The 139,209-nt window shown below is 39.7% G+C and overlaps 2 protein-coding genes across 3 annotated transcripts; both read left to right on the forward strand.

The window, feature by feature from the left end:
- Window positions 1-774: 774 nt before the first annotated feature.
- Window positions 775-26,465, forward strand: YAF2 (YY1 associated factor 2). Its single transcript, XM_034062840.1, has 4 exons — window positions 775-958; window positions 1,123-1,248; window positions 21,309-21,461; window positions 24,036-26,465. Exons 1-4 carry the CDS (start codon window positions 933-935, stop codon window positions 24,271-24,273), a joined length of 543 nt encoding a protein of 180 aa, XP_033918731.1. The 5' UTR covers window positions 775-932; the 3' UTR covers window positions 24,274-26,465.
- A 14,009-nt stretch (window positions 26,466-40,474) lies between these two features.
- GXYLT1 (glucoside xylosyltransferase 1) lies at window positions 40,475-73,839 on the forward strand. Of its 2 annotated transcripts, XM_031048056.2 has the most exons (8): window positions 40,475-40,757; window positions 50,885-50,977; window positions 61,023-61,197; window positions 62,182-62,307; window positions 63,108-63,359; window positions 70,940-71,063; window positions 71,364-71,536; window positions 73,072-73,839. In XM_031048056.2, exons 1-8 carry the CDS (start codon window positions 40,564-40,566, stop codon window positions 73,231-73,233), a joined length of 1,299 nt encoding a protein of 432 aa, XP_030903916.2. In that variant the 5' UTR covers window positions 40,475-40,563; the 3' UTR covers window positions 73,234-73,839. The 2 variants fall into 2 exon arrangements, with proteins under 2 accessions (XP_030903916.2, XP_030903917.2); XM_031048057.2 differs by lacking the exon at window positions 50,885-50,977.
- Window positions 73,840-139,209: the final 65,370 nt, after the last annotated feature.

The raw sequence follows: 139,209 nt of genomic DNA on the forward strand, positions 1-139,209 counted from the left end.
CACGCTGCACAGAGGCACTGGGTAACACCACTCTCTCCAGTTTTGTATGGGTACCCATCACGTTCTCCACTCGCCTCAGGCAAACGGGCTGGTTTATCCCAAGGTTCCTAAGCAGAAACTCCTGGTTAGCTCCCCCCCATCCCCGCCAGATTCTTTCTTACTGCAAAGCACGGCCTGAGGCAGTTTCTTTGGGAAGGAGACCAAGGCAATGCAGAGGCTACTGCAAGCAATACCGGCTGCTAAAAGAAAAGCAACTCTCCGGAGAGCCCTGCAGGCCAGTTTAAATGCCTCGTACTCGCGGCCAGCTCGTTTTGTCCAGCACTCCCTCACTCCCACCCGCCCGGGACAGCCCTTCCGCCGGTTCCCCAGCTCTGCCCTGGCCACCCGGCACGTCCCTCGGCCCGCTCCGCCCAGGCCGAGCAGCAGAGCCGCCGGCTCCCCTCAGCCTTCCCTCCCCGCCAGGCTCCGCGCACCCTGCCCGGCCTACCCCGGCGCGGCCTGGCCGCACTCCCCGGCGGGACAATGGCCACGGGCCGCCCTCACGCCAACCGCCGCTGAGGCCGCCCCTCGGGCCCGCCGCGGCTCCCCCTGCCCCGCCCCGTCCCGCTCCACCACGCCCCCAGCAGCCCCCGCGGCGCCCCGGCTCCGCCGCCGCCCGGTTCGCAGTGCCCCAGCCGCCGGTGGTTGCGAACCTGCCGCCGTGCGCGGCCCGCCGGGCGCCGCGGCCTGCGGGCGGGCGCTGGTTGGCGGCGGGGGGACACGTGAGGGGGGAGGGGGCAGCAGCGGCGGCGGCAGGAGTTTCCCCGACAGCTGGAGGTTGCGGCGGCGGCTCCTCCTCCCCGGGTCCCCGTTAGAGCCGAGAGACCCCCCGCGCTCCTCCTTATTGACAAACACACAAAGGGCCGCGCCGGGGCCGGGCGTCTGGAGCCGGCATGGGAGACAAGAAGAGTCCGACCAGGTAGGGGCAGCGGTGCCGCGTCCTCTTCTCCCCGGGCCCTCTCCGCGGCGGCCGGGGGCGCGGAGCCGGCTGCGATGGCGCCCGGCGGGGCGCCCCCGGGGGGTAGACGGCGGCGTGAGGGCGTCGTGCCCGGTGTTGCCCCTGGCGCGCGTGTGTCTCCGCAGGCCGAAGCGGCAGCCGAAACCCTCCTCGGACGAGGGCTACTGGGACTGCAGCGTCTGCACCTTCCGCAACAGTGCCGAGGCCTTCAAGTGCATGATGTGCGACGTGAGGAAGGGCACCTCCACACGGTGGGTCGCCGGCGGAGGGGGAGCGGGGGGAGCCGTGGGCAGCCTCCCGCCGCCCCGGGCTGGGAGGGAGGGAGGGCGGCGGTGGAAGAAATCGGGTTACGTTTACCGGAGAGTCCCGGCTCAGGCTGGGGGGTGACCTGGTAAACGTGACCCAAGTCGGGGAGCGGCGCCCCGTCGTGTGTGGAAACGGGGATAATAAGCGCCCGGAAGGGAAGGATCGCCTGCGCGGCCTGACCCCGCAGGGGCCGTGCCCCTCACACCTCAAAGAGCCATCCCTTGTGGCGTGCACTGAGACACTAACCCTCCCGTGCTTGGGTTTTTTTCCCTTTTTAAACTATTTTTTTTCTGTGAGTTTGTCTTATAAATACCTCCCTTTTAAAAATTATTATTAATATTATTTTAATTAGGTTTTAATCACAGCACATCACTGTGCCAGTTTCTGGGGGCCGCAGGGGTGGATAAGACCCTTCGACTGTTTAGGGAGGGATCGTTGATTGTGCCATGCTGAAGTGCCGCCCTGCGTATCCCTGACTTCCCAGGAGGACCTGTTCCCTGTGCGCTCATCGGAAAGCTTGCGATGGATTACCTGATCCCTGTGTCTGGTGGTGTCTGTCACTATTGTGGCATAAGCGTGTGTGCCTGGGGAAGGGAGGGTGTTTAAAATACCAACAGGAGTGCACTTGTAGCCCTTGCATTCTCACTAAGGAAAATATTGCTGCAGGACCCTTTGTTACAGTTATCATACCTATGGGTTTATCCTGTCAGCAAGAGAAGTTTAAGTGGCAATAAAAGTTGCAATCTGATCAAAATCAGCAATTACATTCCAGATACGGGTCAAAGCAGTGCTGAATATGACTTGCAACAAATGCTGTATGTTTGAAATGGTAAGGGCAGGGTTGGGTTCAATTACTTGACAAGAATGATTCATCTTTATTTCTAGACTTGATTTCCTAGACTTCTGAAGAGCAGAATGAATGTTGAAAGGACTTGTCATAACTTCAGGTTTTGAATGCTAGTTGATTTTTTTTATCTTGTTACTTATTTTTTAAACTAAGGAACTTGGTGAGATAAATGTGCTGAGAGGAGTTGCATCTGTCATGTATAGCGTGGTTTCCAGTTATAACAATGGCACTGTGTTCATATCACAGATAGATGTCTGCAGATTGGTAATGCTCAGCAAAATAATGCTGCTGAAGTAAAGAATTTAAAATCTTTTAAAACAGCACAAATAAAGCCTCTGTAACCTCCAGCCAGTTCGATAGGTGAAGTCAGTTGAAAATTACGTGTTGCTGCATTGGGAACTCAGTTGGATAAAAGCAGTGAAACTTAAAAAGACCCAACAAACAAACAAAAAAGAAAAACCAAACAAGCTGGCAAGGAAGTGTGGAAAAAATAAAACAGTCTTGAAAAAGCAATGTTATCATTGCCTTCTCTTTTCCCCTCTTGAGTATAAAATAAAATAATTTTTTAATACTTTAGCAACAAAATGTCTTTTTGTTTGGTTTTGCTTGTTTTGTTTCCACTTTGTCCCCCAGAGTGGTGTGGTAGGCAGACCTTTATCTGATACAATTGATTTTTGTTCTCTACCTGAATTCTGAAACAGTGTGTAACTGAGGAGGTTTATGGGTTTCTTTTTTCCCTTAGGTTTAAATGGGTTGCATTTTCAGATGTTTGTAGAGCCCAGGATGTACACACGGCATGAGATAACTGCAGGTTGAGGTTTTAGGCCCCAGTTCAGAAATCAGACTTGAGCTAGTAAGCAGACCTTTGTGTCTGTGGAGGGAGTCATCAGGGTGCCAGAGAGACACAAAAGGCCATTTGGGTGGATTGTTTTTTTTTTCCTCTAAGGAGCTGGAGTCCCAGACACCAGACTGGGGCCTTGTTAAAACATTTGCTGGTACTGCCTGTGCAACAACGTGTTTTCTATCAGTGTTGGTCAGAATAACAATGCTAGGGTGTTTTGATGACACAGTGAATTTGTTTGTTTTAAGTCTTCCATTTTAAAGCTTAATGTTAGATTAAGTTGATGCTTCAGCACAGTTCTTAGTGTGCAGTGGTTCTTCAAAATTTCTGTGATTCTTTTTGTTGAGAGCTTTATCTATAAGACACTGTAAAGTACTGGATTTCTTTTTTAGTTCAGAGAGGTCTTTGTGGTGGATGGTTTGTCTGCTTCTGGATGTTAAAATTCACTGAATGCGACAGGATTTGCAGATGGAAAAACAGGAGATCATAGTGTAGTGGTTTTGAAGGCCCCTGGAAATTAAGGGCAAAGTTGATTAAAGCAGTTATCTTTTATATATATATATACAAATCATCTCAATTAACAACAGAAATATTGTCAGGTGTGGGTAGGGTTTGTGGGTGTTTTCATTGTTGAATAATTCCTTCTCTATGAAAGAATTATCTTTTATGCCAGAAGCTAAGACATGGATTATGATCTTTAACAACCAGTGGAATTGTTAAGATTAGTGGAAATAATTCTTATGATTTCCTGATTGTATTTTAATATGCTTCTAGACAACTGAATTTTCAAAGCAGATAGGGTCATGGTGCTAATTAATTTTGTCCATGGCAGTATCGCCTTGAATGGTTAAACCAGGCTGTTCTTGGATGGGAGATGTCCAGGAGAAATCCTGGATGCCGCAAGAAGCAGTGTAAGTGATCCCCAAGGTGGCAGGCACTCTTTTCTGTGTGTTAGTGCTAAAGGAGTGCCCCAGCATGGTGCCAGTTGGATGTGCCATGAGTCAGATATAACACGAAGATTCTATCTGCCAGCTGGAAATCCCTGGACCTTTTGCTGTAGAACCCTTGCCAGACTTTAATTTGGTAACGTTACTGAGGATCTAAATTCTCCCTGTAGACATGGCTTTCTTATTTACTTTCTACCCTAAACTGTTCTGTATTGTTGCTTGGGTACTGAGAAATTACTGTGTTCTTCTTGATAGGAGACTGTACTGAATATAGTAATTTTCTACATGTGACCTTTAAAACATTGTCAAATTCTTCTAGATGAAAGATGTTGTATAAATGTAAGGAACCTAGGGTTGTAATAATCATTCCTTACTTGGACAAATCTCCTGCTGAAGTTCATTAGAAGCATGATTAAAGAATGTTGAATAGAGCCCTAACATACTGCGTTATAGAGGGAACTGGTAATGAACTCTATATTTAGGTTGTCTAATAGTTTCCATTATAAAAAAAAATTGTATGATCTCTTTGAGAAGCTCTATTGTTTGCGAAAGCCATTGAAGGTTGGCAAGAGGAAGAGTCCTTAGGCTAAATAAGTGGTTTGATTTCCTTGCCCCATGAAATTGTTTAAGTTTTGCTGAGACATAAGCACTTGAAAATTGTGGTTCCTCCTCTGTCTCTCATGTTGTACACAGAAGTAAAGTGGTTGCTTGAAAAAGCCCATACCAGTGTCACTGTAAAAGCAGTCATGGAAATTATATTATGCTGAAAATCAGGAAGAGAATTGTTTGGCTGCTGGGAAGGTTATAGTGGGGTTGCTGAATTTGGTCTGATTCTCACAATACTGCTTTGCCAAAAGAAAGTTGTCTCCATGGGCAAGCTACCATTTTCACTCTTCCCTTCTGCTCTTCATGCTTTTACCTGAACCAGGAGAATACCAGTACTAGCTGATCTTCAAGAGCTGGGCTGGATCCCTGGACAGACCTTATTGCAGCATTTACTCCCAGCTTGTCTGTCCTTCAACAGGTGGTTGGGGTTTGGCTTGTTTTGTTTTCTTGCCAGCTAATGGGTTAGTCATTGTAATTTAGATGTGTTGTTAAAGATTAGGAGTTCCGGTGCTGCTGGGAAGAACTAGCAAAAGGACTAGCATTCTTTCTAAAGGGATGTTTGTTGTTCTCTCCTGTCTTTTAGGAACCTGTGTTAGTGCTCCATCCCCTCTTTGCTTCATCTTCCCCAGATCATATTAATGCTGTTGTTACTCAGTTAGTGACAGCATCCAGATTTAAAATTACTTGTTGCTTTGCTTTTCTTGGTGTGTTTTTGGTGCATGCGTATTTTGGTCTGGTCTCTAGTTGTAGGATGCTATTCTTTTTTCCATGCTATGCTTTTCCATCGTTCCAGTGTGAAGGAGGAACGTTTAGGGCAGTGTAGTAAGGACCTACAGGAGACGCTGCAAATCATCTTCCTGAACTTCTAAATGCTTGGCACGATACTCTGATGTGTAAATAAAGGAAAAAAGGGGAACAGGAGTATGTGATCAGTTTCCCCTTTTCAGAGTCAGTAGCATTCTGTGACTTTCAAATTAGGAAAAAGGGCAGAATTCCAAATGATATTTTCACTAATAGGACTCTCTTAGCTAATAACAGGAGAAGGTTTGTTGTACAATGTTGTAACTATTTTATCCTTGTTGTGGTTTTACTTAATTTTTAGGACTACTTCTATTGCTTGCTTTGAGTTCAGTAAGAACTTTATCTTAGCTGTAGATCTGTCAGACTCAGTGCACACTATTGAAGTCCGAAGTATTTTCCTTTTAGCAGGGGCGGGGGAAGGAGACTAAGAAGATAAACCAGCTAAAAGTGGTTTCTGTGACGCTTTTTTTTGGGATTAGGGTTTTTTTGTTTGTTTTAGGCATTCCTTTCTGATATATGTTGGGTGAGCTTCTATCTGTAATATTATTTACATAAAATAGCTCCTGAAATTTGTAGCCAGAATAAGAAAACCATCTCAAGTCGGCATGAATTTCTGTGGATTTGGGATCTATACCTTTTAACATCCTGTAGTGCTGAAGTAGACACATAACCAGCTGAATGGGGCATGGCTTCCGTGTCCTGTGCTCTATTGATTTCCATTACTGAATAATTGTTTTTCTCCCAGCCTAAGGTATGAAAAACCAAGTTTAAATCATACCAGACATGAGAGTCTGGGGTATAAGGAACTGGGATGCCATCTCTGTACATTTGCTTGATATTTGGTCTGTGGTCCTTCATTGTGCTTGGGAGTGTGGCTATTCAATATGCGCATGTATTTTATAAGCATGTCTGACAGTCTTCTAATATATGAGATACAGGTCTCTACTTGAAACTGTCATGAGTTTGTTTTATGTTTTGAGAAGCATAAATAAAATGTTTAATTTTTTAACTTGGATATCAAGGTCATTTTTCTTCAGAAAACATGTGCAATTTGTTTAGTCATGTACCATCTGGATGTTTATAAGCACAAATCAGTTACATTTAACCAACTGTGGTTATTTGTATTTCTGTTGAAATGCAGTGCTGCTCGGGACAGGGAGTTGGTGCTTATCTTGTATATCTGGTTTAACATGTCTGTTTTACAACAGCTTGTTAAGGACTCTCTCTTCTGCCTTCCAGTATGCAGCCTGCGTGCACACATGCGCGCTTATGTGTCAGGGGGAAGGTTGTGAAGGAGAGAAAGAACCGCCCGTCATGCTGATTTTACAGATACATGACTGAATCAAGCTTAACAGACTGAGGAGCTGTTCCTTACTTGTGGTAGTTTGGAGAAGGAAATGTTTACAGGAATGAAGTGAGTGGAAAAGTCGTGTAATATAATCCATATTTTACCAAGCTCTGTATTGCAAGTTTCATGTTTTAGCTTAAATATTAAATTATGAAGACAGTAATGAATAAATAATTCTCTTTTGCTCTGCAGATAACGGTCAGGAAATCTAGTCATTCTGGACCTCCAGTCTTTTTAAAAGGAGTTTTTAAAAATATCCATTGGAATTATTTAGAAATTTATTTAGGAATTATTTTCCCTGAAAAATATAGTGAAACTTAGGAAGTTTGCATACATCAAGTTGAATGATGTTTTTTTCTATCTAAAACAACAAAGCGATTTTTATTGACTGGGGTGGCTCTCTGATGCTATTGATAGGTGTGGCTTGTATGTGCAATAGAGAATGCAATGAGCAGCCAATCAAAGGAAAATGAAGCTTATATTTTAGAAGCTGGTTTTGGTTTGGTTTGTGGTGGTTTGTTTGTAAGTTTAAATTTTTGTTAAATCTGTGTAGTTTTGAACCTGACAGATACTTTAATCCATTTTTCTAAGCAGCTCATGAAAAAGTGTGCTTTTTCTCTTTTTAAGCATGAGCTCGGTATTTTTGGTTTGAGGTTTGTTTGGGTTTTTTCTGTAACTCCCAAATGAACAGTATTTATTTGATACTGATCTAAGATCCGTCAGGGTCTGTCTGATCCAACTCTGATGGCTGATTTAAACCTGATTTAGTTGTTTCTTTTTGCATCATATTGAAAATAGTACTTGTATCAGCAGGCATCTTTGGCTGGAAATTTTGGTAACTGTCATTGTTCTATTGGTATATACCTTATATAATTAAAAAAACCCAGAAACCTATTGCTTTCTGTAAACTTTTTCTGTTCCCTTACTATGATAACTAATGATATCAAAGCTGCTGAACAGGAGGAAAAACTTCTCAGCACTCTGTTTCCAAGATCTTGAATGTGATCACGGGCTTAAAAGATACACTCTCTGGAAGGCCAACTTTGTTAACAGGCACTGCAGGGTCAGAGGTAGGTTCTGCAAGTTAAGAATGGTTTGTTCAACTGAATTGTACCAAAGCCAAGCAAAATAGGTGAGCATTTGTTTTCCATGGTTACTAAAATAGTAACAGCTCTGAATACATCTGAGTTCTTTATAGGGATGGTTTTAAGAAAGCTAATATGTCTTCCTTGGCTTATCCATGTTGCCCTAGGAACTCACGATGAAAAAGGTCTTCTGATGAGCTAGATTCCAATACTGAAAGAGAATCAGTAAACCTGGGCAACTTTGCAACATAGTTTTTGTTCTAAGAAGTCTCCAGTGAAGGAGACTGTAATCTCTTTATACAGCTTATTTATGGTGCTCTTTTTGCATTTGATGTTTTTCCAGATATCTAACCTTTGTGTTCAGTAAGATGATTTATATTCTCCCTATCCCAGTGAGCTACCCACTATATTTGTAGCTCTTTTGTTGCTGGGTTATGGTTTCCATGTTCACCCATTTTTTCCAAGTCTTTCTTAAGGAAGCAAAATTTCAGCAGCCCTTTCTTATAGGTGTCATTTTTCTTCAGTTTATATCCCAGTTCTTTATTCTTGACCCTTCAGTTGGCATGTGTTTCTTACAGTAGTGGCCTAGAATGAGGACATACCTACAGCTGAATCATTGCCAGTGTAAGGTGAAGTGAGACTGCCTTTCCAGGATTCTGCTAAATAATGATGTCTGATGTTGGTGCTTCCCTGAATGAGCTTTTTCTTCTTGTGCAGTAGCATCACGATGTTGGTTTCTTCATGCCTTGTGATCTGCTCAATTCAGCACAGTCTGGGGTCATTTTATGTTCCACTATTACTTAAGTAGGGCTTTTTTGTATGCAGTTGTGGGGCCTGTGGTGCTTTATGCTGTCTTCCTTGGATTTCATTGTTTTAATTTTTGAGTCTTGTTAACTCAGGATGATTTTGGCAGGTAGTTCTCACCACTCTTCAGCTTGGTGCTGCTTGTTTATTCTATTCCTTATTCTTTTGTCCACAACATGATTAAAAATATTGAATAGTATACCTGTAGAACCTCACTATAAATGCTGTCCTACCTCTACAGCTGACAGTGGAGAACTATTAAAAGTGAGCAAGCAAAATCTAATTTTGAACTTCATTCTGCACAACTTTGCCCCTGTCGAAGTCTAGCTTCAGTGGGGGAATGTATTTTTGATTTCATTGCAGTCAAGACTTGGGTTGTGTATTGCTTTTCTCCTAGTTGCTAGGACAATTGGTCCATTCAAGAGAGAAACTAGACTGTCAAGTCAATTGTCTTTATTCTTTGATGCTCCCAATTGTTAAATAATGTTATTCTAGTATCTTTCTGAAATCTGAGTTAGGTTGTGACTCATCTACTACTTCCTGAAATTTTATATACCATTTTCGGTTTGCTTTTTTACTTTTTCTTTTTTTCCCTCTCTGCAGTACTTGATGACATCTCTCTTCTTCCTGCAGTTCTCAAAACAATTTGTTTCTCCTGGTGAATTTCTTTAAATGCTGTTGACTGTCAAATATATAACATTCTGTAGCCTGGTCTGTTTCTTATTCTAATTTGCACTTGCATACCTTTGTTTAATTTGGTTACACGGTATTAAACTTCTGTGTGAAGACTGAAGCAAAGAAGCCTTTATGCCATCTGGTATTTGCTTTCTTTCCATGTTTGATAGTGGGCATACTTCTTTCTATTTCCATGTTCAAGTACTTTCCTTTGGGCCATAAGTAATGCATGTTTCAATGTGTTTAGCTTTTTTATTTTCTTCCTTTAGTGGAAATGTCATCTTTGTTTTTAGTGCCACCAGTGGTATTCTTCCTCATTGTGTCTTTTCTAGGGAAAATGATTAGCTGTCCTAGCCTAAAAGCTACTGAGATTTGAATAAACACAATTAGATTAAGTATGTTAAAAGAGAAGTCTAGCTGATAAGGAAGCTCTTTTATCGCCTTCAGAGTGATGAGAAGTTGCATTTTCTGTCATATAACTTTTTGTAACAGTTTTTCCTTTACTGTTGTGACAGCCCACTGTGCCTGTTCCTGTGATAAGGTGTCTGTACGTTTCATCTTGAAAGTCAGGTTAGGATAGTCTGCTTTGCAGAAAAATTTCTCAGCGTATCAATGATGTCTAGTTAGCTGATTCAGCCAGCTACAAAATATTTTCAAAGTAGGCTAGTGGAACAAAACATTAAGTGATCATTTTTAATGCTTTCATGCAATAGCTTATCCTAGTTTAAGTAGGACAGAGAGATCCTGAGGATTGTCTGTGATGTGCATTCCACTGGTATGTGGTACGTTGATGTAGAGCAGGCTTGAACTTGGAGAGTTCAGCTGCAGAATGTTACTGGTAGGCTTTCAGCTGGCAAACTTTCCATCAGAAGTCAGATTGAAGACTACAAGATACAACGTTGACGTCCGCTACAAGTTTTTTCTTGTTTTCTAAAGAGTTGCGGGGTGGAGAGGAAATGAACAATAGAAAATTTACTTGTTCTAATATACTAGAACTTTGGGACTTCAAACTTTTCCATAATCCTTGAATATACTTTATCTGAACTGCACAAGTCAAATGACAGGGCTTGGTATAAAAAAAATATGCAAATGAGTGGGGGGTTTAAAATTTACTTTAAAAGTAGAGTTCCTAGCTCTAAAAGCTGGAAAAAAAGTTGCTTTGACACATTCAGCAAAAGGAAGGTTGTTTCTTACAAACATTGAATTCTGTGATGAGGGTTGTAAGCTTGAATTCTGTAGCTGAATAAGGGAAAAAGAAGCAGTCAGGGCTCAAAATTGTGGCATCTTCTTCTAATATACATCTTTTCTGGATAGCTTACGGAGACTTAACTTGTTAAGCAAAGTGTGTAGTGTTTTCCCCTACTTCTGGAGGACATGTTCATGGGCTGACTCTGAATGGAAGGAAGTTCTAGAATGTCGTAACCTTCTGGAAATATCACACATAAGTGCAGAATGAATAAGATGGGTCAGAAGCAAGCTCTTTCCTACTTGGTCCCAAAACTAGCAGTGCTGAGCATTCACCCCGTTTTGTGCAACGGTAACTGTGCTGCTGCCTCAGTATGAACCTCATGTTTTACGTGTGTGTTTTTGCATCGTGCAAGAAGCACCACAGTTTCTACAGGAAGAGGACAGAGGAGCAGCCTGGAGGATCCAATGAATCCTTTGTGGGACTGGAAGTTGGGAGAGGTCACTTCCCCATGAATCCCAAGGATCTAGGGGTCAAAACCACTGTAACCACTGTCTTTTCTGCAGACTTCCAAATGCTGCCTCCTCAGAGGATGATGTTAAGGAAATTGAGCTTCCTGACCCCTGCTTATACATTGCACGTTGTTATCTAGGGAATATAAATTGCTTGAAACCCATATGTTTCTCAAGCAGGATATTTTTAATATAGCTGTGATGCTGAGCATCAGTGAACCAGAAGGATTTCTAACAACAGTGTGCAAGAGGTTAAAGCCTTAAGAGTGGTTGCTGGAAATAAAACGTTTGATGGCTGCTTTAAAAACTATCTGTGAAGATGAATTTGGGCTTTATAAAGGTTCTGATATGGATATTTCTTCTAAAGGCAGGCTGTTGTGCAGTGTACCAGTTGTCTTCAGGAGACTTGATGCTGGCCTCATCTGTTAAATGTCATCTGGAAAATAGGGCATTCCCTTTAAGGGAATGATTAAATAGGGACACTGCCTCAAGGGGTAGTTTTCTGCACATTTATACAGTGACTGATAAAACCATATGGGTTTTGTAAGTCTGTTCTAATTGAATCAGCTTTTATTGAAAGACAGAATTGCTAGAAATGCACTGAATGGATGAATTCCAAGTAAGTGATTCACGCTGTAAACCAGCTAGGAATATGAAACACACTGGCTGAAAGTGAGAATACAGATATACATAGAAGGTGTAGAAGTTACATTGTTACTCTGCAATACGCATATGGATCTATATTATGTTTCCCCATACAGATCACTAGCTCCACTGTTTGTGCTGTCATAATTATTCAGTTGTATTATTTGTGGAGGCAGTGTAATGTACTGTTAACATTCTAAGATATGACAGAAGGGATGGTAATGAGGAAAAATAAATTTGGATAAGAACGTAAATTATCAGTGTTGAAGATGCATTTAATCATGAACTGCTACAATGCAGAAATAAAGAGTAGTTTCTCACAAGATGGCTTTGTGTGGTGATTAGTGTGAGCATATTCATGTGACACGGCAAGCTAAACATAGTTTAATCTGATAGTTTTTATTCTATGAATAGCTTAATGGAGTACTGATGACTGAGGGGAGGGTGAGCTGATCTGTGTCAGAATCCTAAGGCTGCTGCTTCTGCTAGTGATTTAATTTAATTGCTAGCAATCACTGTACTTGCATTACAAGAATGGTAATAGAAAATATTCTTTGCTTTTCATGATGTGACTTCAACTGCTGAAAATCAGGGGTGGCATCATTACATGACCTGTTAACTTCTGCGTAGACCACAGTTTGCAAGGTCTAATTGGGCACAGTGTTTGCAGTACTGCTTAATATACTAAGTATACTTAGTATACTGACAATTTCCCATTTGCTTAAAATAATATTATTGATGTGCTTATGTAGAAATTAACATCTTCCCCTTCCCCCTTTTCTGTCTTCTTTCTTTGGGGTTTGGAGGTTGTGGTCTGGTTGTGCTTGTTCATAAAAATCAGCAATGGGAACGGAACAAATGTTTGTGCTGGGTTTTTAGTGAAGTTGAAAAAGCAGTTTCCTTTTTTCTGGAATACTGTTTCCTCAGCACTTTGGCATCACCTAGAAGCTCTTGTTGCACAAGGTGCCATGCAAAGAGCTTGTGGAATAGGTGTGATAATCCATTAAAAGATAATGTGATTAAAACAGTAAATTTTTCTTATGTATTGTAACTATGGGGAAAAAAAAAAGGTTGTTAGTTGAAAAATTGCCTGATGGAAGAAAATGAAGTCTCCAAAGCAGTGTAGCTACTAATCTGCAAATATGTGGAGGGGTATGTGTGTTTTGTGACACTTCTCTCTAATTATTTGGGAATGAGTGTGTCGCATTTCACAAAAATAGTCCTCCACTATTGAAGTCTGAAAAATATTTCACACTTTAAGTGTTTATGGTCAAACTACCATATGCAAATATCATTGGCTTCTTGAGATGTGAAGAGAGATCAGTAAAAAAGATACAGAAATAGAGAGGGAACAAATAGGTTTCTGTCTTGGTTTCTGTATGGCCAGATTGCATGTATTTACACCTTAACAATACAGATTTGTGCATAAATTGAAATGAATGGCCTGAAATGAACAGCCTAAAATGTAAGACTTAAACTTCAAGGAAGAAGGCAAAACTGTATTAAGTTTCTGCCATTCACTGTGTGCCAAATTGACTGTTGGCTGTCTGCATCATTATGGACAGTGCATGTGTATCTGTGCTATTGATTTCTTTCTATCTTGGAAAGAAATTAAGTAACAATTTCTTGACTCTGCGGAAATGCTTAACCTGTGCATTTGTAAGCCATGATAATGAGAGGACCATGCTAAACTAAATTTAGTTCCATTTATTTTATTTAAAGCTGTCAACACCATTTCAGTTCCATATAAATACAGGCCTTGGCCTTTCAACATTTTTAATGGATTCCTAGTATTTAAAAACACCCAACCAGCCAATCTCTTTGAAGTCAAGTCCTCTGCAGGCAGAGGGCGGCTCAAAACAAGGAAGATTTGGGTAGCCCTGTGTGTTTAATTTTTCTGTCTGTCTGGGTGACGTTGCTTACATTTGCTATTATTAAAGCCAGCTACAGTGGGAGGGGAAAAAGGGGTTTAGATGCAAAAATCATTAGCGTCATTGTAACCTGAGTTGCAAAAAGACTTCTGAAAAAGAAAACATGCCTGAGGAAGAGGGAATGTTAATTACTTGATATTTAAGTAACTTGTTATCAGTATATAAAGGTGGGGGGAGGGATATAGCTATTAAAAAGAAGAGACTAGTGGATGGGAGGAAGGTTCATTTACTTCTTAGTAACTTCTACTTCAAGGTATTGTGTTCCTAGAGAAGCTGAATTTTAAATATATATGTGTATGTGTGTGTGTATACATACATATATATTCTGGAGCCATTTAGACCTTCTCGCATCTAAATCTGTATCATCAGTCCATCATGGAAAAGTCACATTCCAAAGCTGCTGGTTGTAACCTGTCCTGTGATCTTCAGAGTAAAAAGCTGTCTAAGCTGTGTAACAGTTAATGGTTAGAACTTTGCATAGTTAGTATCTTTTTGAAAACATGTAGGAAACATGTCACCCTAAAATGTTGCTGTAGTATTTAGCTATAGCTGTACCCTGTAAAAGTTACTGACATAAATGTTGTAAGAATGGCTCAGAACACTCATACCCAAGTGAAGATATTCTAATAGCGTGTTACAAGAGTAGTCTTTCATGTAGGAAATCTCCTACTTAAAACAACTTTTTCATATTCTTCTTTTTGTCTGTTTGTTTAAAAAGCTGTTTATTGTAAGATCATGCATCTTTCCAGCTGACTCCCTGTATACATCTGCTTGCTTTGGACAATAGGAACAACTTTTTGTTTTTAAGCTAATAGCTCTAGTTACTGTGTTATATTTGAGAATGTGGACCTTTTCAGTTGGAGAAAGGAAGACGTGAAGAAGGAGATGTGAGCAGGGACTAGCAAGAATATGACAATGAAGTAGAAAGTACGCAAAGATAAGTTTTTCTTGAGATTTCAGTAATGACTGTGAGCTAGAAAAATTGAGATTAGAGTATTACTGTGGATATCAGATTTCTATTAGCTTCTTGAGACATTAATACTTAGGATATATGTGAGTGGAAAATGATCTTCAAATAAATTGTAAGATATTTAAAGCCTGTACATTTGTACTGGGAAATGATCCAGTCTAATAATGAAAGAACAGAGTAGGATTTGAATGAATCAACTTTGTTCTTGACAAGATTTTAATGTGCTTAACTATTCTGTTTAGAGTTTTAAAAGACATGTACGTTACAAACATAAGCAAAACAAGATTTTTGTTAGGGCTTTGTTAAGCCTAACATTACTTCTTCTAAGATAGAAGGAAAAATGAAAGGGGTATTAATAGACAGACAGTGGATATTGGTAACTCTTGAAACACCCTGGAGAGTGAAACGCAGGGCACTGGTTGACTAGATTACTGGCAGAGTGAGTTCTGTCATGCCATGTTGGTGGAACAGAAGAGATTGTAAAAGTATGAATCAAGCTGATGTTCAAAAGCATGCTGGACTTACTACTTGAGTCTTGTGCAGTGAGGGCCTTAAAGCAACAGGAAACAAAGTAGAAGATTGGGGAACTTCCGTTAACTTAGACGCATTTATTCTGTCCTCTGAATCAACTGAAAGGGAAGAATACTTTGTATTTGAAGAACTATGTGGATTTTCATTATTGAGGAAAGGATTCTGTGACCAAGGGCAAGACAACATCAGCAAGGCTTCTGTTCCAGCTATTTCTAACCTCTCTTTTTTGGGGGATAAATCTGCTGTCTTGAACAAAAGGTCACTATCTCCCTGCAGGGAAGAGAAGTTTAGATAAATGTTACTCCTAATGGGTTAGGGCTGCCTTTGAATAAAACCTCTTAAGTTTCTGAAACCTGTTTAGATTTGTTTGGGTTTTCCAGTCTTTTACAATCTTTTTACAATCTGTTGTAATGGAAGAAAGGACAATTTGTGTGCAACTTTGAAATTACAGAATGTATGGGATACTGTGTAAAGATTCTACATAAAAGCAAGTGAAGAATTTTGAAGAAATACCACAGACTTTGTTTTGCTCAGGAGCTGAGAATGAAAATATGATGGGAGATATTTCTGATCAGCCTGAAAGCTCAAACTGTTCTGATGGATAAATGAGTACGTAATAGTTACCTGTTCTGTTTAATAGTATGAACATCTTATCTGTTTCGTTGAATCCTTCTGTCACTCAACAGGTAGCTTCTTAGTATCTGGAAGAGAAACACAAAACAGATCAATACCCTCTTGGGCAGCTACAACATTACATCTTTCTGTAGGAGTACTGTTTCATGGGCAATTTCTTCCTGATTTCTAGGATGGGGCAAGATGTGTATAATTTCACAAGTAACCAGGGAGTGAGAGGAATTTGAAAACAGAAATTTATCAACTAAGTTAGGTAAGTAAAACTGGACTAGAGTATTGCTCTAGTCATTGGAGGGAGTGTGGCTAGTAAAGTGATCAGAGCTCAACAGCAGGCTTAAATATCTGACTTATGGTGGTATTGTAACAATTTTACATATGTTGCAGGTGACACTTTATGAAACAGATGATTTGTACTGCAGACAGGATAAGCCTTCAGCAAGTGCTTTTTGTCTGAATTGGAATCAGGAGGTGAATGCACCTGAGAAGAAGGAAAGGAAGGATTGCATTAGAATGGCAGCTCTACTTGACAGATGCTATTCTGGATCCAGGTTATCTGTTGAATATTTTTCAGCTTGATTGAAAGCTGAGGTGACAGCACTTCCTTAATTTAGACATGTGCTGTTAAGATTGAGAAACCGTAATTTTAATACTTCTACAGTAATAAATGTGCAAAGCAGAGGAGATGTAGCTTCAATAGTGTGCCTTTGAGTATGTCTTGGTGTCTTTAGAATATCTGGACTCTGCAAATCATACATTATAGATGACAGTACATTTTTCCCACAACAGGTTGAAAAGGTGTTATGTATTCAGCACTTGGATTTAATTATAGCATGTCTTTCCATGCAGGAAAGCATAGGTTATATCCTGAGGTATGTGGCTGCAGAGAGGATATGGGTACTGGTTCTGCGTGGACCAGTCCAAGTCCAGCATGCCTCACATCAAATCAAAGCTCAGCTGTTGGCTGTGCTGTTGGACTGTTGGTGTCTCTGTGCTGTGCTTCTCATCAGTCTTACTAGCTTGGCTGCACTGTGTGCTGCTTGGCAGTCTTACTTGGTTGGCTCTGTGTTTTCAGGATACGCAGCACCAAACAGATGAATCCTCTCCTGACCTTCCACACAGGGGTGCATTGTGCTGACGCAGGACTTGCTTGAGATGTAGGTAGATTTGGGCTTGGTTCATGGAAAAATAACAATTGTCCACATCATGCTCTTAGTTTCCAGACTGTAGCAGATGGACCCTAGAGCTGGTTTGACAGATAAGTAGCTGAGGTCTGTCAGAATTTGAGCTTATACTCTGAGCAGTGCAGGAGACATGAGACTGCTTCCTGGACTCGTGACGGCTGTAGAAGCAGCACTGTGCAAATGTAGTTGTGCTCTGAATAAATTAAATAAACTCAGACAGACCCCAAGATGCGCCGGCATTAAGCCAGTTCGGTTGTCTGCACGTTTGATGCGCAACTTGGGCAACTGAGAGCTTGCTGTGCTTCTGCTGCATATGTTGATTATTAGTATGGTACATGGATTTTTCTTTTTTCTGCTTTGTGTAATGAGACCAAGTTATTTCATCATATCAAATTGTTCAGGATTCTTTTTACACAGGCTATTGGGGAATGCTAGGTGAGGGAAATTAAGGAATCATGTACTGCTGTGAGATGTCCAAAATGACTTACGAGCAGGAAGGTGCTGTGTTGAGCTCTGGGAGAGGGAAATGACTTGGGGCAAAAGTTCCAGATATCATTTGGTGTAGTGCACTGCATGTAGTCTTGATTGAGTATTGTTCATCTCTAAGCATGTAAATTGCTATTTTTTTTGTTAAATAATGCCAACAGTGAAAACTAGTCCACCCTTCTCAGTATTAAATATTTATTTGCTCCCTTTGAGAGCATCAGTGTTGAATGAGTTTCTTCACACAAAATCTAAACAGACAAGTCTCTGCAGCTTCTGTAAATATACTCTGTAAAGCAGATCAAATCCTGTAAAATAAAGCGTGGTCACATCCAGCAACAAAGAACAGTTAAAATTATTACATCCTTGTCATTTAGCATTAATGGAAATTGCAGAGAAGACAAAAACGGTATCCGTGAGTGTTTGTATTACTGTCTGTTGGCTTTTTAAGAAAAAGCAAAAGATGTAAGTTTTCCTTATTTTTCAAAGGAGATTATGGAGTATTTTCAAGACCTTGAAAGCAGCATTGGAATTAAATAATTGATAAAACATAGTGGATGAGTTTGGAATAGAAATGTAGGTAGAAGTATGGCTGATGTTGACATAGAAGAAAAGTAACACTGGTTGTAAAGGAAAACCAAGTGATAGAGAAAGAGGCATAATTTTTGGAGTTGTGATGTTTAGTGATCTCTTGGAAGCTTGGGAAATTAGTTTGCTAGTACAGCTGCAGTGCATAGGGACTAAACCATAAAGCTCACCTCTGTTGGAAAGAGTTGATAGCTCTTATCTTTTGTAACAGTGTATAATCTCTTGATGAGTGTTCCACTTAAAATGATTGAAGTGAAATTAATAGATAAAAATGCAAAGTTTTGAGGGGCTAAGCAGTATGTATTGTATTTATGAACATTTCTTCCTCTAGTTCTAGCTTCTTCAGTCATAAAGTCACTCCCGGTGACAAATGCAAAAATTCTTGTAATCATAATGCAGAAGTTTGTAGAGCTTCTTTCTAAAGAAAGAAGTGCTCTTGAGTATGCTCAAAAAGCAGATTACTGTAAACATATTGATAAAGTAAAAGGCAGTGTAAACACTGTCTTTATCTACTTAGACTCCTTGTAATAGGCTGCTACAGATTAACTTGGTTTGAAAACCAGTAATTTAAAAAGTTGCATGTTGGCAAATCATCAAAATCAATTTCCAGTTACAGGAATAGTTTTTCTTACATTTATCTTGTCTGAGGGAAAGCTTTCTCTCCATGAATTCTTTCATGCTTGAATGGCATGATTCAGCTCCTGCTAAATCATGAACAATTCTATCAGGTTAAAGCTTCACGAGTGGTAAAGTTATCTCCTGAAGCCTGCATGGATTGCAAAACCATAGGTTTCAGTTCAGTAGCCCCTCTTGAGTACCTGCAGCAGGGGACATAAGGAATACTTGAAAGACACTATCAGTGTTCAGAGATGTGAAATTTTTTTTTCTCTCAAATTTTAAAGATAAAACCATTGAGTGCCTCATTTAAGCAATCTGGAAGTGGCAAAGCAGGTAAGAGATTGTAGGACATAGATATAACTGATAGACAACTGTAGAAATAATTGACAACAAAGATTGTTTAAGTGCAAGGAATACAATATTTGAGTGGAATTCTTTGTCACAGCAAAACCACATAGCACCTCCATACTAATTTTTAGTGCATCCTCCCAAATGTGATTTCTTTATGGGTTTTCTTTGTCGTAACTGACTTCTGTGTCTTACGGTAAGTATCTTTTTTGTCAGTCTCATTTGGTTAATGGCACCAGAAAAAACTGTTCTAAACCTAGAACTTGGTTCTAAGCTTAACTTCCTAGCTGGACTCTTAATAGAAATAATCTATTTTGCCCTCAAGAATTGAAACTGTTGTAAATTGAGAACTCCTAAAATAGTTGGCTAAGAATTTATTTTTCCTCTCTCTAGAGCTTTGTAGCAAGTGTCCATGATCATGGTGTAGTCCATAGTCCTGAGCAATAGTTAAGTCTATGTTGAGAAACTCACTGCTATCTTTACAAGTAACATGTCAGATCATTCTCTCAGAACACTTCGTAGTAATGTCACTTGACCATCGCTAGAAATATTAATTCCCTGTCTCCTGGACCAGTCTTCAAGACAGATTATCAGTTCTGTTCATATACCACAAGTGTTTTCCACCTGAAATTATGATCTTGTACAGCCATTACACCTTGGTGGTTCTTGCTTTGTTATGATAAAAGATCAAAACAGTTCAGAGACAAGTTTTCGTATCAATGTCCTATGTACTGTGTTAATGTAAATAACTGCAGTCCATTGAGACATTGCAGTGATTCTGGACTCTATACTGTGTGTTTTCCAAGGTCCTGGTTTCAGTGGTCCCATGAAAAGCATGTAGTCATATATTTGCCAGTTGGTATAAACTGGGTAGTTTTCAGTAAGTAACCTGTTGCTAATCTTCGTCTCTCCATGAGTTAGCATGGGCTTAGTTCATGCTAAGTATGAAGTGATTGAATTGTATATGGTAGTCTAGGTTTTAACCTAAAGTTCCAATGTGTTGACAGTTTCAATAGTCTTTATTTTTACTTTAATTCATGAAGAACTTGCTATGAAGACTCATGTAATTTCAGCTGATTTCTATTAACGACCTTTCCCACACTTCATGGATTCTTGTAACATGGCTTTCACTGTGTAACATGAACTATTGCAGTCATGGCTGAAAATAGAACTTGCTGTTGGGACTTGCCTTGATTTTTCTGCTTTTTTATTTTACTCTTCACTTCACCTGAGCAAGAAGTGCTGGTAGCATGATCCTGTGGGTTGGGATAAATGAATATATGTAAGACCTCATAGCTTCTGTTGCTCTAGTAACTGGGTGGTATTTTCAGACTACCACAGTGCATATAATTTGTGCCTTTTCTATTTAAACAACCCAACAACACAACCCAGCTAACAAAACCCAAGAACCTGGCAGAGTAAGCGCTCTTTTGGAGGAGAAATTTGCATCTTCGAAGTCTCAGTAGAACCACAGAATCTTCCTTTGTATATGTCATGACTTGAAATTTCCTAATTCCAAGATCTGAAAATAAATGAATGCATTTGCATTGGAAAGAGTAAAATGTTTCATTTCAAATTAGAATCCATGTATTCCAATGCAAAATTAAGCCATCTCAAAATATTTCAGGAAATGTAAAAAGAATAAACTGTTGAAATTCTTTTCATGAAATGTAAAAAGAATAAACTGTTGAAATTCTTTTGCCTGCTGCTCCTCTTCCCCACCCTGCTTTTTAGTTTGGATCAAAACTTGGAAATGAAACCTCCATTATGTACAGTGGCGTAATGTGGCTGGAAGTTTCTGTTGCCAACTTTTAAAGTATGTGTGCTCTGATAGCTGCATCCCACTAATATTAGTGCAGTGCATTTTTTACCAGTGAACAGCTTGTTAAACGTGATATACAGTAGGATTTGCTATTGCTTTCAATGAATTTGTTTGAGCAGAAAACACTGAAGTTTTACTCTATAAGGCCAGCAAGGGCTTTAGTTCTGATACCTGAAAACTCACCTTTTTCATTTTTGTGGTATGGATTGTATACTTCTGTATTGGAGTGCACTCAAAACAGACCCCTTCATCATTTGAGAGGGTTGGGAGTGGATGGCAAAGTATTCTCTCTGGAAGCTTCATCTTTTGAAGTTCACTTTTTGTAAGTCTCTGCCTGGATATGATAACTGGGAGATGAGGGCACATTGCAAAATCTTGTCTCTAAATCATTAAAAAAATATATAACCTCATTTGTTGTTTATGCAAGTGAAACAAAAGCCTGTAATGGTTTAAACTGATATGCTATTTAATGAAGTGTTAGCAAGAAGTGTTAGCGGTTTTAGCAGTATTTTGTTTTATAGTGATTGTTAATAACTGAAGTGTATAGAGTTTGAGACTTGTAAAATCTAAGCATTATGCGTGTCTATATATATGTGCACACAGGAAACCTCGACCTGTCTCTCAGCTGGTTGCACAACAGGTTCCTCAGCAGTTCGTGCCCCCTACCCAATCAAAGAAAGAGAAAAAAGACAAAGTAGAAAAGGAAAAAAGTGAAAAGGAAACAACAAGCAAAAAGAACAGTCATAAGAAAACCAGGTAAAAACTTTAGAAACTTTTGCAATATTAGTAAAACACAATTTAGAACAGAAAATGAGAAAATATTCCATTGTTTTACAACTTTGTAAGTGCTGCGGCAGACTCTTTCAACAATAAGGTTTAATGTGTGTGAAATTTCATTGGATTAGGATGCCTACTAAATGCAAAGAAAACCTGCAGTTTGTAATTTTGACCAGAAGATGGAGACCAGCTAAATATAAAGACTTGGGTGTTTTTATTAATGGTTACAGATGTGTTTCTCACACCATCCAAAACTGTAGATAGTCAAAGGGAAAATACTAATCTCTGGAAAAGAGAGGGGACAGGAGTGACTAGTTTTTGTGTAGAATAATAAAGTGAACCACTGACAGACTGCACAAGAGTGGTAATGTGATTATTGCTATCCTTGCAGAACTGGAATAAACTTTGAAGGGCTGAACTAGAGTATAAATCAATGTGACAGGATAAGGCACGTGTATTACCTAGTGATAAAAGTCTGTGTTACATCTGGGATGCTGAAGGAAACCTTGGACTCTTAGAACTGAAAACATGAAATATTACAATACAGACAAGCTGCTGTAGAAGCCTTATCCTCACAAGGTGGAAGGAGGGTGCAAACTACAAAACAAGAGCAGCAAGTTTAACCCCTAAATCATTATAGTCTGTGCCTAAAACTATTGTGGCAAGAATACCGTGCCAAAAAAGTTGAGAAGTATGAGAGATGTGTAGCCTATCAAATGTGGGAGGAATTATTGTTTTTTTTTTGTTCTTTTTATTGTTATTTTCATTTTCTGGAGGCACTCCAGAGTAGTCCAGCCAAGGCAGATCGTTTGGATTAGTTATGCAGAGAAGTAGCAGATGCTTCTCTTGTGCCTGAAATAGGATGATCAGGATAAGAACCTGGAAGAGACTGAGAGTCAAGAAAGAAGAGTCATTAAGAAAGTCATGGTTAGGACTAAGGACACTGAGATGTTCCTTTTTTTTTTTTCTTTAATGCTCAAATTTACTATCTTGCCTCATGCAGCTGAAGTACTCCAGTTATGAAGTATTTGGAGTTAACATAGTATTAACTAAGCTACTTAAATATCATAAGCTGAAGTATTGGTGGTTGAATTGCAAAAGTACATTAAAAATGCAGAGGTGAGGTAGGGAAGGAGGGAGAGCGTTTGACAAATAACTGAAATAAAAATCTTGGACTGAAATGCCAGTGTTGAGATTTGCATTTAAGAATTGTTATTTGAAATAACGAAGCTACTTTTTTTAATGGGCAAACAGTTCAATTTTTCACAGAATTGATTCATTGGGTAGGATAGAAAGTTAGGACTGCTTGATTAGTTTAAGCAGATTTCTTCAGTGTCTTCTGGGAAAAGGATATTCTTTTCTCTTTGCCTTTAAACTTGTACATCATTGCTGGAAAGGACCATAAAAATCTGCATGCACACTCAAGATGATTAATAAGCTCCTGGCATGGCGCTTATGCAGGTTGATAATGCTGAGTTTTTCTCTCTGTTCCCATGTTTCAGAGCACCAGATTTTCAGTTTTCTCTTGAGTTCTTCAGTCATGCTACTTCAGCCTCAGGGGAACAAGATGTGAAAGCCTATCTATTCTAGTGGAGGAAAGGTGTGAGGTGGTTCAGCTGAAGTGAATGGGAGCCAATTCTACTTCAAACAAAGCCAGATGATAGGGTAAAAGTCAGGGCTTTGCTTTTAGCACACCTGCTAACATGTGATGTCATTTATTGCAGCTTGAATCAGGTCAATGCATAAAGCTATGCTATTCATAACAGCTTGTATAAATTCAGCTGTCTGCTGACAGTTTTTCATGGTAGTCAAAGGAAAGTAAATTGGAAGTACTTTATGCTTGTCACTATCAAAAATATGATGGTAGAATATGTCAAAGTGTTCTTTGGTGCTTTTCACTGTGAAAATCAAATAATTGAAAGATTAGACTTAGGCTGTTAACAGTGAGTGTAGCACTCAGCTCTGTGCGTAATTTTAACCACATCATATGCCAGGCTATACCAGAGTTATACTGTGAACAGAGTCCAGTTCAAATAATAATGAGCAGTCCTAGTGAAGTTTTGAAATGAAGTAATACTTGTTGCAAGCTAACACTGTCTGTGCTGTTGAATTCAAAAATCAGACACCAATGTGTTCATTCCTGAACATCATTCTCTATTTAGAATTGTTGCTTAAGGCCACTGCAGACATGGATGCTTCTCTGGATCAAAATTATAACATTCTATAGCCATAATAAAGACAGGCCTAATTTTTAGAAGCCTTTAGAAAACTTCACATGTGTAACAATCACGTCCATGTTGCTTCATAGTTACATTATTTATAAGGTCAACTTTTAAATAATCTTAGGAGAAGGAAATGTATTACGTTCAGCTATTTTAATGTAAAACATACTAGGCAACAGTCTACCATAAATACTTGTGGTATGTTGTTTTCCTGTGTATTGCATGTTGCACATAGCAGTCTTATATACACATACATGTTCTCTAGAGCTCCTAATAAGTAAGATAATAAGATGGGGTGTGTGCTTTTAATATGATTATTTGCTTTATTTAGGCCAAGATTGAAAAATGTGGATCGAAGTAGTGCTCAGCATTTGGAAGTTACCGTGGGAGATCTTACAGTCATAATTACAGACTTTAAGGAGAAAACTAAGTCACCACCTGCTTCCAGTGCTGCTTCTGCAGATCAACACAGTCAGAGTGGTTCTAGCTCTGACAACACAGAGAGGGGAATGTCCAGGTCATCCTCACCCAGAGGAGAAGCATCATCGCTGAATGGGGAATCTCATTAAAGTTTATTTCCTCAGTTTCTTTAGTCACTTCTCTTCAAAACATGCAAATACATAACTTCTGTCGCCTGTTACCACATTTTCATGACAGATTGTTCATGCACAATTGGTATGTTGACTGGAACATAATTTATGCAGTTTTAAATAAAGGAAAAAAGTGCAGTGGTAGAAACAATAATATAAATGCAATCTACAAATGCTTACAAACCATTTTCAGACCAACTTTTTAATCTTCATGTGTAATCTTCATGTGCCATGAAAATGTGGTTTGAATGTTCATTATGCAGTGTTATTGGTAAGTCCATTTTCACTTTTAGTTTAGTGAATTCTAACACAACTCTTGGAGTCTTTACTATTGGCATGTACTGAATTTAAATTTTTATAACATAGTTCAAGCTGCCTAAATATGTATTATTTGAGAATTGTGAAACATAGTTATATGTATGCAAGGCAAAGATCAACTTAATCAACTATTGCTGCAACAGAATTTTCATAATAATTATCTTAAAAACACCTGCTGGTACTTGGTGTGGTTAAATAGGGAAAATGTTATTAAATGAAACATTTGTATGAATTTTTGCCAATGTTTGACACATTTTACTAGATTACTGTTACTGAATTATGTTGATGGGTTTACCAATATTTTTTCACACTTTAAAACACTTATTGTAATGTTTACAAGCAAAATAGAAAACACATTCTAAGCATTGATTCGTTAACCTTACAATTCAGGTAAAGTATGACATTGTCACTGTACACTGTTATTCTATGTTGTGTAACAAATATTGAACCTCAGATGACGATGAATTTGACAAAATCCAACATTTGGAAATACAAAAGTTTGGAAAAGCTTTAAAATAGCAGAAGTGCAGTTCTCATTTCTGCTTACTGCTGTTTCCTTGGCCCAAATTTATCTAGTGTCACATAGTCACTTATTTCATCACAGGAATACCAGGTGTTGCACAAGAACAAGGAAATGACAATACTATTCACTTTTTGTTTCTGAATCAATTTCTTTAGTATTGATTTGGCCTATTAGAATATATTATGTCATAAATCATATTAAAAAACTCAGTACCCTACTTTATGGCATAAACTGCCAACGTTTATGCACTTAGCAATATACTGATGCAGAGCAGAACTATTTATAATCCCATCTGGTATTATGTAAAATTACTAATAAAATATTTTTGTGAATACAGATTTTGCATTTTTGTTTACAACCAATAAGTGTTTTGACACACACATGCAATCCATGTATAGATTTTAAATTATAGATTCAGTTTCAGTACAAATGTCCATTTAGTTCCTTTTAATGAAGTAGTCTGCTTATTCCTATGATTCTTTTCTTTTTCATTCAAAGTAAATATATTTTTAAGCCCATGTAAAAGTTGGATAGACTTTATTGGTAGTGAATCCAGCCCCAGATTATTACCAACGTATGATATGTCTCCTAACAGCTAAAGCAATGGATTTTTGTAGCCCCTGACAATTGTGATGTTTGGTGGTTTCTTGTAGTAATGTATTTTTCTGTTTTTAATGCAGTACTTCTACAGGCACAATGGTACTGTTCTATTTTGTAAGATGCTAGTTGTGAAATACAGTTAGTTGCATAAAATGAAAGTCTGATGTGATATCTGAGAACATACATACCTCATTCCTTGGTGTTGCTGTTTAAACCTTTTAGACATCAAATGTTAATTATAGGCTATTTGAGATGGATAACTACTGACCTGTTTATTATGTATTCTGCTTTATCTTACTAAATAGGATGTCTGTTCATTGCCATTACCTGGCCAAATCTTAGTATCTATAAAACAATGCATTTTAAGGTTCTTAAATGTTTCAGGGGCTGGGCTGGTATGCAGAATAACATACACTAGTTTTTGAAAGAAAAAATACATGCTTCTCAACTTTATTATTTTTTTTTTTATATTTTATTTTTAGGTGGGACTATTTGCAGAATATACTGATGTAATGGATTACAAGGGAGCTGAAACTGTTTAAAGTAAGCAGTTTAATGGTAGCAAATCTCAGTGAAAGATGTTTTATGAAATGTGTTTCTAATTTAAAATGTAATGAATGCTAACACATTTCAGAATTCCTTGCAAACAAATAATAACCTATTACCAGTAGTTCACTAAATGGGAAACGTATTTTCATTTAACTTTATGTGACTAAACCACCGCAGCACTGCCAACAAGAGGGCTCTTTGTATCTTCGGAAATAAGTTGCCATTTGGTTTGGACGGAAGGGAGGATGGAGTGGACTTTACTATGATTCAGCTGTCTCCAGAGAATAATCTCAAAAACGTGGTATAAGTATGGTTATAATCAAAAAGAATACAGAAAAGTCTCACTGTTCTTTATGGAATAAAACATAGAAATGCAGTTTCTAATCAGAGATACAGTTGTAAAATCTCTGATTCCAGATCCTAGTCACCTAGGATCTAAAAACTGGGCTGTGGTGGTTTTAACTGAACTGTTACGTTGCCAGCGTTTACATTGCAATGATGCCTGTTTTGGCATTTGTTAAGGTAATGTTTGCCTGTTTGTGATAAAGGGATGTGACAATACTGACAGCAGAGTAGACGAATTCTAAGTAGAATATGGCATTTGGCTCTGTTCATGTTATAATTTAAATGAACTTCACTTTCGTAATTTCTAAATATTTTTGACTTGTAGTAATCCTAAAACCTTTTTTCTAACTGTAAATATATTTAAAAGCATCCTTATTCCATTTATAAAAGGTGGAAATTTAATGTTGTAATGTGTTTTGATTAGCTATTTTTCTCTGTGACTGCTCTCTGCATAAGAACTGTTATTTGTTAAATCTGTATATGCACCAGTTTTCAACAGCCATACATCCTGGGTTGTTCATGAAGTGGTGGCCCAACAAAGACAAGTGTGATAGTGTTCCATGTAAATGAGTTCCTTTATGTGCTGATTGATTGTCTGGTTTCAGAAAGGAAAAAGGGGGAGAAATGAAGGAAAATCAAGTATAAATAGTTCATTGATACAGTGTACAATAATACAGTCTCTTATATTCCTGACTTTGCCACTAATTATAGGTGGTGTAAGGAAGAGAACAAATACACAGCTGTAGACTGTGATCTACTTTTTTTCTGAATTTAAGTTTACATATTGGAGATTAACAAAAATTGTTCTACTTAGTAGCAGGTTAAATTATACCATAGAAGATCATATATAACAGAAATGGTAGTAAAAGAACGCAACATTAAAAATGTTAAAATTCTTGATATTAAAAGTCTTGAGATTATGACTGAAGTTTTAACCTATTACATGTTTCTCTATTTGTTTTAGGGCATAAATTGCAGAATCTCAAAAATGGTATGATTTTATAATTTGTTCACTTTACTCTTTCTTTTGTAACATTACGAATAGCACATTTTTAGGTAGCTGTGTGAGAGAGAATTCTTTTTACAGTTTCTCTCCACCTGTTCACTGTAGTGTTCAGGCAGGTCTTCTAAATCTGGCACAAGTGTATGGTTCTGCATCTTAAATTCTTTAATTTTCCTCTTTCCTGTCTCAAAAACCTGACAGCTTCCCACATTATGCTGATTGATAAAACTTTTGTTATACAGGATAGCATGGAACTGTCTTTTGTATACTTTTTATGTACATCCAGGGTTCTTTAACTGTATCTGCTTGGGTTTTTTTCTGTCACATGCCTTTATTTGACTCTGCTCCCTGCTAGGGAGTCCTGATATACTTCCTTTCAAATATCAGAAGCTATATGGCGATAGAAATACTATTTAATTTAATTTCTCCAAAGGCAGCAGCAAGTGATATACTTGTAAGTTTGGCCTGTGCTTACTCAGGTATAAGATAAAAAAGTTAATGGTGGTTTTGGCTAGTGGACCAGTCAAATATGCTATTTTGAGAATGCCTATTTCTGTGTTGAGTTGAGGTGTTGGAAATACACTTTGAGCTTTTGAAGGTTTTTCTTAGTTGAAATTATGCCCTGACTTAATGTCAGCCTCTTTGAACAGGTGTAACTTCAGAAACTAGCAACAGCTGTAAAGTAAAATCAGGCAAACTGAGGAAGCTCAGCTGGTTTTCTTTTGTACTGTCAAATTTTTAGTATGAGGAGAAACTGTTTAAAGAGACTTAAAGAGATTTGTCTAAGACAACAAACAGATATTGCACTTAGTTTGACTAAGAAGGACCCATGTTTTAATAAGAATTAACAGGATTTAACTACTGATTTAAAATTGGAGAAGTACTTGAAGTTAATTACAAGTCAATGTTTCACAGATACTATAGACACTTCTTGTCTAGAATGGAGTAAATGGTGCAACAGCAATAGGTAGCTGCACAGTTCCTAGAAAATGGTGTTACCCAAGGGCAAATGATGTTTAAGTGACATTCTTGAGACATTACACAAGAATATTGTGATATGCTTATGAGCAAGGCCTAGGAGTCCAGGTGTCCTCCCCTGCCTAAATAATACCATTTAATTCAAACAATGAAAGAAAACACAGCAAACAAATTTGTTTCAGATCCTAGCTAGTAGTGCAAGGAGCTGTTTACAGCTTCTATTTAATTAATTAGAATGAGCCACCACTGTATAATGCTTAATCCCTCGGGAGACAATTTTGATCTTATCTTGCCCTTTTTGTTATGGGAAATAGAGAAAAGTAATCTGAAAGAACTTGCTCTGTCCATTGACAAAGGATTTTAAGAGCAGACAGTTTAACGTGCACTGGAAGTTTTAACAGTATTTCTAAGGAGTTAAACATGGAAGATGAAAGGCAAAATCATATTCCATGGCTCAAATGAATATTACTAAGAATGATCACAAGAGATTGATGGACCATTTGGCATTTCTAAAACACAAAGTGGTAACATTGTGTAATCAGTCCTTGTCTGAAAAGGACATGTTTAAAAAGAAAATCACCACCAGAAAAAGACGATGTTCCAGTAACAATGATTTAAAGAATAGTTCCTAAATGTGAATTACTCTGTGGAAAGTATGGTTTATCATGACAGAGGTAGGAATATCTGAGCAAGAAGCCCTTCAGGAGTACATTTTCAGGATCTAAGCCACCTGGAAAAGTGTAATCTTTAATTGCACTGTTCTCTGTTTATAAATATTGATCTCAGTCAAAGTGGTTGCAAAGTGAAGAAGCTCTGTTAAAGTTTTTTAATAACTGTGGCTGTAGACCACTGGTGCTCTAATTTACAGTGGAATTATTGAGAAGACAGCTGAGGAAAAGAGGTGGTTTTTTTTTTATATCCTGCTAACCATCTGCTCATAATTTTCCTCTATGAAGTAAAAGTATGCAGAAGAAGGAACTATTTGTAACCAGAGCTAATGAAATTTGGCTCTTTACCCCCTGTCCAAGCTCACTGGATTCTACGAACTACAAATTCTCTTTGGTTCAAAGGCTGCCATGGGTACTTTGTCACTAGAAAAGGATGGAGTTCAGTGACTTGGCATCTGTTAGTTAAGACAACTGAGTGGCCAGGGCAGTTCTGCTTTCTGAATGCCCACTTGGGAATACAGAGATCTAATTTACATCTAATATATATCTACCATCCATGAATAATCTGTTTCAAGCTGATCCTTCTTTGCACAGAATAAATCAAAATGCTTCAGTGCCAAGCCCAGTTCCTGACAGCACAGATCTCTGGGCAAGAAAATCTGCCATCTGACTGATCATCTCTTACTGTAACAGCCTTCAGCTGAAGCTGAACTCCTGTTAATCTAAATAGGGGAAATCTCTTACAGTTACATGTATTCATTGAGTATCACTACTTCCCCCTGTGAAGGAAACACATTCTGATTCCTTCTTTCTTTTCTGTTTTGTTCTCTTAAAATAAATCTATAGTTTGATGTAGTAAGTTGGAAATAGTTTATTATGCCTGCTTTTCTAAGTGGGGAATTTGACTACTATTCCCAGTCCTTCAACTCTGTCTTGGTTTCTGTAACACCAACAATAGTATGTGGAGCTGAGAGGTCATTATCAATTTTGTCAACGATTTCCCTGTTTCTATAGAATTGATTTACTGAATGGATTCTTGCAGAGGAAACTTACACTGATCTTGCACCATTCAAGCACTCTGGCTGAGGTTGCTGGTATTCTGGGATGCCAGTTAGTGGTCTTCATATCTGCATTGCTGCAAGTGGTTTGGTTCTGTTGTTGGGAGGCTTCCAAACATGGAAAATGAGCAAAACACTTTCCAACTGATGGAGGCGTAATGTTGCCAAGTAACTTCCAGTACCTGGAGGCTTTTTGAAAGGTGCAAGAAAATGCTCTTGGTGCCAGCTGGAGAAGGATGTCTGAGGAGCAAGCACAGATACCAAGCGTTTTCTCAGCTTTCCCATAGAATTTCCGAGTAGGCAGCTTCTGTTTCTAAAAATGTCAAACACTGTCATGGGTTCATGACAGTGAACACCTTCAAAAACCCTCAGTCCAACAAAAAGACAGAGGATATGGGGGGAAAAGGAGGGAAGAACAAAAAAAAAAACCCAAACATATTTTTGAGAATAATACCTAGAAAAGCCAATATATAATGGCTTCTTTGTGTGTTTAGTGTTCCTTTCTCTGTGTACTGTATTGGAAGTAGGCAGCATCCCATGCTTACAGATGTGTATTTCTTTAATTCTTGATGCTTGTTGGTTCGGTGACTCTTGGTCTAAAGATAGAGGTAGGGTTTGTGAATTTAATAGAAAATACCATGACCATTTCTTTCTTGGATATAGGTAATTTATTGAAAGGGTAGAAGTTTTGATTAAAGAGCTAGTCAGGAATAAAATAAATTCCTCTTTTACACTTAGACACTACCCAGTTTTAAGGGGTTTAATTCCTGAATTACTAGAAAAAGGATAGCTTTATGTTGAAAGGGTAATAAGAACCCAGACCAGAATGGATGTGGCTTCTGGAGAGTTTTGTGGCCAGTAGTTCATATGGCTGTTTTCAGTGATTATTCCACACCTTAGCCCATTAAACTTGAAGCGTTGGTAGGGCATCCTCACAAACAAGTCAAAACTATCAACAGCACTGTCAGATGCTCTTAAAATTTACTAAGTGCCTTATACAGAGCATCAGTGAGGCAATGGTTCATTTGAAAGGAAGTTTGATAGAAGATTCGTTCCTCTGAATGGAGTCACAGATGATCAGTTGTAACCAAGGTGATGTTCCTGGTTATAACATGCTAGAATCTTACATTTTGTTGCTGATACGAGTACCTAATAAGAAACAGTTCAGAAATCTCTGAGGCTTTCAGTTTGTGAAACATGCATTCTTTGGAGACGTTTTTTTTCCTTCTATTCGGGTGTGATAGTCTACTGGAATAACACAGAAGTCAATGAAACTTCTGAGTATTGCTGGATGCTTTCACACTTCTCGGTTTCTCAATGAAGGACAGTATTACCTTTCTTGGGAAGGGGTGCATAAGTTGGTTTTATTCATAGGGTTTATGTTTATCCAACAGTACTTTTAAAGGATTTTATTGTCAGAAAAAGGGCTTGTTATTTTGAAAATAAAAATCTTACCTGCCAGGTGTCTTCCCCAAAATGAGTAAGTGCCTTTTCTGTTCTGACTCTTAGAAGTATTTACTTTGTCAGATTGAATCTGAATGTTCTGGATAAACCAACTGTAAAGTACTGAGTGTTACAAATGGCTTGAAATCCTTTCACTGAAAGAACGAGAGACAGAATGTAAGCCACTTGAATGACTTTGAGAGCTGATGTTATCAGAAGTTTATAGCTGCTCTGAGTAGTATACTTCTAAGAACAATGTAACTTTTCAGGAACTTGATATTGATAGGAAATAAATATTTATTAAAAGAAGTATATTAAATAAATATTTATTTACCATTTTAAGTAAGAGAAAATGTTACACCATGGGGGCAATGGTCTTGCTGTTAGCAGTCCTGACTACTTAATGAAAAATAAAACTGAGGCCCTGAACTCTGACTGTAAAAGAATGTGTGGTATTTGGTGAGAGGGTGGGACTGTGAATCTTAGGTCCACATTCGAATAGAGTAATCCTTCCTACCTAAGTTTCTACTAATTCTCAAGCAGAAAAGAAAGCATGAGCAGATATCAGTAAGAGGCCCTCTGGTTTTATTGGTGCTGCTTCCTATCTCTAGAGGATTTTTTTTTGTTTATTTGTTTTATTTTCTTTTATTTTTTTTAAACTTTGCTCAGGACTGGTACAGCTGAAAGTATATTTTCCCTTCATTCTTAAGCCTAGACTTTGAATGGAGTTTCTCTGAGACACTTTTGTAGTGAAATCATATTCCCTACAAACATTGAAGACAAAAATAAACATCTCTGTGAAGAAAAGATTGTGTGTGGTTGTAATTTTTTCATGTATACAAAGTTATGATAAAAAAGGTACATGAAAACATAATCAGTATGTTGGCTTACACTTAAAAGTCGCTGTGTAGCAGTCAGAAGATACAGTTTGGATCATGAGCTGCTAAAAAAATTCCGTCTGGTGACCTGTGTTCAGTTCTAGTTAAGCATTCCTTTAAATACAGATGACAATACATTGCGTTTAGCCAAGTATAGAGTACCCTATTAGGATGCTGCCTTGAACTGACCCTTTCCTGACCTCAATTCAAAGACATTATTAAACAGTTTAAAATTGTGAAAGCTTGGCAGAAAAGCTGAGGAGAAGTGTTTGGGGAGAAAGAAACAGTTGGAATCACAGTGCAAAGATATTTTCTTCCAGAAGAAATGCTACATAATTAATGATAATGGAATTGTTTAAAAATTAACTCTATGGTTATTTCATGTTGTTTGATAGCATACAGTTGGTCTCAGACGAGTGTAAGCAGATGTGTTTGAAGCCCAGAATAGTGACACGTATTGCAATGCCTTCCCCAGGAATAAATTAATACTTCTTGCCTGTGAGTAATCTGATAAGAAAGTATTTTTGGTGAAAACTATTGTGGGTGCACTATATTCGATTTTGACTGGCAGTGGTGATGCTTAGGGTGTGTTATGATAAATGAAATGGTGAATAAAGTGATCAAATTATTCAGAACCTTTCTCTGAATGTGTTATTTGTACTGTCTAGGAAAAAGTACAAGAAATACAAATGGGCAATTTGGGGATAAGCAGCTGGCTTAGAAAATTTGATCTCAAAATGTCAGGAGGTGGGTTGTCTCAAGTTATCTTCAAGCTACACACAGTTTCAGTGTTCAGTACTGTTTGTGTTGCTTTGCAGTGGAAGGCTAAAATCATACAAGGCATTATTTAAAGAAACTGGTTCCCTTGTAAAAGACCACTGGAGTTTGCCATTTGTGTAGCAGGTGACTGAAGTATTGCCCATGAGTGCATACACTCATCCTCACTCCAAGGAGGCTGTGTAAGGCCAATACATCCTTGGGTGCAGAATGCTTTTAGTGCCACCCTGTAAGTGTTGGGCATAGATTCTGAAGTGCAGGCAGCAAGTGGTAGCAAACTGTTGACCTAACTGCCAGATTTGGTTCTAGCAGATATACTGACATGTATGAGATACCAGAATGGGGCTGTTGTCACTAATTAAGGGAGTCTGATTTAGTCTACTTACCTAATCTATTTTAGAAGAGCAGAAGGAATGCAGGAGAGCAAGCTGTAAAACCCCCTATTACTCTTATATTAATTTCTTTCCTCTGTTGACTGTTCACCAAGTCTGCTACACAGCTACGGGTCTGAAGATCAAATCTCTTAAACTCCACACAAATGTTTTGGCAGCCATGGGAGATCACAGCCTTCCAGTACGGGCCTGGTGCCTGGTGATCACTTGGGGCAGCGTCCAATTTTATTTCACCCTTTCTTGACCTGGAAAAAAAAAAAAGAGTAAAAAAAGAAGTCTAAAGTTACAGATAAAAGGAAGGCTGAGTGAAGTATAAATGCAATCATGAGTTAGCAGCACTTGAAGTTGCCTTAGATGTTCCAGGCGCGAAGTTTGGTACAACATGCTATCCCTGCTCACTGACTGCCGCCACTCATGCAGTGGAATAATTTGAGAACACAATTCTAATGGTACCTTAGATAAATCATAGAATGGTCTAGGTTGGAAGGGACCTTAAAGGTCATCTGGTTCCAACCCATTATATTCCAATCAGTATAATGTATAATCCAGTATTCCAATCGGTACGTCTGCACATGCCAGGGGCTGGTACAGGTCTATTCAAGGTAAACTGCCTTCTCACCATAATTACTTCTGTGAACCTCAGACTTGACTAAGAGTGTTGACCAAGTACGAGGATGCTTGGTACCTGTTATGTACCTTAGGTGTTCTTAGATGGCTGTTCGATTTTAAGAGGAGCAGTCAATACAAAAGAAAACATTTATGTCATCTCTTCCTCCTTATAATTCAAGCACTAAGTGCTTTAAACAGCTAGCACATTTGACTGCTCTAATCTGGCTTTTGAATAAGTAATTATGGAAATAAAGCAACCCCTAGAGAAAAGGATGTGGAGAGACAAACATAAGCATTTTGTTTCTTTATCCTTGACATGTCTTTACATGGGTTTACAATGTTAAGCCTACTTGAAGAGGAACAGGGAGCAAAAGCAGAGTACAGATAAACAAAATAAAAATGTAAACCAGCAAGTGGCTTGCTAGGAATTGACAAAGCAAATCAACTCTTCACACGGTTTGACTGACCAGGACTTTCCAAAACCTCTTCCTACTGAATGATAGTCTGTCATCTTTTCCACTCCAGGTTATGCCCCCCTTTCGAAATAGGGGCAACTGACTACTTGCTTCACTGCCTCTAGTGCATCACCTTGCCTCAGCTGGTGAATGGCTCTCAGCCCCTGACATCTCTTAAACCTTTGAAACCATAAATAAATAAAATGTATAAAGCTTTTATGTTAAATATGCAAAAGAAAAAAACATCAAAACAAAAACAAACCACACAAAACTAAAAAAAAAGCAGTGTTTTTCAGTCTGTGGTCTGAGGATTTCCTGAGCTAACGCATTACTTCTAAGGGGTCTTCAAAGAAGTGACTAGGATGAGCACATTTACTACAAGTAGTATTAAATTGACTGTGTAGAGTCTGCACTCCTACTATGAAGTGGAAAATACAGTATTAGTTCCAGATTCTTTGATTATATCTTCTTAAAAACAGAACTTTCAACTCATAATGCAAAGTTGTTACTGTGTATGATTACTGTTAGTAAATATTCCATTACAAGAAAAAGATCAATGTAGAAATCTAAAGGCCCTAATCTGGGTGTCCTGGGACGCAAAGCACTTGATGCTGTAGCAAACAATAGGACAAGGTAAGGACATTTAAACTTGAGTATAGGTATATATAAACAAAGAAACAAAAGCCAGGCCTGCTTGCCTTATTTCTACATTTTTGTACCTGGTACATATTTGCATCAGTAGATAGGTTTGCTTTGACTCCTTCCAGGAGTCCTTTAATCACTAATAACCCTGCCAGGTACAGTCCTTGGAGAATTTTAGATGAGGCAAAGAAACAAAAGCCCAACACTAAGAATCCCTTTTGGACTGATGTTTTAGAGTTCCGTATTTATAAATCTTTATGGGAAAAATTAAAAAAGAATATGTTTTGACACAAAAATACAGAAAAAGAAAAAGAAAATTCTCTTTATGCTCCTGGAAATCTTTCTGCTTTTTTAATTGTAGTGAAATGCTAAAAAATTGTGCAAGGTTACATATATAGGTGTATATTTATTTTTTAGGACACAGAAGTTGAACTTTCTTAATAGGAACAACACAAATACTTTTACTCTCAATTGTTCAATAACTTAGAATTGTTCCCAGAGAATCCCTTAAATACATTTTGAAGTAGGCTGTATTCTTGATGAAGAAACAACCGATTCAAATTAGAAGAAAGTAGGCATTCTGCAAAGTATCACACCACTTCCCAAACTACTCACAATGCAGTTTGTACCATTGTCCTTAGATGTTTGTGTTGCTGATACCATGAGTAATTGCAAATTCCTGCTTAGGGTCTAAATAGGTTAAACTCACACTACAGTGCAAAACCATGAGAGTTAAAAAGGGAAGGAATGGGGGAAGAGAATAATATTTTGGTCATCAATAAAAATTGATTTTGAGAATTTGTATTAACATTTTTATACACTGGGGGCAGATGTAGGAAAATTTTAAGAGTAGATACCATAAGAGTAGGAAGCAGTTGTACCAAGCTCTTGTCTCAAAGTCCTTTTCTTAAAAAATAATAAGAAGGAAAGAAAAACGATGCCTGGCAGCAACAGAGTAGGGACGTTGCACTAAGAAGTCTGATGATAACATATGCACAACACATGGCAGTCGAACAGTTTCCCCTTGCTTACCCAACCTTGCCATCTATCATAGTTAAATGTTGACACTGCAGGTTGCATGAAAGGGCATGTGAACATCAAAGGAAGTGTCTTTGCCTTTGAAAAACTCTTAACCAGTCTGCATACGAGGCAGCATTGACACAAATCTGTCAGCACAAAATCTTATTGCTCTGCCAACTTAACTAATGGTTTAATGTCCTGAAAGAACAAGACCAGAAGGAATGATAAAAATGTATCTGATTGGAACTGGGGGTTTTAATTAGCAGAAAGTTGGAGTGGAAATTGATTTATCTCTTTGTTCTCTCTGTTGCAGAGAATCCCCTTCCATAATTGTGAATAATTCTCTCTTTTCTTTTAAATTGATCTGATTTATCTCCTGATCTATTGAGTTGTTAGAGTTTCAGATTCATTTTCTGGCACAGAGAAACTGCTCTTATGACCCATGAACACACTTGCAGAGGTAGAAGGTGCTGATTCTTTTAAAACCTCAGTTGTCCTAACTACTGACTTAACATCTGTAGTTCACCAAGATTTTCTGGATCTCAGCTATTTTCTGGGTATAGTATATGGAATTGAATCCTAAAGATACAAAAGTTACCATGGCTAAGTAACTAAATTCCAGTCAAGTAAAGGATATCAATATTTAACATAATAAATGGGGAGAACCTTGCAGCTGATTGTAGCTCTTCATGTGTTAAGTTTATTAAGGGCTAGTAAACATCATAGTATAAAATGTTATATATTGTTCATTAACAGTTTACAGTGAGTAATAAGGATACATAATTATTTCTCTGTAAAGAATTTTACAAGCTTAATTAGCTAAATGAGATACCATCTGATGGTTTTCCTCAGTGATACACTAGCCTAGGTATGACATTTCAGTCGCTTTTGCTTATCTTTGTTATTCACAAGGCTGAGTTTGCACTGAGAAACATTTTGTCTTTTATCAGACCAACTGACAGATTAAACAGACAGATTCTGCAATGTGAAAAAAGGCTTGTGTGTATGTAAGCTTATCTGGTTTTTTCTTCCCCAAACCATCAGATACCTTTAAGAAAAGACACTTTCTCTCTGACCTTGCCTCAGTTATATTTTTAGAGCACTGCAGATAGTCACTCATTAATTATTCAGGCGTTATTGGACAGCACAGATAAAGAGAACCCTGAAAATTCCTCCTTGAGAAATGGTACAATTGGTAATTAAAAAAAAGATAAATTCAAATTCTCCCCTATGTCATCTCTCTTTAGGATTCCTTATTTCTTCTTTTTTCATCTAAGAATATACTTCCTTCTTCTGAAGCATGAAAGCACTATTGCTGCCTAGCTGCCACATTCATTCTTGGTCCCTCTGTAACACCCTTCAGACCTCATTTTCCCTGACTGGAATGCTCTTCAATACAAAAGGCAAGTGTCACACCTCAGTAGGGATTAACTGGTCTTTGCTTTTATGCTCATTGTCAGTAAAGACTCCATTGTATCTCTCCACTCTGAGTCTCGTACTACTCTATTACTTATTCCCTGTCATATGGATTAGATAATATAGGTAAGGGGTTGTGAAATGGGACAGTGTGTGAATTCAAGACAGGCTGGCAGACAGATATTCAATGAGAGCAATGAGCCAGGTTTTGAGCACAAACACAAATCAGGGAAACTGCATGGTGATTTGTGGCAGAAGGCATGGAGGGACAGAACACAGAGGGGCAGAACGCCCAGCTAAGAATTTAAGTGGCACTTTTGGAGCTGGTTCTTTCCGTGATGCATGCCAACATGGATCTTGCTAACATAAATTTCCCTTAATTCATGAGGCAAATTATTTCTAGAGAGTCCTTACAAACCCCACCCCACCTCACCTCACCTATGACTCACATCATTACCTGCCATCTTTGGCCCTGAATTGTCATCATTGCTCCTCATCCTTCCTAGTTCCTTACTGCTCTTGGATGCTATGACTTTTCTCAGCCCCAATTTCCTTGCTTGTATCTCTTAGTAATCATCCTGGTATCTGCACCACCAAGAGAGCTGAGTATCCTGGATTTTCTGAGATCCTGTTTTGTTCCTCATTTCTACTTTTGATAGGTGGAAGAGGTGATGAACAATTTTGGCAGAATAGTTTTGGCATTACTTCTCTTCTAGCTACTAGGGTTGCCAGCTGGCATTCTGCTTTCCCCCTTCTTTTAAACACAGCCAAGAGCAGCAGTAAGCTACAGCTCAAGTTTTATGGGCATTCATGTATGACATGAAGCCTCAAGAATCTACAACAGAAGTATTTTTTCAAGCTCTATAGTAAATCATTTTGGCATTTTTCTCAAAAGGGAGGATCTTGAATTCATACGATTAAGTGGGGATATCACTGCTTCCCAGTTTGTAGAGAGAACGTGAGCCAAATGCACTGTAAGGATGAAAAAGAAAGCAAAATAATTCCAAATTTTTCTTTAAAAATCCCCCCAAAACGATGTCAGCACGTGAGGAAGAGGCACTGACTGATGACTTTAAAGTACTTACCTTGGCAATAGTGGGTTAGGCTGTTAGGCTTTGCTCAGCAGGCTGGGCCAAAGAGGGGATAGGATACTGTATTAGACTGAGCTGAAACCAGACCATTTCCCCTGCCCAGCAGACCACACTCATAGAATCAGGGAATCATAGAATAGTTAGGGTTGGAAACAACCTTAAGATCATCTAGTTCCAACCCCCCTGCCATGGGCAGGGACACCTCACACTAAACCATATCACCCAAGGCTCTATCCAACCTGGCCTTGAACACCGCCAGGGATGGAGCATTCACAACCTCCCTGGGCAACCCATTACAGTACCTCACCACCCTCACAGTAAAGAATTTCTTCCTTATATCCAATCTAAACCTCTGCTGTTTAAGTTTCAACCCGTTACCCCTTGTCTATCACTACAGTCCCTAATGAATAGTCCCTCTCAAGCATCCCTGTAGGCCCCCTTCAAACACTGGAAGGCTGCTATGAGGTCTCAGCACTCCCATCATTTTTTCTCCTCAGTGCACTTTCCAGACCTACTTCTTGTTGTCCAGAAGCATGACTGAGTGAGCCGAGGTCACTAAGCTTCTCCAACCTAGCATCCTGCTTAAGGAATGTGTAGGAATGCCCTTGTGAAGAGGCAGTGAAGCTTTTACATTGGAAAGTCAAAGACACCGCAACAGAAACATTGAGTGGGGAAAATAAAAGTGTGTTTTGGGGTCTTAGCCTCACTTTGCCCTTAACAAGGACAAGGCAAGTTAGCCTGTGCACTGAGCCTATGGGCTTCCCGTTTGTAAACAAGGGTCTCTGCCTCCACTTGGGACAGGCCTCTCAACAAGTGATAGGACAAGAAGTAACAGTCTCAAGCTGTGCCAGGGGAGGTTTAGATTGGATATTAGGAAAACCTTCTCAGTGGAGAAGGTGATCAGGTGTTGGAATGGGTTTCCCAGGGAGAAGGTGGAATCACTGTCCCTGAAAGTGCTCAAAAACCGTGTAGATGAGGCCCTCAGTGACATGGTTTAATGGTGGACTTGACAGTCCTGGGATAACGGTTGGATTTGATGTTAAAAGTCTTTTCCAACCTGCTTGATTCTATGACTCCCAGGGACATGTTCCCAGGTGACCTGAACAGCTGGCGAGGCAAGGCTGAATACAGGGGCTTCGGCTGCGGCCGGCAGCTCCCCACGGCCCACCCCAGGGCACCGGGCCCAGCCGGCTCCTCCTGGAAGAAGCAGAGCAGCGGCGTTCCCCTGGGTACGAGCACTGGTAAAGGGGCACTTGCAGCTCCATTCACGTTTGGGGCAATCGAACGGTGACTTGCAGCGGACACATCGACAGCGCCGCGTCCCGCCTGCGGCACCTGGCTCCTTGTGGGCGCCTCAGGCCTCGCTCCGCCCCGGCAGCTCCGCCCCGCTCTCGCTCAGCCCCGCCTCTCGCATGCCTGGGCTGACTCCGCCGCCGCGGCCGTTGGGGCTCTCGCTGCCGGTGGAGCCCCGGCTGCCGCTTGGCGCCGGGGCCGGCGCGGGAGGATGCGGCGGTTCGCACGGGTGGCCCTGCTCTGCCTGGGGTGCGGTGTCTGCTCGCTGCTGTACGGGTTCAGCCAGCTGGCCCTCTCCCTCGAGCAGGAGCCCGGCGCTGGCCGGGAGCGGCAGGCCCGAGACCCCGCCGCGGACGGCGCTCGGCGGCGGGCAGGCTCCGGCCGAGGCGAGGCGGAGGCCAGCAGGTAATGCGGAGTGCGGGCCGGGGCCGGGCTGCGGGGCGGGCGGGCGGTGGTTGTCCCGCATTCCTGCGGGGAGGGCCGGGGAGACGCGGAGCGCGCTGGCCTCCTTCCCGCGGGCGGAGCGGGGCTCGGGGGCCGCGGGCGCCCCCGGCTGCTCGGCGCCGTCCGGCAGCGTCTGGACGATGGCGAGGACGCGGCGCGGGGCCGAGGAAGCGCTTCGGGAGGCAGCGAGGGGTGCCGGTGTGTGCCTCGGCATGTCTGCTGCGGCGGAACTGAGGGCGGAAAAGCCTTAAACCCAAACAAAGTAAACTAAAAGTGGTGTTAGGGGCTAGCCGGTGGGCGGAGGGGCGACATCGAGAGCGGGGAGACTGCCCCACCGCTTGGGGAGGTGCCTGCGGCTTGCGGTTGTCCTGTGCTGAAGTGAGGCCGCTGCTCTGTTGGAATAGAGCGGTGGGTTTGCTTCTTTCAAGCTGGGAAAGTTTCAGGCTGTTGCTCAGTTCTGAAACTTGGTATCTTCGTGATCATCAGGTGTAACTTTAAACAGAAATACTTGCAATGGGGTACTTCAGTCTTCTCACAGGGAATTGTGAGTTCAGCTCTGCAGTTAAAGTGGTGTAAATCTGAGTAGCTCATGCTGTGCGTAGCTGCTTGTTTCTGTTTCCTGCTCTTCCTGTCCGCAGGAACTTTCATGTGGTCAAGCAGCAAGTGAGATTATAAAATGGAAAAGTACTAGTTTTACTTTAGATTTATAGCTTCATGATCCTGTTCACTTATGGCTAGCAGAATGCTAGTGCCAGGAAAGGAGGAGTGACAAGAAGTGTGTTGCTAAAGCTAGAGGAGAAATTAGGACCAGGCCTGTCTGGGCCAGCCTATCTCTAGCAGTTTAAAGCTGTGTTAGTTTGGTGACTGTCCCTCCTTCCCAATGCTGGACATGGTCTGGCACCCTGCATTCCTTACACAGCCTGTACTCCTTTGGTCACAGCAAGTGTTGATCCAGCATGCTGACCTGCCTGAAAACTGCCCAGGGTTTGGCCAGCTCAGCACTCTGAACAAGCTCATCATGTAATTATGAAAGTGTTGTTGCTGCTGCAAAGGAGTTACGGAGGATGGCAGGATGACAGAGCTCTGACTTAATCATCATAAAATACCATGAAACAGCATTCTGAGTTGCTAGGGGTGGAGTAAGCAGAAATGTGAAACCCAGCTTTTGACTGGTCTAACTACTTCAGAGAATGTTGGGGGTTTTTCCTTCCCATGCTTCTGTTTTAGTTCAGATTATGGCCTGAAAAAATGTGAGGATGCTTGTTTCTCATGTTCACATTACGATTTAAAAGTTTACTATGAGAAGCTGTAATCTGCTAGTCCTAAAAACATGATAACTGGAATTAACTTAAATTAACTGTAACAGTTTTATGTGAGATTTCATTGGCTTAATAATCATAGAATCATAGAATGGTTGGAAGGGACATTAAACCTCATTTAGTTCCACCCCCCCTGCCATGAGCAGGAGCACTTTTCACTAGAGCAGGTTTCTCCAATCCCTGTCCAACCTGACCTTGTGAAGCACAGAATCAGACTCTACAACTCAGAGTTATAAAGCAGGTATGTTTATTACGGGCCTGCGTATAAGGGGGATCGCTCCTTCTCACTTGCACACCGAGGGGTCAAGCAAGCAGATATTTATTACACACAAACATGCATATTCATTAGGTTCTTGAGAGAGCAGGGGGGATATTACAGTTAGTTTAGGTACTCATTATCATAAATCTCCTCCCTTTTGGTGCTTGTGCAGTGCTCTCCAATGGTCATGGGTGGGGGTCTTCAAGATGAAGTACGCAGTCTTCATCACGGTGCACTTTTCAACTTTGGCACAGTTGGATGCCCCAGTAATCACAAAACTAGCTGAAACCAGCCATATCTGTAAGTTTCCGATAGCTGGCAAGGATTTAGAAGAGTGTGACCTGCATACAAAATTTATTGCAAGCAAAACAGGATGGACAGATAAGTAGTATCCTAAGTTAGCAGGTGTTTGGGAGTCACTGTCTCCAAACTAACTGATAATTAGAAGGATGGTAAGAAATAATTCACTCATTAGAAGGATGGAAAGAAATAATTCACTCTTGTAAGACTCCTAGATTCTGTTATCACACCACAGACTTATAACACAAACATTGTTTTCTATCCTAGACCTAAGTGAAGTTAAAAGTATCTTAACTGTGTTTTCTAGGCACTTGCTTTCCTTATATCACTTGAATACTGCCAGGCATGGGGCAGCCACAGCTTCTCACCAGTGCCTCACTGCCCTTTTAAATCAGTTTTAAATAAAAATGTTTGGAAAAAAATCCTATGTATGATATTTGTTTTACTAAAGAAAATAATGAAGTTTACATGAAAAAAACCTACCTTTTGTTGGGTAAAAGATAATCTAAAGAATTTGGTTTTGTGAACATTGAAATTACTGTCAGGTGCATCATGCACCTGACATTTAGTTAGTAAAAGAAGAACTAAGCCTATTTTAAAAGCTGTACTATTCTAGTATTTATATGAAGTGTAGTTTGTAAGTCAAAGGAATTGGTAGGCAAGAACCCCATCAAGGTACAAGAAGATTCTCACTTGCTGCAATGAAGTGAAATGAGCCTTGTGTTTCAATGTGGAAAAGCTTCGCGGAGAAGGTTATTTTCCAAAGGTCTTGAGTGCCACAAATATTTCCTGTGCATACATTTTCATGAGAGCCTATCTACTTGTAAAATCAGTCTGTTGACAACTGTGTGGGAATTCTTTATCTATAAACCTCTGTCAAACTGAAGGCTCAGGATGAACATCATCCTCCTATAAATTACTGAAGTTTTATGTGCTCTTTGCACATAACTTGGATGTGAGTCAGTCCCTTCAAACACTCCCTAAAAATTTTGTTTAAGGAAAATTCTGTCCTGTGGTGGTTAAGAAATGCCCCACTGAATATTTCTTTAGATCCATGCTTCAGTTATTCTCAAGCATGAAATCATGTTATGCTCACCTGTGTTACTGATACACACATCTTTGTGAATGTATTGGGGGTTTTCAGCTTTTATACTTAAGCTGTTTCTTTAGTGGAGTCTGAGCATGATAACCACATAGTTGTTTTATGCCCACTTCTGACCATCCTGTGATCGTATAATATCCTAAAGAGTTCATCACTTTCTAGAGTAAATTATGTTTAGGTAACCTTCTAATCCTTCTTGAAGTTTAACATTTCATGTGTTAGTTGTAGCTCTCAGTAATAGCTTACTTTAGCTGTTTTCACTGATAGCTTTAAAATACAGTTCAGCAAAGCAATTGTAACTGCCATCTGAAGGCATTTACGCATTCAGCAGTGATTTTCTTTTCTTTTTAGCCAAGAAGGGTTTTGTTTGCCTGAATAATCTAATTATATATATGACATAAGGGCAGAATGAGCTCAGTCATACTCTGGGATGGGAGAGGGGGAAGCTGAGATTTCTGGTAGTTTTTAGAAGCATGCAAACATGAAAACTGCAGGCTTTGAATAAAGCTTCAGAATACCACACCTGGAAGAATTTTGCAATAGTGTGATGTTGCTTATAAGTAGAGAATCTTTAATTAGAAAGGAAGTATGGTATTGAAACTAGAATTACAGGTTCAGGCAAGGTCCTCCAATAAGCAGCATAATTCAGGGGAGCTTGTTAGGTAATCACCTTGGTAAGGAGTTGTGGCAAAGGCTGCTGTAGCCTGAGTTACAGGGGGACAGGAAGCCAAAGGCTTGTGTCTTGAAACTTGACAGAAATAGCTGAAAGACTTTTCAAGAATTTATTAGCTAAATCCTAAGGTTGGATTTTAGCTGTGAAGGAAGATCAGTGTTAAAGGTAATCAGTCCTCCAGATTATTCATTCCAGTTATAAAAATAGTAACGTATAGTCATTACTAATAATAACTGTCATATAATTAAATGAACAATAGATCTGAACTTAAAAAAAAGGAAATACTGAAGTGTCTACTTCCAGAAGATGCAAAGTCAGTCAAAAGCCAGTATATGTAGTCACACTTTTTTCCTTTGCTGTTGTGATTTATGGGTGAAGAAGGCAGTTGTTAAGAAATGGAAAAGAGTGAATAAATGCGTATTTGCTACATGTATGTCACATAATAGCGCTATAATCTGCTGTCAGTGGAATATCTTGTCAAGTCTTTCCCCACATGCTTTCAGATCAGTTAATTAGCAGGTTGGGCTTATGAGAAGTGAATCTTCACAGTTAATTTTATCAATATTACCACTTCATTTAGACAGATAATGTTCATGTTTCTATTCAGGTCCAGGGAAAGTGATATGCTGACGACAAGCTTGAGAAATACAGCAGGAATCAGTCTGTCGTCAGTTCCGTGAATTCAGTGAGGTCAATGGATTTGACCCTATTACAGTGAAACGTTTTTTTTCCATTATGCTGTAATTTAGCTTTTTCATGCAGCCAGCTATGCAGTTTTGTCGTGACACTGATATCTGACTGTATCTCTCTCTTGCTCTCTGTCTTGGCAAAGGGAGAGTTAAGTGGATCATAGTGCGTGGAAAAGTGTAGGAAGTATAGCCACAAGCTTAGACAGCAGAAGGGTTTGGTTGTAATTGGTAGTTCATTCTTCCCTTGCACTGTACACAGCTGTTTTCCATCTGTCAGAGCTTAGCCAGCAGTTTCACCAGCGGTTTCTCAGCTACTCTTGTGCCTTAAGAAATTGGTCTAGAAACTGTCTGAGCATTTCAAAATAGGAGTAAAACTTTTAAAAGGATGAGACATTGAACAGTTTGAATCACAGAATCACAGAACAGTTAGGGTTGGAAAGGACCTTAAGATCATCCAGTTCCAACCCCCCTGCCATGGGCAGGGACACCTCACACCTAACCCATGTCACCCAAGGCTCTGTCCAACCTGGCCTTGAGCGCTCCCAGGGGTGGAGCATTTGCCACTTCTTTTAGCAGCCAGTTCCACTGCCTCACCACCCACTCAGTAAAGAACTTCCTCCTTCTATCCAATCTAAACTTCCTTTAAGTTTTAACCCATTACCCCTTGTCCTGTCACTACCGTCCCTAATGAATAGTCCCTCCCCAGCACCCCCGTAGGCCCCCTTCAGATACTGGAAGGCTGCTAGGACGTCTCCAAGCAGCATTCTCCAGGCTGAACAGCCCCAACTTTCTCAGTGCCAGTCCCCTGATCATCCCTGTGGCCCTCCTTATGTCCTTCTTATGCTGGGGACACCAGAACTGCACACAGTGCTCCAAGGGGGAGTTGAAAGTTGAAACTTCATTTAAAAAAAATCTGCTGAATTTGTCAAGCAGTGAAGTTGACTAGAAAATGATATTTTTCATAGAAATGTTGTAAATTAATGAAACATTATAAAGATTTTTCCAGTTAAAAAGTTGTCCTGTATCAGGCATTTAACATTATATCTGCTGTTTCCTATCTAATAAAGCCATTGCTTCTCTGATAAAATACATCATGAGAAATTTGTGATAATGCTGCAGGTGTTCAGGAAAAGCTCTTCAGAAATTCTCAGCATTTGAGAGTTGAATTGAGCATCAATCTTCCCAAATTTTCACTTCTGTGATGATGAGCAGGAAGGAAATTAAAATATTCCATTCTTCCTGTTTTCTGCACATTGTGCTGTGGCAGAGACACCAGTCTGTTAGTTGTTTCTTGCTGTTGATTAGACTTTGGTTGTTAATGCAGTGCTGACAGGGAGGCAGTAGTCATGACTGCAGCCCTCCTTTTGGACGTAGTGCTAAATTTGCTGTGAAGTTACAGCAGGATAAAAGATGCCACACGAACTGAAAAGTATACTTGGAAACTGATGTGCATTAATAGCAAGCCCACCAGTGCAATTAACAAAAGCACTGATGTTTGGGGGGTTCCTTATGGTTGAAACTTGACTTGCCTGAGCATAGGGCTTCAGTCTTCATCAGTGTGACTTGTTCATTATTGTGTACTTTGCACGCAAAATTGTCCCTTAATTCTGAAAAGTGTTTTTCTTTTAGGTCACAGTATAGGTACCTTTGCTATGTCTGCAAGACTAAATTTTTTACTGCCAGTAAAAGCTAAATTAGAGAGAAACTTGACCTTTGCGAATGCTTGTCTTACACTAGTGATTCTAAAAACCTTTTATTTCTTTCATATTTTTGACAGTTGTTGGTGTTAGGAGTTGTCCAACCTAGTAGTCTGATGAAGGTGAGGTTGCTGCAGCTCCGTGTCCCTGAGTCCAGCCAGTTTCAAAGCTGAGCATTTATTCCCAATGGGCATACATGCTCGCAGTGCATGCATACATGGCTGGTCACAGAGAAAACAGTGCACAAACAACACAAGAATCCTGATTGGGGTGAAAGGCTTTTAAAGAAAAATATATTACTGTATACAGTGCAGTTCCCTCCAGTAACCAGCCTTAGATACTCAGGCTATGCGGGAACAGGATCCTTTGGTCTCTTCTGTTGCTGACTTGAGCATGGAAACCCATGAGGCTTGCAGCCCAGTTAATTTCTGCTACTTGGACCCTCCTGGATGTGCACAGATGAGTACACTGTGGATCTCTGCAGTTACTGGCATTAGCCTTGTGACAGTTGGCCATGGGACTGCCTCAAGCAGGTGGGTCTTTCGCATATCTGGTCCAGATCTATGGCCTTAGTATTAGCTGGCCCTCAGAGCCTCTCTAGTGGCCGGCTTATACCTTCTGATCCTTCCAGTAGCCATCCTTCAGAGCTTTGTGTCTTGTGGTTAGGTTGAGAGGCTCTTTCAAGTAGCTCAGACCCCCTGATTGCTGCAGTCTGGTTCAGCCTTATGACCTGTATGATACCTGGCTCCCAAGCCTCTTACTCTCTACTTGTGGGCTAGTCTGGCTTGATACATGCTAGTGATGTGTACCAACATGCACACCTACACACTGTGTGCACAAAGGTCTCTCTGGTTTCTGGCACTGCAAGTTCATGGGCCCCTATGATCTGCAATGATTTTTTCATTCACTGGCACTTCCACCTCTGTGCATGCACATGCACATGCACAAGGAATGGAGCCCACCAGCACCCAGGAAAACAGAAATTGAGTTTGATGAGGAGACTGATTATCAGGCATGCAACATGGCCAATTGTACTGACATGTGACTCTCTGTTTTTGCATTTTCATTCCTCCCCAATCCGCCCGGGTCCCATAGTAAGCCTCACACCTATGTAGGCATCTGGTAAGGTGGTCTGGAGAGCCTCGCTTGTTTTCTCATTTGATGGGCCTTCTGCCTGGCCAATGGACTGACTGCTCTTCTGCACTGGGGCCGGATCAGGGTGCTCCGTGTGCCTGGGTTTCCCTCACCTGACATTATTTCCTGCTTTCTGTTGGTGGAGACTGGCCTTTAATCACATAACCTGTAATAGGTGTGAGCAAAATATCCCTCCCTGGTGACTATTCCTGTCTGACTAGTAACCTTGCTCAGGTAACTATGACTGTTCCCATTTGATGAACAGATACAGTGCATCTCCCTAGCTTTGTAAAACACTTGTGACACTTATTTGCAGTCTAAGATTTTATTTCACGTGAAAATAAACCTTCATGAGTGTCCTTTTGAATGATTTTATTGTGAATGACAAGAAGAAAATGCTGTCCAATGATTCCAGCCTCTTAATCCTTTGTGGACGAAAGCTTTGTGGAATATGATACCATGTGGTCAGCTGAGAGAAACTTCTCAGGAAAACAGGCAGGAAAAAAGTCTTAGTCTGACATTAAGTAAATTACACATGTGTGTCCCAGTAACATTTTTATTTCAAACACAAAATTTATGAATCATATCCAAGGTTGACAACCTTGTTATTGTGGTAAATGGGACATTGGAAAGGCCTAATGTGTCAAAGACTTGGGCAGCAATTCAAGCTTGTCTCTTGCCTTGGTAGTTTGGATTGGATAGTAGCTCAAGGCAGCTAGAAAAACACAGCTCTTGACAGTCGGAACAGGAATCCCCTATAATATAATAATCTTTCAAACCAGAAAACTGTTTCTGAGAGAGAGTCTGTTCATTTATCCTAAAAGCAATGGGACAATTAATTCAAAATGCTTCACACTGGAGATTGTAAAGATGGTTTTTCAGAAAAGCACAAGATCTTAATGTGCCTTGAAGTTTTTAAGGATCTTCAAAAGCCATGAAGATTAATATAAGAAAGAATCTGGCAGACAGAACTTGCAGTTTTATTTTGTTTGCTTTCCTCAGAGAACTGCAGACATTTCAGTCACAATCTCCATTATCCTTTTTTGTACCTGGATATCTGTTTGTAGAGACCATTCAGACCATTCTTAAGTCATGAAATAGAATGACTTGACTAATTCTTGCAAACACATGCAGGATACCAAAGAACTGGTTCAAAGAACCATAACACTTCGTGAGCTTTTGTGAAACGTTGTTTACCAAGTTGTTTTTCTCAAGTGTTAAAAAAATTTATACGGCTTGCCATTTTTGATACTATGTTATTCTAATAAATCTGTGTCCTGGTTTGAGCAGTAGCAGTCATTTTTCTCCTTCTTGTAGCTGGTGCAGTGCTGTGTTTTGACTTCTGGGCTGGCTTGATAGCGAGCATTTTTTGAGTGTGTTTTTGTTCAAGGCCTTTTCTGAGCACGTGCTCTGCCGGGGACGAGGGGAGGCCGCAAGGAAGGAGAGACAGGACACCTGACCCAGGCTAGCCAATGAGGTATTCCATACCATAGCACGTGATGCCCAGGATGCAACTGGGAGAGAGAGCTGGAAGGGTGGAGCTCTGGAGGGAAATGGAGGAGGTAGCACGTGGTGCTTGGCCGGGCAGGGTGGAGTGAGTTATGGGTCGGTGGCTGGTGGGGTGTTGTATTCTCTTCGCTTGTTATTGGCTTCATCATTATTATTTGTAGTAGTAGTGGCAGTAGTGATTTGTGTTGTGCCTTAGCAATTAAACCGTTCTTATCTCAACCCGTGGGGGCTACATTCTTTGGATTCTCCTTCCTAATGCTCCGGGAGTTGGGGGAGCAAGGGGGGGAGTGAGTGACAGTACTGTGAGAATTTGGTTTAAACCACGACAGTCTGGTATTCTAATAAGTCTGGTATTTGAACACTTTGGCCTTTACAGGTACCAGGTCATCCCACCAAGATGATGCTGATGCATTTCAAATTTACAAAGCCAACTTCCAGTAGCATTTTGAACTGTAGTCCTTCAGTACCTTTTCATCATCAGGCTGTCTGGGGGTTTTCTTCTTTCACTTACATCCCTTTCACTTACAGATACCAACTTTCAAAGGAGCATAAATATTATTAGCATTTATGTCACCAGTGCAGGAGAAGGGAGCAGAGGCGGTCACTCGATTATACCCCTTGCTTTGCAGTATTGTACTTGCTCATTTAAGATTTTAAATCTTGATGTTGATTTCCTCACGAGGGCCTCTGAAACTTACTTCTGTCGCTCTTTTAAAATATTTCCTATATTACTGTTGCATAAAATGGAGTGGTGGACTATAGTCAAACCTGCTTTTTTAGCGTAGCACAAGTCAATAAATTATAAGTCTTGTCATTAGTATGGAAAAGGAAAATTGACAGCTGTGGTGATTATTTTGGTATTGCATTAACCTTTTGTTACGAAACAATGGAATTTGTTGGTGCTGCAAAGCCCTGTGTTTTGTTAAAAATCAGCTTTGCAGGTTTGCACTGAATAGAGTCACGGGTGAATAGGAATTGTGTTTAAATAGACAATGTAACTTTGAAAAAGAAATTATCCGCTTGTTCCTCTGCTTGAAGTAAACAAAGGCATTGCAAAGGTCAAGGAGCTTTTGCCACAGTAAGTGTTGCTGTTCACTGTATTGCCTATGGACTTATACTATGACAACAACATAGAACGACCTTCAGAAATCCCTGCCCCTTTGTTTTTTTTCACTCTGAAAATACATGGGAGGGAAGGCTAAAGGATGGGGACCAGTCTTCATTAGACAAATCCTCCTGATTGGCACCTAGTAGCTTCTCTTTTGTAGTACCCATGTTCTGTCACATAGCCAGTCTTCTGCCAGGTAATTAACTCTTCAATTACATTAGAGCCAGAAAATAATCCTTTTACCTTTGCCATAAAATCAGTAATACTTATATAGGTTATTTTTGTCTTATCCTGTTAGGTGTAAGAATTTGTCTGTATCTTTCTGGAATTCCTATTGGATGCTGCCCTCTGATGTTTGTGGAATGAACTGCTTTTGGGAAGCTGCTTTTAGGTAGGATCTATTATTAAATAGTACTTTATTATTTGATTACAGGCAGGTGTAGCTCATGAGTATTTTTGGCTACTTAGCAAGGTAACAAAGCAAAATACTTTGATTGCTTCACATGCATTTCACCTGTGTATATTATGGTTGCCTTTAGCTGGGCTTTCTCTTGTTCTATTATATTTGTAAAACTCTAGACTCAGGTGTTGTTACAAAGAGCAGGTTTTTTTTTTCCAGTTATGTTGCTTCATTAAATAGAGCCTTGCTGACATTGTTGAAAAGTCCATCTGAATATTGTCTGAAAAGTTATTGATGAATTATTTTTGATATATAAAACTTGCAGTAATACCCATGATACAACTTTCAATAAAACTGGCAGATATGCTTTGTAGTTAAGTTTGAAGTTTCTTTATTCAAGTTACACACTTTATAGAATTTGAGGAGGGTACTTCATTCAAAAGCACTGAAACAACTGTTTGGAATGTGCATTAAGTTACACTGTGTTAAAGCATAGACTGTGTCCTTAAACTTGTATCTTTAACAAGAAGTTTATATGTTTTGATGTGGTGGTTCAGATGCTTTAGGCTGTCAGATTACGAAAGTAGCATGAAAAGAGATGAAAAGAAGCCTTAAGCCACTTGACAGATATGCTTTCTAACCTCCATAGTTCTCGAGTATATAACTGAAGTTGTAAATCAATTTTCCTTGTATTCAAAATTTTACTGATCATCCTTTGGTACCATTATCTCTTCTTAGTCTGAAAATTGAATATTTCTAAGTAAGCAAAGGAAATAAGGTTTAATTTCACAAGACTATTTTTGAAAATTGTGTTTTGGGGAAGGACTTCAGGTCTGTTCCCTATTCTTCTCTGCTTGTGTTCTGTCAGTGCTTTTTAAGGTCATCTGTTGCCAGGAAGTTAAAGAGATGGCTTAGATTGACTTTTAGTCAGTGAAGTGCACCTGTAATTTGAGACTGCCAAATCTTTCTTGCTTCCCTTGGTAGCCAGTGTGTCAATCCACGGGCATTCACCTGGCTGTCCCTTTGGCAGATTTAACTGTCTGAAAAGAGTAACTTTTTTCTTAAAGGTTAGCTTTTGGGAGTTTAGTTTGTGAGGTTTAGCACAGAGAGGGGTAAACCAAATGCTAGTGCTGTTGTGTTGGAGGGCATAGTGGCTTAGCCTATGCTTAGTGGAGGGACAGGATGTGATTTTAAGCTTCATTATCCATGGACATCTGAGCCAGTTGTGTAGTGCTGAGGGAGGAGAGGGTCTTGCTCTCTTCTGACTTTGGTGATGTCTATGAACTCTTCACAATACAGTGTAATGGGCTAAACAGGAAATTTCCTTTCTGGATTTTCTGCCAGAATTAAGGCAGGTAGGACTTTAGAAACAGAAGATGAGAAGCCCCATGCTGTTTCTTTGCACATACCTTAACCTGCAACTTGTATTATCTTGTTAAAAATGCCTTATGTGGCTCTGAAAACAAGTCTGTTGAAGAATACATTGATTATGTTGTTAATGAGTGTAGTTTCTATCAGGGTGAAACAGTTGTCATTGTGAACCCCTAATATTTGCAAAATTTCATGTTTATACATTTTTGCAACCAAAAGGAAAAAAAGCTGTGTAAATGTTCATGGGGATGTGGCATTCAGATTAATCATTTCAGGTTGGATTCGATTATCAATATATTACTATTACATTAATCCCCATATATTGTGCTCACTCTACTTGTTGATTTCATCGGTGAGATGCTCTAACTTCAGAGGGGGCCCCCCTTGCCTCATGCTTCATTTTAATTTCTTGCCCTGTTAGTAAGTTCAGTTGGTTTCAGAGGTGCAGTGAGTTTGTGTAGAAGAGATTGGGAAGATGGCAGAGAGGAGGATAGCAGCAAGCAGTTACAATTTCTCAGCATCTGAACCTGCTATCTAAGCCTCATTTCCTTGTATGTGCTGGAATAACAGAAGATAGTTGCAGTTTGGTTTCAGCTTTGGATATGAGCTATAATTTTGTTTGACTCAAAATATGTGCATGGTAATAGCAGCACTTAGAAGCTGAAAGGTTTTTTGGACCTTTGGTATCATCTTATGCTTTGAATGTGATACTTGCTCTCAAGTTTGGAGACAGATTTTTGGTGGAAGAGGAATGAACTTAATTCCCTGCAGGCTTATTAACCACAGGAGATGAAGTCTAGCATTCTTGTTTTATGAGATTGTGTGTGTAGGGCCACTTCAAGATTCTTCGTAAAGATACGGCCTCTTGAAAGCTTTTTCTGTGAACAGGCGACATTGTCATTCCAAGTTGGGTATCTTTTGAAACAGAAAGGAATGAGACTTCTAACATAGTGTCTTATTCCAAATGACCCTGGGTTGGCTAAGCCTTTGTGTTCTTTTTAAGTGCAGTTGTTGTAGTGAGGTGTGGAATAAAACTGAAATCTGAAGAGACTGGGGTAGGGATATGAGAAAAACCAAAGTGTTACATATCTGGTGGGTATCCTAAGATGGCCAACTCCATTGCCTGTAGACGTGCCAACAAAATAATGGGAATCCCAATGAGTTTGCTTCTGATAGAAAGGGCAGAGTCAGGTCATTGAACTGCACTAACACTTATTTGAATTTTCTGTTTGGCCTGGTTTAACTCACAAAAAGAGAACACTGTTTATCCAGATCATAAATCAGTTTGTGAATGGAGATTCTGGTGCTCTAGTTTTGCTCTTTCAATAAACTAACAAAATTTAGGTTGTTCGGAGGAGCAGCTCATGTAGCCAGAATTTCTTTGCCAATAGCAGATTCATAAAATTTATCTGAGTGTTAGAATGTCTCCTTTCTCTTTACCAGGTAAGTTTTTCAAGCATTGGAAGGTCGTCCTTCAGCTTTTGGATTTTTAGTTCTTCTCTTTGAGAAAACTTGGCTTGTTTTCTCTCTGTTTCTGACTTAAAGTTCTGGTTGATTTTTCGCTTTCTCCTGGATATCAGAACCACAGGGATTTGTTTGTCCATGAGAGAAAGAACTTGGCATAAACATTTTTGAAATGCAGTTTGCTGTGTCATTTCCTCTGAGTGTCTGGAAGTGTATAAAGTGTGAAGTGACAACTAATCTGTGGATATATAGGACTCAAATTAGTATAATAGAAGTGTTGGACAACTATAGAGTAATCTGTAATTTTTTTAGGAGAGGTGTATATATAGGCTTCAGAATGACTTGCTATAGCTAGTTCAACACCATTTTATATAGATGAGCTCTGAACAGCTGCTCATTCTACTAATGGATAATAAGGATCTTGTGTCTTCAAGTATCAGTGTAAACCCTCTTGTCTATGCTATATGTGGGAAGGATTTTGGAACTGTTCTGCCCCCATGTTTATCGCCATTCTGATTATCAACGTTGAGACAGGATGTCTTGTGCTGTGCTCTTGGTGCAGAATATTTGTTAGCTTTCACATTGGTAGAGGAAGCATGAGGTCACTTTCACACACAGGGTATAGATTTTATCAAGAATTTAAAAACTGCTGATAAAGATAACATGAGGCTCAGGTTTTGCATGATTTAGGTGATGCATATCTTTTATAATGCACCTTCAAGGTGCCGAGTGTCATTTAGCTGGTATGCTTGTTTACTTCCAACTGAGACTCTTAGGGTCATTATATGCCTATCTGACATGCCTGATTTCACTTGTTAGATGTTGCTTCTAAGTGGGTTTTCACTTCCATTACCTATAGGAAAAAAAAGAAAAAGTTTCACTATTTTTGAGCATATTGAAGTCCAGGCTGTGTTGATATCTTGAGATGAACTTTGACAGTCCTGAAAAGCAGGACTTCTAAACTAGTTAGCTCATTGGAAGATGGGGCTTTGGACTTCTGTAGTCAAATTTTAAATGACTAATGTGTTGTAACTTCAAACCTAATATTCTAATTGAGTGTTTAACTGAAAAGATGACACTTGAGCATCATGTGCGCTAGTGTCATTAGCATACTTTTACAAACTAAGCTCTGATTATGAACTATTTTAAATTCAGTACAGTAGCAGGAAGCTAAGAAGTTGAGTAAAAAACTGGAATTTTCATTGCTTTCAAATCTGGATAATTTCTGTAGTTACCTTGATCCTCTTTTGAATATATGTGTGGAAATGGTTTAACAGGTGCATTTTAATCAGTGTAGTCTTTGTTGCCTTTTCATTCTGCCTGTTTTTCTGATAACTAATGGCTGCTTGGTTAGGCCCCTTAATGATCAATTTGTGTTTGATTAATTGATTTAGATCAAACACAAAGCATTAAAAGAAAAAAGGATGCAATAAATAAGCCATTTCCTTTGTATTTACACAGCTACCATTTGTTTTTCTGAGATACATCATGCCAGGTTTGAAATAATGCAGGTTGATTATAGGAAAATATTTTCCTTGCATATTCTAATGGATATAATTTGCATCTTCCATGCTAATTGTCAAAAAGCTTGCATGCGTGAAATATTTGCACTGGTAATGTGGGTAGCTTTTCATACTGAAGAAGAAAACACATTTGCGTCAGGCTTCTGTTTGTTCTTTTCATAAGTGTAAACAACTTTGACACAGCTGAGCCTGGCAGCCTGGTCCATTTGGTTATAATATCAAGGAAAATGTAATGATGTTGTGGAAGGACTGAGAGACTTTATTAAGCACCCATGTTTAGGCAGCTGAATATTGCATGCCTCATACGTATTACAGACCATATGGAGAAAAGATCAAAGAAAACCAAGGCTGTTGCTCTGTCAGAACAAGCGTAGGAAAACTTGTTTTGATGTAGAATGATTTTTAAACTGTTTTTTTTTTTGTAAGCTACAAAATAATCCTTGCATTACCATTATGTAATACAGAGATGGTTGTATATAAAAACTCGTGGTGCAGGTTAGGATGCAGCAGTTTTCTCAGGAAAAGACAAAAGTTTTTATACTGTTCAAACAAAATGCAATTGTACTAAAAATGGTAATTCCTCTCCGCAATGGGCTAGAGAAAAGTTTGAAAGGACAACTGAGGTCAATTTATTGCTTCAGTTACTCTTACCACTCTTGTGCTCTTAGTACCTGGATGCTAATCTTTCCTTCCTTGGCTTCTCTAGCCATGTTAAGGAAAGATAGGAGAGGACAGCTTGATTGCCAGGGAAGTTGAGCTGGGAGCTCTCTGTTGATCCCAAGGTGTGTTCTTAGTAGTACATCAACAGATGGGAAAAAGGCACAAAGTTTTTAACACAGAATTAAGGCTGACTGTGGTTTCTTTGTGGCTTTCCATAGCAACAGTGCCACTGTATTTGAATGTGGCTTAAAAGCAGGGAAAAAAATGGATTTGTCCTCAAGACACCCCAATGACTCTTTGAACCTGGTACCCAGGTCACCCTAGATACTGTAGCACTGCAGCTGCTCTGGAAGGGTTGAAGCTTGGCCTGTGGCAGTCTGTGCCTGCTGCAGAAGCAGCTGTTGTGCTGTGACTGCAGTATATAGCAGGCTAGGATTGGGACCGGTTTAATGATCACAGATTAAATGGAGTTGTGTAAAGGATTCATTATGTCTGGGTGTTCCTGAGGGTTTGGTACCCTCTCACTTGTGCTCTCAATGTGTTACATAAGAACAGGAAGAGGAGAGCCCTACTTTAAACTTACACAGGAGACCCTCTGCTATGGTGCCTTGTGCCAAGTCTGAAGGACAGAGCTAAGATTTTCATGGAATTGATGAGCATTTTAGCATCAGTACTGTTTGGGTTCTCCACCCCCTCCCTCCCCCTCCGCCCCCCAAGAAGTTCAGCTGGGATGCAGTGAAAGTTCTAGAAGAGAGCAACCTATCAAAATACACCTCTCAAGCTTACTACCAAATTATTACTTCATAGTTTTAATTGACCTAGAAGTGCTAGTTTAATATACAGTGTGTCATGGTGTACATAAGGCAGTGTTTTGACAGACAGGTTCTGGAAAGTCTTGTTGTGGCAGCTTCACTGAGTATATCCAGTATCTTAACGCTTTCAGAACCTCGATTTTGAGGTTTGATAATGGTATTGCTCTCATACCAGAGCTGTGACACTCGTGACACCAAACTTGCCCAGAGTCAGATAAGCCCCAGTTCTGGTAAAACACTTTTTATTTTGCTCATGGTGAACTCAGCTACTGAACTGCTAAAAAAAAAAGATAAAGAAATGTGTTCCTGAAAAATCTTGTGTAAAAAAATCTTAGTTACACCAGACGCAGGGCTGTGTGAATGACCAAGGTTTTCATTTTGTCATCTTCTGTTGAGACCTCTGTTGAGGTAGTTGCAGGATTAACTATAGCAGAGAGTGGTGGAGGAAAGATGGGAAAGAGAGTTAGAGAGATTGGAAAATTATGGAAGGAGAAGGAGAGAAGGATATAGTTAAGAGTGGGTAAATCTGGAAGCAATTAGGGGAAGGAACAAAGTAATGTAGGCATCATATGGAGGAACGGAGTGAGATAAGTGAATGGGGCATGTTTAATATTGAAGGTTAGACTGCAGAGCTCAAGATGATAAACTCTGCTGGACAACTTAAACTTTATACTGCTTCTAGTAGCAGGAAGAGGAAAAAGTGACGAAAGATGCTGGCAGTAGAGAATTATCATAAGAGGTGAGTAGTTAGTGTCTCTGGATGAAGATGGGCCAATGATTTCCCTCTGGGAGTGGAGAGAGATGTGTATGTAGGGAGAGGAGCAACTCTGAGACCTGATTATTAAAAAGGCTGAGATTGCTAGTGGCATGTATGCAGGGAAGTCAAATGCAGTTTATAATCAGTAAAAGTTGTCTCTTCATGGAGTCTTGAGTAAGAACTACAATTCATAGAATCATAGAATGGTTTGGGTTGGAAAGGACCTTAAGAACATCTACTTCCACCCCCTCTGCCATGGGCAGGGACACCTCACACTAAACCATGTCACCCAAGGCTCTGTCCAGCCTGGCCTTGAACACTGCCGGGGTGGAGCATTTCCACTTCTCTGGGCAACCCATTCCAGTGCCTCACCACCCTCACAGTACAGAACTTCTTCCTTAGATCTAACCTAAACTTCCCCTGTTTAAGTTTGAACTGATTCTGGAGCTTCATAACTTCTCCTGCCATAATACGTCTCTGAGACCTCTCATGCCCTTCTTAGATAGTCCCCAGAGGGAATGATAGTCTGTTCTTTCCAAGGGCTCTATCTGCATCAGGGATTAAGGTTTGTGTTATGGATTTATGGATTTGAGTCCAGCTGTTCCCCATACTGTTCAAGCTGAAATTCCATTGTTACTAGCTTTTTCTAAATATTTTTTTGCCTTTTCAAAAAAATATTTTTAAGCACAGATTTAAAAAGTTACAGTAATGAAGTCAGAAACTCCTAGAACAGATTGTGTGAACAAAATGACTGTAAAAGCATTATAATATGATCAGTCTATTTTTGCTGTGTGGCTTGAAGTGTTCTTTCATTCACAGATGTCACTCTGTAGAAATAATCAAATAATAGTCTTTGAATCTCAGTGTGTTGTAGAGCTGTTTTGGCATACTTTTTGTCATACCGTATTCATGGAAAGCCATGTGTTACATGTGGTTCAGGAACTTGGCTTTCAGCTATGCAGTTTGTGTAGGTTGTGTCCTTATTTATCACATGACCTTGCACTATCCCTGTAAGCTCTCGTGACTGCAGGGCTTAGTCATTGTAATTCCCTTTTCAGTGGATTAGTGATGAGGCTAATCTGCTGTTTGCAGCTTGTTCAGACTGCAGCAGTGTACTGCTGACTGGGTTTCAGCTACCCTCATCACAGTCAGCTTGCTTTGTGTTTTTTACCTCAGCTACTTACTACATGGTGTAATGTTTAAATTAGCTTCATGAATAAAGGTCTGAATGGGCATGCCTAGTTACATTTCAAAATTCTATTTTACTTTTTCTTTGTTAACCTGAACTAATTATTTTTTTGTCTGCAAGACTTAGAAAAGGTTTCTGTCTGTGGATTAAATAATCCGAATACAGAAGTCTGTGTATAGGTGTCTATGTCAAGCAGGTCTTAAGCATTCATGGAAATTGAAAGAGCATAGAGGATGATCCAGGTGACTAGCCATTAAGTTGCTGAGAAATAAATAGCTGGTGTTAATTGAGAAGCACTTGGCTATTTTACACATCTTCTTGGGACTTGTAGATATATGATCTTTGAGACACCCAGTCCTTTTGGACTGGCACCCAGAGGTCAGGTGAGACGTGCTAGAGCTTATTAAATGATGGTATAGAATCAAGCCCTAGGTATTTATTTTTGAAATAAGATTAATTGCTTTTCGTGCTATGTATCCTGCTGACCAGATCTCCCTTGGCTTTATTGAAACTATGGATAGAATCTTACCTGTCAGCATCTTCATTTAGGTGTCATGTTTTGGATCTGAAACTTACCTATGAGGTCTTTCACCCATGTGATTTTTAATAAAGCCCCAAACCTTGATTTAAGGCAGACTGCACATTCTAATTAAAACTTTATTAATCTTAAATCCCTGGGATGCTGGTGTTTTTTAGTTCCAGGGCATTAAACTCTTCCAAACATCAATGTTTTTTAAATTCAGCTACTGTTTATGGCATAAACTTCAGCAGTTTTACAGTGATAACTTTGCTTATATTTTGCCTCATGGAACTCAATGTGTGTTGCTATTCCATGCCTTAAAATAAAAAAAGGCATATTTGCATAATATCTGTTATCAACTTAAAAGAAGACTTGTACACATCTAAATGTTTTAGTTACATAAAAATTGGGCGGAGATTACTTGCTAAGAATCACATCTGTTAATTTCTGTTTGAAGTGTCTCTTTTTGGCAAGCTTCTAAGAATAGTTGGTTTGTTTGCCAAGAATTTCTCTACTGGTAGTAGGTTGGGGAAGTATTTTCTAACTTCATTTTATTTTATTTTTTTTTGTCTGAATACCTTGGATTTAAACTTGTAATTTAAACCTTTAGATACTCTTGAGTTCTCTTAGACCCCTTCCTGCCATAGTCCGTGCAATTAGCTCAAGCACAGGATATTGTTTTGAGGATTGGCTTTGAGCTGACATATGTTTAAAACCTTTGAATGTTTTTCTGACTAATTAAATATATGAAATCCAGGAGTACATGGGTTTAGGTTTAGTGTGTCCACTGCGTTTGCCACCAGGCTGATGGTATTTACCCAATAATAATTATTTGCCTGTTGTGTTAAAATAATTAAATAACTTTTGAATGTATCCTTTATGCTACATACCAGGCACTTCTTACTGTAACTGTTGGAGAGCAGCTGTCTTCAGGAATAGAGAAGTTCCCAGTCCCCACACCTTGCAGTGGTTTAGCCACAAGGACACGGGCAGTGAGTGTGGTCAGGGTACCTAAGGGACTTTCCAGAACCACTGGGAGCACCAGGTCATCCCATGAGGCCATTTGAGCTGTTCGTTTCCCAGCTTTCTAATCCAAGTTGTACTCCTGCAGGATGGAAGGAGAGGAGAAAGCTTTTTTTACGTTTCGTCAGTGCTTAGGAGAAGCACTGAAGCATGGGTTTGACAAAAGGGCAGAAAACAGACAAAGCACCTATATCATTCAATAATTTTCATAACAGAACTTAAAATTCAGGCTTTTTTCACTTCTGTTGTTGAGTTTAATTCTGCTATATTTATCGTGTTTACCTATCTCTGCATTGAGTCCAGGGAAAGAGGAGAAAATGAGCTTATGCATAGACTGAATGTCTTTCACATTTTGATGTAACTTCATATGAGCTTTCTTTTAACTGTTTAACTGTTTGGATGGAATTCCTTACTAGTGTTGGATGGCAAAATGACTAAGAAAATAAATTTTTGTTTAGTTTCTGTATGGCTCTTCTGTACCCTGTTTTTCCCTCATAGGCTGGCATGGTGGGAGTGAATATGAGAATAGTTCAGGTTGAATGTAAGCCTTTATATGAGATGTAATGCTGTGGTTTGTATGTTCTGTTTGAGTTATCCTTTGCTGGTTTAAATATGATAAAGGATATTTTGCTAAATTACATGCTACAGTAAATGGTAGAGCTTTTCTTTAAGCCTGTGCTAGAAATGATGCCAAATGAAAACATATCTTTGTATCAGATATGATTATATGAAGACACATCCTTCTGAGAAAATGCATCTAGCAGTGGTTGCCTGTGGTGAAAGGCTGGAAGAGACTGTTACTATGTTGAGATCAGCCATCATTTTCAGCATCAAGCCTCTCCAGTTTCATATTTTTGCTGAGGACCAATTACATAAGAGATTCAAAGACATAGTAAGTACCCAAATAATTTATTTAATCAATTTGTAGTACAGTTTGAGTAATATATAACAATTTATCTGCTTCTTGGGCAGTAGTTGTTGGATATAGTGACAGAAAGGTTCAGGTTTATAAATAAGGTAATATGCAAGTCTTTTGTAATGTTGGATGGGGATTTTTGAATCTTCATTTCCTGCATAAAAATGCCAGTTAGTGATATCAAAGCTTCTTGCAGAGACAGATCAAGACTTCCTCATTTGTCACCTTGAATCTGTTAAATACTTGAATCAGTTGAATACAAACCCAGTGTTCTAAACACAAACCAATTATCTTGTGTGGGCTTATTTAAAGTTGGCTTTACAAGAGAAAATGGAGATCTGTCCTTTTTTTTTGTCCCTGTGCTTACTGTAGGAGTCAGCCTTACATTGTCTAAACAAAGTGAAACATTGGTCTTTGAAAATGGTAGATATGGTTATGTCTAATTTTAGTAAATTACAGTTAATGGATGTAACGTTATGACTGGAGAAGCAGTATTACAAGCTGACTAATGTATAGCTGTGGAGGGATTTACTATTTTTGTGCTTAAAATGTCATACTGTTACATCACCATATAATACCTACTAATATATACACTAATGTCATGTGAACAGTAATTGGCAAAAATTGTGTAAGGTTATTTTAAATTGGGAGACTTCATTGATATTTCTCCTGTAAAAACTAGATAAGAGGGTAAAAAAGTTTTATTTTGATGTATCTGCTTTTTGTACATCTTAATTTATTTTACTTGCTTTTACTTCTGTAGATGATCTATGTTTTCTTCATAGTGGCCTGCAGGTGCCACTTCCTGTTCAGGTGTTTTGAATAGTTGACAGATTCTTGTAGTTCAAGAAGCATTTGTGTTATTAAAGAGAAGTCTTGCAGTTGTGTTCAATTATTAGTTTTCTTTTTTGTAATGTAATTGAACAGAAGTAATCTTTATATTCTTTTCTTTCCACATAGCTTGATGACTTCCCCTATGAAGGAAAAGTTAATTACACCTTATATCCGATAACATTTCCAACTGAGAGTGCAACAGAATGGAAGAAATTATTTAAGCCATGTGCTTCACAGAGGCTGTTCTTGCCAGTAAGTTATTCTGTAACAGGACAATACAGAAGTCTCCTTATGAGGCATCGAGCTGTCTTGTTAATCTGGTTTCTGCTTGGTTTTAAATTAAGGACTACTAAAAGTTACTTATATGACATCTTGAGAAAACCCTCTGAATTTAACCCTTCTTCAGTGTCAGTAACGCATTATAGAACGAAAGTCCTTTTCTCGTTTACTGCATTATATCACAGTATCCTCAGTGAGAGGTGCAGGTCATGTCATCCTTTCAGAGGTAAGGATTTATCACACCTAATCACCTACATGCCTGGTTCTGAAAAGTGTTAGAATGAAACAAGAAATGGGCTATTGTTGACAGTGTTTTGTGCAGCCTTTGCTCATCTAGAATACTTCAGAAACCTAAGGCTGGCTGAACTATGCCAGTGTCAACTGTCTCCCAAATATTTTCTTATCTGGGGCTCCCTTACACCTCTCCCTTGTTTACTAGAAAGCAGGGGAACAGGAGGGAAGGTAGGAGCTCCTGCTGTGGTAATTTTTCACCTGGCCTGTCACTTACTTCTGAGGAGCCCCAGGATATAAAATACAGATTGAGTGCTTTTGCATTACTATTCTATATGCAACCTTGATTTCACTCTACAAAACTTTTCCAAGATGAAGAGGCAATGATGACAAACTTATTAACTGCAAACTGTCAGTCTAAAGTGCATTTATTTGCATATGACAAATGTATCAAGCTTCGTTGTGTAATGGCAGCAGTTTCTGCTTTATGAAGATAAACTCGATAAAACTTAAGTTTGGTTTTCAATTTCTTTCCCTCACAGTTAATCCTCAAACATGTGGATTCACTACTGTATGTTGATACTGACATCCTGTTTTTGAGACCTGTTGATGATATTTGGTCTTTTCTGGGAAAGTTCAACTCCACACAAATTGCTGCAATGGCACCGGAACATGAAGAGCCTCGTATCGGGTGGTATAATCGCTTTGCTAGACATCCCTACTATGGAGTAACTGGAATAAATTCTGGAGTCATGTTAATGAATATGACGCGGATCAGAAGGAAGTATTTCAAGGTATGCATGTTGCCTTTATTGCATTTTCCATGGTTTTACATCTTTCAGTTCTGATTCTGTTTCAAATTCATGGGGAGACAGCGTTTTTCAAACTATTTTTCTTGTAACTGGAATAATGTTTTAAAAATACACTGTTTAAACTGGTATCTAGCTTGTGTTTTTTAAATGTCATTCACTGTAAGCCTTGGAATTCCTGTATTTCAAGTGTTTGATTATTATAATTTTTTTTACTTCTGAGAGATCCCGTGACTTTTAGACAGTCTGCTGTAAATTACATTTGCCAGTAGATACTTTGGTATTTTTACTTTACTGTAGAGACAGAAAACAGTTAACAAACTGCAAAGGACCTTTGAAATTGAATGTAAAAGTGTGACCAGGAGGTGGTGCTAGAACATTTAGTAAGCCATCTTAACTGCGGTTTCCAAATTTTCATCTTTTACATTGTGACCTAGGAGATTAGCACCTTAAGAATCTTCTGCTTTTCTTTGAAGTCGTAATTTCTGTAGATAAATAAATTCATCATGAACATGCTAAAGCAGTGCACGCAGCAGCAGAAATGGTCATTCTGTCACAGATCGGAAGCTTTTTCTTCAGTGCTTGAAACACAAGTAAAAAAGCAGTGCTGTGTGATTACGCTGGGGAAAAAAGTACTTTTCTGTTTAAGAAGTTTGATTAGGGAAAAGTAATGATGCAATCTAAAACTATAGGAAGGTGCACCCTTAAGAGGGGCAATATAAACTTAGAATCATAGAATGGTTAGGGTTGGAAAGGACCTTTTAAGATCATATAGTTTCAACCCCCCTGCCACGGGTGAGGACACCTTCCACTAGACCATGTTGCCCAAGGCCCTGTGCAGCCTGGGCTTAAACACTGCCAGGTTTAATAAACTAGCAGTACTGACGTTGCTTCTCCCTGATTTCCAACTTAAGAGACATTTAGCTTTTAACATTCTTGCTCCATGTTTGTGTTATGGAAATATAGGGAATTTAAGATAAATGGAGAATGGATTATCTCAGTTGTAGTCAAAGTAGGAAGTTCTGATAGTTACACTATATAGCTGTGGTTTCCCAAGAAGAAAGCATCTCTGTATATCAGTGGAATCTTGTCTATTTTGTTATTTGTTTGTTTTCCTGCTTATGTGGGACTGAAAACTGTATCTTAACCTCTGACAATGCATTTCTGTGTGATAATTTTTTTAGTGGGGTAAACTCTGAGATAAGGTAGGTGTTTTATAAAAACTGTGTCAGAATTCTGCTTGGGCTTCTCAGTGTAACTGAAATTATCAACTTAATGGAAACTTTATGCAGTTTTGCCAAAATTGGAATTAATTTTGACAGTATATAGGTAATGTAGGATACAAAATTGTCTTCCAAATTAACTGCAGTTTTCTAGAGGAAAATATAAAGTAATTTCTCTTTAACACGTGTAACTGGTGGTTTCTTAGAATTTAAGTTGATATAGATTTAAGTAGGTGAGATAATTAATGAATATTTAGAAATTCAAAATGGATTTTTTTTTGCTTTTTCTTGATATTAGAGGGCTGGAACGTTTTCCTCAACTGTAAGGCAAGGCACAAATCCATATGCTGTTCTCAGGGTCCTACTGGCAAACTTCAGCTTAAGATAACATATGATGTACAGTTTCTGGCTAAGTGAGCTGCTGGACTTCCTGTAGTGATGAATCAGAACAAAAGGAAGTCTTGAATTGTCCTGAAAACATTAATCTTGATGCTCTTTCTCAAATTGTTCAGTATGTAGTGTGCTTGATGAGTTGCAGGCTTAGCATTCACACAATTAAGGGGAAGGAACTGAGACTGGAGTAAGCAACCCAGTGCTGTGCAAGCAGAAAGGGAGTAAAGCTTCCCAATAGCAAGGCACCTGATTCAAAGCCCTTTCTGATGGCTTTAGTTAACAAAAGATTTTATATGTATGTATACATATGGTAATTAAGCCATTCCTCTGCTTCACTTCGGTTGTTTTAAGTGTTAGAAATACAGCATTTTGTGCCCTTAATTGTTAGTCATCATTCTTTGGAATCCTTCCCAGGGCTTTGCTGTCACTTCAAACCTAAACTTCCCCTTCTGTTCCTGATGCAGGTATACTTCTGGCCCCTGCTTTTGCATGTCTTTTGAACTTCATATTTGTCCAGGAATGCTTATGTGTGTGCTGTTTCTATACCTCAAACATTTGAGACTGGTGGTGCACATTAAGAAATGTTCTTTCACTCTTCTTTGAAAGTAGTAAAGAAGTAAAAAGAAAAAATAAGACGATGGTTTGTTCTGTATACCTGAGTAGTTTTATGCTACATTTTACATTTTTGATTGTGTACAGCTTTTAGCATGGCTGCTAAGAACTTATTTCTTGCATTAATTTTATCTTCCTCCTTCTAATCCTATACCTTTTTTTACCCCTGCTTTCATAATCCTGTACATCTTCCCTGGAGTCTTAGTCTGATTATGTTGAGCAAGAAACACAGATGTAATGTTCAGATGCATGGTGTTTTGACATATGTGGATTTCCTGGTTCAGCTGGTGTTTTGAAATGGATATCCTTATTGATTTTAAAACCTTACTCCTGTATCTTTCAGGCCCTTGCATACAAATGCTGAACAGCTAACTAAGCATCCAGGTGTTCTGCCTCTGTTTTGTATGTTTCTGGCAATTATTATATTTGCTGTTTGTTCAAGCTCTGAATCTGTGGAGATAGATACTTGCTCCAGTGTGACTGGCTTGCTTAGACTCTTGTTAGACCTTATTGACAGTGACCAACATATTTATCAGTGGACACTTTTTGGTAGAATTATTTTATATGGGAGACTACCTCATGACCTGGGTTCATGCTGTTGACTTAGTCCTTCCACCTATTGGGCACACTGGTGAAGTGTCCATATCAGGCTTGTGGTAGCATGCTTAGCCCAGTCAGAAAAGTTTGAGGGTGTCTATTTACGGAGCTACTAGGTTATGTAAAACTTAGGAATGATAGTGCCTGATTTATTGTTCTCTCATATCTAGGTAGTTCAGGCCAGGTAATAACTAAGCAGGAAATGAGTTCCTGTTATATAATATTGAGTATTGAGAAGTTGGCTTGGAGAGCACTCAGCAGGGGAACCATTTAGTTTTTTGCTCTCCTAGTACCTAGAGGATGGTCCCACAAGCTTGTGGAGCATCACAAGGCCCAAAGATGCACAAGCTTCCCATGTTGTGTCCCATTAACTATTCCAGTCAAATACAGTAGAACTAGAAAATGCTTAATTTAGTTACCGGAAGGTCAAATTTGTATATATTCATTCAAGAGACTCAACAAATTCCTCAGAGTATGTAAGTTCTTTAAAAAGCTGCCTATAGGCCTTTTTGTATGACTGTTGGGTAGCTAGGGCACTTGTCTCAATAGTGGAAACTTTGAATCAGGATATTCCTTCAATGTGATGTGTTTAAAACTGTAGGTTTGTTGTAATTTTGGGCTGAAGAAACAACAAGCTGTAGCTGTTTGGTGCCTTTAAGCATCTTTCTTTTGTTGTCACATTGATTTGTAAAAGTCAGGAGGAACCAGAAGATGAATAAATAAAAAGAACTGGAGACTTTAACCAGTATTTATAGTGCTCACCCGAGTTGCAGAAAACCTGTAGTTCTATGTATTGCTTCAGGATTAAGTCTTCTTTTATCCACTTATTTATTCAAGCCTCAATCTTCTCAGGGCTGTCAGGTCTATTCATTTTAGACGAGCATCCTAGCTACTTGGCTATTTGTGGTGCCTGATGGAAGTTGTCACTCCTGGTCCTGTCTGTCTTATTTGTCTAGTGTATTTTGAGACTGTCTGTATATATACATGATGGATATATGCACTTTGTATATAAGCACATGTGTATATGTAGATACAGATACATATGCATGCACACACATGTTTTTTAATGTAATGTCATTAAAAAGTGCAAACTGGACATAAGACTAAAATCAGTAATGAGTTCCTGATGGTTAGTACCTGTCTGTTTTGCTAAGCACCAATTAAAATGGGAATGTAAAGCATGCAGGAGTATTTAGGAGATGGAAGAGGCGATAATGACTTATGAAATTTTTCTGTACATATAGACTGGAACAGATATAGCAAATATCATAGATATGGTGTTTCAAGAAAAAGTCCTAGATCAGTGATGGGTTGTGAATAGAGAACAATGACTTTGAGCAAATCTATTAAGAAACCTAGCTGTGGTGCCTAAAATGTGAGCAGTCATAATAAGGAAAGAGCTCTTAGAAAATCAAACAAGCCGCACACAAAATAACTCCAGATAGTGTATGCAAAGGAGAGATTCATGGGTATACTTCAGACAAAAAAAAAGCCCAAAATGTAAAGTTCAGGGAGTCTTTCTGACCTAAGCCATTATATACTTTCTTTTTTAACCATTCGGTGTTGCTTAAGGCTATAGATCCAAGAAATACGGTGAGCCTGTGCAAGAGCTAACTCCTTCCAAAAGAAGGGCTCCTATCTCTTACCAACTGCTTTTTCTGCTTTTATTTGCTTTGTCTTAGCCTCTTGTGTTTGTTGGTCCCTTCTATTATTCAATTAAATTTGGACACAGTAGGAAAAAGAAATCTTTCTGCTGGGCTAGCGATGTAAATTATCTCACGAAAAACATCTAGTGAGTATTAGCACTACACTGTTAATGCAAGAAGAAGACAGTCTTCTTACCCATATAAGCCCAATGGGTTTGCTCTCATTTGGCATAAAAGAAACCTAAAATTGGTCAACTGTTTGTGGGACACAGCTGCAGTTTTAGATATTGCTGCATGAGGTGAATATTTTTCCTCCGTTTCATATTTTTTACTAGAATTAGGAGAAAGGTAATACTAGATTGCTACAAGCTATATAGACTCATAGAATCATAGAATAGTTAGGGTTGGAAATGACCTTAAGATCATCTAGTTCCAACCCCCCTGCCATGGGCAGGGACATCTCACACTAAACTATGTCACCCAAGGCTTCATCCAGCCTGGCCTTGAACACCAGCAGGGATGGAGCATTCACAACCTCCCTGGACAAGTCTGACTTTAGACTTGGCCAGGCAGAAGTCTTCTTGGGGCAGGCAAAATGGCCAAACTAATTACAGCACAGTATCTAACCCTGCTCAAAGAAACTCATGTAGGAAAATACTTAATGTCCTTATGTATATTTTGCTGTTACACATTTTCTTCCATTCAAAAAACAGTTTTGAGGGTTCAATAAGAGCCTGTCTGTACCAGCTTACTGGCATCACAGAAATGCCCACTACCACTCTGGGTCTCTTAAACCCTTTTATCCTTCTTTGCAACTTGTTGAATGTTGGAGAGGAGGTTTATATGCTGGAAATCCTTAAGCTGTCCTAGAGTTATTTTTCTCATATTCAGTTACTTTTGAAAAGCAATTCTGTCATCAATTTTGATTGAACTGAAGTAGTCTGCCTTTCACACTGTTTGACTTTGCTACAAACTGCAATAGAATTTTAAAGAAGGAGGTTGTGTAAGTATTCAAACTGTTTCTCTTGCTATGTGATTCCTTCACTGGTTTCATTACACATCAGTGTTAATAAATTGATACGTAACTTTTCTGTTTATGGAGAGTTTATTGAAATATCATAGTTTCCAATTCTTAAATCTAATAGCACTATTTATCAAGTAGTATTGCTTCCAGACATCTGGCAGTGCTATAACTGCTTTGCATCTCCTTGGGATATGTGTACTCTGGATTTCACTGCTAATAAAACAGTACAAGTTAAATGAAAATGATATGAAATAATCACTTAAAAAATCTAAAGTCATATTTTTATGGGTTGCTCTAAAACTTTTACTTACTACTGTATATTCTCCTATGATTATCCTAGTATTGGTGAGCTAATTTAGTTCTATTTTTAATTCTTAGTGTTGAATCTAAATTTAAGCCTCAGGCTAAAATTCTATGGATGGCAAGGTGCAGGTGAGAGAGTAAGCTTTACCCACTGTGATTCAGTGTGATTGATTGGCTTACTGGAAGGTTTCAGCTTGGTGTTAAGCTGTGTTTTTCTTTTGTTAGTCACATTGCACTGAGCCTAATGATAATTTGTGCTAGAGGAGAATTCTTTTGTGCATTTCTTATGCCTGCTCTCATCTAATACTTGCAAGCAATCACAGTCATAAATTTTTTAGGACAGAAGGGACTGTAATATTGTGTTTAGCTTCTTACATAAAATAAGCTATAGGTTGTTTTCGTACTAATTCTTGTCTAAAATCTGATAGCGTTTCCTTTTTTTCTTTGAGTCTGCAATTCTGAAAGCCCTTTATATTTGATGGCTGAAATGATTTGAGGAAAGACTAAAAACCAAACTGCCAATTTTTTCACTTTCAAATGAGTCATTGGGAAGCTCTGAGAATTCTGAACAACTCTAAAATTCTATAGCTCTAAACTTAATATTTTGTGCCTGGTAATCTTTTGTTTCTGAACATGTTTTTTTCTGTGTACAGATCCCAAACCATACTGGGGTTCTAATTTATATACATGTGTGTATATATATATATATATATATACATATATACAATTTCATCTTGGTTTGGAAAACATCATTATCTTTCATCTTGGTTGGAAAGCATCAAAGGTATACTCCTGTAATTGTTCAGGAATATTCTGTCTTTGGAACTTAATGTTACTCCATCCTCACTCTCCCATCTGATGTAGGAGGTACAGAGTGAGCAGCCTTGTTCCTTTTCTGTTGTAGTTGAGCTTAAATGTGTAAAGATGAGAAATTAGCTTTAGAATGTGCAACCTTGTTACACTGAAGAGGGTAACACCTTTGGTAAGGCAGAGTTCAGTGTAGGCCCGCTTATTCCAAGTACCACCTCCTCAGCCGGAACCTCAAAGAGCTCTCTCCCTTTGAAGTGATTTTACTGAATCAAGAATTTGTGAATTAAGTAGCAGCGGTTGATTTAGAGTCTTAGTGCCTTTTGCTAATGAGAAGTTATGCCTTTGCTATCGAAGTTCAAGGTCAGTAACTAAAAAAATCAGTTCAACTTAATGAAAATTCTTTTGAAAACCTTTGAAGGATTTCTGTTACTTTTTGCACACCGCTTTGTAGCCAGTATTTTTCAGCTGTATGTATTTGAAACTATTGAATAATTAATTTTGTATTGATCTGGTTTGATTTTTCATAGTTAACTTTAAAACCTGTGTATATTAGCATTCTGTGATAAATTGCATGAAATGTGCTCATCTAATAAGATGCTTTACTTAAATACAGTTTTTGTGTTAGATCCTACTGCTGTATAAAAAGCCCTTGCTATTTCTTAGCACTCCTGGTTTAAGATGTTCGAGGGAAATCTTGGATACAAAAACATAATGTGGCAGTTAAATAAGAAATAGGAGATGCATATAATTTTCCTTATAATAATTGAGAGGGAAAGCATATTGGAAATGCCTGTAACTATTTTCCTTAGATGTGCAAATTTGTTTAAAAGGAAGAAATCATCTATGCATTTGAGCTTTGTAATTTTGAAAAGCATATTACTGCAGTTCTGTAGGGCATTTCCATCTTAATAGGAGTAATTGTCCTGAATGTGTGTCATTTTGCTTTTTGTTTAATAGAATGATATGACACCAGTCCGATTACAGTGGGGAGAAATTCTTATGCCACTGCTGAAGAAATACAAGTTGAACATAACCTGGGGTGATCAGGACCTATTGAACATTATGTTTTTCCACAATCCAGGTAAATCCACATTGATTCAAAGCCAAACATTACAAAGTTGATCTTTTCTACGATGTTAAAAAATCATGGAAAGTGCTTTTAGCAGGCTTTTTGTGAAAGTATTAAAGGGACTTGTTGCTGCTTTATGTTTTCTTCAAGTGTCTATTTAGCATTGGAGCTTACTAGAGTGTAATTAACTGCTAGGTTTCAAAATAACTACAGAAATTTATGAAGCAGCTCTAAGGAAAAAAAAGGGGAAGATTAGCATATTTCCTGAAATGATTCTGATATTTAATCCAGAGTTCTTATTTTTCTGCGCAGAAAGTCTTTATGTCTTTCCTTGCCAATGGAATTATCGCCCTGACCACTGCATCTATGGAAGCAATTGTAAGGAAGCTGAAGAAGAGGGTATATTTATTCTTCATGGAAATAGAGGTGTTTACCATGATGAAAAACAGCCAACTTTTAGGGCAGTCTATGAAGCAATAAAAAACGTAAGTGCTTTCAACACTGTACTTGTGAAAAGTGTCTTTTTTTGGTCTGTTTTATCTACAGGGCTGCATGTATTTTTGTAGGTTTTGTTGGTACCTTGATTGCAGCAAGGTTTTTTTTTTTTTTGCTTTTAGGTGATTTTAAGTGTTTCATAGGCTTTTCATGTACTGCTTAGCCAGAATTCCAGTGTATTCTTTTTGTGGTGAGCATGTTCTGAAGCATGGTGTAGACTGTCTAGGTTAGGATTCTAAAACATGGCCTGTAGCTGTCAATGTCTACTAAAAAGACTTTATTCCCATTCCTTTAATAAATACATCTGGTAAGCTGTTTCTATGAGTGTTTGGAGATTGCTAGAAGCTTCCTTCTTCTTCTTCCTTCCTTCTTCTAGAGAAGGAAAAAAAAACCCTGACCTTCTTCCCATAGCTGGTGTGTATTTATGGCAACATTTAAACATTTAATTGTAGTTAGATTTGGATTGTAGAAAATAATTTTTTCTTCGTACTGTGTTTTGACCTTTTCTAGAGATTCAGTGTGTTAATATATTGCTGTTCCTTTAAATATTAAGCGCAGTGACTTCTTTTCATTCTGCAAATAAGGCATCTAATAAACTATTTATCACTGCATCAGTGTACTCACTGAAGAGCTGTAAAATTTAGCACTGATGCACATTTTAATGTAACAGGCTATTGTGTGTGTATAACCTTCAAAAATCAATAGTATATTTTAATGGTGCTTTATTACATGTTGCCATATGGATATAAAAATGAAGAAAAGTACTTTTGAGGGTCTGAGAATTCATTGTGCAGAAAGTGAATATGTTTCCATGAAAATACGATTTGTTTCCTTTGAGCATTGTCAAAAACAGAAGAAAAATATTTCTTTTGATTTATTTTCCCATTTGGTTTATGAATATGGCAGAGAAAATATGTAAAACGCTGCTGATTCAGTGGTAATAAGATGAACAAAATTATGTTACTTTGAAATGCTGGTTTAGCTTATCATTTGTTTATAAAAATTATTGCACTGTTGAATTAATGACTTCTTTATTTCATCCCCCTGTTAAACATAGTATGTGTTCAACCATCATTCAGTTTAATGAAACTTCAGTAGTACCATTTTTCATACTGTTGTTTCATTATAATTTGATAAGAAGTGTATTCCTTAAAAGTTATCTGTTATTCAAGGAAGTTACTGTTTAACAAACAAATTACTAGGAATCATGTTTAGACCTGTAAAGTTTTAATTTAATAAGATAACTTCAAATTTCCTCCTATTCTGTCTGGGTATCTTCATTTGCTTATATTTAAAGATCTCGCTTGTTAAGGTTATTAAAAGCATTAGAGAGTGTTTCTTGATTTAGAGGTGTTTTTCAAATATTGCATTCAAGAAGATGAGTTCTTAAATGTACTTGCTTTCTAAAGGTTTAGTAAATACAATATTCAGAGGCATTTTTATAAAACTCTTTAAAACCCTCTGAATAATGATACTCTTCTGTGTTCTGTTGACCTTTAATCTTCTTTCCTTAACTTCCTTGCAGTATTCGTTTGGAGATGATCTGGTTCATTCCCTGTTGCAGCCCCTAGAACTGGAATTACGGAAAACCATGCATACATACTGTGGAAGAGTATACGAAGTGTTCATAAAGCAGCTGACAAAAAGTGTAAGAGACTTGTATGCCAGAAGATCAAAGGGAAGGTGATTTTACTTCAAGCTGTTAAATCAAGAGACTGAATTAACATACTTCTCAGAAGGTGCAAAAGTTCTAATAAGGCTTGAATTGGCTCTCACTGTGCCCAGATAAAAGTTTACTAGCATGTGTAAAAATGAAGAAAATATTCTTGTCATGAAGAACAGGAACTTTTTTCTGCAAAGCTGACTTTTTGCTCTTTTGAAGTTTAATCACTGCTAATGTTTATCTTTAATACAGTGATTTAGGTGTTACTGGCTTCTACAGTCAGTAGTTTTAGTCTGTATAATTCAGTTATCTAATGATCAAATGAACAAAGAAATGAAGATGGTTCTATTTGGGAGTGTACCTCATTGCCTAAAATTCTGTTAAACTGTGAATGTAGCAATAACTGAGGCAGCAGCACTAACCTCACTTTAAAGGTGTGAGCCTTTATGTAAACAAAATTGTTTACAAGTGCAGAAAACACTCTTCAAAGAAATGTGATATAATAATTGACAATCTGTATGTGCCTTTATGTGTTCATCTCTTACATGTTGAAGTACTGTTTTGACAATCTTGTTTTGCATATCTGAGATGTAAACTGCACACTATAAATACAGTGTCCTGAAAAATTAATACCTATATGTGATACTAGTATTCTCTGTCTGTAGGTGCAGAGACTTTTTAATGTACAGCATTTGTTTCAACATGGTCAAAAGATAGAGCAGAATTGAGGATAGGTGGTTGTTTTTTGGTTTTATTTTAGCAAAAAAATTGGGTTGAAGTTGTTTGTCTTATAATACTTCTAAGAAATTACATGGTTTTGCAGCTTTATGGGGCATTTTGGAAGTAGGAGAAAAACCACCAGTGAAAAGCTGTTGCTGTTGTATTTCTTTACTAAGAATTATTACCTGATGATTATTATGGAGTATTTAGTACTGAAAAGTGAAGAGTTGTAATAAGTTCTGATGCTGCCTCAGACTGTGTATTAGATGCATTTCTTAGAGGATATATCATGTTACCATATTTTTTAATAACATGGCTTTAAAATAGTTTTGGGCAGACTTTCAACTACATGAATGCATTACTGGCAGTAGGTTGATAGTGATTTACAGCAGGCAAAGGTTAGGCTTTCTTTAGTTTCTTAAGTTCTCTTAGTAGAAAAAGAAGTTGTTTTGTTTATGTAGTACAAACTTTCTTTTTTTCTGAGGAAAACATGAAGAAAAAGGCTGAGTTCTAGTATTACAGTAAAATACTATTTAAACTTGCATAGTATGAAATGTATTTGATTTGTAAAGTATATTTGAACTTGGATAACTGGTCTAACTGAGATGAAGTCTTCATAAAGTGAGGTTTTTGGATTCCAGAAAAGTTCCTGTGTGTTGAACTTGGAGGATCCACTCACTGACTTGCACCTTCATCCCGATCCCATTTTAGAAGCTGAATTTTTGTGGCTCTTTCCTTATCAAAGGTGGACTTGCTCTGACTCCCAGATCCACGTGAGCTGGACGAATGCTTTAGCAGTACAAAACACACTCCATTGTAAGCAGAGTTTATATTCTGCTCCTAATCTCCCTGCTGGCTCAGGGTGTAAATTTCTGGGATGGACCCTAGGAAGCAGTCTGCCTCACATGTAGTTATGCTGTCTTTTCCTTGCTATGTCACCTTTTGAAGTCTGAAAACCTAGAAATCTGTGTGAAGGTAAATACTGTTATTGACTGATTTTACAATATGCAGTGCATTATTTTTTTACATAAATACTGATTTTTATATGAATTTGTCTACAGCTTTCTTTTTTTACATGTTCTGTGTGTTTTGTATTTAAAAAATATTTCTTCTGGCCTGTTTTTTTTTGTTTGTCTTTGCATAAATGTTCAGATCTGATTTTAATTTTAGTATGTTGTATGCATGTGAAGATACGGCTTAAATCCTGCTAAGCCATTTTAGGAAAAATGGAATTTGAACACCAGCAGCAACCTTTCCACTTAAATTCCAGGTTTTGTGGGGGATTAGACCAAAAAGGGTTAATGTTGAAGCTTATCATAGGATAAAAATTTTTACTTTGTGCTAATTTCAAGCAGTGTTTCATAGAATCATAGAATAGTTAGGGTTGGAAAGGACCTTAAGATCATCTAGTTCCAACCCCCCTGCCATGGGCAGGGACACCTCACACTAAACCATATCACCCAAGGCTTCATCCAACCTGGTCTTGAACACTGCCAGGGATGGAGCGTTCGCTACCTCCCTGGGCAATGTAGCAGAATATACTGTCTTATGCCATAGTTTTTGTATAGTTTTAATTAATATAAAGTTAAATTGCTCACCTTGACTATCCGTTCCCAAGTAAAACTCATGAACACTTTAGAAAACATAAATGACAGTGTTTAGTAGCTTCCATTATGTAACCCTGGAGTATTTGTGTTGAATAAATGTTTAGTCCTGTAGTTCCTATGTCTTAAATTTAGAAAGATGATTTACCTTTAAAAACAAATCTGACCGACAGAACATTTAGAAACAGTGAGAAGCCTGGGGAACTGACAAGTGTAATAGAAACTAGTTATACTCCCAATCATTTTAATATCTGATTTATAAAATTATATGCACACATTTGTAGAAACTTAGATGCAGAAAGGAAATCTATATTGCTGTCTAGTTTTAGAAACTGCTTTTTCTGTAGATATACTAACTAACCAACAAAACGGGATCTGAAAAATTATGAAACTTTAGAAATCCTATTTTTAACAATTTATTAATTATAAATTAATACTAATAATATTGTAAAGTTTCATAGAAAAATGTAAACATCAGGAAATGTGCTTTCGAGTTAAATTAAGGTAAATGTTTTCATCGTGCTTGATGTCTCTGTACCATTATTCTGTATCTGTGTAAGAGGGATCAGAGTCTCATGGTAGAGGTCTATTTGAAGATGTCTTATCTTACTTGTTTGAAGTTCTGTCTCTCTTTGTAGACAGTATGAAAGGCCAGCTAGCCCTTAATGAGACCGAAGCACCCTTATCTATGGTACTTGCACCTCTGCCTGTTACCAAGCCTTATGAAAATGTCTTTCCAGTTATTTGTAGTTCTGTCAAAATTCAGACTGAAGGTCACCTTTTAATGCCAGTTGCATTTGTTTTGGTAAGATTTTGATTTACATTTATAAAGGTTAGAAAAGAGGTTTAGAAGAAAAAAAATGTTTTTCCTTATTCTGATTTTAAACAGCTTTTAAAGCAGTTTGGAGTTGCTTTTTGCTGGGTTTGACCTAAATTTGGTCAAATTAAAAACTTCTGGCAAAATGTTTGGAAAACTGAACTTTTTGTACAATGTTTCTGTCCACACTGGGTATATTCCAACCACACAGGCTTTCCGTGCTTCCGACTCTGCCCTTTCCATAATAGGGTGACTGGGAATGCAGTCTTCTTTCTTTTCCTCCTCCCAGATTACACTTCCCATCCTGACAGCAGTGAAGAGGAAATAATTGCAATGTAGTGGTGGTTGGGGGAATGGTCTGGGTCTGCTTGGAAGGTTTAGAAGTAGAACATGGAAGAGCCCAAGCTGGAAGTGTAATGAATTATATTTATGTGCATTATTAGCCTCTCTCTATTTTAAGCAAAAGTAAGACTGAAACACTATTGCTTATTTGCTCACGTTTATGGATGTGGTGGTATTTGTGGTGGATTAAATAGGGTGAAACTGAGTAGTAAAATGAGTCTTCTACTCTTTAGCTTACCTGTAGGAAACCACTAGACTTTTGGTTTCTCCTGTCTGGATTATAAAGGTATTTCCAAACATATGGTCATATAAATTTCCATTTCTTAGAAGTCTTAAATTCTTTGCCTATTTTTTGTTTCAAATTAAAAGATTTTCAACTATCAAGCAGGTTTAACAGAATATCCATTTACTGACTCCATATTTTCTTTTACCTGATTACATGGAATACTGCATAATTTAAATTAATGTGTGGGCTGTTTGTGTCTCCATTTAAAAAGAATACGTTGTGTATTATGAATAGTTATTAAAACATTCTCTTCAATGGTATCTAAGTTTACAAATATGTAAAGGGTCGGTGTCAGGATGATGGAGCTAGGTTTTTTTCAGCAATATCCAGTGATAGGACAAGGGGCAATGGGTGTAAACTGGAGCATAGGAGGTTCCACGTTAACATCAGGAAGAACTTCGTTTCTGTAAGAGTGACAGAGCACTGGAACAGGTTGCCCAGGGGGGTTGTGGAGTCTCCTACATTGGAGATATTCAAGGCCCGCCTGGACAAGTTCCTGTGTGATGTACTCTAGGTTACCCTGCTCTTGCAGGGGGGTTGGACTTAGATGATCTTTCGAGGTCCCTTCCAACCCTTGGGATTCTGTGATTCTGTGATTACCATAATTATCATAGCTTCCCTGCCCACTTCACTACTCTGTGAATGGGTAGCATTTGGGACAGCTTCTGTAATTTTATGTGCTAAAATACATTGCAGAGAAATATAAAGTGAAACTATGGCTTTTTCTTCTTTAGCAGGAAGTAGAATCTGCTGTAGCATAAACAGTAGAAGTATGAAGTAACTGGAAGGTGCTTCTCATCACCGTGGATCTCTCAACAGATATTAGATGTATCTGATGTAGCTGTTGCTGTCAGTCAGAGCGCTTCTGTGCACGGGAACCCTCAGAAGTGATGTTGTAACTTGTGTTGTTCAAAAGGAACCTGAAATAATTTTCTGTCATGTTTCTAATCTCTGGATATCTTCTGTTCCATCTCTTCAGTACTGTTCAGCTGTCATGGTTTAAACTCAGCCATAAACTCAGAACCACACAGCCACTTGCTCACTCTCTGCTTTGCTCCCTGTTCTGGGTGGGATGGGGAGGGGAATTGAAAGAACATAAACCCCAAGTGTTGAGATAAGAACAGTCCAATAACTGAAGTGTAATGTAAAATTAATGCTACTACTAATAATGATAAGGGAAATAACAAGGAGAGAGAATACAATTGCTCACCACCTGCTGACCCATACCCAGTCTGACCCAAGCAGTGATCTCAGCCTTCCAGGTGACTCCCTCCCAGTTCTGTACTGGGCATGATGTGCTGTGGTATGGAATATCCCTTTGGTTAATTTGGGTCAGGTGTCCTGTCTGCTTCCTCCCAGGTTTCCATGCCCCTCATCATTGGCAGACCATGAGACTGAAAAGTCCTTGATAAGGGTAAGCATAACTTAACATGCCAGGGCTTTAGTTGTTGCCGTCAGCATTGTTCTCAGACTAAAGCTGAGACACAGCACTGCACCAGCTACTGGAAAGGAGAAAAATAACTGTTACAGCTGAACCCAGGACACCAGGTAAATTTATCTGTATATATGAGAAGAATAACTTAAACTCTTACCAAGTTTTGCACAAATAACAGCCAAGTTACTTGTTCAGGTTGCCAAAGCAGGCAAAGCATGAACCCAACAAGTCAAATCTTAAAAAATTAAACACAAATGTATGCACTTCAGGTTCCCTTGGAAAAAAAGAAAACTGTTTGATTCAAGTTTAGCTCTACAGAGAAACACCACTTGCTTTCTGTGTTTAATTGCCAAGTCTTCAGTAATGCGCAGTTGCTTTGTAGTCCTAGAAGAGTACTAGAAATTACTGCTCAGCTTTAAAACCAGATGATGTTTGCAGAGGTGATGGTGAATGTTCCACTTCAGGAAGTGAGGAGAAAATCTCATTTTAAAGTAGTTCTCAAAATCTCTCTCTTGTAACCACTTAAGAGGTCTGTGTAAGAACAGCTTGTCCTCCAAGGTTGTCATAAAATTAAAGATTTGTGGTTCCCCACTGCATTTTTAAGCCTTAGTGGGCCTGTTAAGATTGTAAGTTCCTTAAAGGAATATTAAATAATCAGAAATTCTTGCATTGAAGAAATTCAGTTGTATCTCTTCAGCTTCGCAGTTGCTTTATGCACAGCTGCATTCAATTCTTTGGAGTCCTCATTTAAACTTAGGAATGTGCATCTTCCTGTATATTTGCTAGCAAATTTCTACAAACCTCATTTCTTCACCCCTCCCCCTTTTCCCTGCACTGCTTTTAAACAATAATCCCTAAGCTCTTTCATTTGAATGCTGATAAAAATGATGGGAGATATTGCAGAGACCTGTAATTAAAGGAGGATCTGTAGTCTTACTGTGGGTGGAATTCTTTATTTTCTTCAGATTGTTATTTAAGGGTGTTTGGGCAGGAGGAATTTTTGAGCATTTAGTAAATTCATTACGTGTTGTGAGTGATCAGCTGGTAGTTTCTTCCCTGAATCAGTATTGTCGCTGTCCTCTCTTATGATAGATGCTTGGCTGCCGTCTGCCTGCTTGATCTATAATACTGCAAGTTCCTTTAATCAGAGCCGTGACTGTCACTTCTAGATCTGGGTTTTAAACCTTCATCCCTTATCTGGGTGCCACTGCACTTGAACAAACCTGAGACCTGGTTTGTTTCCACTTTAGATGTCTATCCTCAGATTTTATTTCCTTGTTTTAGTTTCCAGCTGGAGCTGGAAAGGATAAAACAGTGAGAAAAGGGATGCAGATATTTTCACAACAGAAACTAGAGAATTGCCTATTTCTGAAAAATAATTCACAAATTTTAAATACCCTTCTGTCCTTGAGTCTTAATTTCTGATTTGGTAGATGTAAGGGTCAGCATCCTTGGTTCAGTCAAATCATTTGACTTTACCTGTGTCGACCCCGTATGCAGAGGGACGGGCAGCTGTCTCCTAAAGACTGGTTCTGTGTGTACTGTGAACTCCAAAGAAAGGAACCATCAGTCATCCCTGTAGAGCCTTAGTAGACCCCTACGTGAACTCTTTGAAACCAGCAATAACTGTCCATTTGCTGCCTTTAGTGATAGTGGTTTTAGTGGTCTTCTAATGGTCGTGCTGAAAGGGAGGGAAAAAGATGCAGTTATTCAGATCTCCGTGTTAGTTCCTGCACTGCTGTCTTTACAGTTCCACATGACACCTAAAAAAAAAAAAACAAGACCAAAAGCCAGATTTCTTCACCTGGGTCAAAGCCAGAGGGGAATAAACTTGATAGCTTCTCGTGACACATTAACACATTCATTCGCACTCAAGAGTCCCTCTGTGCTGTTTTCCACACCAAAATTCATAGATTTGTTTGCCTTTTCAGAGCAAAGCAAAACATTTGGAGTTGGCTTTAATGAATGTCCCCTTAAAACCAAACAGATTTTTGCTAGGGAAGGAAAAGGACTGTGAAGCTTGTTTGTGTGTGATTGTTTCTGCACTTCAGACTTCATTCTGTGAGGTCATGGGGTGCAACTGTGGAACTTGTGTGGCTTCCTCCCACTTAGAGAAGTGCTGCTAGATTGTGCTGCCCTTTGTTTCCTCACTTACTTCTAGCAGTGAACACAGATTTCTGAAAATGCTTTTTGTTTATTCCTAAATGGCTTTTCTGTTTTATCTAGTTCATATTAAATTATTAAACCAAATGAGATGAACAATTTATTAGAGTAGCCTAATGCATTTTCTACTACCTTCATATTCTGGGAGGTTGCTTTCTCTCCTGTTCTTCCTCTAGGTCATTTAATATCATATCCTCATTCTCAGAATTATGATCTGGGTACAACAGGTTCATTTTTTCTGTTATGTCTATGTCTTATGAATCTTAATGTTCTGCCAGTCATTTGCGAACACATTTTACTAGAACAAGTCACATTAAATCAGTCTGTAATATTCATATGAATTGCTTTGAAACACACAAGTAGATGTAGAAGTTATCCTAAAGTGCAAATCTTTGTGGTTGAATTAATCAGTATTTAGGGCATGTATTTTTTAGGCTTATATGGAAATGGAAGCAATATAATCAGTTTTTAACTCCTGATTTGAGACTAGGAAATTAAATTTAATTAAAGCTAACCTACTCTGTCTCACTGAGCAGCTGGTGCCTAGGAGACATTCTGCTTGCTGGTGGATATTGTGGGACTTCAGAAGTATGATCTCATGCAGTTTCTGATGTGTCACTGGCACTTCTGGTTTTCAATCTTAAATTATTGTGATATGTTTTATTGTTTTGCTTTAAATTTTTATGCTATGGTTAATGTGCTTCAAGGTGAATCAGGATTGCAGATCTAAACCCAAGAAATAAAAACCTCTTTTGCTACGCAGGGTGTGTTATATACTATATTTGACTTTGATTTGGTATTTTTCACTAGTGCTGTTGGGTAAACTTGATGTCTTGGGGTTTACTGCCTGTCACGGGGATCATCTTTCCTGGTTGCTGTTCCTGGCTTGGCTCCTTTCTCCACTCTGGTCTTCTTGCTGCCTGTTTGTTCCAGGAGTTTGTCACTCCATCTGTTCTTTTCATCATGATCTTCCTGGGTCAGGGTGGCTGTTATACCCATTAGCCAATATTGCTTCTGCCACGAAGTACATGCTTTCAGAACTGAGCTGTTGGCTGTGGTGAGCTAACTGTACCATCTCCAGCCAAAAGGGTACCCTGGAGCGGGCATGCTGGTTTCTGCACAGTGCTCATGGGTGAGCACACATCTGGGAACGTAAGTGTATTCTTAACCCAGAGTAGTACCTAAGCAGTGCTGTGTATTTTTTGCCTGTAGCTCAGGGAGCAAACTGAATTTTTCTTTCAGCTTTGTGTAGACTATTATAAAGTTTTAATCTTATTTCTCTGTAGAGATAAAGGCTTTTTCCCAGAGGTGTGTTTTCATGAAGAAAGCGTGGCCGATGAAGCCACTAAAATTAAACCATGGTGATCTGAGCCATTCTACTTGCTTGAGGCAGGCAGGCTCAGCAAGGCTTTGGAGAACAATGTGAGAAGGTAGTAAGTGCCAGGGCACCTGATGTGCAGTGGAGTGAGGAGCTTGGTCTCTGCCCTGTTTCAATAGGCTCTGGACAGTTGCTGAGGGAAAAGTGATCTTCAGTTAACTCCTCTTTCTGTGCCGTGGACAAAAAATTCAACTTATGACTTCAAAAAGCCCAAACAAAGTTTTAGAGAGATTACAGAATACAATAAAGAGTGCACAGTATGTAAAGTTGTTCGGGCTGGGAAAATTAACAGCTGCAAATGGCCCATTGAAACATGGTTTTGCAAAGTACCTTCTTCACTGGTCCATAAAAGCAATGAATAAAACTGAGCAAAACCAAGTAATGGTAGGATATTGCTTAAAAACTAGATGGGTATCTTATTTTTGCAGTCATTCTGTTTGCCTAACCTGATCTTTTTTTTTGCCCAGAAGGGTAGGGAGTAATTAATGAAAATTGATTTAACATGAATAATAAAGCATTAGCAGTGTGCTGTTGTAAGAAAAATGGAACATGTAGAAAATTTGCTCTGGTTTTGATGTGTTAGACCTGAAGGAGTCTCAAAATGAATTAGAAGTTGCTTTGTTAATGTACATTTGTCCAATAGTACATGGGGAAGAACTCTTGTCCAAAAAAAGTTTTATATTTTTATAATTTTTAGAGTCTAAGGTTGAATTAATTCCTTTCTGCAAAATACATGCATCGTAAGGACCGCATCCTACATACCGCATCCTACAGTGTAAGTCTGTAATAACTATTAGATACAAAAATCCAATTGCTTAGGAGTGAGAATTGTTGTAGAACAGACACATTATCCTCTTAGAGTGGTATCTTGTCTCTGAAAATATGTAATCTTTAAGGAAGAGATTATATGGTGTGTTGGGCCTGCTGCCACTCTTCATTTTCATCTAAATTACAGCTCTCTGGGCATGCATTTTTGTCTTGGTATCAGCAAAGTGAGTGCCCATTACCATAAACAACACTGGAAAGCAGAGCTCTGAGACAGTTTCTGTTGTGATATCTCCTGGCAAGGTTGCAAGTGTCAGAGAAACAAACATAACTGTGTTTCTTAAACAGAACCATTTAGTAGCGCTGTACCCAACTGAAAACATTAGCTCACTGCTTCGAAACACTATCTGAGCACAAAGGAATTACAGCACTATACAGTCTGTAGCAAGAATGATAAATACAGACCTTCTGCCCTCTTCTAGAAAACCTCAAAAATCCTCCCCTAATTAGTTTTACTACTACAAGCAGAAGTTTCAGAAGCTCCTCAAAGTCCACAAGGGATTTCACTGTGGCTATTGATTTAATATGAGAGAGTTCAGATACTATAGCGATGGATGGCAGCATAAACACTGACAAATCAGTTAATAGAGTTAAGCTGTGGAGTGTGTGATAGTCTATCTAGTCTTATCCATCATATATCACAAGACATTAAATTTCTCCCTGTTAATCTGTCATGAACCTACTAATTTTACTAAAGCATAACTAGTCCAGCTAAATCCTCTTTCAGAGAAGTGTCTAGTCCTGGTTTAAAGACATGAGGTAAATAATTCCCTTTGCCAGTTTTTCGGTGATGAGTATGTGCCTCATGTCTCATTTGAATGTTTCTGGTATTAGGTTCCAGCCACTAAATCTTCTAATACCTCTCCCCGCTCCTTAAAGAGCTCCTTCATATCCTGCGGTTTCTCCTTGTGGAGGTATTTGGATGGCATAATCAAATCACTTCTCAGATCTGGATAAGCCACACAAATTCAGTTCTTGAACTCTCTTCACCAAAACGTGTCATGTAAGTTTTGTGGCTCTTTCTCTACCTTCACCAGTTTTCCAGTCCTGCTTAAAAAGGGCACCAGGTCGGTATAAAGGATTTCAGTATAGTTAAGGACTTGGTAATTTTACTACACAGGTAAAATTTCCCTAGTAATTTCTGTATTTATGTATAGAATGCTCATGTTAGTTTACTTGCCATTCCTGGGGATAAGATCTACAGTCCTCAATTTAGGGGCATTTGTCTTTGTTAAAATGAGCTCAGCCTAGTGCCATGTAACGGAGATTCATTTGCAAAACTGATATTGTTATTGCTGTTTATCGTCTTGCCGGGTACTGTCATATGCATGGCTTTGTACTTACCTCCAAATTACTGATGAAAGCTCTTAATAACATTACATCCTTTATAACATCACGGAAATCAGGTCTTTGATAATACTTTTCTATCAGCACTTAGTTGTTGAGAGTGCCCACTTAATCTTGCAAAATGTTGATGTTTCTGTTTTTTTCTCTGCATTGTGTAATTTGAACTTCATGGAACAAAAGAATATATTCAGGAATGAATATCAGATTGGTTTGAAGAGCTTTCTTTCCCTGGAAAACCTATGGATTACTTCTGATTGTAGTATTTTCTTTTAATTCTTTTCCAGTTAATTGTGTTGCAATGTTTGTAATATTTTATATGTTGGAATAGCCTTGACTACAAGTATCTTAGTATTCTGAATAATGCTAAAACTATTGAGGTTATCTTCTAAGATTTCCTGGGAATGCTAAAATTTACTGGGACTATTAACAGCAGCATCCTTCAGGAAATTCTGGCATGATTTCCTACTCTAAATTGTCTAGATCCACTAATTTGGAAACATTTATTCATGGGCAATGTTTGTTTAACTTTCTTCTGGTTTGCTAACGGACAAGAAAGTATTTCAACATCCTCATGTGACACAAATGTATTTCATTTCTGAATGCAAAAGACTTAATTGAATGCTCTTGCATGATCAACAACACTGTCATTAGTTGTGAATCTAGTTTTATTTCTTTTGTTCCTAATTTATTCCAGAAATTATGGCATTGTATTCTTAGTCCTTAATTCTGTCAGCTGCAGGGATTTTTTCTTTTATTCTCCCCATAATACTTCCCAATTTTGCAATCTGGACATTATGGTAATTCCTACATAATTTAGTAATTTTAATTTTTACCTTTTGTTATTTTTATCTTGCTGAAACTTCACTTGGCACCATCTTTGTGACTCTCTGCAAGATGCTCCTCTGCCAGATGGAGTACTGGACAAAGCTGGCTTGTCTGCAGTTGCTTTCTGCATCTTTTCACCTGCAGATTTGGTGCAACTTTCCCTGACTGTTCCAGAAGATAATGCTTTTGCTTCCAGTCTTCGACCTTGTGTGTTCACACCCAGGATATGAAGCAGGCTCATCAACTCATTATAGGAGATTTCCCCCAGAAAAATGAGCAGATTTCAAGTCTTCTACAGTCAGTGCTCAGGAGGAAGAGAGATGTGAATAGGAATGCGGGGTTGTTCTTCAAGTGTTGCTTTTCAGGTCTGCTCATGTCGGTAAACACAAAAAAACGTAATATCACCTTAATGTCTTGAAGATGTGTTGGAGTCTGACTTCTTGTCAAAAAGAGGAGATATCCGAGCCCTTTATTTCCTTTGGGGTCATGCTGCAAGGTTCAGAGAGGCTCTGGTATGGTATTAAACAAAAGATGAATGCCCCCTACCCCTATCATCTTAGTTTTGTGCAGAAAAAGTTTGCTGTGCGTGTGTAGGTTGATCAGTACAAACGCACGAGAAAAAGAAAGGACCCTTCTTCTCTCAGCATCTGATGGTTTAATATCCTGATAGAAGGCATGACATAGAAAAAGGTAGCTTATGAGACTTGAATGACTGATGTTGGCAAATGGTGCATCCACTTTTCATGGATGTAGAATACCTGGTACAATGAATAAGAAGCAGTGATCTTAGAGCGTAAGCAGCAAAGACCAAATTCAGGTTAAGAACAAGGAAAATAGCTCCTAGAACTTTCAAAACATCCCAGAATCTCATAAGGATTAAGGTTGGAAGGGACCTCTGAAGGTCGTCTGGTGTGACCCTCCTGCAGAGGCAGGGCCACTGAGAGCTGGTTGTCCAGGGCTGTGTGCAGACAGGTTTTGAACGTCTCTGAGATGGAGACTCCACAACCTCTCTGGGCAACCTATGCCAGTGTTCAGTCACTCTCACAGTAAAAACGTTCCCTGATGTTCAGAGGGAACCTCCTTTCAGTTTATGCCCATTGCTTCTTGTTAAAGCTGTTGAAAACCCAAACCCTTTCAGAGAATGAACCTGATGCCCTTTCTCTTCAGACTGCAACAAGGACAAGCATTGCTAGAGAGGCAGTTCCAGCATCAGAGCAGTTTGTGTCTTGCAGTTTTATTTTCTCCTTCAAGTTAACAGTTTAATTATGATATCTCAGCAAATTACAGATGATGAACTTTGGAGGAACGGAAGTGTGCCTTCCATGCAAACATTTCTCCTGCAGTGAAATAAAAAATCCTGATAATGGTGCAATCAGAGAGTTCTTTACATCAGATCACCCTAGCTTTTGCCTGTGGTGTCCTTGAACTGGGCTGTAGAAGATTACTTTTGACATGACAGTTCTTTGAATTGCAACCTTGTATTGATACAGAAATATGTAATTATTCCTAATGTCTTATGTATATTTATATTGGATAACCTGTTCTGAGGTAGCCTACGGTTATTTCTGTTCTTTCCATGTAAAATTTAGCTACCACTCAATTCTTTTTTCTCCAGTAATATTGGTGCTCGTAACTTTTTAATGGAAGGAAATTTTTTTGGCTGTTATTTCTACAATATGCCAGGTATTACTTTTCATATATTTGTTTGTGCTACATAATAAAAGAGTCTATGCGTAAGGAAATGTCATAGTTCCTTTACTGAAGACCTATACTGCATTCATAGCATCCAGCTTCTCTGAACTAATGATGGTAGACCTCCATTTGAATGAAAGAAAAAGAGGTATTTACAGAATTCTGCAGCATGATTCATCTCATTTTAAGGTAGGCATGTGATGTAAGTCAAACAAATTGTGCTCTAAAAGTAGTCTTTTTTTCCCCTACTGATAGAACCTGGGAAGTTAGGTCAGAAGCAAGTGTCACAAGGTGGACTCCTTTGAGGTGAATCCCAGTCAAAGCTGGATCCATTTAAGGTTTATTCCTTGCCGTTCCAGCTACCCTGTGAACATGTCCAGGAAAGGAAGTTGTTTTTTCTGAAACATATTTCTTTGAAATTATTGCTTGAATAATTTAATCACTATGTGTTGATCTGTAGTTAGTCTAAGAGACATCACTAGGTAGTAAATGATACGTGTTCTCTTTCCTGACTGAGCAGGAAAACATCCTCTGATAGGGTTTCTGATGCAAGTATAAATATAGCTATATTTTTTTTTCCTAGCTAATATATCTTAAAAATCCACTCTGTATTAGTTACTTCTAAGGTAATCTAACAATGAGCACAAAGGTTCAGACTGAGCATTAGGAAAAGGCTCTTCACTGGGAGGGTGGTTGGTCACCGGAACCGGCTCCCCAGGGAAGTGGCCATGGCCCCAAGCCTGTTGGAGTTCAAGGGGCATCTGGACACCACTCTTAGTCATATGGTTTAGTTTCAGATAGTCCCTTGAGGAGCAGGGATGTTTTACACCATCAGATCATCAATGGGTAAGGACAATACTCTAAAGATGATTTTCCATATGGGATAGTCTCATCTCAGTTTCTCTGTAAGCTGGTATGTTAAGGTCCTTTTGCCTGTGGTTGTCTTTGAGACTTCTCAGGCACTTTCCTGATCCTAGAATGAGATTATCTGACACAAGCTTCCACTCAGTCTCTCAGACTGAGAGTATTACAGAAGGTGAGGAATTAAGTATCCTAAATTCTCTTGCATGTCTACGATGTTCTTTTACCTCCTCCTTTTTTCTGTGTAACCATCACAATTTCTGCCTTTTCATAGCAATCTCTAATATCTAGTCGCTGAAACTAAAGCATCTTCATACTGTAGAGGGGTTACAGGATGGTCCAGGTAATTGGAGTGGTTTTGTTCGCTTGCAGCGAGAAATATCTGTGTCAGTAGCAAGAGAAACACTGGTGCACATAGATAAAATGTGATCTGTTATCGGCTTAGTGTCTGGGCAGGGATCTGTTGTCCCCAGGGAAACCTTCACCATGTTGATTTAGGATGTATGTGACATCTGAAAACTTGGGCCTTTTCCAGTGGCTTAGTAGAAGTTATTTTGGCAGTCAGTTGTGGTTTTGTGCCTGCTTGTGGAAACAGTGTCATTCTCTTCCATGCTTCTGTAGAACGTTTGCTTAAAGGCATCTGCTTTTGGGTCTAGACATCCTGAACCACTGTGAAATCTGAATTCAGGGTCTGAGTGAAAAAGCTTAAGGGGACTCTTGTCCCTAATCTCTTGTATGGTGTATTTTTCTAGAATAAGGTTTCAGGATAAAATCTCATCCATGGTTGTATGAATACTATTCTTCCTGAAGGATGGTCCTTCCATGTTTCTTCCCATACCCCAGCAGAAGACACTACATGCATTGAATATTAGAAGTTCCTTGGTTAGGACTCCCTGCTCCTGTAAAATGAGTCATCATTGCTTCTGCCACGGGAAGGGCTTTCATTTTAGCAGGTTGTCTAAGGCCATCCTTTTGAATCACACATGGCAGTGAATCACACTTGCAGTGACACAGCAAAGGTGGAACCTGCTTGTGTAGTTCATGTTTATAACCTGGCACAAGCTCTTTACACAAAGATACATAGCAGATTTGTAAAGCTGCTAGACAGAGTGCTCTTTGGGCACAGTCATTCAGCTGTTGGACAGGAGGTTGGTCCAGTCTTGCTTTCCCCTGTTTTCCAGGCTTCATGAACTGCTGTTCCCAGCATGAACCTGCTTGTGAATAGCTGATGGAGGACGAGAGGAATGTTTCTTATAGGTAACCATATAATCTTGATAGTGCACTGCGTAATTACCTTCAGCATCTGTTCACTCCCCGCTCTGACCTTGCTTTCAGCATTGTTTGTTTGGGCCAACGTTGGCAGGTTCTCCCACCAGTTTATGCCACGTAGGGGAGAATTATGCCATGTGCAGGGAGAATTAGATGTTTAAAGGTTCCTGAGTTTAAGCATGACTGTACTCTTGGCACAGTGTGGATGTGAATATGAACAACAAATAGATTGTGAAGAGCAACTATTTAGGGCTAAACTATCTCCATTTTCCATCATTTGCAGGACTCTACTGAAAGAGATGGAAATGCTGGTGAGGTTGCTGTATATGAAGGAAAGGCACTTTGATAAGAGGTTACGCTGTAGCACAGGCTGCTTTTGTTCTGATCATTTTTCCTCTTGTTGCTCATTCAATTTGCAGCTGAAATCTGGAACTTCTTTCTGACATAAGTATGGGCCTAAAAAAAGAGGAAATCTTGGAAAAACAAGACCCATTAAAACTTGTTGTGATTTAACCCAGGATAAAGCTGAACAAGCAAATGCCTTTTGGGTTCGCATGGTGAGGTTGTGGTTGCAGGGCAGGGAGCTTCTGTGAGAAGCTGCCAGACCCTCCCCTGTATCCAATAAAGCCAATGCAGCTGGCTCCAAAATGGACTTGCTCACAGTGAAAGCCAAGCCCATCAGTGACAGTCATAGCATCTCTGGGATAATGTACTTAAGGAAAAAACTATACTGCACAGGAGCAATTGTAGCTGGAGAGGGAAGTGAGAACCTGTGAGAGAAGAGGCTCTGCAGACACCAAGGTCAGTGCAGAAGGAGGGGAGCAGGTGCTCAAGGCACCGGAGCAGAGGTTCCGGTGCAGTCTGTGGTACAGCCCATGGTGAGGCAGCTGTGCCCCTGCAATCCACAGAGGAGCAGATCTCCACCTGCAGCACATGGAGGTCCATGGTGGAGCAGATCTCCACCTGCAACACATGGAGGTCCATGGTGGAGCAGATCTTCGCCTGCAGCACATGAGGAGCACAAACTGGAGTAGGGGGATGACAGAAGGAGGCTGTGACCCCTTGGGGATTCACGATGGAGCAGGCTCATGGCAGGACCCATACGAGGGACCCACACTGGAGCAGGGTAAGAGTGTGAGGAGTCCTCCCCTGAGGAGAAAGGAGCAACTGACCACAGCCCCCATTCCCTGTCCCCCTGCACTGCTGGTGGATAGAAGGATGAAAACTCGGAGGTGAAGTTGAATCTGGGAAGAAGGAAGGGGTCGGGAAAGGTATTTTTAAAATCTGGTTTTATTTCTCCTTACCCTTCTCTGATTCAATTGGTAATAAAATACTTCAAGCATGGTCTGGTTTTGCCCATGATGGTTATTGCTGGGTGACCTCTGCCTGTCCTTCTCTTGGCCCACCAGCCTTTTATTATATTTGTGTCCCCTGTCCAGTACAGAAGGGCAGTGATAGAGCAGCTTTGGTGGGCACCTGGTACAGGGTCAACTCGCCATGCTATGTTGAAGGATAACAAGATCTAGTTGTGGTAGCCCTCCCTCACTGTTTCCAGTCCTGAGTTTTATAAGGGGATTGTGGAAGTAGTTTATTGGCTGATTAAAGGTTGTTTTTCCTTTGGCACTGTCAGGTGTTCTGCTTTTCCCAGGGCTGACATCACTGAGTGCAGAGGGTCCCCAGCTCCTGGTGACTTCAGGAGGAGGTAGTGATGCCCACCAGACTGCAGCCCCATGGTCCTATTTATCTGGTCCACCATATGCTTGAAGACATCCTTGTGGGATCTCACATCACAAAACTTGATTCTGAGCTGTTCCCTTTTCACCTAGAGATTACAATAAAACAGTCAGTTTTAAGTGTGAGGTTTTTCTTCCTTCTTTTCTCAGGGAGATGTAGCATTTATATTTTGTCACTAACAGTTGCTGGCAATGCCTATTTGGGTCTCTTTCTGTTGTTCTCTTCCGTGCCAAACTGGCTTATTTTGTATTGATACCTTGCTGCTTTGAATAGCAGGGTTTATTTACTTTGCATTTCTCAATGATGAAGTAGCCAAAAGTCACCTTTAGTACTTTCCTTAGAAGTAACTAATCTTTTGATACCCTAGGGCTTTGGATCAATGCTTTAAAATCAATATTTTCTATACAATGTTATTGTTTATCTTTACCCTGCACTCTGCAGACTGAAAATCAATGGGGTACATTTGTGAATTGTACAGAACATGGGAGAGGCAAAGAATTAGATGTTGTGCTCTTTTGGGAATTAAGGGAATTAAGTGGCATGCCTCTCATAAAGCCCCCAATGACTCCTTCAGTTTTCATGCAGTTTTGTTCTTAAGTGTCTCTTGGGCACTAGTTGGAAAAGGAACAGAATTTTGTTTTTTGGGAGGTGGTGAAATCTTGAACAGGAATTAAATGGGGACTGTTTGGCAGCCTTTAACAACGCAATGGGCTCCGCAGGCAGGAAGAGCTCACAAACTGTTCTGCATCCCTTTCACATTTGGTTTTAATTTTAAGGCACCATTACTGCTGCAGTCACTGAGGAGCCCTAGATTCAATAAAACCCAAGGGGAAAGGAACGCAACAGTGCAGCTTCAGCACCATCTGATGTGTGTTTATCTCAGGCTTCTTGTATTGCTTTCTAAATTTGTTTTATTAAGAGTACTGATACAAGTTGTGTTCTTTGAACTCCTTTCTTTTTCATCTGTACTTTTAAGAGAGGTTAGTTGGTCCAAGACTGAGTTTTCTATGGAAATACGTATTAATTTTACTTAGTATTAGGTTCTGTTATTTCATGAAATTAACACATTCCTGTGGCCTGGAATAAAACAGAAGGAGCATGAGCATATTTTTGATGCCCAAAGGCTAAAGAAAGTTTTCACAGTGGGTTTTTTTTCTCATAAAGCATCTGGTAAAGTGGAGCACAGCTCCAGCTGGTCAATGACTCCAGTGAGGGGGTACGAACCAAGAAAAATGACAACAATGGCAATTCAACAGTGATGAGAACTAAGAAGTTTCTAGCCCTCTCTAGCCTCTATAGCCACAGATTGAACTGAATGATGGTACTTTGATTTGGTTACCTGAACAAAAGAGAATAAAGTTTTAATCCAAATGTTTTCATCCAAGACTGGTGTGAACGATCACAATGCTGCATTTCCTGCAGAAGGAGAATGGCTTTTCCGGTATTCCCTCTGGGACTTAATGAGCCCCATGAAGGGACCCTGTGAAGGGGGAGAGACAGAACGGTGCTGAAATGTTCTCCTTCCTTTACATGTCGGAGTCTCAGGTTTAGGGTGAAATTTGCTGCTTTTGGTGCTTTTCTCTTTTTCTAGTTATCTTTGCTACAACCCCTGACAGCTGAACTGTTAAAGTAAAAGGCAGAGGTCAAGTCTTCCCTTGACTGCTTGTCTCAGGCTGCTGTTCCTTTTAATCTCTCTGAATTTAACTACATATTCCCTTGTCCTCTCTGACACTTCCACATTGGGCTGCTCCTTTTGGGACTTTGGGAGGTCCCTCCCCTGCCAGCATCTTCAGTACTCTCTGCCTGCCTGACCCCTTCACCTGTGGCTTCCCCAGTGTGGTCTGTGTGTGTGTGCAGCCCTAGCATGACCTCCGGAACTGCTGTCCTGTCCCATGGGCCATCACCTCTGCTCTTCAGTTGTTTCAGCCTCTCCTTGTGCATTGTCATCAACCTCGCTTGCAGTTCTTCATGGCAAAAAACAGCCTTTTTTACTGCTTTATACAATCTCAGAGGCTAGGCTGGCTCAATTCTGAGTAAAACCAGCCATCATGTAAATAGCATCTTGACACAGCAGCAGCCCACAAAGGAAATGGAAATGGCACAAAAGCTGCTCCATCCAAATTAGGATGGTGATCGCAGCTCCATCATGTGAAGGGTTCCCTCCAGGCTGTGATTGCCTTCCCATTCTAGGGTCTTATCAAGATGCTTTTGTAAACTGGACCGAGCTGTGGGTTGTAGATCACTTTGGGCTATTATTACAGCTGCCTGACTTGCTGATGATTGATATGAAATAAGTTATGCGAGGAACTCTAATTTCGTATTTACAGAGGCCTGTAGAAGGTCTCAGACAGTGACAAAGTACAACTTTTTCCTCTGGGAGCAGGAGTCTGAAATGCCTCATGTTTCTTCTGGCTGGTCAATGCAATAAACTACCCTTGCCCATCAGGGATGTGATTTAGTGCTCAGTGAAAACAATCAAAACATTTCTACTGCTCTGAAGAGTAGGGAAAGGTTGAATCAGCCTTTCTCATAAGATCACTGAAACCACTCTAAGTGAGCTGCAGGGCTGAAGTGACCAGAACATTGCCTGCCTTTTCCACCAGGTCACAGAAAGGTGAAAGAAGCAGAACGGTTGCTATGAAACTTGTATATGAGTGTATATTGGCTTCTGTATACAATATATATATTGGATATTGGCTTCTATATTAAAGCTCCATGGTTCTGAGCAAGTGTGGGCTGAAAATAGGCAGCACATCTGGCTGCCCGCTATGGGCAGCTGGGTTTCATGTTGCAGCTCTGAGAAGCAGAGGGATGGAAATTCCCCCCTGCCACAAAATCCAGTACAAGGCAGGATGTTTGCAGTGATTTCTGCAGCTTTTCACAGGCAATTTAATTTTCTTAATCCTAACAGCAGAATAGTAATAGTTAAGCAAATTGTCTGGTTGTAGGCTGTCCTTTCAGGGAGGTTCTGGCTGTGCCCTTGGAGTAACACTTTCTGCTCTGCCAGGTGATGAAGTCAGGCAAGGGTGGAGTTGGATGATGCCAGGCAGGCTGGACAACAGGTGTATTTTACATTGGCTTCTTGGGCAGGGTGGGTCAACAAATGGTGTTCCATGATTGGGTCAGCAGGTCTGGTTCTGGAGCTTTCCTCACTCAAATTGATGGGTTACTGATAGCTCAGAGCTAATACTCTAGGTGTATGTAGTGACAGGACAAGGGGTAACAGGTTAAAACTTAAACAAGGGAGGTTTAGATTGGATATAATCCTTTACTGTGAGGGTGGTGAGGCACTGGAATGGGTTGCCCAGGGAAGTTGTGAATGCTCCATCCCTGGCAGTGTTCAAGGCCAGGTTGGACAGAGCCTTGGGTGATATGGTTTAGTGTGAGGTGTCCCTGCCCATGGCAGGGGGTTGGATGATCTTAAGGTCCTTTCCAAATCTATGATTCTGTAATTCATAGGACAGAAATCAATCACTTTCCATCACTCTTGCACTTAACATTGGCTCACATTGGATGAGCTGGATGGCAGGTTTCCCTCAGGCTTGCTGGGTGTTCCTGGAGTCACTGGCATCTCATCTCTTTAACACTTGCATCTTCTGCAGGGTGCAACAGGCATACCCAAATCTGATCTACTTTTTGATATCCCCGCAAAGAACTTAAGCTTTCCTAAATCAAAGACCCCCAAAAGGCTCATCTTCAAATGGCTACCAGCTCCTTATAAATGATGGGAAATTACACAAAGATGCTGACAGTGGCCCCTGAGCATAACAGTTTTCTTTTTTTGCTGACGTTTTGCATGCTAACACTTCTGGGCATTTTCTTGCAATAGCCTGAGTTAGCAAGTCTGCCAAATAGAATGTCAGTATAGTAGCATGTATATATAGGCAGTCAAATTCTGTACTTTTAAAAATCACAGCCATGCCTATCTCTATAAAGAAACAATGCTTCTTAGTTTTTTTCCTTCCTATAGCTTTTGATGGCTAACTCTGAACCCTAGCTCTTCATGTCTTTAATTTTAGCCTGTGTCCATCTCAAGCTCATGGTAATGCAATTTTAGATGATGGTGGATTTCCTTGTGTCCTAACTATTTGGAAAGCTTAAGGTAGGGTTGGGTTCTTTTGCATTTTTTGCTCTGAAACGTTTGCAGGGCTGTACAGCAGATGGTGCTCTGCTTCCCTTTCTGCTCACACAGACTGCTGTCATTAGCTAAACTCTTCAAAGCAAGACCTGGGATTATTAATAATCCCTTTTGCACTGGCTGAGCAATTGGAGTTGCACCCTTTCAGAGATGGTTTCCTTAGCCATGAACTGATTTTGTTTTAAGGAGCAAGAAAGTATAAATTCTGTTTGTGCAGACTAATTTATAACACTGATCTATCTTCCCTGTGTAGTTAGAGCAGAACACAGAGTTATTAAAGGGGTTCTTTTCATGAGTGCCAAATCAGTATTTGTTTCAAAAGGGTAACTCTTTACTAAAGTCAATGAATTGCAAAAGAGATTGTAGGTTGAGTTTAAGCAATGAACTCAGTGAGACTACCAGAACCTCTAAATCAAGAAAACAGTTTCACAGCTTAATTAACTGAAATGTTTATCCAGCTACCTGAAGTTGGGTGAAATGAAAAAGCGTTCTCCTTTTTTTCTGCTGAATAGTTGAATTCCTGCTTTAGCTCACTCAGCAGACTAAACACTATTTTCTGACACTTAACACAGTTAGTCCAGGCTTTCAGGCCCTTGTTTCACAAGTGATAGTTCTTAGACACCTAGAAGTGATGTTGAAAATGTCAAATCCTTTTCAAGTATTTGGTGAGAAACAGTGCTGTAAGCTTTGAAATACTGGGGCCTGTAGTAATACCGTGGTAATCTTCAATGGTATTAACAGCTTAAAAGGACAAGCCTACATAAACCGGTTTAAAACCAATCAGGTAGGAGAACTTCACTAATTCAAACTAGTAACTCTGTGGACTATATTGTGGATTATCAGATGTTGCAAATTAGGAAGTAAAAACATGATGCAAAGCTCATGGAAATCAAAGTAAAGACTTCCATTGATGTTACTGTGATTGCATTATCCCATTACATGGATTTCCATAACAAAGATGGAAGCGATAGTGAAGCACAATAGATAACTTACTTATTTTGACAATTTTACTCTATTTGCTGTCATTTATGATACTACCTATTTCACTCTGTGGCACTGTACTTGATAAAGTATATTGCTATGTCTGGGATAGTAGGTCTGAGAACATCAGCCATTGATCTTAGCCCATGGTAAATGCTGTACAAACACAAACCAAAAGGACAGTTCTGCTGGTGTGAGTTTGTCTTTTGCACAGTTTGTTGACTATGAACTTCTCTCTGATGTTCTGTGGGTCTATGTATAGTATTTCAGATAGGCATGTCCACATTCATAGCTCAGACTGGGGAAAAAAACCTCAATCAATTGTTTTCTTCATTCGGAATCATGGTGTCAGTCTACCTATGAAAAGGTAATCTAGAATTCTGTTTCTGGGAGTTGATACCTACTCTTTAGCAGAATTTATATATAATAGCTTAATAGCTCCAAAATTACTATTTCCCATACAAATCTCCCATACTATTTCTAAAAATAAATGAATGCTTTTTGTTCTTTTATGGAGGAGGGAAAGGTGATATGAAGATCATCACCAGGAAGGTGATAAATGACATGGGGTTTGAAACTGGGACTGGTGGGGCCTGGGGTCTGCCTGCTGCTTCCATGAAACCAGCTGAAGTACAGTAAAGGTTACATATTGCATATAAAAGCAGTACCACTGCCCTCAAAGGAAATGCTAAATGGATGGGTTGCCTCTGTCATCCAGAAAAGAAGTTCTGTGGACCCAGAGAAAAGAAATCTGACTCCCTTTGGGGCCCCACTGAATTCAGTGACAATATGTTTTAATGCAGTGCAAAGTGCTGATAACTCTATTCCACCTTCGTCAGTTGATATGATGAAAATTAACTTTCAACGTTCACATCTGATCAAATCACAAGCTAGAATTATGTGTAAGCATGAAAATGATGACACCTTATTCTATAAATATACACTTGGTAGTAACTTTCAAATTATGTTAATAGAGTTCACACAGTATTAGTCAAATCCCTGTCATTAAGAAATGGTATTTCATAAGAAAGCTGATAATAGGATACAAAGATCCTAATATGATTAGATGATGACTTGTTAATAGGAATTCTCTTTTGTCATAACCAGTGGGTTTTGGTTTACTCTAACACAGATGATATCTCTGATGAGAGATGGTAATATAATGAGAATCTGAGAATGGTGTAAAAATGAAACTGAAGGTTCAACAGTACAATCAGTTATTTTTTAGATCAAGAATGATTAATTTGTAAAGACATTGTTGGAGAAAATAAGGCAATTCTGAAGCAGAGTCAGTACTACTGTGTATCACCTATCTGCTAAAGCCCCACTCCTACACTTTGCTCCTGTGGGCATACTATGTCTCTCAAAGCATGGCTAAAATCAGAACTGGGTTTTATATGGGAAGGTTTCTGCCCCCAGCACAAGAGCTGTGACTGGCAGTCCAGCCACACTTCAGGCAATGCTGAAGTTCTCAGAGACTTAACCAGAAGGAGTTTTACAATTGATGAGGAAAATATTGAACTCTTAAGGCTTTTCTTCTGGGGATTGGAAGACCATTTTTCACTAAGTCCAATCATGCAAGCTGAGCACTGAGCATACCCATCTCATCAACATAGAATCATAGAATCATAGAATAGTTAGGGTTGGAAAGGACCTTAAGATCATCCAGTTCCAACCCCCTGCCATGGGCAGGGACACCTCACACTAAACCATGTCAGCCAGGACTCTGTCCAACCTGACCTTGAGCATCGCCAGGGTTGGAGCGTTCACAACCTCCCTGGGCAACCCATTCCAGTGCCTCACCACCTTAACAGTAAAGAACTTCTTCCTTATATCCAATCTAAACTTCCCCTGTTTAAGTTTTAACCCATTACCCCCTGTCCTATCACTACAGTCCCTAATGAATAGTCCCTCCCCAGCATCCCTGTAGGCCCCCTTCAGATACTGGAAGGCTGCTATGAGGTCTCCACACAACATTTTCAATTCCAGCTTTTTAAGAACAGCTCAAAATTTCTGTGTCTTCCCAAAATTTGTTTTGGGTGTACTAAATCAAGTGAATATTGAAAGGCCACGTTTTTTTTTTAGCAATTTTCATGTATGTTTGTGAACTGGTAGCATAACATCATGTTTCTGAGAGCAAAAGAAATATACGTTCAGATTGCCATCAGAATGCTTCCAGACTCTTTTGTGTCCCATTGCAGCATCAATTAGGATTCAAGCTATGACTTAAGAACAGACTTTTTCTTTACAGACTGCATGCAGAGATAATGTTGGTACATCAGTCTTCATCAATGAAAGTTAGCTGCACCAAGGACACTCCTTCCATTATTTGGCTTTAATGTAGGAGAGTTAATATTGTCTAAATGATTTGGGCTCCTGAGTGAAGACCTATATGATTTTTAAAACAATGAATGTCAAAGCTGTGATTAAAAAGCAAAAATGCTGACATGGATACTACTGTAATAGGGTATGTCCCAGTGGGAACTCACTGCCACCGTCAGCTTTTTATGGTTTTTGTATTGCTAATATGATACGAAATGCACCACTAGGAATACTGTTGCATATCAGACTCTTATTTCATAAATTATTACTGTATTACCCTTAAAATGTCCCAATGAGTATAGCAACATCAAAATGCTATGTAAAAACAATGTAAACAACAACTACTGAACTGCTAAATGTGTACAAAGTTTTGCTCTTCCTTTTCCCTTATTTTTATCCTGAAGAGTTTGCAACTGATAGGATCATCATTCAACCACCTATGAGATACTGTTCCTTCTGAATTGGAACAGGGTAGCCAATTACTGCTGGGAAAGTGGTGTGACAGGCCTTAAGAGTGGCTAAACCAGAAAATGACTTTTGATATTCAAATTTGCTCTCATCTTGTTTTCTAATTCTGCTGCTGGCACTAATAAAAGAAGATGCGAAATGTGTCTCATCACACACTTGGAATGGCTGGGAACTCACACATCTCAGTTCTCAGTGCTCCAGTTGGAGCAAACAGGACTTTGCCCAAGAAAGATGAATATATATATATAGATATATATATATATATATATATATATATATACATAGGAAAGGCCACATTCTCTTGTATTTTCAGGTAACCATGAAGGACAACACTGCAGAAGCCATCATCTCTGCAGGAGGGATAAATTTCATAACCAGTACTTGTGTCTTTAGCCTGACTGAGCCTGTGGCCTCATAAAAACTGCCTATTTTGTTTCATAGGAAATTCTGCAATTTAAAACAAATTCCTATTCTGATCAGGTATTTCCAAAAGTGTTTTCAGATTTCACTAATGTGAAATGAAATTAAAATAAGAATTCTGGATAATATATTTTGGAGTTGCTTCTCCCATCATTATCCTTCATGTTGTATTAATAACTCACCTTCAATATTTTGATAGAAGTTCTTCTTAAAAAAAATTAAATAGTCCCCTTGAAAAATCTCACATGTTCTTTTTTTCCTTATCAGAAAATACTTTTCAAGGGAAATTAGAGCGAGGCATTGTTGAAATAAGCAATTTCACTACTGGTCAACCAGCATTTCCCAATGGAGAAATACTTTATCGTAACATTTATGACTGTATCATTCATTCAGAATAATTTTAATGAACTCAGGAAGGCCACAATTTATGTGATTTGTCTGCAGGTGAGAAGTTATATTTTAAACTATGTCAAAGTTCATATGAGAGATACTGACTCATCTTTACAGACAACTCAGAATACAAATAATATCCTGGCAAACAGTATTTATAATGTCTTTCACAAAGATACCATTAATAATTATAGTTTATATGGTTACAAGTTCCCCAAGAGGTTCTCACGATGCAATAAACCAAAGAAGTAAGCTCAACTAGTTTACGACTTCACTAAAACGATGAGCTATAATTGCAACCCTGCATTCAGCAAATGCAAATGCTCTGCTTATAGTAATGCCAGTTTTATCTTACATATAACTTTCTCTTCAGTGAAGAGGATCTTACCTGTTATTTTTTTGGATTTCAGTGCACTGAAAGTTTATTCTTTGGAAATACACTAAGAGTACCAAAGTGGAATTGGGATTTTGAAGTATCTGATGCCCTTTTCACACGTTTATGATGTGCCTTAAGCAATAGCTCTGGTTGTAAAATACAAAAGGGCTAAAAAGAATGTAGTTGTCATGACAGTATATGTGCTCAGATTGCAAGCCAGAAAACTGTCACTGATAGCTGGGGTATAATTGACCACAGTGTATGATAAGCACATCATTGATTCATTAATGTGACCTCGTTGTATTTGAAATGTCAAAGAGGAAAATTGAGTTGTCATTTTATATCATGTTCTTTCTCAAGTAACAGATAAATATTATAATTAATGACTTTTCACTAAGGTTATCTAAAAAATTTAGGGAATATTAAACATCACATTATTCACAGTCATCATAGGTGAATATATTATTGATTAATATTGATAAATCTTTGCTTACATGAAACAGGCTCCAAAAGAAGTTCATCTATTTAAATAATGCTTTTAAAAAAGATATCTCTTCTGATTACTTTTTTTATCATTTAATTTAGTGAATTGATTAAATTAACTAAACTCCTTTGACAATTTAGTAAGGTTTTATTTGTACTTAGTTCATGGCAAACTGGGATATTGATTTAAAAGGTTTAAGTTTGCTTCTATTGAAGTCAATTGTAAAACTCCTGTTGACTAGAAAAAGATTGTGAATTTACCCATGCGGTGCCTTGCTGTCGTTTTCCACTGTTTACACAAAAGAGCCTTGAAACTTCTCAGGTAGCTGAAAAAATGTGCTTTAGCAAATGGATTTCCAAAATATGTTCTAAGCCTTGAGGTAAATCTCAAGGAATCTTTTAAGCTACTATGAGTAAAACAAAGCCAAAAAGCATCTGCTGCAAGGTGCTGAAATGTCACCATTTGTCTGAAGTATACTTGTGAAGGGAGCTGCCTGTCAGTAGGAGACTTTTCCACCAGAAAATGCAGTCTTATCTATGTCTCCAAGTGCAAGGTCAGGTTGGATGGGGCTTTGAGCAACCTGGTCTAGTGAAAGTTGTCCCTGCCTGTAGCAGGGGGTTGGAACTGGATGATCTGTAAGGTCCCTTCAAACCCAACCCATTTTGTGAGTCTGTGATTCTCTAGCATCTCATAGGAAAAGAAAAAAAAATCAATAGTAAACAGTTTAATGGAATTATTTCAATCTTCATATTTATTTTTAGCAAATTCTGAGTTTGTGTCCTGTCTTGCAGATCTGGTATTCTTTGGACTTCATAGTAATATAATGAATTAAGGTGATGTTGATATCCTACAGTGTTGTATGAGGTTCCTGAGTGTCCAAAGTTATTTCAGTGTTTTGACTTCCTGATATCAATCCAGCTTCATTACATGCAGGATTCTCATGCTACCTGAAGTCCCCCAGACCTGGACATGGGGCTATAGTTGTGAAGCTTGAATCCTAGAGGTGTGTACCCTCCAGGATTGACACCTAAAAGCCAGTTGGGATTCCCCTCTCATAGGCTGAGATAGAACAAAGACAAAAGAGGAAGACAAAACCTTCATGTGACATGTATCAATTTTGCATTGAAAGTGATTCTAAGAGCAGAATGTTACTGGGAACAAATGTCTCCCAGAAAGCCAAGAAAGAGCAGTGCAAATGATGAGCTCAGAAGCTCTCATGGTTCTGCCTTTAACTTAATCCAGGGAAAATGTTGCCTTTTCTAGCAACCACATTTGTGCTGCAGCTAACCAGCTCCCATACTGCTAGCAAAGCAGGTAATAACAAGACCAACCTTCACCACTGGGGCTCCTCTCCTTTGGCAGTAGCCTTTGGAGTGGGGTGGTTGTCTTGAGAAGGGTGAGTGATTCAGAGGATAAGGCAAATTTATCACAATAAAGTTTAAACTTTTCTAAAGCAAAAAATACCAAATAGAGACTTGCTAACTTGTTCTATAAAGAAAACCCAAGCAGTCTGCCCTCTCAAATCCTTCCTGAGTTTTCACATGCTAGGTCACTCTCCATCATCAAGTTGAATGTCATATAATTAACATAGTCTTCTTCTAGAAGAAGCTTAATTTTTAACCTAAAAAAGTGAGAATCATACAATCATGGAATAGCTAGGGTTGGAAAGGACCTTAAGATCATCTAGTTCCAACCCCCCTGCCGTGGGCAGGGACAACTCACACTAAACCATGTCACCCAAGGCTTCATCCAACCTGGCCTTGAACACTGCCAGGGATGGAGCATTCACAACCTGCCTGGGCAACCCATTCCAGTACCTCACCACCCTCACAGTAAAGAATTTCTTCCTTATACCCAATCTAAACTTCCCCTGTTTGAGTTTTAACCTCTTACCCCTTGTCCTATAACTACAGTCCCTAATGAATAGTCCCCCACCACATCCCTGTAGGCCCCCTTCAGATACTGGAAGGCTGCTCTGAGGTCTCCACGCAGCCTTCTCTTCTCCAGGCTGAACAGCCCCAACTTTCTCAGCCTGTCTTCTTATGAAAGGTGCTCCAGTCCCCTGATCATCCTCGTGGCCTCCTCTGGACTTGTTCCAACAGTTCCATGTTCTTTTTATGTTGAGGACACCAGAACTGTGCACAATACTCCAAGTGAGGTCAGGAGGCCATTATGGTCCAGGAGTTCTGTTGTCTGGCAGGATAAGGCAACACAACTTTCCTTAATCAAATTGATGCCTAAATACAGCCTAACCTGTAGGGTATGGTGAAGATTGTGAGGATCACAGATGCTACTGCAAATGAGCAGCAGTGCTACTGATGGAAAGCAAGGAAAAGCACAAAGGCCAGGACTGTTACTCTTAGCCCTAAATAGCCTCATCATCACCATTCAGTCGTCTGTGGCAAAGGATGCTCTCCAGAATACCTGACTGCATTTTCACTTCTCTGTTTCTCCTGGTACTGCGATGTTTGCACACAAGCCCACATGTGCGGGTCAACAAATGGAGCTTAGGATCTCTTGGGTAGGAGAGGGTGTCAGGAGAACACCTTGTGCAGCCTCCTCCCAGTTGGGCTGGTGAGATGACTGGTGGGAGCAAACAGATGCTGACCCTGCCTCTGAATTCAACCATAAAGATTCTTGATCTTCCAAAGAGCTGGAAAACAAAATCATATCTTTTTAAATAAAGGACAAGCAGTTGTCTGACACAGTTGTGCACTCTGGCTAATGTTTTGAGCAAATGTTTAATTACAAAAGGATGGTGCCTAAATTGTCATAATTAATCTGAACCTGTGCTAGAGTTCACAGCAGCCAGGACTTTTTACACTGGTGAATCACTCTTATTGAAATACTCTGTGCTTAAATAGCAGGAAAAGCTGCTATTAGAAATCTCTGTAATAGCTTTTATGAAAGCTCTGGCTAATTTAGAGCCCAATTAAACCCAGAAATCCAATTATTTCTGAATAACATAATTGCAAGAAAGTAACTAGCATTGTAAGTATGCAGTAGCTATTATGGAAGATGCTTTAATAAAAGAAAATAAGTTCTGAGCCACTGAAAAGATGTGTTCCTAGTTGCCATAAGGATGGTCTGCAAATTTCAGAATTACTCTATTTTGACTGCTCTGCACCAAAGGGCAAATAAACCCTCTTGGTGCTCTGTAACTGTTATTACGTGCATTTCATGGGTCCAAGTGGAGAGCAGGTAGAAAATGCTAGAGCAGAACCATTTATAGAGGTGTTTGAATAATATCTGTTGAATGAGACCCCTACCAGCCAGTAAAACCAATTCCCTTCCAATCTCTCTTTCCCTTTCCACCACACAAAAAAACCCAAAAAAACCCAAAGTAAGATTACTGTGACTTTAGCATTATAAAAGCTAAACTATGACAGAAAACTGACTTGATAAGTTTGTATGTAAACTAACAATACAGATAATGCTGGGAATGTAAAGCCTCACTGTAAATAAGAAGCAATTTGATAGAACGGGCTTGGACATATAGTGAAGGGGAACCACATTCAGCTGGTAGCTACAAAGACTGATGTTCAGTAATTGGTAATTAACTGTAGGTGTAACTGTGAACTTGGTGACCTACACACCTAAAAAGGTTAGAGGAAATAGGCAGACCAAGCTCCTACCACAGACAATTCTGCTACTACTGGGAAAGGGAATCATTTGTAAGCTTTTCTGCTGTCCTGGTGGGCAGCAATAGAAACCCAGCACTGAACTATGCCACTGGAGCTCTGTGACTGCAGCCAGTAAACTCATGGGACTGCTAACCTCGTCGCACATTTGTCTGAGCTCTGCAGTGCCCTAGCAAGGGCAGCACTGTAACATCCTGCTGCTGGAAAGCTGTCCTGAGAAGCTCTGATAGTAAGGCACAATGAGGAATTTCTGCTCATTTTTCCCAGCATTGCATGAGACAGTACCTACAGTTTTGTGCATTAGGAACACTAAATGGCTATAGGTACAGCTGAGTGAGGAGGTATTATGATGGCATTGTAACATACTTCAATAAACACAGGGGTGTACCTTGGCTTCAGCATTTCTAGAGATTTAACTAAAACAGGTAGAGACTTCACTTGACCTAACTATTTGCAGTAACTACTTTTCCCTCAAAGCCACAGTTCAACTTTCAATTCCTATTTAGGAGAATCTCTGGTCTTGAGTCAAATGCAGTTTTGCTTGGGTGAAGACCTGCCAAGTTGGATAGGGCCTTGAGTGACCTTGTCTAGTGGGAGGTTGAAACTGGAGGATCTTTTAGGTCCATTCCAACCCAAACCAGTCTATGATTGTATGAAAAATTAGGTTACTGATTTCATTGCAATCTGTGTCCTGAAGGACAACATGAATGAAGTGCTGACCCTGAGGGAAGGTGGGAGGGGGAGAACCAATGGTGCACTGAAGGAGCAAGGATTTTTATTCGTGATCTACGTTAATCATCTCATCTGCTCACCTGTTTGCAAACAAAAAATATATAATGAAATAGTTGGATTCCATTACACAAATGTTTGCTAAACAAACAAATCCCTTTAAATGGGTAGGGGTCTGGTGCAACAAGGTTATCAGCTCAACACATCTCTAACGTATATAAAGCTTTGTACACAATATCTCCCAATTTGGTGAAGACCAAGGTCATTCAACCTAAAGACTGTTATTTTAAAGACATCTGAATTATGAGCTCTTAAAAAACTATCTGTACAGAGCTGACAGAGGAATTTATTATTTTAATTCTGGAACCATGACAAAGGAAATGAAATAAATTCTAACTCCAAAGTGTATTATTAAAAAAAGAAAGTGCTCATTTTCCAGCAGCATATAAGCTCCTGTCTATGTGGCATGTTTAGACACAGTAACTTTGTTTAATATGTGTTGGCAAATAATTGCCCCAAAGGGAATCAGATATATAAAATGTAAAGCACCAGTTTTACATTTTGATATTGTAAGATAAGTAGACCTTTAGGAGTTACAAAAATAACTTATTATGTATTGCTTCGGGACAGAGCTCATGATCCCAATTTAAGGCTATTTCAGTGTTAGAAAAATCTTGTTTTGCTAATGACGCTTTTAGCATAAGGTAATCTTTGAAAAATGCATCTGCAGGTATGAAAACTCGAGGATGGATTTTTCCAAGAATGATCAACTCAATGATCGGGAAAAGGTTACACAAATAGAGTGTGTTAGCATTGTTTTCTCCTTAGGAAAACAAACTAAAGAAATAATCTCAGAGAAATTGAACTATTTTACCCATGCAAAGAGTTAATGCCTTGTGTGATTGGAAGGAAGTCACCCCGAATCCAGTTTCAGTGAATTATGGGTCTTTATAACCAAGTATTTTGTTGAATATTTTTTCCTTTAGTTTGGTAGGGGCATCATGTCAGATTTACATGTTTGAGGTATAATTAGCCAGTCTGATTACAAAAAAAATTAACCATAATTTAAAAATATAAATTAACATAAAATGACAAGCATTAAAAGTTAATATCAACTCAATGTTCATTCTTTTGCATTCAAATGAGTTTTGTTAAGTTATTAAATCCATCGAAATATCAGTGTAATTTTCAGCTAATACACAATGAGTTCTGTAATCTGCCTCTCTCTCTACCCCTCTATTATCTCTATTGTTTCTCTTCAGTTTGTTTCTCCAATAAACCATTTTAGAATTACGTTATTTCATTTTTCATGTAAAGTGCATAACTTGAGCTTAGAAATACAATTTTGATGCAAACTAGACCTTTGGTGACCATGTGCTTTGTTGATTCTAAATACACTGTTTACAGCCCATGGTGTTAGTTTGAAATGCACAGAAAGAAGCAATATCTGAATTTAAACAAGCAAATCAAGCCAATTGGCTTAGAATTATGATGCTTGGTTTTCTAATGCATATTCAGAGTGGTAGAAAAGAAAGTATGAAATTTAATTGTACCATAAAACTGTCAGGAGAAAATATATACTGAATATCAAGGAGGATTACATTTCTGTGGTGGCAAAAATATGTGGAAAACTTTTTATTTAGAGAACTGCGACATTTTTTAATGCTTTATTTTCTAAGAACAATGTCACTGAAAGAAAAAGTGACAAAATCAGATGCATTTTGCTCATCCTGTAGAGTAGGACACGAACTGTTTCTGCACAAAGTTTATGTTACTAACATCTGTTTAGTACAAAACACAAAATAGCGAAAAGGGTAAAGCAGCTCATGTAGTGTTTTCTGGTTTTACAACAGCAGCACAAGCCCAGTATCAGCTGATCTCTGCAAGGGCTCTTTGGAGAATTTGTATTATTTATGTGCCACAGAACATAATCATCAAATTTATACTATATCCCATTACACGTGGAAACACACCTTATCATAATTTCCATTACACTGCCAGCAATTCATTTTATGCACACACATGAACTTAGCCATTGAAACTATTTATTATCTTCATACCTATTTAAGAAAGTAAAATTAATGGCTGATGCATGCAAAATATAATTCTTGTATATACATGCTGGTTTAGGTACACATAGGTGTCAGTCAAGACATCTCTGAGAAATGAGTTTCATCTTTTAGTAAAATGTTTTTACATCTATATGTCAGCATGCTGCATGGGTCTGACTTTCCTGGAGATCAAGGAAACAATCCTGAGCTGATGCAGATGGGCTTTAAATGGATTCCTGTCTCTTACTACTGCTTTCACCAAGCTGAAGACATAAATGAACCCATTAGGGAATCAGTAAGTTAAATTTACTGATCATGCTTCCAGTTACATACATCTAAGCGCATAGCTAGTGAGCTGTAATCAACTATGATGACAACTAATGATCCAAAACTATTAAGGAGAAATAATATTAATGATATTGTATCTTGTTTCTGCACCAGTGCTAAGTCTGAAGGAAAGATGATACTGTACCCCTCACTGTTCCTCTAGGCACTTTTTTTTGTACCAAACTAGAAACTTCATTGTGGAGTCAGTATTTCCAGGTTACTTGTATTTTTTTTTAAGAGACAGGTTTCATTCCTGTACCATTTTTGTGCATGGCAGTGTTGAGAAGAGGCTCTTTACTACCAGTGCCTTAATCTCAAAATCATAAGATTCATTTTGAAAATCTGCCCGTATTTATCTCAACTGTCATTATGAGATACATTCCTCTTCCTGATACGGAGAGATGTCAGCTGAGAAGTTGTGTTCATTATGTTCATGTATACTTTCAGGGCTGATCGAAAATGGGAGGTGCAGCTGTGCACGAAAGCAGCCTCTGTGCTGTGGCCACAAGGAAATATATCTGAGTGTAAGTCTTTGGTCCAGGTGGTGCTGACATGGTGCAGTTTTCAAGTGTAAACAAAAACCCCTCATGAAAAATCCAGTGCCTGAATTTGAAGAGACTTAACGAACATCTGTCTCCAGCTGCCCTTCTCCTTGCTGGAAAGCCTTCCCATCACCTGCCAATGACCTTGTGGATGACCCAGGTGAGCTGTGGGAGATGTAGTGAATACACCTGAAGAAGCAAAACCTACTGACAAAAATAGGAACAATTTAATCAGTGATGATCAGCTGAAACTTTCTGACAGAGACTGGGATCTTTATAATGAGGGACTTACTAGTTTGCATAACTTCCTCCTTGTAATGACTTGTATTACTTGAGCTTGCTTGCAAACCATGCCTAACCAAGTGTCTTGGGACTTTAGACCTCTGTGGGATGTATTCAAGGGTTAAACTATTAATGTGGTCTTTTCAGTATGCCAGAACAGAGAGTGGTGTCCCTGTCAAAACAATGAGAAATAATACCTAATGCTGGGACACACAGGTGCTTCTACCCTGAGGCCAGTGGTTAAAATCCAGCACATTATCCACTCCTATTCCACTCAGAAGGCTGTTACTAAGTGACAGGTGTCTGGTGTCCCAGTTTTAATGAGCAAGTTGTATCGGTCCTTTTCTAGTGGAAAGGTGCTCATATGGCTGCTAACTGATCCCCTTCTCACAGCAGGAATACAGAGTACCTAAATACCTCTGGAGAGTAAATTGCTGTTTCAACTCCAAAGCAACTCCTTCCATGTCATTTTTTCTTTGAGTCACAGTTTGAGTTTTGTCCAAATCCTGGTTATCTCAGGCCTTTTCTGACAGACAAGGGGAATCTCAACTGTGCATTTCATGAGAGCACTGAATAGATTATTGTCATGGTTTGAGCATGTTTTGAGGGTGTTTTTGTTCAAGGTTTTTTCCAGCCAGGTGGAGGAGGGGAGGCCGGGAGGAAGGAGAGACAGGACACCTGAACCAGGCTAGGCAATGAGGTATTCCATACCATAGCACGTGATGCCCAGGATGCATACTGGGAAAGAGAGGGCTGGAGGGGGGAGCTCTGGAGGAAAATGGAGGAGGGAGCACGTGGTGCTTGGCCGGGCAGGGTGGAGTGAGTTATGGGTCGGTGGCTGGTGGGGTGTTGTATTCTTTTCGCTTGTTATTGGCTGTATCATTATTATTGTGTTATGCCTTAGCTATTAAACCGTTCTTATCTCAATCCATGGGGGCTACATTCTTTGGATTTTCTTCCTAACTCTCCGGGATTTGGGGGACTTGGTTTAAACCACGACAATTATGTAAGAAGATACTTGCATTTTTCCAACATATACTAAAGAAATTATTATCTTTATGCAATTTGCCTTTTATATTTATGATAACTTTTTGCTGATTAGCAGTCTTAAGGTTTTTGAGAGTACCTATGCTCTTATGCTTGCTCACTAAAGCCACTTGCTCTTCCAAGGAGATGAGAATATAAGAGGTACCATGAGAGAGGAGCAGTGGGAGCTGGTGCAAGACAGCAGGGTGAGTTGTGTTTTGATTGTATACTGTGTTTCTTATTGTGCACCTGAATTTGAGGGCTTTTTCCTAAAACACATGGCAAAAGTGCCCCTCATCTGACAGGTGGAAGCTGAAGCAAGGAAAGTGGTGGAATGGGTACACAGATAAAAGGCTGCAATTATGTTGTGTGATGCAGGAACACGGAGAGCATTTGTGTTAATGGGGTGGTCTGAGCACCTGCTTAATACCTTTCCAAAGAAATCCATTCCTGCACACTACTTCCTGACAATCCTCCACTCCCCATGTCTACGAGAGAGGACACACAAATACATGGTTTTCTTCCCATAGTTGGAACTGGATGTCTTTTTTTGGAGGTAATCTGCCCCATGAGTTTCACCAGACTCAGTACAACGTGGTACACTACTGCACCAACACGTTTGTGAGCTGGGAAAAGACTCCCCTTGGCTTCTTTAAGAGCAAACCACAGATCATGCCAAGCACAATAGAGATACAGAAGCTGCCTTATTTATTAAAAGTGTGGTAGCGTTCTTGATTACATTTACATTCATAGTTAATTCCTGGTGCTGCTGAACATATGAAAAGATAATTATGACAATGGTGCCAGTTATTTTTAAATGGCTGTATGAATATACATTTTTTAAATGACAACATTAAGTGCATGTCTTTATCGAATGAAAAATGTATGTCTGCTATTCATTCATTAGCAAAAATTTGCATCCACAGGAAAATACTGGCTTTGATGGAAAGAAGGTTCATTACATCTCTCTAAAGCAAAGGTGCAGAGTGAAGGGGAAATATCCTCTGAGTTTTTGTTGGCGGTGTGCTAAAACTGTGAATAACGCAGCTAGGAGTGCTGAGGACTCTGAAGGTTCCTGCTGCCTGCAACGCAGATGTTGTTCGTGCCTCTGCTATTCCCATTAGCAGAAGGTAAATGTGTTTGTGGAAGGAAAGGGCAAGCAGCCCACTCCGTGTGAATTGAATGTTTGAAAATGTACACCGAGATCCCTTTCACAGCCTACTAGCAGGGCACCAAAGTTATGTTCTGAGACTCCCTGGTTAAGCTTCTTACTTCTTAATCCGCTGTCAAAACGATTGCTGACTGTCCTTTTGGTGTAATGCAAGAGTTAGAAGGTTGAGTGATAAGATATATGACCTCTCTGTCACACATGAGGACACCTCGGCAGAGGAAAAAGGCCTGTGTGTACTTAGTTTAGGAAGAGAACTTCATTGTGCAGTAAGAAGAAATGAAGAAATCTGTGTATACACACTTTGAAAGAGAGTAGTTGAAATTTTTTGTGACTCCCAGGCTGGCAGGGAAATTAGCAACAGAGAAGAGATGTAAGTGTGTAGGCTGGGGGAACATCACACTGGAAGGCATGATGGAAAGGATCTCTAGCAGCATGGCCTCTATTTGCAATGCTGGAGCCTCTGAGCAGCAGTGACTTAAAAACTGTTCTTTAGAAGTCTCTTTCTTCATGTACACTGAACAGACATGGGGCAGAGAAAGTTATAATACAGTTACCCTAACACTGACTGCCAGCATGCAACGCACCAGCACCATTGGCTGAGAACACGTCCTGCATATCCCCCGGAATTTTTTGGTTTTGAGGGATTTTATGAAAAATTTTAATCCTGGGGGATTTTTGGCAAATTCCAGTTAAATATCTTTCTTTGCAATTTTTTCCACAGCCAGTCCTGTGGTGTACTTGGTACACTAACATTGAAAATGTGGGTTCAATTAGTAATGGTGAACTTCTACATGCTGTCACTGAGCTGCCTCCGTGGTGTTTTACTGCTGGAGGACCGCTTTTGTCACCAGAAGGATATGTGCAAAGCCCACCGAAGTCAGAGAGTATTAACAGGCACTCTGAAGGCAAAAATGGTGTCACTTAAAATGGGAGCTTCCAAAGCTGTCCTTTTGTGTTTTGCTGAAAGCTGGACCTTCTTCAGACTGGGTGACAGTACAGAGAGAGCACATCTCATTCCTCAGGATTTATTTCTATGTGGTGTAATAATAACAGCAATAAACTTTCTGTGTATTCTGGCTTACAAGTCACTTGCAGTTTTGCAAGTGGCATTCAGTGGCAATTGGATCAGCCTCACGGTAAAGGAAACCTTTACAATATCATCTAAGGGAAATAAGAGGAATGAACCTGGTCCCTAAAGACTTTAAATCCTCCAAACATTTGCTTTATCCTAGTTCTCTTTTGGGGGGTGAGTGGAATTCATGCTTATGATTTGCAGTAGAGCTTGGCTGCCTGAATGATACCATGAGGGATTCAGAGATCAATCAGGATCCCAACCCAAGCCTCAGCATCTCAGCTCCTCTCTGCAGTAAGTGATTCTTTTTTTATGAAAAGGCAGAAAGCTATAACACTGAAATCAATGACAAAACTCCTGCTGCCCTCAGAGAGGCTGAATTACATTCTGAAAAGAGCTGGTATGTTTAATGCTGCTGAAATGAAGGGTTTCAGTAGGAATCTCCTAGTAAATTCCATTTTGCCTGATCCTGGACAGCATCTTGAATAAAAACTAATTTCATGATTCAGATCAGAAAGGAAATGAGATAGGCTTAAAAATTCTGGGAGCTATAAAAGGAAAGAAATACGTGCATTAAAAGCAGTCACCTTCTGGCACTGGAGCTATTCAGACTCACTCGGTTACTTGCTCAGAATGCCACTGTCACCCAAGAGCACTATAAACTTATCCAACAGAAATGAGGAATTAACTTTGGAGCAATGGATTAAAGAACCAAGATTTTTAACTAGTGATAAAATCACAATGGCTGGTAGTCAGGGACCTACAGGTAAGTCACTTAACATGTGCTTTCTGTTGTGTTCTGGAGTATAGAAAGGAGAGTAGGAGCATTGCGTCTCCATGCCCATTGCTGATACTTGGCTGTGGCAAGGGTAGGATGGTGGAAACCAGGTCCCTCATGAGGAGCAGGTCCTGGTGCTAGGCACCAAGACAAGCAGGACATGCACATGAGATCCTGAGGGGTGAGTAGAAGGAAAGGCAAGGAAAACAGTGAGTGAGTATAAACTAGGACACATAGATGGTAGCAGGGCAACGACATGCTTGTGAGAGGTTAGAGTCCAAGACCCTGCTCTATTACAGGAGAACAAATTCATAGTTTCCAAACTCACCAGTTAAATGTCTACATCAGTAAATACAAGGGCTGCTGGGTGAAGAAAGAGACAGTCTGGCTGTTACATCAAGTACAAGTCTGGGCTGATGACCACACGTTCAAACCCACCTGAAACGTGAGAATAAGGTTACTGACACAAGCTGTGCTGCCTCAGTCAACAGCCTGTCTGTGCACACACTGGTATGTGTTGTGGTCTGGACCTGGCCAACAACAAAGCACCCACACAGCTGCTTGCTCACCCACCTCTCCCAGCAGGGCAGGGGAGAGAAGAGGAAGAGCAAAAGCAAAAAAACTCCTAGGTCAAGATGGAGCCAGTTTAAGAAGTGGGAAAAAGAGGCAAAACCAAGTGATGCAAAGGCAATCACTCATTGCCTTCCACCAGCACATTTATACCCAGACAGCCTATGAGCAACATCTGCTTTGGAAACCAAAACCTCTCCACCTTCTTCTTTCTCTAACCCAGTTTTATTGCTGCATGTGACATTATATGGTATGGATTATCCCTTTGACCAGTTTGGGTCACCTGTCACACTTGTGTGCCTTCCCAGCTTCTTGCCTATCCCCAGCCTACTCACTGCAGGGTGACAAGAGGGCAAAGTGGGAAACAGAGAAACCTTCGATACTGTGCAAGCACTGCTCAGCAGTAGCCAAAGCATTGCTGTGTTCTGGACACTTTATTAGTCACAAATCCAAAACTCAGCATGATACGGGCTGCTATAAAGAAGGTTAACTTCATTCAGGGCAGACCTATTGCAGTATGGCATGATGTTTAACTGTATTATGCTGGGAGTGAGCAAAGCCTTACTGAAGCCTTATTAATTCAGAATAAATAGCAAAATTGATGTTTCTTTGTGCAATAAATAGAGGAGACTGTATTGTTACACCCCAGAGCCCAATGTTACTTTCAAACCTGGCAAAGACATTGAGCCAGGGGACCTCAGGTGAGGATGCTCTATGCCTGTGGGATTTTATGGACTAAATCTGAGCATGGCTACTGTGACTCTTCCAGTTCACATCACGCTTACTGCATGTGTATGAGCCACCTGTGTCCCACACATGTTAACCTGGCAGACCTTGGGGTTGCCTGATTTCTGGCTAGTCATATGAAGCTACTATGTAGGTGTGCTCATAAGATACCAGACATCCGGAAGACCAGCAATTGCATCAATCTCTTTCCTCTCCCAGATTCTTCATGGCTAAAATTTCCAGAAAATAGCCACCATTTACAGCTGATATTCTGACAGATGACAGTAATCCTTTCAAAAGCATTTTAAATTATAATTTACTGTTTCAGGGAAATGGGTGTATGAAAGAAGGGGGGAAAAAACATGTATGCTTTATACATATAGACAGAGGTTACTCCAGAGTTTTTTAGTGGATGTGTCAAATTTTCTCAACAGAAAATTTTATAGCAGACGTTAGTGAATATGTGTGAACACAGAAGGGGAGCTCGAGAGAACAGTCTAATACAACATAAGAACTGTACTGATAACTCATCGCAAGGATAATACTAAGAAAATGAGACTGTTTAGTTGTTGCATGTTCAAAAACAGAACAAATGGTCATTATGTTGAGAAAAGCCTTCTAATTTTCTCTTGTGTGCTGTTTTGCAGGTGCTATATGTTCTGTTAGCTTAGGTAACTAGTGAAACCTCCCCTGAGGTCCACTGCCCAGACACGCAAGCTCGCAACAGCTCTTTAGAACATTTACTGAACTTGCTGATCAATTTGAAAGACCTGCTGCATTCAGCTTTAGCATGAAGAAAGGTGAAAGCACACCACTGTACAATGAATTCCCAGCACAAGCACAAGGCAACCAAGGCATTCGGACTTTCTCCCATGCACTGCTTCTCCTGCCTCAGTTGCCTTGCTCCTGGCTTAAGTAATTTTGGGAAGAGCAGGAAAGTCCTGCTGAGGGCTGTTATGAGATGCTGTGTACTTACAACTCTTATAGGCTGCAGTGGGGGCTGTCCCTGCTCAATGCCAGGGGGAAGCGAGGCACAGAAAGTTTACCAGTGGATGCAAGGCTGCAGCACAGAAAGGGAGGGATGGACCCCACTATATTGAGCATAAGAAATGCCCCTGTATAGAAAAAAGAGACAAGTTAGGGCCAGCTGGTAGAACACTACATGACCCTGGCATAAAATTAACAATGATATTTAGGAGACACTGCAGAGTGGAAAGGGAGCTGGAGCAGATATTTGATCTTAGATGTATTTATAGAAACAGAACAATGTTCTTGGGATTTTTCTGTTAAAGAGACTTAGACCAAACAAGTATCTGTTTCCTTCCTTTATTTCTTCTAACAGAAACAACCCACTAAGCCCTTGAAAACTGGGTAGCTGCTTAGGGTAACAATGACACAGCCAGAGATGAGGTTTTATTCCAGAGAGTCCTGGGTCTATGCAGTGCAGAGAATAATAGTGAATCAAGGCAAGAAAGAATATACAGCTTGCCTAAAAGTGATGTGCTTCATTTGTTAGTCTGGTCATGCTAGACATCCTGTGATGCAGGTATGATCTTTGCCATCAGCTTCAACACCTCATCTGTGCTCACTGGTTGATTGGTCTGTAAAACCCCTTCCTCTTGGCTGCCAGAAGTTGGAGGGCTTTTGTAAGAAATCAAAGCACCGTCTTGCAATAGAAGCTTGTGTCATGAGGCACAGGCAGGAGGAAGGGGAAACTGAGGTTGCACAGAAGGACAGTAAATACCTTATTTTCTAATTTGTTTTTTAGAATTTTTGCAATGTTTTAACACCGTTAAGGGGCTGCAGAGAAAGGAAGAAATGATAAGCTGAGAGGACTGAAAAGTTTGGAAAGGCCAGTTAGGAAAACTTTCTTTCTCAGAGTTTAACATCACTAGGAGCAGGCTGAGGAGCAGCAGGTGAGAGGGTTTTTCCTTGCGGGTGGAAGTCAAGGAACACTGCTAATGCAGAAAACTGGTTCTTTACCAGCTGTGCTGTATCTTTGTTTGTTTGCATGTATTTTTCATACTGTGTGAAAGTCCCATTTGAAAGCCCTTTCTAAAAGGACTGAAGCTCATGACCATGGATTACTCCTGTTTCACACCCAGAGAGATTATTGATTCAGAAAAATAGGGGGTTTGATTTCATTGAATGTGAATGTGTGTTTATTAATATTTACACACTACTGTGGAGGTGCGTGGTGCTGTGCAGACCTGCTGAGATGACAAGGTCCCTGCCCTAGGAGGCTTACAAGACAGACAACACAATGAATTACATTGGCTAAGAAGGGTCACAGAGGGGGTGAAAGAGGAAACAACAGAAAGCGAAGAAAAGGAATTTGTTTCATGAAAGAGCTATTTTTTACAAAGCATGGCCATCAGGTAATTTGATTCCCTTTGGCTTTTATTTTGGATTTGTTTTTCACTTTGTTTTATTATGTTTCATAATCAGGCATGGGTGAGATAGTGCATAACACTAGAGCTGAGATTAATGATGAAAGGCAAAGAGAAAGCTGTGGCTCTCGAGGAGGGATTTGAGGAAGAAAAGCATTTGGTTTTTCTCTCATTAGAAGCAGGCAAGCTCAGGCGCAGAAGAGTTTCACAATTGTGTTAAACTTTAAATTAACCACATGTGTAAGTCTTTGTGGGAATAGGGGACTAATTGGGTAGATTAGAATACAATTAACTGTGAAGTCTGGCTAGCACTAACTGACAATGTTGAAAGAGTGGAAAAGATGATAAAATCCTGCCTACTTAAAAAAATTGTTATGAAGACATTTGGGGAAGGAAGGAAAGGGACCTTCTGCTATTACAGTTTTAACGCCAGCAACAGAAGTACAGGTGAACTTGGTGCTCTCTGCTGTAGCCTTACCCAGCTGTACTGATTTTTCTTCCAAGCTCCACTTCAATTATCTCCTCTCAACTAAGCCCATTGCTGACACCCAAACCCCTTCATCATGCTCAGACTTCACAAACAAGATGCTGTGCTGCCCCAGAGGTGGCAGGGCAGGGTCAGGGGAAGAGCAACTTCTCCAAAGTTTTGCACCATTTCATCCCAATGTCTCCTGAAAGGTCCTAAATGCTTTGGGGAATGACCACAGTTATCAAAGTGTTAGAGCTTTGTGGGCATATTTCCCAAGCATTCAGAAGCCTAATGAAACATAGCTAAAAAGTTATGCCAGAACTTCCTAAGAGATACCAGGTAGTTTATTCTATTCGTACATTAATTTTAGTGATACATTAGACCACAACCTCTTTCCAAAGTATGTAAATTCCTCCTGTCAAAGACATAAAAACCCCTTTACTTCCTATTTTTGAAATTGTCTCAAAGTTTATGAATTCTTAAAGAATGTTTGGTTTTCCTAAGATTATCCATCAGATACCACTTGCAAAACAGTGGTGAACAGCATCTAACATTTTCATTTTTGGAGGGATAACATGGAAGAGTTAGATTCTGTATTTGAATCTGACCTTCGGTGGTTAACTGCCCTTCACAGTGCAGTGTGTGAAGCTTTCTGTGCCTAAAGATCTCTGACTGAAGGAATGTATTGGGTTTGCATGGCAAGGTTTTGGCAGCAGCAGGGAGGCTACAGGGGTGGCTTCTGTGGGAAGCTGCTGGAAGCTTCCCCTGTGTCCGATGGAGCCAATGCAGCCGACTACAAGACAGACCCACCACTGGTCAAGACGGGGAGTCCAGCAGTGACAGTGGTAGTGCCTCTGGGATAACAGAGTTAAGAAGAGGAAAATGATACTGTGCAGGAGCAACCGCAGCCAGAGAAAGGAGTGAGAATCTGTGAGAGAAACAGCTCTGCAGCCACCAAGGTCAGTGCAGAAGGAGGGGATGAAGTGCTCCATGACACCAGGACAGGTCATGGTGCAGCAGCTGTGTCTCTGCAGCACATGGAGGTCTGCAGTGGAGCAGATCTCCATCTGCAGCACGTGGAGGACCCCACACTGGAGCCTGAGGCATCAAGGGGATACTTAACGGATGCCTGTGAGGAAGCAAATTCTCCATATACCTTTTTCTCACGTATTATTTGAGTTTTATGATGATTAAAATTCACTTAAGAAGAGTCACTTCAGGTTTTTATGTACAAGATACTAAGAATTCCAGCAGCAATGTTATGTTTGTATAACAATCTGAAAACATTAATGAATGCAATGTCCGTAAATGTAAGCTGCTGTTGCTGTGACTGCTCTTATTTTAGTGTACTAATGTCTCTGTGTGCATTATGTTCCCTTCCTCCCATTTGTGCTTGCCAGTCACAACCCTCTATATTTTCCAAATTAAAGTAACTTCTCACTTTTGCCAGAATCTCTATTAACTGCATTTCATTAGCATGCTGGGTATTGTGTTGCTTTAAAAAAATCTTATGCAAAAGACTAGTCTGGTATGGCTTTGAATTACACTAATGGCAATGAAAAGCCTGAATATAGCCAACAGTGTATGCAACAGGATATAAATTCTAATGTGCAAAGCATTTCACCACTGGATTCAATGATAGTAGGTGAAATCTTGTTATACACAACCTGTGTGTTTTCTCATTTTAAGCAGGGCATTCCTATTTCTGTCAACAAAGGACAAGACATTTGCAGCTAAACCAAGAGCAAAATTCTCTTCCCTTATTTTTTTCAGTGATTTAAAGTATACAGAGTCATTTTCTAAAACCATCTTTTCACCATAGGCATTAAAGAAACCCCAAACCTGTGACAGTCTTAAATATGACTCTTTTTTGCTGATATAAACATCAGTTCTTCAAGTGGATTGGAGCATTTGGCTAATTTAAAACTTATTTTTAAACTGCTGAGAGGTTTATATTTGGAAACAGCTGCTGAGCATGGCCCTGTAGCTACCTTTAGCAATGCTTTATTATCTTGACTAAGCTTATAATGGTGATTCTCTGCTCTGCCACTGACATCTTAATGGCTGCCTCACCAATACTGATGTTGCAGGAAGTATATGGGACTGACTTTTACATCTATAATGATATGGTAATGTGAATCATTACAATGTCAGTGGTGGTTTATTGGCATTAGGGTTTAAGATTATGAGGGTATTACAATGCCTTTGCAAACAAATACTGCTGTTTTTAAAATAAGCAGCTGAAACACAGAGAAGTGCCAAAATACTTGTAATATTAAATTCACAATAGCAAGATAGTGTTTGCTTAAGGCAGAAACTACCCTAAAATCCATCTGTTATCTGCATAATTCAGCAATGCATACTGTGCAGTCATCTGCTGGAGATTCCACAACAGGCAGAAATAACAAATGACCCAGGGTAGATACATTTGCCCATTTTGTGCATTATAGAATTCAGCCTAATTTTAGACTCTATCAGCTGGAGGATCAGAGCCTGCAGTCAGAAACTGATTGATACCGAAGAGAATATCTCTGAATTTCCAAAGCCAACAGTGTGTAAAACAGAATTATATTTTTCTTTTTTTTTCCTTCTTTTTTTTTTTCTGGTTTTCCAGGTCCAAGAGGAGGGTGGTTAGAAGCAGAAATACAAAACAGCAGAAATCAGACAACATTGTCTGCTAAGAGCTTTTGTAGATCAAAACCGCAAATCCATGAGCATGAACATAGGCTAGAGTGCAACCTAACCTGAAATTCATGTACAACCTTGAGGTTTCCAGAGGAGAGTTTTGAATAGCATTTGAGAAAAGTCTGTTCCCATGGAGTACCTGTTTACATGCTGCACTGGGCTTTCTTATCTAAATTCTTCCCATTAAAAAAAAAAGAAAAAGAACAATTTTCAATTGACTTGATAGTAAGTACTTTGCACAAGATTTGTAGTAGATGTAGTAAAGGACCCCCACCCTCCTTCTCCCCCCTCTCAAAAAAACCCCATTTTTACATTAATTTCATGTGTTCTGAGTGACATAGTAATTTTTGTCTCATAAGAATAAAGCAACCTCAACTACATAAGCAAGTGGCACAAAGAAATAGATTTATAAAGCAAATGAGTTGGTTCTGTGGAACCAGCAACTGTTTACAGTTTGGAGCTTTGCTGCAGGTTAGTTTAGATCAGAGTATTTTGGTCTCAAGGACTGATTACTCGTTACTGGTTGGATAGCATCACATGTACTTGTGGAATGCATCCTCTTGTACAGTTTCATATGAAATAAATCCTACTTATGCTTGTGTGTGATAGCACAATGTCAAGCACACTTAAGTGCAGGCAATCAGATTCACTTCATAAACATATTCCTGATCTAAGCTAAACACTAATGGAGATGCACGAAGTGAGTTCCATGCTCCTGATCCAGTCCTACAAATGTTAATTTTTTTGTGGTTCTGACTCTTCTTTCTCTCAGTGGCTACATGTCTCTGGTGGAACATAGGTGTTGTGGGAAATCATAGAATCATAGAATGGTTAGGGTTGGAAAGGACCTCAAGATCCTCTAGTTGTGAAATATACAGGAATGATTCGTGTCAGGAATTTAGGTGACCTTGTCGCCATTGCACTTTGTGTGAAACCAGCCCTCCTTTGTGACCGTGATTATCATAAGTACTCCTGTCAATAAGGAGAAACAAATGGGATAATCTCTCCTAATCAATCGCTTTGTTTTTCAAAGGGAACTTCCGTTTAACGGTTTGATTGGCCTAAGGAGATTAGATAGCCAAGAGATACATTTTTTACAGGATGTTGCAAACTTGGGTACTAGGCAAATAACCATATAAGGTATAGAACAAAATGTTAAGACTACATTAAGCTTGTAAGCATTTTTCTGTTAATACATTACTAAGAAAATTCAACAACATCTTCACCGGAGAAAGACCCCAGCAAACAAGAAAAGAACAAAGGAAAGGGGCCATGTCGACATTCGGGTAAAGAAGACAACAGGATTGGCTAAAACCCAAGACTGAGAAGTAGAAGAGACTGTACTCCAAAGATCCCGGTGTGCGTTGCTGGTGGAGCGGAGACTCCCCTGCGCACCCAGCACTGTTTGCTTACTGCTTCTCTTAAATTTCTAATCAATTGTGAATAAAATCAACTGGGACAAAACCCGGTTTGCGGTAAATTTTTATAACACAGTTCCAACCCCTTGCCATGGGCAGGGACACCTCACACTAAACCATGCCACCCAAGGCTCTGTCCAACCTGGCCTTGAACACTGCCAAGGATGGAGCATTCACAACTTCCCTGGGCAACCCATTCCAGTGCCTCACCACCCTTACAGTAAAGAACTTCCTCCTTATATCCAATCTAAACTTCCCCTGTTTAAGTTTTAACCCGTTAACCCTTGTCCTATCACTACAGTCCCTAATGAATAGTCCCCCCCCCAGCACCCCTGTAGGCCCCCTTCAGATACTGAAAGGCTGCTAAGAGGTCTCTATGCAGCCTTCTCTTCTCCAGGCTGAACAGCCCCAACTTTCTCAGCCTGTCTTCATACAGGAGGTGCTCCAGTCCCCTGATCATCCTCATGGCCCTCCTCTGGACTTGTTCCAACAGTTCCATGTTTTATGTTGAGGACACCAGAACTGCACACAATACTCCAAGTAAGGTCTGACGAGAGCAGAGTAGAGGGGCAGGATCGCCTCCTTCGAGCTGATGAAACTATCTCAGCCCTGAATTTGAGGACAGGATTAGTTCTGCAGAGTGCTCTGAGTTCAACACGACTGAAAGCAGCAGTGTGTACCATGATGTGTAGAATAAGGGACAGAAGATTCAGATGAACATTCGGTGTTGAGCTTGTTATCAATGACCTTACAATGACATCTGAATAATCCTGCTGTAGAACCGATCATTGCATCTTAAAAACGTCTGAGAAGTTTATTATCCCCATTACTTTTATTTCACAGAGGTGACACCAGAAATCAAATTCTCTCATAGTTAGAAGCCTTTTAATTTCTGTATGAAGTTTACTTAGGCCAGTATATACCCATTTGTTCGTGGGTCAGCCTTCTGTTTGGGGAAATAATCCTTGTTTCTGTCAAAAGGGTTTACAGAGAAGAGTCATGTCACCTCTCAGCATTTCAATAGCAGACTGCTATGGCCAGGCTTCTTCACAGCCTGTCAGAAGATGGGCTTCCTGTCCTTTGATCAGCTCTGCACTGATGAGTCCACCAGGATGAATTTTCTTTACTGGAGCTTGACCCTGCTGCAAATATTGATATATTCTGAGATTCCTCTTGTGTGTTCTTTTTACCACAGTATACTGTCACTTCATAGCCACCATGTATTTACCTAGTACATCCAGGTCTTTCTCTTTTCTCTTATTTCTGATAGGAGTGGTCCCATCTTTTAAAAGAAACTTTTCCTATAATAGAATATCTTTACAGGCATGATCTTTCATGTCTAGTGTTGAATTCACTCCATTACTGAAGTCCTCAATGTTACACAGTCCCTGCAGTATGGCACTGCGATCTAGAGCTTTTATGCAAAGGATTCCTTAGTGAATTTTAGCAGTATGGTGTTTTTGTTTTTATTTCTGTGCCTTGTTCATGCATAGAATTCCCTCAAGCCCAGGAGTTCATTTGCCATTACAAACAGTATCACCTCTCCTTCACCTAATTAGCTATGCAATATAGAAATCTCATACTAATGCCCATCTCTTACTTTTCATAGATAATTTTCCATTTCATATTTTAGCTTAAAATGTTCTGAAAACTCTTGCTAACTGTATTTAATCTTTCTGAAAATGGCATACAACATGTAAGAGTTTAACATGTAAACCAACAAGCTGAACTGTTTTCAGATTAGGGAAGTGAAGTACCTTATGAAAACATGAGGCCCATGCATGAATCTCCAGTTCTAGCCATGTATCTGTTTGGAATGATAGAGTCTTCCAGTTAATCAAGGCAGCAGTGGGCATTTTACTACTGAAGTGTTTTGGATATCCAGAAAGTTTGAAGAATCAGGAAACCCCCAAAATCAAAAGTACTTTGTCAGTATCCTGATCTGAGGCTAAAGAATGTGATGAAGGTTTCTGCATCATTCATCTTTCCTAACAGGGTTGTCTCAGGTCCTGCTTATCTTTTAAATTAGATGTACTTTTTCCATTTTTTTTTGTTTGAATATTGAAGGTATTTCCAAATGACTTGTTACAGTGAAAGTAACAAACCCCAAAGAATATGTAACATTACTTTTATATTAAGCTCATGCTGATAATATTAAAGGTGTAACCGTTCTTCCAAGGTCCAGAGTAACAGTAGGACAAATAACTGCAGAATTTGAAGAGTTCTCTTAAGCCTGAAAAACAGAGCAGGTCAGCAGCTGTTTGTTGATTGCTGTTACAGCACTCAGTGGTTGACTTATTTGTAGGCAACAGCCTTCACAAACAGCATGCCACATCGGAAAGGTTTTGTTGGTAACAAAGAAACAGTAATGTTCAGTGCAGGCTTCCCCGAAAGGATTGTTAACTGTGTGTTCTGACTGAATGATGGTAGGGAAGACCAAACTAGGTAAAATCATGCTTTACCCAAAGCACGAGATCTTTTCATGGTGGCTCGAGTCAGGTCTGAGGATGGTGGCTGCAGGGTTGCTCTGGAGATTTTCTGCTTTCGTGTTTGTTTAAAAAGGAGTTAAATCCTAGCTGGGAGTTTGTGAGGTGGCACTGAGTAGTTAATTTTCATTATTAAATCCTGGATGGGCTATGATATAATTGGAAATTAGTCCTTGACATGGGAGATTAAGGTCTGTGAGCAGTCATCACTATTCCTTTGTGTGTAGTGTTTTTCCGCTTGCCTCCTGCAGTGGTTTTCAGCTCTTTAGAGGTGTAGAGTGACAAAAGGCATGGACTTATGCAGACATTTCACATATACAGCTCCTTCTACAGGACATAGAAATCAGGTTTTCTTGACTACCTGTTGCAAACTCCTTAGAAGCTCTGCACAAGCTATTACGGGTCTTCTAATCACTGGCTGAGCTAACTGTGATTAGCAATGGAGGTCATTTAAGTTAAGGGATCCTGCTTTTCTGTGTAGGTGGTGATCCGTTCTATCATTGGCTGAACATTTCTGTAATATAAATAATAATGAGGATTGTGGCACGAAAGGGAGATTGTATTTCTCTGGAGGCAGGAAAAAATTGGACCTGTGAGGCCGGTGGAACTTATACTTGTTTTCTGAGGATAGCAGAAGTGATGTTACAATTACCATGGATCCAAGGAGAAAAGTTCAGGACAACAGCAAATTCTGAGAAGTGGAAATTGTAGTTCTTGGGAGGAACTAGGCTAAGGGAGCACTGTGGAGAGAAGCAAAAAGAGAATGTGCATTAGTCTTCAGCAATGTGGGAATCCAAGGATGTTCTTTCCAGTCAAGAGATGAAAAATATACATTGAACAAAATGCCCATTACCACTTTGTAGCATTAAATTAGCAACTGTAGCATTTCTAACAACCCATTTGTAAAAACATTTATGCAGTAAACCATCAGGAAACATATATGGAAACGACAGAAGGAAATGCCAGCAAAATACTAAAAAAGAGGCTCAGAGGCTAGAATAGGAAACCTACTGAGTGGCATAATGTGCCTGGCATGTAGATACATATGCATGGCTCCTCATCAGATCTTTCTCTCCTTCCATCTCAGCAAGGGGTAGCTAGTTATCTCACCCACTGACCTGTGTCTGTCAGCAGGCTGCTCAGCACAGGCAGCTGGGAAACTGGTTCTTCTCTGCAATGGGAGAGGTGGAAGTGCTATGAGTGACTGCATGACACAATCGAATAGAATGCACGAGCAGGGGTTAAGAGTCTGTCTGCAATGCCTGGAAAAAGCTTCACCAGTTTCTTCAGTCCTTGTATCCAGCTGGGAGCAAGCAGCCTGAGCTCCGTCAGCTCAGCTGGGGCAGTGATCAACAGAAATTGCCAAACAAAGAGCAAGGGACACGGAGGAGCGTACCAACAGGCTCTAACATGGCACATGCTTCTGGGGTGCCAGAACCCTGCCATCCTGCTCATTTCTTAGTGAAAACAGACTCTAAGCTTGGGAGCTTAGATTAGCCTTTCAAAGCCCCAAGCTGTCACTAGGATGCAACCATGCTTTTCAAGCATCATCTACAGTCGTAGGTGTTGCTAAGCTGCTCTGCAAGCCCATCAACAAGATATTGCAGGTAGGTTTTCAAGAAAATGAGATTTCCCTGAAAGAGCCAACCTGCATGTCTCTTCTTCCAGAGTGAGCTGGAGAAGTTCAGTAATTTCAAACCTCTGCTGTTCTAGCAGGTGTGCTCAGACTGCCAACAGCAAAGCTGTTTCCTGGGCTCCATAAGCCTCACCAACAGGATCTAGCCTGGGAAACCATAGCTCATTTCACATACCAGCAGGCTGCAGTAAAGCCACTGGACAGTAACAATTTTCAATAACTATCAGATTGGATGAAATTCCAGCTAGTGACCTAAAGGTCAAATGCCTTAGCAATCTTCAAAAGGCCCCTGGTTCTCATTACTCTAGTGGAGATTGCGTACATAACCATATTCTGACATGGATAAGCATGCACAAATAAATCTAGAACTTAAGTAAAGGGTCAGCATCCTGCTTAATCCAGGAGAGGAAGCATCTCTACAAAAGAGAGCCTGCTACCTGAGGCTGCCAGACCCTAACTCTATCAAAGGAGAGATGCAGACATCAGGCTGTGGTGGTACTTCGCTTGGGCACTGCAGTTACCTCTCTCAATTGATTAAATAGGTAGCCGAGGATTTTCAGGGTGACTTTCAAACCCTTCCAGAGCGTAGTGTGCCTAACTATACAATTCTGATATGGAATGACTTTCCAAGTCCTTCAAGATTAGCAGTGTTGCTAATCTTCAAAGGACAATCCCTTTATATTTGACTCCTGCAAGCCTTTGAGAGAGTATTTTGAGGTGGAGTTACCATTACATTGAGTATTCAGAAAAAATTATCAGCTTGGTTGTGATAGCTAGCAGCTTGTCTTGCTTATATTTTGCACACTCTTCTACTCGTTGGCTACAGCCTGCTTCATAGAATGATTAGCGATTTTCATTTGGGACTTTGGATATTTCTTGTATCACTGATCTTCCCCTGTATTTACCTTTGTGCATTCAGACACCTCTGGTCTTTCAGTTTTAGTTTGATACAGAGTGCTGAGAAATAATTTGTTGTCACTGGTGAGCAGGGCTTTGTGAGACATGTTTCAGGAACAGAAGACCCAGAAAGACCTGAGCTTCCTATACTCCTATACATTTATTTTTTATGGATTAAACAGTTATATCATGTTGTCTTTGTTGGGGACTTGATTCAATAATCTGTGATCTCTTGCAGACCTATGCTCCAATATTCCCAGAGATACATGATGCTTTTAAACATCTTGACTGAAACAGCAAGCACTTCCTGTCTCTCTCATTTTAACCTCTTAATTATGAGTTTATCAAATACACCAGTTGCATAAGTCAAATCAGTAAAAATTCAAGATCCACATTTCAGTAACAATATTAACCATGAAGCTAGTGGTTAGTCTGGATAAAGGCCGACTAGTGAGAGCATTAACAGGCTGTGGCAAATCTTGTTAGCTCTAAATACCTTGAGAAAAGACACTAGACTTCTGATAATGACTGATTTGTCAAAAATTACTGATAAAAGGATTTTTAAGGAATAAGAAAATCACTCATGTGAAGGAAGAGTTTTTTTTTTTCCTCTTTAGAGCTTTCAGGATCGTTGGATATGATACTGAAAACTTAGGAAATGGGACACTGACAATCATTCAGTTTTAGGGAAACTGTGTCAGGCAGTTAGTGCTTAATCGGGATGAAAGATAGTCTGTGCTGTGTCAAAAATCATAGCTACAGGAAACCCCATCCTCTCTTCTTTTTTTTTAACCAAGAGAAAAATAAGTACAATGAATTCTTGAAATGAGAAGTTCAAATATTGAATGTGTTGAATTGCTTGAAGGGTTATGTTTCTCTTCACTGTGACTATGTATATCAAGAAGACATGTTACCAAAGAACATCCATGCTGACACGCAGAGAAGTCTGGTTGCAGATACACAGCAGTGTTTTTGCTCCCCAGCACTTTCAGGAAGAATAATTAACCCAGGAAGGCTCAGATTGTAAAGGCTGTGTCTAGAATGCAGCTGAAGGGAGCAGAGTAGGCAACAGACCCAGATCTTTATCTTATAGACATTTTCCAATATTTCCTATATATTTTACTCTTCTAGACAACTGTAATCAGGACAGTTTTACACAGAAACAAGCTGCTATCACAAACAACATCACGCTGTGCCCCAGAGCCCAGACAAGTCCTTTATCCTTCAAGCTGGAGGTGGTGAGAGCTATTGACAGATATTTTTTGGAGAAGGAAGAGAAAAGCAAAACTCACCTGTTTGAAAGCTGCTTTCAATGACTCAGAGATTGCAGGAACAGACATTATCAGGGATGCCTGAATCTATAGTTAGGATTTGTATTTGGGTGAAGTTATTAAAGATTGTTTAAATCAAGCAATGGCCCTAGAAGTGGAATTTCACAGCTGCCATTTACCACAGCGAGTTCTTACTCTTTGAGAAATGAAGTTTGCATGCCTAAGTTTATTTCTCCTTTGATAAAGCACTCAGTGACTGGGCAGCAGTACCAGTCAGAATGAGTTGCCTCTGTCAAGACATTTGTTCAGGATCTGGCAGCTGTAACAAGCAAGTTCAAGGACTGAACGGGACACAGGAGCTGTGCTAAATGGTTAAATCTCTCTCACGTCTGAGTGACACTTGGCAAACACTGCCACATTCTCTTATTGATGTTCATACTAACTTCCTTGAATGTTATTAGAGAAGATACATGCTCACTGGGGAATGAAAAAAGACATCTCTCATTTAAAGCAGATCCCTCTTTCTTTTTGCACGTATTCTAACACATTTCTTCTTGCAGCCAAGAGCCACAGGCTTGCCCATGTCTTATGTACTCATTGACTGTGACTGGGTTTCTCAAGTAACATGTTGCTTAACATTTTGTCTTACTGTTTTTACTCACTTTTTCTTTTCCTGCACCATAGGTTAAACATTACAGATTTTATTGAAGTAAAATGGCTTCAGTGTTATTTCTTTTCGGGAGAGTGGGCCAGAGGTTTCTGTATAATAATCTCTAGCAATATGTAAGAGCAGGGACTAGCTGGACTGGCTGTGTATCACAGAGGAATTGGAAGGGAAATGGGAAGGCTTTCTTTGGCTTCAAAGTGTTTAATTGGAGCCATGTTCTTTTACACTAACTTTTATTTTTTGGCTAATGGTTTTCCCTACTGAGGCACCTGGTTACTTTAAAAAATGACAGCTCATTCATGGGAGACCCATCTGTGCCCACCATCACATATCCCTGCCTCCTCTGTCTGAGGCAGTCTGTGATCTCTCTCCCACCCTCAGACCTGATGAGCCAAATGCCACGTCCATCAGCACCGTGATTTATGGAGTATATTCGATCTGTGAGCACCGTAGGCTCAGGCAAGTTGCAAGATCTGAAATGAGACTCCTCTCTGGTGGCTATGGTGCCTGTAGCCCTTGGGTGTTCACCCCTCCCATAGCTGGCAGGTAGAGGGAATGCATCCACATGGCTTCTGCTCCTGTCTTTCATCCATGCTGCCTGGAGCGGCAGGGGTGTGCAAGGACTGACACTTTTTGTTGCCATTACCACACAGATCAAGGAGAGAGGTGTGGGGAGGTTACACAAGCTGGTATCATGTTGTGGATCATGTTTTCTCCCCAGGCAGGGCAGCTCTGGAAACCAAAGATTGCTACAGGCTTTCAGGTAGTTGTCAGTCCATCCCCAGAGGTTGTGTACAACACAGGAGAGGCATGTTCCCAAACTCCAAGTCTCAGAATGCAAATTTTCAGTCTAGAAATGGGCTCAAATGAGGTTGGTAGAAATAAATAGAATGAGAACACAGTTGAGTCATGGTGTTAGACTGTCATTGGGAACCTGTGTTCCTGCAGAGCTAATGCCTTTTTCTAATATTAAGGGTCCCAAATCTTGTCCATATGTTGACTTATTCATTAATAGATTGTGTGTATGAATAATTCACCATATACATACTATAGTTCTACTTTAAATGCATTACAAAGTGCGTATTAGACAGAGATTGACCTCTACTGTGGTTAACAGCAAGATTTATTGTTCGAGGAAGATCCAGATATATTGACTTGAATCAAAGCCTGGAGGTTCAATTAAAGTTGATACTGTATTAACAAAAGGCAGCAAAGTCACATTTCTTCTGTACTCTGCTTTGTGAAGGATGTCAGCTCTCTTTCTTTAAGTTTTTTCCCCACTGAGGCTAGAGTGTAACTGTAATCATAAGCCGCTTGCCTAGCTCAGCCTCGCCTTCTTCTTTTATTTAGCTGCCTCTGGGATCCTTGCTAAATCATTATTAATGGGATGCCTCACTCTAGCCTGGAAATAGTTTGTGTTTTCATCTACACTAACAAATGTTTTTGATTCTAAATCTCTTTCTGTGTAACTGTCAGATTCTTTGCCTTTTTTCCTTTAAACCAGGAGCAAGGCTACTTTGAAAAACCCAGAAGATCTTATTCCAGTGTGCTGAAATGGAATGGGATTGCTAACAGTAAGGCAGGGGTAGGAACAAAACACTTAGAATTTGCCTCCTCTTTTGTCCATCAGTGTCATAAATAAATTAAGAAAGAAGATTTCACAGACAGGCTGGGGAGTATGACCTCCTCTCTAGCTGCATCTGATTATGTTCCCATTTCTCTAGTGGTTATTAGTGTGACCTCTTTATCCCTTTTCTTTTCCCTTCAAAAAATATACTCTGGTATCTTTGCACCATCACTGTGTGCTGCACATTTCATTGCTAAGCAACAATCAGGGCACCATATACGAACGTTCACTTTCATCTCCAAAGCAGAGGAACTTTAGCTCCCTACAGCTGAAGCTGATCCTTGAAGGATGTGCTCCTGAAGTGGGGGAGCGTGGGGAGCCAATGCTCAAGACTTGTGCTTGTGTGCACTGTGGCTCCACGGTCATGCTTTCATGAGGGGGCCTTCCTTAATTAGACATGCACACACACACTCCCACCCATGCACTAATGTGGAAGGAATATTAAGGACTAGAGTCACATCCAAGAACTGAGACAATCCTGATTTGAGGATGGGAACTGTTACAGAAATAATAATTATGAAAACCAAGGAAGAGACGAAAGTAAAGGTCATTCAATTTCTTTCAATCCAAAGGCCTCCTTAATACACCAACTTGGAGTTTGCACGAGACCTTCCTGTAGGAAACAAATAGACTGAGCAGGGATGTATTCCCTAGAATGCAGCAGGTGGGTCATTATGAATTCTGCAGTTGCTAAGGAAAACTGCTGTTTCTTAGTGCAGAAATATAAATCTCATCAGAGAGAATTTAGTCCTAGCCACAAAACACACAAAAGCTGGGGTAAGGAAGGAACAGTATTTTCAAGGCAAACAAAAAAGTCCCCAAACTACAGGCCCTTCAACGTATTGAACCTCCACAGCTTTAGTCCTGATACTGTAGTATTTCCACTGATTTAGATTCTGAATCCTTACTTTTGTTACAGCAGACAGATTACAGAGAAGAAAATCAGACTGTCTCTCCAGAGAGATTGGCACAGCCTCAGGCTCTGCTGCCTGATTTTGGTCAGAGGCTCCAACATAAAGGGTGAGCAAGTCTTGCATCAGAGGCAATGTAGGGAGACCAAGTAAAGCAAACATGATACAAATACCTCTTTGACCATGCTGATGGCTTTTTACACTGCTATGAATTCAAAGATGTGGTGTTAACAATGTCATCCAGGTAAAAGGTAACCAGAAGTTGATATTCTAGCTAATAGAAATGGGAGAGTTGCTGTGAGCAATAGTTAGTTATCCCCATGAGGTTACTGTTACACTTAGCTGGAGTACCTGAACCTGTTAATAAATCTTACTCAAAGTTCAGTTCCTGGTCTCTCAGTGTATGCTTACGAGTCTCAGTGGGAACTGGTGTAAGTTCCTTTGTATGGGACTACAGGGAAAAATTCAGCTTCTTGCCCAATATAAAGCAAGCAAGAGAAATTCCAGTACCTGCAGGACAGATTCCTGATAATGAAGGGTGTCTGATATATTGCTTGTTGTAATGGATGGCTCCAAGCAAAGTATACTCAGACTGCTTTTAAGGATCTGGTTTAATTGCTTCATCTTGCACTCAGCTTGTGGTATATGTGGCATTCCCTTGATTGTAAAGAACTAGGAGTAGATAACTGCAAACCACAGGCCATTATCTATAGCTTTTCTTCACATTGAAACTCTGCTGGGCAGATGGGGGCTTTCAAATCAATTCCTTCTTTTCTGGCCATGATGAGTCCTCAGGGTGCATATGCTTGCACTGTCTCAGCTAGGATACAGGGGTGTGCTATGGTTATTGCTAACTACACCTAATGTGTTCTAAAAACCTGCCCTTCAGAAGACAATGCTCCTTAATACAGATGAAACTGGTGCATATTCTTGCTAATTGAAGAGGCTGCACAGTAACTGTCTTACTCCTGTCCTTCCCTTGAAAAACAAGAATGATTTAGCATTTGGCTCATTTTTTAGAATAAAAATTCCCATTATTTAATTGGATGTGCCAGCACTTCATATTTGATCATAAGTATTTCAGAAAACATAGCTTTTGAGAAGAATGATGCTAGACCTACAAGGAAGTGTGTCTGGTTTTACCTGTGGCAGTGTACTCCCTTGCCCCCCAACCTGATCTTGATTTCCTGTAACTCTGATCAAATGATAACCATCAGTAGCAATGGTAATGGATACTCTGGGTTTCAAAGTGGATTGGGGAAGACAGATAACAACACAATAGCTAGGGGCTAATGTGAATGACGTGCACCCCCATCTCCAACCATAGTGCTGGTCAAGGTCTGACTCAAGCTAAGTTTGAAAAAACCTAACTTCCATAGTCAGTTTGCAGATGTAGATGTGACTATAGGTAAATCATCTTACTCCACATACAGTGAGCAGCTCAGGGTTTGTTAAGTAATCCTGCATGGCAGCAGGCTGCATGCCGGCATCTTCCTTTGAGCAGGGATGCCTCCTGAGGTTACTCCTCAATGCTGAGAGATTCTTTGCTGCAACAGATTCTAGGTAAGTGTTTAATGGCATACTAAACTTCGAAATCCTAGTTAAGTGATACAACGGGTTGATTGTGCACATATAGAATCATAGAATAGTTAGGGTTGGAAAGGACCTTAAGATCATCCAGTTCCAACCCCCCTGCCATGGGCAGGGACACCTCCCACTAAACCCTGTCACCCAAGGCTTTGTCCAACTTGGCCTTGAACACCACCAGGGATGGAGCATTCACAACCTCCCTGGGCAACCCATTCCAGTACCTCACCACCCTAACAGTAAAGAATTTCTTCCTTATATCCAGTCTAAACCTCTGCTATTTAAGTTTGAACCTGTTACCCCTTGTCCTATCACTACAGTCCCTAATGTAGTGTCCCTCACCAGCATCCCTGTAGGCCCCCTTCAGATACTGGAAGGCTGCTATGAGGTCTTCACGCAGCCTTCTCTTCTCCAGGCTGAACAGCCCCAACTTTCTCAGCCTATCTTCATACAGGAGGTGCTCCAGTCCCTTGACCATCCTCGTGGCCTCCTCTGGACTTGTTCCAACAGTTCCATGTCCTTTTTATGTTGAGGACACCAGAACTGCACACAATACTCCAAGTAAAGTCTCAGGAGAGCAGAGTAGAGGGGCAGGATCACCTCCTTCAACCTGCTGGTCACGCTTCTTTTGATGCAGCCCAGAATACAGTTGGCTTTCTGGGCTGTGAGTGCACACTGAAGCTGGCTCATGTTCATTTTCTCATTGACCAACACCCCCAAGTCCTTCTCCTCAGGGCTGCTCTGAATCTCTTCTCTGCCCAACCTGTAGCTGTGCCTGGGATTGCTCTGACCCAGGTGCAGAACCTTGCACTTGGCATGGTTAAACTTCATGAGGTTGGCATCAGCCCACCTCACAAGTGTGTCAAGGTCGCTCTGGATGGCATTCCTTCCCTCCAGCGTGTCAACAGAACCACACAGCTTGGTGTCATTGGCAAACTTGTTGAAGGTGCACTCAATCCCACTGTCCATGTCACCAACAAAGATGTTGAACAAGTCCAGTCGCAACACCAGTCCCTGAGGGACACCACTCGTTACTGGTCTCCAGCTGGACATTGAGCCATTGACCACAACTCTTTGCGTGCGCTCATCCAGCCTGTTCTTTATCCACTGAGTGGTCCATCTATCAAATTGATGTCTCTCCAATTTAGAGACAAGAATATTGTGTGGGACAGTGTCGAACGCTTTGCACAAGTCCAGGTAGATGACATCAACTGCTCCACCCATGTCCATTATTTCCGTAGCCCCATCATAGAAGGCCACCAAATTGGTCAGGCAGGATTTCCCCTTAGTGAAGCCATGCTGGCTGTCACCAAGCACCTTGCTGTTTTTCATGTGCCTTAGGATGCCTTCCAGGAGAATCTGCTCCAAGATTTTGCAGGCACAGAGGTGAGACTGACTGGTCTGTAATTAACCCTTTAGACATAAACTGTTGACCAAGTCTGGAACTAAGTCTGGATCAAGCTGCACCTAGACTTCTTAATACAAGGGTATCTTTTCTGAACCTCATAACAGCAGCGTCTCTCTGACAGTTTTCTCTGACCCTGCCATCTATGCAATAAATATTCAAGTGTACCTTGCCATGGAATCTTGTTAAACCACATTTTTTTGTTAAATCCCTCATTTATATCAATAAACATACTGCCATGTCTTTCTTACGAGTGCAGTGCATCACTCATTCTGTGACATTACTTCAAGAGAGTCTACTTCTCAAGTCACTATTCCATTAGTAGAACAATGGCATTGTTTCTATTCCTAGTAACAATTTGTATTAACATTTTAGGAGAAAGCAGCAAGGCAAAGGGTAAAATCCTGATTATTTCCTTCAAATAGGCAGGTGTTTCAAAGACATTCAGTTATGTCTGCCTGAAAAATGCTGTGAATGTCTTCTGTGTTCAGTGTTGAGAAGGAAATAAATTACTCTCACTGAAATCAAGGCACAGATGCAATCTTGGGTACCTGTTACCTTTAGTGCAAGTAGCACACACCAAATATCATTCTCTCATTATGAACAGATAATTGTGCTTTGCAGGTCCCACTGTTAGTAAGCCTTTGGCACAGCACATACTGAAGGCCATCTAACGTGTAACTAACATTGCTCCACACTCCCATGCAGAGCTTCAGTTGGGTTGCTGACCCCAGTGCAGGGATCTGATGTGCTGGGGTGGGCCTGAGGCCACAGTGGCTCATGCAGGGCATGTTGATCTTATTAGGAGCAGCCAAAGACATTAATATCCATTTGCCTGTGGCTGAATGGGCTTGCCACGGCATTGCACAATCTCAGTTTAAAATGCAGTTGATAGGGAGGTGGCTTGCTGACCTGTGAAGGCAAAATAAAGTTTGTCTGGCAGGATGTGTCTAGCAGGTGTATTAACCTTTGCCAGTCTCTTTAAAGAAAGTGTGAGCCATAGCCTCCTGCTTTAAATATGTGTGGCTGTGCTTTGTGATTCCTGCATAAGAATAGAGCCCCAAGAGCAGAGATTGTAATGATGCCTCAACTGTGCATGAGTCAGATCCACAGATGAAGAAACCACGCAGAACCTCCAGAACTGCTGGCAAACTAAAAGCTTTAAAAAACAATATTACAAGATATTTTATTTTTCCAGCCTCTGGAAAACTTGGAGTTGGAAGATCTCAGAACTAAAATTGTCTGATAGTATTTTTTTGTCAGCTTTTTCTCTACCCACCTCTTTTGCAGATCGTTACTGAGACTTTCGAAACAAGCAAGATGTTAGAGCCTTAACTGCTTTGTTTATAATGGAAATGCTCACTGACCCTTGACTATAGAGGTGCTCTTGTAGCATTGTGATAAATGCCAGGCACATCTAACATATGTGCAATCCAGGAATGCTCTGGCTCCTTGCCAGCTTACTACTCTATGCCTGGTATCTAATCCTGCTGGGGCAATTAGAATTGGGGAATTAGATATATTTTCTTTTTCTTTTTGGTATGTGTGTATCTGAAATGCTACCTGTCTCTACATTTTAATTGTTCCAAAGAACTGAGAGTAATGTGATTACTTACCTTTGTGGTTTGGTTTTGGGTACTTTTTTTTAAAAAAAATTGTCTTTCTAAAGCTTTTTATTATTCTTCAGCTTTCCAATAGGAATGAGCAGGAAATCTTCTGCAAGATGTGGCAAAGAATGTCTGTGCACTCCTGTCGCCAGTGAAGCCAGTGGGAATTTCACCATTTGACCATTGGGAATTGACCATTCATGGGGTCAGACTTCTCTACGGGACATCTCTGTCCCATTTGATAAGCTTTTTAAATCATTTCAGCTTAGTACTTCTTTCTAGTTGTGGGAAAAGATACATCACTTAGGGTGAGCCAACTAATGGCTCTTATCTTTACATCCCCATTTCCTGGTTGCAGGCTGTGCTTTCCCACTAATTCCCAAATAGACAAGAGACAAACTCCCCTGTCCTCCAGGTTTCTGCCAGTTTGGTAGGCTGAGAGGGCTCATCGAGGTGTCAAGAACGGGCAGGACCAGAAAGGCAGGAGGTGGAGGGAAAGAGGACAGGGAACAGTGATGCTCTTTGAGAGGCACCTAGCCTTTACAGAAGCTCTGTTGATGCATGAAACACCACCCTTGGATACTTCCTGAAAGTTAAGATATTTTCATCTCTCTTAACTCACTCATTTGTGTAGGACTATTTGGATATCCTAAACTATGTCTCCTTTTTGCACTGGGTGCTTGAGCCCTGAGCTTTGTGCTCAGGGTCACCTACTCCTCTAGGGTTTCTTCTGATTTTCAGCATCCCATGAAGTGGGCAACCCCCAAGCTGGTGTCAGTGATTCCCCTTAGCAACATATTGAGTCCTCATCCTTTCTTTGAGGTGTGTGGCAAAGCTGAGCACTTCTAGAAATGCACAGACTGTAACCTAGATATATAAACTAGAGTCAGGGATGTGGCCTCCACACTCAGTACTGTCAAGATACATCTGGGACTTCAGGAGGAGCTAGACATTGGATCTGGGTGAATTTCACCCCTTTTGCTGTCTATGTCCAGCTCACCTTCTTTCCCCTGCCTTGTGTCTGGGCTTAAACTGCTGTGCTTTAAGCCCAGCCGACAACCCAGAACCATGTAGCTACTCACTCACCCTCACCCCCCCAGCTTTCCTCCCCCCGCTCCAGGATGGATGGGGAGAAGAATCAAAAGAACGTAACTCCCACGGGTTGAGATAAGAGCAGTCCAGTAACTAAGGTATAACACAAACCACTGCTGCTGCCACCAATAATAATAATGATAAGGGAAATAACAAGTGAAGAGAATACAACTGCTCACCACCCACAGACCAATACCCAGCCCAACCGAGCAGTGATCTAGCCCTTCTGGGTAACTGCCACCAGTTTACATCCTGGCCATGACTTGCTGTGGTATGCAATACCCCTTTGGCTAGTTTGGGTCAGGTGTCCTGTCTCTGCTTCCTCCCAGCTTCCCCTCCTCCCTGGCAGAGCATGAAACTCAGAAAGTCCTTGATCAGAGTAAACATTACTGAGCACCAACTAAAAATATTGGTGTTATCAGTGCTGTTCCCAGGCTGAAAGTCAAAAACACAGCACTGCACCAGCTACTAAGAAGGAGAAAAATGACTGCTACTGCTGAATGCAAGACATAAGCATAGAAGGGTCTGTGACCCTAAGGAGCAGTCTGTATTGATTCTCAATGGTTTATTTAATGGAATTTCTGGAACTACCTGCTTCCTTTTGTTAATGTTTTACAAATGCTGAATATTTTTCCAACCTGGCTGTGTGTTTTCTGATGTGTTGCCATTTGTAGTCTTTTCCACTGAGATAAGAAGGGTTGGGAATTGTTACCAGCATCTAGAGATCTGTAGTTTCTTTAGCCTATCTGTAGCTTTGTTCTACAACAGTACAGATGAAATAGTGTTAAATCAACATATATAACTACCCCTTCCACGCTAGAATTCGTAACTGTCACAATGACCTCAGCCTTGCCTCTCCTAAAGTTTAATGACCAGTTGGGGTTAATGGCCCAAAGTTCCACCTCAGGCTATTAACACCCTCAAGCAGTCATTAATTCTCACAAAATGCTTAAGGTCTTTATTGCTGTCCCTTAAGTGTTGCTCAAATGCCTGTGAATATTTACACCCCTGCTGTGGACATAAGAAACCCATGCACAGTATTTCAGATGTCTCACTGCTCAAAAAGGTCTCAGTATCTGGTAGTTATCACTTCCACATCTGTGGCTACTACAATAACTTCAACTGGTCATGAACAGTACTAGTCTAAAATTGTGGCTACTTGTATAGATGTGTATTTTGCTTTAAAAATTATGAGTGTCAAGGCAAACTCCCTGCCGTGAGGAGCTTGCACCCTGAAGTCCGGGTAAACATATGCTTAAGTTAATCTTTATTTAGACTAATCACACAGGGTAACAGGCATGTGCTTGCTGTTATACAGACATTTCTAAATGTCAATGTTGCTTACAATTTTTCTTTTCATCATAACACATTATGTTTAATGCTTTCTGTGAGATGAGATGCAGGGCTGAGCTGCTCAAGCTCCCTGACAGCATGTTCTCTTCCAAAAAGACATCATAGCACTGGTTGACAGGTTACTGAAGCAGTCAGTTTTTGAAGAGACAATGTCATTTAACAACTCAGTATTCTGATTCAGGAAAGAGCGTAGTTCTGGGACTGACCATTTGGGTTACTGAGTAAAGTTTCTGTTCTCTTGAACAGAATGTTAAAACACTGTTAATAAACTGACAGATCTCAGCTTGAAGACAGAGGTTTTCATCCCAGCGGCCTCTCAATGGCTGTTGCAGAACCTCACTGCCCTGGCGGTTGGAAACGTTCATCTAAGTCACAGTTTAAATATATTAATTGTCAGTTTGAGTCTATTTGTACTTGTGCCAGTGTTAGTTTTTAGACTAAATAGATCTTCCTTTCCCTGGTGCTTACTTATTGGATGTGTTTAGAGAAAGACATGATATCCTTTCTTAAAATGTATTTTCCCAGGCTTACCAGGCACGCTCTTGGCTCTCTCTTTCCCTGATTATAATTTGCATGTGCTCCTGTCTGAGAACCCTGAAATGACACACAACATGCTGGGAATATCTTCCCAATGCTTTGAGTAGAGAAGCTCATGCTGCTTTGTCGGTACTGATAAATTCACCTGATCTATCTAGAACTGCATTTCCTTTCCCACAGTGTCAGCCCTTACTCGTTCTCTGATAAACCTGGACTTCCTTCTGAGTGTTTCTGGCTTGTATGTTCCTGTTATTACTGTAATTCTTGTTATTGGCTGTTATGATACATCAGTTTTATGTGCTATCTTGAACTTAATGCTGTAAGTCATCATCCCATTTCTATTAGCCTGCAAGGTCATTTAGATCTTAGATCAAAGCTGTATGCTGCTTACTACAAGTGGGATAGAAGCTACTGACCATCTGCTTTACCAAATGTGAAAAGCTGAAGGGATGTTTAAACTGGCACGTATTTAGGCCAGGGCCTTGCTCCTGTTGTACTGTGTGTCCCCTCTGCTGGGTCGTTTGTTTCCCATTCTGCTTACACAAGGTTGTATTCTGTGTGTGGTTGCACACTATATTTGGAGATGACATCTGTGTGTGCATCTGTGTTCCTCCACTGTGTTCCTTCATTCTTTCCTTTTTTTTTTTTTTTTTGGAAGCTCTTTGGATTACATTATCCTTTTTTTTTGCATATATATATATTATCACATATATCTACATAGCAGTGGGTTGACATTCTAGAGTGTTCTCCTAAAATAACTGTTCATAATCTAATATATTTTCTATAGTAAGTTGTGTTTCTTCCCCATTTTGTTCCTTACAGATATTGTTACTAGTGCCATCAAGAATGGCATACGCTTTAGGCCCAGATCACCTGATTCTGGTTCTAAATCTACCAAAAAGGCTTCCCAGTAACTCACTCAAATCATTTAAACACTGAAAGTAAGAGGAAGATAGTATTTCTATACCTTCAAGGGTCATTTAGACACTAAGATGTATTAAAATTTGTAGCAGTTCATACACCAAGTGGTGTTTAGACACCAAGTGACCCTTTTCATGCTGAAAAGCCTGATTAATTTTCTCGTCTGTACCAGTTGGTACAATAAAAATGATATCTGAGTCTGCAGACTTGTCCTGCATGTGTCCTTAGACTACACCAGCTACAGCAACGTACCTGTATCTATCGTGTAACTGAAGTGAATATTTATTACGGGAAATACAGAGACATAAACCAAGAAGCAAGGAGCACCCAGAAAATGCACTCTTGTTTTTGTCTGAGACAAGGGCCATGTATAAAGACATTTTGTAATGCTGTTAATCTTATAAAACACTCTAGTTACCTAAATAAAACCAAATCCTAAAGTGATCAGGGTGATATAAATACTTAGATAGAAATAAGAGGAAGGAAAATAGAGTTTTTACTATACCATCAAATAAAGCTTTAAAGGAAAAAACCCACCCCAGAACAGAAAAAATAGTAATAGTAGCAGAAGTAGTAAACTACTGCCAAGGGCCAAAATGAGTATTACAGAAATAGGCCTTCCCACAAAGAAGTTTTTTCTAAGGATTTGTTGCACTTGAATCCTTGGAACATGACTCTCCTAGGACAAGTCTGTCATTATAGGAAGAGCTTTACATTGCAGAAGACAGTGTATGGAAAGAAGGGAAATTGGAGAGACAGCTATGCTACCACCACTATACTAATTTCTTTTAATTCAAAGAAAGTAAAATCAAGTCAGTGAGGATATACTAAAGCAAAAGGAATACTAGGTGGCAGGAAACAGAGGATAAAAATCCCCCATAGCCCAAAGACTGGGTAGAAAATAAATCAGTGCAAATACTGTACTTAACCTAGCTAAGAAACCAGGTGAAGTGAGACGGAAATAACAGATGCAACAAAGCAACCTGCACACAAAGATGGAATAATTAGGCTTATTGGTGCATGACATGAAGCAGAATATAAGAAGGATAACAGAAACATGATAGAATACTAATTGTAACTGAAGTGCAAGTACTGCTCACTGTGAAAGTAATGCAGAAGAAATAGTTAAGATAATGTGGTAGCATTATATATTAAGAATATGGCTGGCAGTAAAGAAATGTTAATTGATAGTATGGATAAGAGAGGATTGGTTTGTATAAAAACGTATTAGAAAGGACTGAAAAAGACT

This window comes from Melopsittacus undulatus, chromosome 5, assembly GCF_012275295.1.
Source record: "Melopsittacus undulatus isolate bMelUnd1 chromosome 5, bMelUnd1.mat.Z, whole genome shotgun sequence".
NCBI lineage: Eukaryota > Metazoa > Chordata > Aves > Psittaciformes > Psittaculidae > Melopsittacus > Melopsittacus undulatus.

What these genes read in the sequence shown, in the direction of transcription:
- YAF2 (XM_034062840.1), top strand. Translation starts at nt 933, where the DNA reads ATGGGAGACAAGAAGAGTCCGACCAG. An exon ending in GACAAGAAGAGTCCGACCAG is followed by an intron (nt 959 to 1,122) that starts GTAGGGGCAGCG and finishes GTGTCTCCGCAG; the next exon opens with GCCGAAGCGGCAGCCGAAAC. An exon ending in AGGAAGGGCACCTCCACACG is followed by an intron (nt 1,249 to 21,308) that starts GTGGGTCGCCGG and finishes ATGTGCACACAG; the next exon opens with GAAACCTCGACCTGTCTCTC.
- GXYLT1 (XM_031048056.2), top strand. Translation starts at nt 40,564, where the DNA reads ATGCGGCGGTTCGCACGGGTGGCCCTGCTCTGCCTGGGGTGCGGTGTC. An exon ending in CACAGAGGCTGTTCTTGCCA is followed by an intron (nt 62,308 to 63,107) that starts GTAAGTTATTCT and finishes TTTCCCTCACAG; the next exon opens with TTAATCCTCAAACATGTGGA. An exon ending in TCTATGAAGCAATAAAAAAC is followed by an intron (nt 71,537 to 73,071) that starts GTAAGTGCTTTC and finishes ACTTCCTTGCAG; the next exon opens with TATTCGTTTGGAGATGATCT.